The sequence below is a fragment of the Pempheris klunzingeri genome, chromosome 10 (assembly GCF_042242105.1).
Source record: "Pempheris klunzingeri isolate RE-2024b chromosome 10, fPemKlu1.hap1, whole genome shotgun sequence".
In the NCBI taxonomy this organism is placed as follows: domain Eukaryota; kingdom Metazoa; phylum Chordata; class Actinopteri; order Acropomatiformes; family Pempheridae; genus Pempheris; species Pempheris klunzingeri.
The window spans coordinates 10823034-10931098 of NC_092021.1; the positions used below are offsets into that span (position 1 = coordinate 10823034).

General features: G+C 41.2%; 5 protein-coding genes across 5 annotated transcripts; 1 reads left to right on the plus strand and 4 right to left on the minus strand.

The window, feature by feature from the left end:
* Positions 1–8310: 8310 nt before the first annotated feature.
* wnt10a (wingless-type MMTV integration site family, member 10a) lies at positions 8311–30673 on the minus strand. The gene is made up of 4 exons (XM_070837631.1): positions 30612–30673; positions 28574–28839; positions 22166–22539; positions 8311–8859 (listed from the first exon to the last, which is right to left on the minus strand). Exons 1-4 carry the CDS (start codon positions 30671–30673, stop codon positions 8311–8313), a joined length of 1251 nt encoding a protein of 416 aa, XP_070693732.1.
* A 12979-nt stretch (positions 30674–43652) lies between these two features.
* Positions 43653–62932, minus strand: wnt6b (wingless-type MMTV integration site family, member 6b). Its single transcript, XM_070837841.1, has 4 exons — positions 62853–62932; positions 53896–54116; positions 45482–45822; positions 43653–44114 (listed from the first exon to the last, which is right to left on the minus strand). The coding sequence occupies exons 1-4, from the start codon at positions 62930–62932 to the stop codon at positions 43653–43655; spliced, it is 1104 nt and encodes a 367-aa protein (XP_070693942.1).
* Positions 62933–75634: 12702 nt separating this feature from the next.
* Positions 75635–79688, plus strand: LOC139208928 (FAST kinase domain-containing protein 3, mitochondrial-like). Its single transcript, XM_070838712.1, has 9 exons — positions 75635–76495; positions 76586–76736; positions 76946–77133; positions 77278–77446; positions 77908–77993; positions 78172–78343; positions 79059–79128; positions 79242–79359; positions 79582–79688. Exons 1-9 carry the CDS (start codon positions 75635–75637, stop codon positions 79684–79686), a joined length of 1920 nt encoding a protein of 639 aa, XP_070694813.1. The 3' UTR covers positions 79687–79688.
* Positions 79689–82095: 2407 nt separating this feature from the next.
* cfap65 (cilia and flagella associated protein 65) lies at positions 82096–93097 on the minus strand. Its single transcript, XM_070838349.1, has 33 exons — positions 93017–93097; positions 92359–92549; positions 92157–92259; positions 91758–91924; positions 91385–91593; positions 90975–91111; positions 90669–90894; positions 90266–90534; positions 89962–90156; positions 89591–89805; positions 89296–89452; positions 88998–89126; positions 88466–88717; positions 88234–88373; positions 88024–88108; positions 87774–87920; positions 87431–87596; positions 87082–87210; positions 86765–86978; positions 86489–86617; positions 86139–86229; positions 85924–86009; positions 85735–85801; positions 85345–85455; positions 84760–84951; positions 84271–84429; positions 83975–84118; positions 83728–83841; positions 83495–83629; positions 83362–83412; positions 83031–83251; positions 82688–82813; positions 82096–82483 (listed from the first exon to the last, which is right to left on the minus strand). The coding sequence occupies exons 1-33, from the start codon at positions 93095–93097 to the stop codon at positions 82096–82098; spliced, it is 5226 nt and encodes a 1741-aa protein (XP_070694450.1).
* Positions 93098–94030: 933 nt separating this feature from the next.
* Positions 94031–97368, minus strand: LOC139208792 (motor neuron and pancreas homeobox protein 1-like). The gene is made up of 3 exons (XM_070838531.1): positions 96844–97368; positions 95758–95918; positions 94031–94971 (listed from the first exon to the last, which is right to left on the minus strand). The coding sequence occupies exons 1-3, from the start codon at positions 97310–97312 to the stop codon at positions 94627–94629; spliced, it is 975 nt and encodes a 324-aa protein (XP_070694632.1). The 5' UTR covers positions 97313–97368; the 3' UTR covers positions 94031–94626.
* Between the last annotated feature and the right edge of the window lie 10697 nt (positions 97369–108065).

Consider the following 108065-nt stretch of genomic DNA (forward strand, 5'->3'; position numbering starts at 1 on the left):
CCAAATCTGGCATCAAGTGCACCAAAGTTTTCCTCCTCAGTCAGTTCAGGAGAGCTGTAACGTCACCAGTTTCTTGACGTTTGCTGTCTTGTGAGACAGTCCTCTGTTATGCTGTTGCCCCCACTCCTTGCTTTCGAGTTTTCCTTTAACTGCCAAAGGTTTCCTCTTACGTCCATTCGTGCTGTATGAGTATGCAGATGTATTGATCAACAGGAACAGAGTGGCATTACGCAAGACATTCCTACTATTGATATTGTCTAGCTGTCAGCAGTGTGGGTGGACAGAGGGTACCTTTGCCTGGTGAGCCACAATTTTCTAAAACATTCAAGATTGTTGATGAGCAAAGCTTGAGTAGTGTCAGATTAATACTGGTGTGTCAGTTCACCCCTGTCTTATATAATATCTAAAGAAACATTACAGGTACATAAAAATACAGTAGATTGATGCTGCTGAGGACTATTGTGATGGGTGTATTACTTTGACTGTATGTGGTGGTTGGAATGGTGGGTGGGAAAGGGTTTCCAGCAATTTAAGAGAATGCATGACAGATGAGGAAAGAATGCAGAGATAAAAGACCAAACATTAATGGCACATTAAGTACATTCCTTTGTTTGGGGCAATAATCAAGATATCAGCCATCCTCAGATGTGTTTTTGAATTAAGCTGAGGCAAGGATAAAAGGAATAGTTGGACATATTAGGAAAATACACTTATTGGCTGTCTTGTTGAGAGTTAAATAACAGATTAATACCACTTTGTGTCTCTCCGTTCCACCCGCGGCCAAATCAGCTGCTTGTTAGCTTAGCTTTAAGACTGGAAACAGGCAGAAAAGCCACCCTGGTGCTGTCCAAAGTATAACAAAACCTGCCTATCAGCACCTCTTAATCTCATATAAATAATCTCATATTTTAATCTCAATAAAGCCATTTCATCTTGTTTGTTTAATCTGTACAAAACCTGAGGTGTAAAAATGTGCCAACTAGATCACTAGTGACACATTTTTTGAAGGTGCAATGACTGCTGAGCCATGAAGTGTCAATATGTACCTGATCTTTCTCATTCTGTATTGTTTGTACTTTTACTTTCACATGCACATGAAACATAAACAGCCATTGCACAAGTACTCTCCTCAGTTGGAGTCCGCATGAAGCCAAGTATGGCCAAAAAAACTGCAAAAATGTGCTGTCCTCTACTTTGCTCAAAGTGAAATATTGCAACCAGTTCTAGATGAATCAGTAGAGCTGAAGGTTCCTCCTGGGGAAAACCACTGGACCAAAGGGGTTAGCCTTCTTCCATATATAGCTGTTCTTGTGAGGAAATGCTTGACCCTCGCTGATCAATATTTTAGGAAATTGTTCCTTGTGTCACTCCCCATCTACCGAGCTGACAAGTACATGATTGCAGTATGTGTGTGTGTGTATGAGGCTTGAGTTAAAGTGAATCCGTCAGCAGACCCATAGCATTTCTCTCCACCATCTCCTTCCCTGTCAGGCTTCAAGAAAGTGGAACTCAAATCCAGTGGAGCAAGTGTCAGCTTAGGTCGAGCGGAACATGTTGCAGATGGTGTTAAAAGCATGTACTCGTTGGCCTCCGCTCTCAATAATTAATGAGAAAGGGCCCACAAAAAATGATCTGTGTTTCCTCTTCGATCCTTCCCTGGTGGAAGCAGGCATGAATTAATAACACAGATCAAACTGCAGTGTTAGCGCAGATCAAGTATTTGTAAAGAAGCTGAAAGGACTATATAAGAGAGGTCCTATGAGATAATGTGGTTATGCCTTGCATGTTCCCTGTTCCTGTCACACTGAATTTTAATTTAGATCGAGCAATTCTGGAAAGTATACGAATGATGAATTAATGATGAATTAAAAGACCTATCTATAGACAGAAATGCCTCGAAAATTAGTTTTTAAAAGCGGTTGTCGTAAGTTTAAACGGAAGCATTTGAAGCCAGAAAATGGAGGAGAATACAACCATAGGTTTGCTGGAGAATACATTAATATAATTTAAAGTCAGTGGCCAAATAACATGATGGCCGATAACTTGGAACTAATTTAACCTCAGAGGATTGGTCTGCTTCAGCTAATTGGATTAAACTGTCCACTTGTGTGGTCTTCTCTGATCTAGCCTCCAAAAGGCCATCCACACTGATGTGGTATGTCTAAAATGACAGTCAGGGACTGCAATGCTTCCAAACTTTACTGTAACATGCATTTTGTACTGAATTTGAAGTGACTGGTCATGAGCAGTCTATTAGGAGTAAGCCATGCAACAGAAAAAAGCACTAGCTTACTTATTACAAATCCCCTTGAAGCTTTGCTGCAGTCTAGGCAGCTCAGGGTGTCTAATTTTCATGATAGCATTGGTTCAGTCACAAACTGACAAGGTTTGTGGACAAATTACAAGACCTGCAGACATCCAAATCATAGATCCATTTGCATGATGATTTGCGGTAACTAAGGAAAAGCGGGTACATTTGTAGCTTGATGAGCTGGATAAAAGAGTAACAAATCCTAACCTGGAGCAGAACATCTACAGATCTTTGATAAAGTAACATGTCTTTAGTGCAGGCAGATGCTGAAGTCATTCATTAAATCAGAGGTCAGTTGATGGTGGGTTGATCAAGTCGCACTGCCGAACCCGCTTATGTTGTTTTGCATGACTTGCTGTTTGCTGCATAAGGCCACATCATATGTGGATTACTTCTATAATGCAGCGTTCAATGTTCTGTCTCCTGAGTTTACTTGTAGGGACTGGTTCCTTACATTTGTTCTTTTCAATCCACCCTTGAGGGAAAAAGCAAAGAGAACATTTATCCCCAATCAAGCTTGTAGCAGCTAGCCGCCTGTCTGTCTCCTCACCTTCAGCCTCCTACGCATCTTTCTCTCCATCTTCGCACTTTGTTTGCCTGCTCATACTGTAACTCTGCGTGGTCATCTCTATGGTTTTGCACTTTTGTAGTATTGCTTTCAGGAGCTATTTACCAAAGACAGCTTGACTGAATACACTGCGGTAATGCAAATACTCTCTTTTTGTCTTTTTTGTTGGTTTCTAAATGTTTTTTTTGTTAAACTAACCGCCTAATCTGTGTTTGGTTGTCCAGTGATACAGCTCATAGTCTCAAGGCTTAAACCTCAAGAAGGACAGACAACAGGCACTAGATCGGTTGGGTATTACAGACGATTAGTCATGAAAAGGCATGCACACACGCACATGCCTGCAAATGGTGTATAAACACTTACATGCACAATTGCTCACAAACAAACATACAGTATGCTAGAAAGACAGAGGTATGCTCTCTGCTGCTACCACTTGCGCACATACTTGCCCAGCAGTCACAAAAACACTGATTACAGTTTGCACGCTGTGGTCTTGTTGCTTGTAGGAATATGCATAATTTATGCCTTTAATTAGTTTGTTTACTGCAAGGATAATTGGGTTATTAAACCATTCTTTAGCAGTAATCTCAGAAAACAACAATATCAATTAAGCAGTTAAGGTTAAGATTAATGAATGCACTTGTTGACAGTTTGGTATGCGGTGCCAAAGGACCAAACTTGCCAATGTCCTGGGAAAACCTTTTATTTTTAGAACAACTGAAAGAAACTGGTGTATTTTCCCCACTGATGGTAAATAATTACAATTCAGTTTTTACAGATGCTGATTTATAATACAGCGGTTTTACAAGCAATTTCTCTCTGCGCAGTAAAGACGCACATGTCACTAGATGTTATTCGCATGCATAGTGAGTGTCCATTTAAGCGTCATTGCAAAACAACCTGACCTTGTCCTTGAAAACATAAAAGCATGTTAAACAAGTGATGCAGACCTGCTAGTTCATGCCAAGGGATCATAACATAATAAATCTCATTCACCAGCATAATGTTGTTTCAGCTCAAATCTGCAGTCACTTTGGGAGCTGCTCTCTATGAAAATAACAGCCACTGTTCAAATAAACTCAACACACAAGTCCAGGCCTGGTGTTTCTTCACAGGCAAGAGCTATTCTCATGAAGATTAATGTTTTTTTTTCTTCTTCTTTCAGGTAATCTGATATTGAACAAGTATTTATCAAGGATTATAATATCTGTTCAGGTTCTGAATAGTTATGTGATTATTTGGCATTTGTTTCTTTCCATGCAAAACGAAATTATTCAAAGCAGGAAAAAAAATCTGTACAATTATTTCTTATTGTACAATAGAGGGGATCAGTTTGATTTGGCTGCCATTACTGATTGAAGAATCCAGAAGGTTTTTCAGTGTTTGTGTCAAATTGCTGTGTCAGCACATAATACGAGCACACATACACACATACTGTCACTGAAATGCACTTGCCCGCTAATGTAACACACATGCTGCATAAGTACGCATACACATGTAATTCACACACACTGTTGTCACCACGAGAACACATCCGTGCATTAACCATTTATGTGTGTGGAGAGGGAGATGAAGAGCACGTTCACTTGAATCAGTGCACTAAAAGATGCATGCTAAACTCAACATACAGATGGCGCACCAGAGAGGAGAGAGAAAGCGGGAGCAGCAGAGGAAGCTTTCTTTTTTCCCTCTGAATGTGAGCAGTGTGTTTGGATAAGAATAGAACCGCCTGACTCTGAAATAGCACCTTTTTACTGCACATCTGTTTACTTTGAAAGTGTATCTCTTGCATTCTTACACTTGACTTGGTGACTTCATCATTTCCCTCCGGGCACAGAATATATAAGTGAGTCAGGACGCTCAACAGGATTTCTCTCTGCACGCAAGCAGCAACTGGTAAGGGAGGGCCTGCATTTGACCACAGACTTGTGGTCTTATCTGGTATGGGTATATCTTAAGGTTCCTAACAAAACATTTAGGCTATGTGCAGTCAAAAGTAATCACTGTAATTATAATATGGAAGCCAAGTATTCTAATGATGGGTTTTTTGGAGGTTTTTCAAGTGAATGTGGAAAGAATAAAAGGTTCTACACATTTTCTTTCTGTCACAGATTTGTCATTAATTAGCTGAGCTTTCTGTCAAAGACCTCTTTAAAGCACGAGAATCCACACTATATACAGTATATCCTCCCAATAAAAAATGAAACATGCAGTTATAAATCTGTGTCAGAATATCCGTTTTCTTCCTTTTTGGGGGCTTGGAGACCACAAACTAATAACAGAAAGCCTTGGAGTTTGAGACATATGAATATTTACTAGGCAGCGATGATCTAACAACACAATTGGGTTGTGTTATAGGGACTGTAGGATCAGTGTTTTGGGGCCTTAGAGAACCACAGAGAAACTGGAACCTCCGGGCTCTGTTCCAGAGGTAAGAAAATCTTATTCAAAAAACCCACTTTTGTTACTACTACTATGTTTCACATTTCCCATAAGTCCTAGACATTGGCAGGCTAAATCTCACAGGTTGAAAAAAGAGTCAATGAGCAAATCATAGGGTTGTGGCTCGCTCAGATACGTCTGTGATAACATCAGGACAGAGAGGAATGGACCCCGCAGAAGTATTTGGGCAGCAGAGGTAACAACTAGAAAGTAGAACGATGGCTTTGCAAGAGGATGTTGGCGAGCTTTATGGATGTGGACGAAACAAAGTAATAACGATGCACGTTTGTAGTTTTTTTCATGCGAGCTTTAGTGATTTTCTGTGCTCACAAAGTAGTCATTGTGTAACTTTGTTAAAAATTCAGTTCCTAATAGCAACCGCCATATTGGATTTGTCTTTGAATATAAAGACTAAACCCTTGGAGCACACTTCACTCTTCCAGAAAGACAGACATGACGTCATGTCTTTGGCTGTCTATGCTTGAGACTAAAAGTTCTCTACCTCTCAACCTCAATCTCAACCTCTACAGCTTCAAATTCGACCATTCTGCTTCCTCTCCTTTTTTAAAGTTTCGAAAAAATCGCAATGTTAACTGTTTTTCTTTTTCCAGAGCAAAATAACCTCTGTACAAAATAATATAATAATAAATAATTTTTCTACCCATGGGATGGGAACTTGAAGAAAACTAATGAGCTCTGATGTAATCTGATCGTAAAAATACTACCACACTGTAACAAAGGGATTCATCATCACTGATGGCCACCAACTCATAACAATATAAACATAGAATTGTTCTCTTACCAAATACACTGCTTTCATGTATTTTATTATTCATCACATTAAAGCCCCTTTCAATATTATGGTCTTTCTTTATTGTCTTACAAATATTAAGTTATCCACAAAAATAAAATAACTTAGATAATAGCCATATTAAAACATAAAAATACATACATACATTACATTTATGACATGAAAAAATGCATATTGCTGATATCTCCCAGAGTTTTCCTGGACACAGTTCTGTATGTGCAAACTACTTATCAGAATCAAAATAATCTCCTACACTGGAAACACAATTCCAGCTTTTTTCCCCCTCTGCTTTCAACACAGAAACATGATTGCCTGGAATAAATTACACTGTCTGATAAGGAGCCTCACTCATACAAGTATCTTATGACCAAATATGATCTTCACGGTGTGCATGGGCAGAAATCCATATCAACTTTGTTATTCATACACTTTGAAGTTGACATGGGAATATCCCTGTTTGCACACATCGAAGAAGTGTGAAGAAGGTGAGAGTAGATATATCACAAGAAGCTTACAGTGTCGCACACAGCACATTGCATCACAAAAAAAAGAGGACTGATAACAGATCAGGATGTTTATAGTGTGAGGAACTGAAGCCTGCTCGTGTGCGCTCAGTTTCCTGAGGCACTTTACATTTATTGATGGTACTTGTGCCACATTCTTCACTTGTATTTACAATGCTGCTTAGATCATGCTGAAGATGAAAACTCTACTCGTTAAATGAGGGTCTACTGTGCACTGTTCTCTGACAGTCCTCTTACATTACATACCACACACAACACAGATGACACACGCAACATTTTTGGACAACATGTGTTATTGGGAAGCTGTAATATACTATTTGAAAAAAGCTCTACAGACTCTGGTCACAATGGTTTCCAAACAGCAATGTTCACATGGATTCACAAAATGAACCTTATAGTGTATAGGGTTAGTGCTTGCTCTTACTCTATTAGAAGCTGATGTGTGGATTACATTTCAACACCCTCTATTAGAGGGAAGATAATTGTTTCAGTTGTAAAGGTCTTATATAAGAAATCCCAGGTAGGAGCACCAACAATCAGACTTTCAGATTGGTCTTTTCTTTGACTTCAGCCTCAAACTCTCTCATTCATCATTGCTGTAATGTCATAAAGTTTGCTCTTTTAATGCACTCTTCTAATTTAAATAGTCCATTCTGCTTTGGGACTCGATTTTGGACTCCACTCTGCTTTTTTTTTTTTTTTTGTGTGTGTGGGAATGTGTTTATTGAAGGGTGCCATCACTGTTAGCAGGGTGACACAAGATACATACAACATACTAATATTGACTGATACATCTACAGAGTGTCAGTTGAGCCAGACAATCCCATGATGTATTTTAGGTGTAACATGATAGTTGCTATAAACACTGAAACTTCTGAAGTGACCATTGAATGAAGCACTATATCCTTAAGTGCCTGAGGTGTGTTATGCTGTGTCAAATCCTGTGCAATCCTGATTTGTGATAAGGTCTATAAGATGCATGTGCACACTGTATGTAGTAGATAGGAGACAATACCGTGTAACATGAGTGCATTTATGCTGCAAGTCATCACATAGGTGATGGAGGGACAACAGTATAATATATGATCTGTTTGGAAAAATATCTGATGTCTTTACCCATTTTTTTTTAAGTTTCATTGGATGCAAACATCAGCCTTTCCACCTTAAGTATTGCTGGTGCTATGAAGCAATATTATTTTCTTTCTGCATGCAATCTATTGCTTACTCCCAACTTCCTCCCTGCTCACCTGAATCTTGTACAGCTGTATGTCAGTCAACATATGCTAGTGAAACAACAATAGTTTGTTGTTTTCAGAGCCCAAATTTCATATTTGGAGCTTTCAGATATTTATCTGATATAACTATGTTCCTTTGTCAAAAGAGGAAGACAGTAAACATCCAAGCTCTTTAAGTTGTGGCAGCTTTGCACATATGCCGCATGTGCACACACTCTACCAACATGCACATCTATCTTTCTGCTGGCTCAACTGCTTCACACTCTGTCCTTGCTCCTCAGGAAAACAGCAGTCCACCGCAAAAGATATGGGGCACATATATTACAGTCATATTCCCCTTTCAAAAGAATTGTCTTGATTTAAAATTGTGTCTTTTTCTTTCTTTCTTTATCGTGTACAGTCTTTTAGTTTGTGTTTCTTCATTTACAGACGCTGACCCACTCTGTTATCCTGCACTCTTCGCACACCACATAGCAGCACCAGTGAAACTTGCAGTTGCAGCGTTCGCTTCGCGTCTGCTGCAGGATGTTGTGGCCTCTTCCGCAGCACAGACTCTCACAGTTGTCCATGCCAGGGCTGGTCTTGTTGCAGATCCGGCCCTGCGTGCCCGCTGAGTCTGACCCCAGGTCCCGCTCGCAGAAATCTGGCGACTTTTCAAAGTAGACCAGTTCGTTGATGCTTGGCCGCCGCCGATGCGTGTGGTGGTGGTGATTGTGGTGGTTGTTCTGATGATGGTGATGGTGGTGGTTATGATGGTTATGGTGGTTGTGGTGGTTGTTGTGGTGAGAGTGGTCGAGCTGTCCGGTGTTTCGGTTGTGAGCCTTGATAAGCGTGGCGATGTGGAAGCGCTCTTTGAGGATTGAGCCCACCACGCGGAACTCTGGGGTGACCTGCCAGCAGGTCTTCAGCTGGCAGCTGCCCGAAGTCCCGTGGCACTTGCATTTCCTTCTCATGTGGTCGAGCACCACCTGTGAAAAACATATACGGAGACAGACAAAAAGAGAGAGTGGGATGGAGTGAGGAAGTGAGAGGAGGGGGGGAGAAATTAAATGAGAAGGATTAATGACTTTATTTACTACTGGTTACATTTGAAGTTTAATATATACAGCTAAAGGATGTTGCAGACTGTACGTCATATTTCATACAGGCATTATTTCAGGTTTTATTTGTTTGGTCTTCTAAGCAAGCCACTAGTCCACTGTTTAGTGAATGACACATCATACCCTGCAGGAATATTGGCCCCGCATTTACAAAGCCGGGTGGTCTGACTCTGAACCTGTTGTCAAACATACTGATATCAAATAACACAGATGGATGGAGGCATTACCCAAACAAATAGCAGTGTTATTATTCATCTTTTGGTATCAGGTAACGGCGCAGCGGCATGCTAGGCATCAGAGTATGGCAGCATTCACATCATTTCACATTAGTGGTTTAATGCTGGCCAGTGGAACCACATGGACATCAACAGCCAATGTGTATTTTGATTTTTATTAAATTAGAGGGAAAACCATATAACTGAGCGAAAGCCATTTTTTTCACACATGATGGGCTTGTTCATCAACTAGGTTCACTGTATAGAGTAAAGTACAATAATTACATTTTTATAGTGTCTAAAAGAATATTTCTGATCTATAGTCTATAATACATCTGCATGTATGAATGAACATAAACACAAACCGCACCATTAGAACATGACCAACAGCGCAAGACCTACAAACCCTGTTCAGCAGTAGCACACACACACATGCACACACACAGGTACATCTCACATGACATAAACCCTGTCCATTCCAGTAGTATGCCCTCCAGGCTATGTACTACATGTATTTATGTGTGTTTGTGTGTGTGCATACGTTTATCAGTCATCACCTGCTCTAAAATTTAAGATCCAATTACCAACAGGAACACCAGGCCACCCAGAGTACTGACAGATGCTGCTGCTGTTGCCGCCCCTATCAACACATACACACACACACACACACATGCTGGACACTTGCACAGTTAAACACATTCTCCCATGTGCTAGCAATAACGCCAATCTCCACACACACACAAACAAAATAAGACTGTCACCCACACACTCTGTGTCACTGTGTCATGAGAACTACAGGTATATAGGAGTGAGTGGGTGAGGGGTGGACAAGAGAGTGAAATAGTGATAAATGGAGCTACTTGACTCATCTGTTTGGAATTAACAGGTGAGGAAGGGAAGCAAAAGAAAACGCTCTTGTTTCCCACAAGCCAAATTTAATAGTGATCAGTCAGAGTCTTCAAAAATGTAATAAAAATCTTCTCAGTCTTCAAAATTCGATGTTTACGCCAAGAAGTTCATGTTACTATCGCACACCAGTAATGTACCAAATAAATCTAAATGTTAGGAACATGGATGCTGCAGCTTAACATTGTGCAGATGTTGTATTATAACAATTACACAACAGAATGCAAAATACTTTCAGTCTTTGCACCATCGCATGTTTTGCCCATAATGAGTATCATGATAACAGAAAGTGACTAAGAAGTCTGCATTTGGCATAAACATGGTTCTACTGTTATTCAGAGTGTTGAAAACACGTTTTAAAGAAGCTGTGATCAGTGGTGAGGAGATACTAGAGGCTGTAAGACTTATAGTAAACAACATTATTATAATACCTCAAACAGCACTTGCACTGAGTTCAGATTGCAGCTTTTGGTTTAGTTTTTACATAGGGGCAGAGGCTACCCCAGAATCACAAACGTGCTGGCCTTAAACACACAGCAAAGTCTGTAATCATAAAGCTCTCCAACCCACTTAAACCTTAAAGAGACAAACTGACCCAGGAGTCATAATTACATCCACATTGCTACTGTTTGAAGGTACATTCACAGTAGGATATGGGTTTCAAAGGTTAGTAAATGAATAAAAACAACAAAAAAGCGTTATTTCTAAAGGCATTTAGTCACATTGTTGTAAATATTTTCCTGAGGCAGAGACAGCATACCATTTTCACTAAAACTGTGATGCCTACAAAACCCTTACTCTCCACTCGTACAGCACATCTGGCTCCCACATCCAATGTTCAGAATGCAGCAAAATGCAAATGACCTTTCTCGAACCCCTTCCCCCGATCAGTGATTGTCCAATCATAGCTTAGCAACTGTAACTAAGCACGCCAAAGCAGAGTTACTTCCAAGGCCAAAGAGCACGTCATTCATCATTCACTTTTAAAAATCTAATTTTAAAATGTCCTCACTTGAAACATTAAGAACGGGACAGCGGTGTCATCATATCATTGAACTAATGCTTAATTAGCTGGATAGCTAAAGCTGATGAAGTCTACCAATGACCAGCTAAAAATTAAACTGCAGCTTTTGTCAACTTTTATCTGAATCGGCGACTATTGTGCAGACTGCTCTGCTTTGCCTCTGCTTTCTAATGTAATGACTCACGTGTCACTATGAATGGATAACTCTGGATCATATACGTTTGATTCATTCTGTCAGACACAGCCAGTTATAGTTACGTTAGTTTACGTTAACTATTAGCTCAACCTGTTAAGCAATGGTGATGCCCGCAACAGCTTTTAAGATCTAAAGAGGAACACACCATTTAAAAATGCCAAATCAACATCAGAGGGATGACATCCGTGGGTTTTGTTTCAGGATGGATTTCTCCTTTAAACGTGCAAGAGGCATGCCTCACTCCCTGTGCTCTGACTGGGTAGAGATTCAAAAAAGGTTGCATGCTCCTGAGACTTCGACAAAAGAACGTAAGTGTATGTGAGAAGTAATTTGTTTGTGGGAAAATATTCTTTTGACGTGTAGTTCAAAGGCAAAAAAATACAATCCCAACCCTGAGCAGGTAATAGTTAATGGGGAAGCTGTCTGCTCTTGCTAAATTAGAAGTGATCTGCCAGTGTGGCATTTGAAAACAGAGCTGGGTTATTTTACTAGAAACGTCACATTATATTTTAAATTTAATCTGTTGCTCCCAGTTTAAAAATGGAGACAGAATTACAACAGAATGATCTACTAATCACTAATCTCTTCAAAACACTTTGACTGTATTTTTTCCAGATCAGACTGGTTAACTGATGATCAGATGAAAGTTTTCTCTGGTTTCTTCCTCTTCCCTCTCATCTGTACCTGGAGCAGGCTGTGTGAAACAAAGACAGGAGACAGGCAGACAACACAGAAAAAAAGTTGTGTGTCTGTCTCTCTGTCTGTATTTATATCTATCGCTTGACTACTGTAGAAAAAAGGAAGAACATTGATGCAGTGATTTATTGTTGCCTTGTTGTAGATCTTGAGAATCAGCCCCGAGGACATGCAGGGCAAGTGGAGGAGGTGTACAGAATATGCAGAGGTAAGGGGAGGGGAGAGGAAAGGAGAGAGGAAAAGAGGATGACAGGAGGGGGAGATGATCTCTGGATTATCTCGTTGCTGTCCCTGCAGCGCATGGTACACAAAGACTGTTTGTGTGTCCATGAGGGTGTGTGGGTGTTATTACAGATCACCTGTCCGTCTGGTTGATACTCTATCTAGGCTCAGTCATCATGTCCTGCTGCTATTAGCCATATACTGCAGATTAGACTGTAATCGGCAATCCTATCTGCCATCAATGTCCTGTCACCAATTGTAATATACAAATAGCGTACTTTTCACACAACTTGAGTCACTTCATACAAGCTATAAAAAGAACGCTTTGCCTAACACACTGTCAGATACAGTGGTGCATGTTAATGTGCCCAGAGAAAAACTGTCTTGGAAAATGTGTGTTACGTGAAAAAAAACAAAAAAAAAAAAACTGGTTAATACATGCAATTGCATTGCTTACACACTGGCTTACATTACATGTACACTTGAGAGATGTAATTGCTTCAAAGTCAATAGTGGACCACAGCTAGAAACAAACATCTGGCAAGTTTTAATTGGCTTAGAGAGTGAGACGGAGGCGTCTATAAAACAGCCCCAGACAGAGATCAAATGCAACATGTTGGTGGCAGATTAGGACTGCAGGCTACACAATACAGTAATAAGTACAGCATACTGGAGGAGAGCTGAGCAGACTACCGAGCGATGAAGAGGAGTGGAGGAAGTAAAGATCAGAGCGGGTGTCTGGCCCTGTAACCGCAATCTGATCTTGAAAATAGGCCATAGTGCATTAGTTAGGTAAAGGTGAAAGAAAGAAAGAAAGAAAGAAAGATTGCAAAAATTGCAGTTACGTTGGCTATCTTACAACACGGACAGCCGTACTCTCACTCTTTTTATTTCTTATTTCTTATTTCTTGCTAATTTTCTACACATCACTTGATTGCTATTTCCTTTTTGTGTCTGTATGTGTCAAGTAAATGAAAAAGTAAAGTATATGTCAATCTAATTTTCTATGTAACACATTCTGTACAGCATTAGTCAATACTTTTATTATAATACTTTTCTAGAACATACAAACTTAATGAGATGGTTCTTCCATTCACAGCATGCAAGTGCCTGTTGCAGCCAACAACTGTGACCCACGACTGCATTTTGCCAACGATAACGTGTTACTACACTCCTTTCAGCCTAATGCTACACTTGAGTTTGTCATCCTGACCAGGTATCAAGATTTGGTTCAGTCAGTACTGACTCAGCGGTAATGAACGAGTTGGTGATGAGCCAATGAGGAATCAAGAAAGTCTGTCTGTTGCTGACAGCATTAATGAGGAATTTCACACCCAGATTTATGCATGATATTGTGCTTCTGTTATCAAAATCTGGTCCCATTAATAGTACACAATAATAGTCAACACATTTCGCGAAATGAGACACGTATAGCTAATGCGTTATTCATGGTTTTGTTGGTGCCATGAATTTAATCGCTGGCCAAGCCCTGTGTCATCACCACTAAATACTTTTGGGAAAATCCTAATGTAATGTCTGTGTGTCCCACAATCGACCCTTCTTGCTGATAAACTGCATGCTGCCTTGTGTTTGTCAGTTCAAAGAAAATCTATTAAAGGGCCTTTAAAGCCAAGCAGAAAGCCAAGGCGATATCAAAGCACACAAACAAATCCCACAGCAGCGCATTAAGCCCAGACATCACTTTAAACAAATCAAACGCCTTGCTTCAAAAGAACAGTTCAGCGCACGCAGACAAACACACACTCACACGCAAACACAATGCACTGCGCAGACATTAGAAGTGTCTGTGTGTGTAGTATTTATACACTGTTGACTGCGCACCGCGTCCACGACTCTCATTTAGAGACTCTAATAAAATGTTATTACCAGCATAAGGACTTCCACCTGCTGGGCTTTCACAATGAAACATTTGCCTCTGTGTATGTTTGCATGTATGTGTATGTGTGCGTAAAAGAAAACGAGTTGTAAAGATATAAAGTGGGCAAAAGTCTGCTTGTGTGTACATATGCACATGCATGTACGTGTGCACGTAATGGTGTGTGTACAGTGTGTGGTGGGTCAGATCAAATGCTCTGCCTCTGTACTGTCAGGACTCAGGAATGCTTTGCACACCACTGATGGTATGAAATGGCCTCTGAGGAGCACTGGACTAACCCTGCACTAATGTTGCTATTTTTGATCAAACACACTTTGCGTTTTGTGTGGGTTCTGAGTCAATGAATTAATGTGAATGGGCTTTCCAGAGCAATTTATTATCGCTCAAGAGTTAAATTAGGCATAAGAGGATCATAGGAGTCCCACTATTGCTGGTTTGGATCAAGCTAGAGGGGGTGCTGCTCTAGATTCATTATGGTTTAAATCACTTTTACAGTATGTTCAGTGCTCTGGTGAAGCAATGCCATGCCTAAATGCGCACAAAATGGGTCTTGCCTTAAGCATTAAAAACAGTTTTCCAGTTGGTGGCATCTCAGTTCTCATCATATTTTGCTCAGGCCTGAGTGGCAGGTGTGGGGTTATTTCACTTTTTTGCATAAATCACTTCACAAGTCTTCCACTGAGCGTTAAATGCATTACAATACATCATCAGTTGGTGCAGTAGGAGCTGAGCTTTTGCCAAGAGGAAGCTGATGTTCTTGCACATTAGGTGCTGATTAACCACAAGAGAAAATCTAGCACCTTCAATTAAATTAGCCTCAGACGGGTTAACATATTCACCTGCTGTGTGTTTTTGGCTCTAGGGGAAGTCATTGCCGAATGTATGAAAACAGTAATTAGGTGAGAGCCACACAAAGCTTGCACTTTCCCCTGATGTGTGCTTATGGCAATTGGGCATTCATATTCATTCCTAGAGGATTACAGTTTGCATGCTAACTCAAACCTGTGTTGCATATTTAGCAAAACATATCTATTAACACAAACACAATGTGCACCAGAAAACATTTTAGGTGCAGAGGCTGCAGTTCCTTTAGACTTTGCTACATTTTATTTGAGTCTCCTATTTTTAAAATTTTGACACAGGACCTTGAGACCCGCCGAGGTGATCAAGAGGTCATGAGAAGGTGGCGTGCACGGACAAAATGGGACTCAGGCTGGCCAAGTAACAGGAAATCAGAGCCCACATATTGTGCATACATCTTTAGAGAGACCTTTCTCCATTCCAGCGATAAAGCCATTGCTTGTGTTCCAAGCTGATACAGCTCGAGACTCTACCAGGATGAGGGGAGGCAGAATCAGTGTTTACATCAATGATGCTTGGTGCTATAATGTTTTCATTTCTATTATATGATATATAATATAGTATAGTATACGAACATAACCCATGAAAATGAATGTCTCAAATGTTAAAAATCATTTGCCAGTTTTGAACAGCTGACATTCCTTATTTAAAAAAAAGGAGTCTGAAAAGCTGAAATGTATAGCTTCCTTCCTGAAGTGGGGGATACCACCTCTCCTTACCCCCCTGAAGTCATGCACTGATGGTAAATTGTAATTACCAGAAGATGCTTGCCAGTAACATCGAACACTGTTGCACAGCCAGCACTGTCACCACCTGCCTAATGAACAGACAGGACTCAACAGAACCTCGGCATGGCTCTAAGCTCTGCAACATGAACGCAGGAAAGCGTGCCAAGCATTTGTTTTGAGGTGTGCTCTCTGAATGATTGAGAAGAACTATCAGAGAAAAAAATGTACTGCCTGGTGAAGTGTTTCCATGTCATAAGCAGCCACTTTCAAAACCTCTCTTATTAACCACTGAACAGTAGTGTGTTTTGGTTTGCTGCAACAACAGCATGATGTGTAGAATGATTAGAGTGAATACATGGCTTAAAAACAAAAATCAAATAATTATAAATCAGTTGAATAAAACGTTTCCCCCACCTTCTCCCCATTTGGAAAGCAATTAAAGGGAGCCACAGTTGGCAAATACTGCCATTTATAGTCAATAATATACAGTTCAACAGTTGAAAAATGATTTTCCCTCCCTAATTATGATTTTTTTTCAAGTGTAAACAAGCAGCTGGTAATGCTTGAACTTGACATATGAGCGGTGTTCGTCATATCCTGACATCATATGTAAATGAATCTAGGCTTCGCATTCACTTCTTGCGTCTCCTAAGCATTTATTTCTGTAATCAGCTCTGCTGGAGAGATGTTGGAGGAGGCAGTGTAAGAGAAGGGAAAGACGGGAGGGAAGGAAGGGCGAATCTCTTTCTACTTTCCGCCCCGCTGTTTGAAGTCTAAAATCTTTTGCAGGGTTTTAAACATCTGTTTCCAAACTGCCAGCAGCCACTAATTAGGGCTAAAAACAAGACGGGACGTCGTGAGAACCCTGGGGTGGGCATGAGGCGACATGCACACCCCGCTAAAAAACCACCGCATTCCTCTGCTTAAACACTACTTCTCTGAGAGGGGGGAGTGGGGCAGGGGACGGAGGGGAGGAGTGGGGTGGAGGGAGGTGAGGTGGTGGTAGTGGCAGGTCGGTGGGAGGAAGGAGATACGGGAAGGGTAGGCATTATTTTGAGGCCCCACCTGTCAGTGTTTTCTGTTTGATTCTAGGGGCCGTGTGTGTGTGTGTGTGTGTGTGTGTGTGTGTGTGTGTGTGTGTGTGTGTCTTTCAAGGTCTTAGAGGGGTTTTGTTGTGGCTTTTTACACCATTTGAAGTCATCACTCTGCGTGGTATTTTACAGTATAGCAGCTCCGCAGTGACTCATACTAAGTTTGCTCTCTGTCTCTCCCTCCTTCTCTCTGTCCTTCAGTGCCCTCTTTTTCTATCTGTTGTCTGCGTTTCTCACTCTCTCTCTTCCCCCTTTATCCCCAGCCAGGGATTTCCTCTGTACATTACGTTCACTCGAGCAGTGATCTCCAGCATGTGGTGAGCTGGGACGCATCGGCCAGACCTCCCTAAGCACCTCCATGTAAATAACAGTTTGGTAAAGCTCACATTGACTGATAATCTTAATATCTCTATTTTTCCAGTTTTTTTAACAATGCTGTAAAACCTAATTTACCAGGTAAACCATTAGGCAAAAGGCTTTTTAAGCCTGCCAAGGTCTCAAGGGGTCATTTAGTCCTCATTGATTTTTTTCCAAAAACAAAACGAGATATGATCTCTTTGATGTTGATGACTTTGAGTCAGAGTTTCTCTTGTTTGATTGATGCTTCAGCCTAAGCCTGCTTAGCTGGAAATTTACAGCATGGCACACTGAAAACAAAATTTATTGTGAGTAATCTGAGAGCCAATATTTATTCTGTCTTAAATATCCTTCTGGAAAGATCAAACTGCAAATTAAAATAAAGCTGAGTAGTGCCAGTTTTTGTTTTCTTGAACTACTGTGCTCCTCCCCAGGCTTGAAGGGGTGCTTATATATTCAGATTATGAAAGATTTTCTTCAGGGCATTTCACCTGCCAAATGGAGAACCTGGACTGGTTTGATAAGCTTGTTTATATAGGATACAACTAATAAAATATTTATCATTATTATTATATTTATTATTTTGTTTCCTGTCCTTTCCCATTAAATTCATAACACATCCCACTTGCTATTATATTTTTTTTTATTGCACACAACAAGCCATTATACAGCCATTAAAGATGAAAGATTAAATATTAGCTTGATCCTGACTTTTATTCTCTGCAACTTTACAAAAAAGATGAGCAATGATGTCTTTATTTGTCAAACTGATCTCTGTAATGATCAGGTATTGCATGTAATTGTGGTTATGCTATAAAAGTGTCATTTAAATATGAGGCTAATAGGCTAATTGATGTCTGTGTCATCATACCTGAGTACAAGGGTGCTTTGTAAAGTCAACAGTCACTGACAATAACGTGTCTGCATGCCACTGTAAAATCAAGCTTGCATGTTGTGAGGAAAACTAGCAGCAAAGTGGTGACTGTATCAACAGCCATTTCTACTTATTTGAGCCTAAGTTTACACTCTTCTCTTCCTATCACTACTTTTTTATATCCCATTCTTTTGCATCTTTACGTATTGGTGACTCAAATCCACACCTGCTCACAAGAGGAGGGGTTTCAGTGTCTTGTCCAGGGGCATTTTGACAGGATACACTGCTGCAAAAGCACAAACTAGCAAGGAAAGACCAAACAAGATCAAACCCGGGTTGTTTTGGATGCGGGGCAGTGTATACGTCACTCTGCCTCCCTCCAAGGCTTCAATTACCGGGAAGCATGTGGCCTCAAGAGGCACAGTAGACAGAGTAAAGACAACATACATGAGGCCACGCTGTGACCCGGCCTGTTACCAGAGTTCATAAGCTTACTTATTACATCCAAACAAAAAGAGAAGGACCCAAAAGACTAATTATTCTCTTTCCTTGGCTCATGAACTCATTACTACTTATGTCATATCAGCCCCCACCCAAGGTTTACTCCCAAATCCACAGCACTGATTGGAATTTATGTCACCAGTTTTACATCTATGACTATTTCTACCATTACAGCTACTGCAGGGAGGCAGCTGTTGTTCAGTTCGACTGACGCGCTCCACATTTGTGTTTTGTCTGCATAATCAAGGAAACCAGAAGTAAACTGATGGAAAGATACAGGCCCAAATTACTCAGGAGGAAATGGGGAACAATGAGCAATTTACGGTCGCTTCTTGTCTCTGTTCTACCACAGTGCTGGATATTGTCAAGGCTTATCACTGTCATTTACATCTGTCTCTCCCATCGCCTGGGGAAGAACCCTCTGCAGGTTAGAAGTTGCCAAGTGCCAAGATTTTAATGGTATACAACTATTTAAATGGTTAGTTATTACAGTAATGTACAATTTAGATTACAATTAATAGCTGACCCTTAAATACATGAACGACCATTTTACATTTTAACTATAACAAACAACAGTGACGCTGATGATAATTGATTATGTCATAGGTGTATTAATTACTACATTGTGATTATAACAAATTCCAGTGCAAATGGAAAGGTCTGCCTCCCAGCTGGAAAGATCCATACAACTACAGACGAAGCTTCCTGGTGTTGAGTGCCTTACTTGAATATCATGACTGATCTGACACAACAGTTATTTTGCAGAACAAGCTCAAGACCACCATCATAACAGAACAAAGCTGGTCCAAACTGGCAACTTCCCCAATCTGTCAAACAGAGTCTGACTGATCTGTACTGAGAGTTGGAGAATTTGCTGGAGTTTCCCTGAAGAAACAACAAAATGTGCAACACAATACAGATAATTAAAGAAGTGATAACTGAGGTGACAGGCTGCCACAAAATGAATACGAGCCATCTACCTATCTCACCTGTAGATTTTTATATTATCTACAGGCCACCAAAGTAGCCATTTGCACTTCTTTGGTCTTTACATTACTATCAATCAATGTTCAAATGAATAACTCAAACATTATGATCATTAGGATATTATACTGTAAATCACAGTTTGAGTAAAGTGGAAAGTTACTCCAGACATCTGTATGTGTTCATGTAATCTTCAAGGCTGAGAATTAAGGCTACCCTAATACAGAAAAGAGGAACTTTAATGGGAATTTCCACTGTGGCCACCAGAAGAAACACTTACACACCTACTTGTGAAATTGAGCATACAACACGCTCATGGTAACATGGAAGTCTGAATCTTTTCTCCATGAAGATATTTTTCTGATCTGATCTGTTTTGCTAAGTTATCCAAACAAAAGAAATGTGACACCAACAAAGCCTTGCAATACAAATATGCCAACAAGTGTGAATAAACGACCAGATCAAAAAAGCCAGTTTATAATCTCCTGCCCACTTATTAATCTTCTTATGCATCTGAAAAAACTAAAACAAAACACATTAGCAACAGCAACCAGTGTAGCAGCCTGTCTCTAATCCATTAATAAGATAGTTAATCAAATAATTCTGAGGAAAAACAATTTTGGCTGCCCTATAGTGTCACAAAAATTACTTATTTCTGCAGTAGTTACTTTGTGTTTGAACAGAATACAGCCATAGTAGTGATGAGATATCGTATTCCCATTGGAATAATAAATATAGAGTGTTATAATGAAAGGCTCATTTTGATGTAAATTACTTTTCAAAAGCAGATTCCTTGTGTTTGTGTGTGCCTGCCTGATTAATGTCTTTTGGACATGGTCACACACAGTCGGTGCCAGCAGAAACAAACAGCTATGTAACAATGATAGGCCATTGTTGAGCAGTAAAGTCAGATTGTGTTGTGCACTGTAACGTTATCATTGGCCCCGTAGCAATCAACCCACCCACTGTCCACCTGTTTTGTTTTATAATGTCTTTTTTATCATATTAATAATTTTTGTAGGTTTGGTTCCTTCACTAACTCCTTGAGCAAGAAAACTGGTCTACACTGGTGGTCGGTCTCTAATTTGTTAATGCTAAGTCGAATCGTGTCAATAATCAGAGCCATTCATGCATAACAATGAGTTCAACATTTTGAAAGCTTTCTGTAGGGCATCAACCTTTTTTCATGAGCTGAATGATTTGTTATTTTAAAACATTTGGTTGCATCAGCTTCAATGGCCCTCAACCTCTTTTAATACTCAACCACCTGGGCCAGTCAGCCACACAACACTTGGTTACTTGGATGAGTTTATTTAAAGAATATGTTTGCTGCCTGTTTTGGGGGAACATTTACATGTGTGGAGGGGAACCCTATGTGATATAACTTTTACTGATAAAAAAGGAAAACATAACCTTTATCACTGGTGCCCTAGATATATAGCTGGCCTATACTTTAGCTCTGGAGGAACTCACTGGACCTGGAAAACCACAGACGATTCAATAGCTATTTATAGCACTGCAGAATAATATTAAACTAATATCACAAAAGCTTGTGTGAAGACGGTACATAGGCCAAGTCCATGTCAGTGACGCTTGCCGCCACCATAATTAAAACATGTGGCAAATTAACTCTAACTGACGATGGCTGTGTTAGACAGTAAATGCTTTAAATCTTTAAAGCCATTCAGTGAAAGAACCAGGCAGGCCCTATTGCACAATCCAAATCCTAGTCAAAACATGCCATTTTCAGCATGTAGGTTGGAAGCTCAGAGGTTGTTGTTGTTTCACGTAATGATGCAGACTTAAAAATGGTAACACACAGATGATGGCCAATTGTAGGCTTATGCACACAGTCTACTTCCAGAGAGTCAGACTAGAAATAATGTAACAGTTTAGCTTCTCTTATAGGATTGCAGCACAGCAGGATTTGCATCAACTTAACATAACTCTGTTAATTTCAAATGTAAGCAACAATACATTTGTTGATAAGTGGTAATATAATGGTAACACCAGAGTATTCTTTTTGCACAAACTGCCTTCTCATACTAAATTATTTTCAATTTAATGGCGCACTTCAATGATTTAGTATTTTACCTTCAGAAAGCTGCGAGAGACAGTCCTGTCCTTTAGTCATTTAGTTCAAGCTCTGAAAACACTTGATCCTACATTTCCCATTATGTAATGTATGGCATCTTTTAAACTCCATGACCGCAGTTTGTTAAGCATGTAATGCAGGCTTCCTGCTAACAGAATGAGAGCTTTGAAGCTGATCTGAGCTATTTTTAAAACTTTTGAGCAACTCTAGAGTGAACGAAGACTTTATAAAACTATGCTTACAGGCTGAGTAGTGAGCAATAAACTGAAATTCATGTGTAAAATTGGTGGAGTGCCTCTTTGATTAGCAGAAAAAGCCACAAATTGCTGAAGTAATCAAATTCAAAGGGAACCAAAGCTGTTATATACAGGTCCTGGAGTTATAAAAACATTGAAATATAATATTTGGGCCATTAAGTCTGATATGAGGAAAAAAGGGAAAATGTTATAAATACAATGATACAAACTTGGAGAAACAAAACCATGTGATCTCACACCCACATTCTCTCACCTCCCCTCCCCACTCACCTGTCTCCCAACTCTGTTATTGTGCAGCCTCATACGGGCATGGATGTCCTTGTAGGTTTCCCGGGCATCCAAGAAGTCTCTTGAGAACTTCTCACCGAATTCCACATCAGGGCTGCAGCCGCCCCACTCCCAGGAGTCCTGAGGTCCCGGCAGGTCGGCAGGGAAGTGCTCCATGACGCCATGTACCATACCCTTCCCCCGGTGGATGGCCTCCAGTTGCAAACGGTGCAATTTGATGCGAAAAGCCTCCTCGTCCCCACGCCGCTTCTCGTCACAGCTGCACGCCTTCAGTTTGCCCATGGAGCAGGCGTTGGCCACAGCGTGTACCACGCCTGCTGCTGCGATGGCATACGCAAAGGCACTCTCTCTGAAACCTTGGAAAGGACAGGACAGTGGTGTTGTTATTTTGCCTAATGTGAAAGTACAAGGTTATAAGAAGTGTCACAATATCCAAACAGAGTTTGGGAGGAGATGAAAGCAGAAGAGATGAAACTATATGTCATAGCACATATTTTCAGAGCTTAGTGTAAGACATGTTTTCAGTTAAAATGGCACTTACTAAGAGGGTGATGGAAGTCAAATTCTCTAAACTGACACCGTGCTTCACTGCCATGTCCAAAATGTCATGAGTGTTGCATGAAAACCCTACGAAAGCTGACGTGAGGACTGTGTCGGCAATTTGACATGTTTCTTTTAAAAAGCTGCTGTAGAGGCGAAGATGGAGTTTATGTAAAATGTTGATAAATTTTCAATAACCTGCAGGCAGAACATACCAGTGTGCATGTGTCATGAACCTGTCAGGTGAAATGAGAGGTTTATTAAGTAAATGGAGGATGGAGGATAATAACCCAAATTCAGATTACAATGAGGCGCTGTTTACGAGTGTATGTATGTCAGTGCTATGTAGGCTTGTCATTAATTTTCTATTAAAGTGAAATTGCATCAGAAATAGCAACAAAACTATTTAATTCCCTTCTTTAAAGTTCCGTAGCAATGCTTCTGGGTACTGCTTTAAGATGTCATGTGATTTTCCTTCCTATAAACTCAGTTTAACAACAGCTAAAACGAGCGCTACAAAGGCAGCTTTTAGCCTCACTGTTAGCAACATGTGTCATAATGTTTGGTGAGTTTGCATTTTACACGCTTTGTTTCACACACAGTCACTAACGCTATAGTAAAACAGCTTCCTCTAGTTTTGATAAAGACACACATAAGGGTTTATTCACACATTTATACACACACATGCCAAGACTCATAAACTGGGGGAAACATCTGGGACAATAGCAATTAGGTGTTCCAAACACTTGCGTACTTCGTCTCTGTGGGCCAGCTGAACATGAACAGACCCCCACCACTCCCATCAGAGGACTCACAGCGGACTCACACACCAAACAGGGCTGCGTCTCCGTCTGTCAGTCCTACTGCTTACGTGCAAGATATATGGCCGTGCAACTCACTGCTGTCTACTTAAATGCACTATCTATGTAAGGGAGGAGAATGGTCCAAGATCCAGAATTTGTGCTAAATATGTCCTTTTCTGAGCTTTTGAACCACAGTGGATGCATTCGTGGCTGTGTGTGCCTTTCCCAGTGAGTCTTTCTCAATTACTTTCTCCACGCATGCTTCTCATACCTTCTTTAAAGTCTTCCACCCTTGACAGAGATATCATCCAGCCTGTAACCATTACCTTCGCCATTCTGGGGTGATTGGCACTTGGTTACTGACTCACTTCTCCGCTTGACTGAGCGGCATCATACGGCTGGCGTTTGATCATTTTATCTGTTTTTGTCATATGATACCTTGCGATGAAAATTTGGACCAAACTATGTGTTGCTGTAAATGCGGGGTTTTAGGTTAGAGAGGCTGATTATGCCATACCGCAGCTTTTGCCTTGTAATCACTTCAAACTCAATGAGTCTGACTACTGCATGTAAAGGAGGTGGTTAAATAACTTTGTGCACGTAATCTCTCTATACAGCATGTACAGCTAAACACATCCCTTTCTCCTCAACAGCTAGTCTAACTTGCATGCGGCACATGTAATGAGTGCAACTCTACCACAACTGATCTGTAATTCAGGAGACTAATGCTACAGTATTCTCACACACACACACACACACACATGCACTGGCATTATAAACACACATACACATTCACACCATCCATGTTGATATATTTCTATAAAAAAAATAAAAATAAATAATAAAATCCATGTCCAATTGTGGAATCCGTGAATATTGAAGGATGAAGTGCGACAGCAGCACTTGCACTTGTACCCTCTGCAGTGTTTGTTGTTAGATCTCAGCTTACTGCCTGTGAGAATGGTGCCCTCAGGTTCTATAAAAGCAGCCCCTCTAGCAGTCACTTACTGGTGTAGAAAACAGTGGAGGTTATAATGGAAACTTGTAAAGAAAACATGAAAAGAAACCACTTAGGAGTTTATAGCACACTGCTTGAAGGGGAAATGATTCAGGCAGGTGGTTGGAGTCAAATAAAAAGCTATTAAGTGGAGCTGCCCCTTTTAGCACTGTTTGATGGTACTTCCTTATTTATATATTTAAGTAAACTTTGACATTATTTGTTTTTTTTTGGGAGATGTGATGTAAAGTTTGACATGCTATGCTGGACGTCTTTGCTTTTGTGCACATGACACTGTACTCATACAAAGTCAGAAGCAGCGCAATCACAATTAGTGCAATTAATTCGTGGGGCAAGTGGCAGTCTAGACGTCTCCAATGGGACTGTATACCCACATACAAAAGTTCCATCAGACCATTGTCTTGCAATTAAATTGACGTGACACAAACACAAACTTGTGATTGAAACACTCCTGCCTGGATTAAAGCATGCAGATAAAGCAGAATTATTTACAGAATATTGTCACATTGTGAATGACCATGTCCATGCTTTGATTTTTTTTTTCAGTAAATCAAGCTAAATTCGGTTTGCAAAAAAAAATACTTATTGAACGCCCTCATTTCCCCCTTTTGAATTCAATTAAAAGTTGTTCACCGACAGTGTTATACTGTACCAGTGTTAGACTGCAATGTGTGAAAAAAACGCAGCCCTCTAATTCATTTGAATGAAGCCTGTCAGTCAGGGGTTGCAACAAATGTGTTCTGGCAAAACAACGTAGGGTAGGTTAGCAAAAAAGTTGAACATGGTTCAACGTTGCTGCAGTGCACCGGGATGTCATCTGGCAAGGAACTGGATTAACCTTAAACAGGCCTTCAAAAATAGCCCCCTTAAGGCAGCCCCCTGCTTGGTTTGGAAACAGGGTTGTTTTTGGTCTCTGTCCATGCTTAACTTCTTGTAACTTGGACTTTGGAGAAAGCAGTGACCTGACAGGTTGGTTCAAGCTCATAGTCCTCATTTCAGCAAAGCAGCAACTTTACCCACAGTGTCTCTAGCTGCACACAACCTGCCCTTACTACTGTGTAAGCTGACTCTTTGGCCATGATTGGAAACAAGCTGTAAACACAACACAGGCATATTACCACTGTTTAAGTTGATATGAAGACCTTAGTAGCAAACGATACTTATTAACATATGCACCAGATATGAAGCAACATTACATGGAAATGTTTTTGCGTCCAGCTGATGGGTGCGAGCCCTGTGTTCACTCTTTATTTAGCTCTGGTTTTGGTCTCCACCAACTCCTGAGGGAAACATCTGGCTCTTAAGCAGCTATGTGCTCCACTATAATCACCAACTAGTTGAGTTGTTAACTTTACCTACTGTTTGGTGCTGGGCAGCACACAATGAGTTTATCAGAACTTGCTGAAAACAGCCTCATGCCACATCTGGAAACATGACAAACAGTAAAGCTGTTTGGCCGTAAAACCAAACAATGAGCGTAAATACTCGCAGTAGGACTGAGAGCTGAACTGCAGAGTCTGGTGATAATTCTCCTTAGATTTGCCTCCATGTGTGACTCCTTTAACAAACAACATACAAGTAATCATTTCATCCGTATTTTTGAAAATATATTCATCATAGCAGCTTTAATGTTCTGCCTATATATTTATTCATATTTAATATATATTTATTAATTTGATTCACTAACTTCACTAATCTGCCCAGTCCCCCAAATCCACCCTACCACCTTGACCCACACAAGGTGGGGGGAGTGAGAGGGATGGCACTTAGGCACATCCTTCTACATAGAAAGCCTGTTTTAGCTCTTTCCCTGCTCTGAGCTGGGCTCCGCCACGCAGGCCCCCGGAAGACTGGGAACAAATCAATCTAACAAATAATTCACCGGCTGCGGCACGCCCGGCTGAACTGATGGCAGAGGAAGTGACAAAATGAATTAAAGATTCAAAGGAAACTGTCACTTTGTGTTACAGAAACCGACTAAACAGGTTTATGCGTTTGCCGCCGAGAGTTGGGAAAGTGCTGAGAGCAAATTCACAAGCACTTGCACTGGCAAGGGAAGTAAAAGCATTAGGAGCAGCCCAGCGAGGGAGAACGCAGACACATGACAGATAGAGAGAGAGATAGGGAGAAGGAGAAAGACTGAAAGAGAGAGAGATTCTCCTATTTCTGTCTATCCGCGTCTTGCCTGACGTCCTCTTTAGCCTAGTTTTTAATGCAAGCTAAACGGGAATGAACACGGGCCCATAAAAGTTATCAGAATCCATCAGCAGCCAGCACCGTGGCAGAGCCAGAGAGGATCTGAGCAGCATCTGATGTAGTAAAAGTAGACACCAAAACACACATTGAGATGCAGATCCCCTGATACGCAACTCGAAAACTTTGCAGAAAAAAGCTCTGCAGAAATATTTGAACAGGCAAGGTTCCAATTCCTAAAAAGTATTTTATATGCGTCAGGTTTACCAGAATAGTTTTGAGTCATAGTGTCAACGTTGCTTCACAGGCTTTTACAAACATAGATAAACCTGTTGTTATAGTATATGAATTATAAAGCGAAAATACCGGTTTGATGTACATAAGCCTTTCGTCAGACTAGATCATTTATTTTCTCCACGATTCCATCTAATCCGTGTCTGTAAATCTCTCTCAATGGAAGTGCTGCCTTTTGCAGTGGCTGCACGCAATAGTGGCTGCAGCATGTTAACTTGTATCAATTTTTTAGCTTCTGTGGAGCGGAACGTATCAACATGTAGCAGATGAATCATCCGATTTAAAGAGGTTGTTTATGTCAGTGGTTTGGAGTTTCTGCACCCGAGGCAAACCAGGGATGCCAGACAACCAGCAACTGACTCTACTAATAATGACAAACAGCCTCTCAATGAGTCAGTGAGGAGTGAAAGTAAGACCAGAGGTGTATAAGCATAAGAGGTTTTTTTTAAGTTTCACATAAGTTCTCAATGAGGGTTTCAAAACTGTAGTTTCATGACTGTATTCCACACAGATTAAGGAGAACATAAATTATAGCAACACTCTTCCAGGAAAGATCTGATGCATTTAATCAGTTAGTCTTTCTATGATGGGGAATTCCATGAGCACCTCACTGTATCCAACTCAGAATATTTAAACAGCTGCTGTATACACTTTTTCACACCTTGCATCAGACGCGCCAGGGTCCTTTTAAGTAGAAATTAATTTGCCACTCTCAGACATTTTAAAGCCTTATAAGTCAGTCATTTCTAAAAATTTGGACGCAACATTTCACAGAACTCTATGAATAATTCAGCTCTGAGCTCCATGCTCTGAAAACGAAAGCAAAGTCAACGCAAGACTCAAACTACCAACCGCGTTGCGCGCTGTGCATATGTCCAGGCACTGTGGCTACTAAGAAATTGATGCCTTTTCCAGTCAATAACCTGGGATGAGTCTATCTGAAGGCTTCCCATTGCTAGAGATCCTCTTTCATCCTTTGTGGCCAACTTGCTAAGCTCCAAGCACTACAAAGCATCAGAGAAAACTGATCTGCATGAGGTTTGGTAATCTTAAGGTGACTAACTGCTTTTGAAGTTACCTGCTCTTTTGTTCCAGCTATTGAGCAGATACAGTGAGGTGGTTAGAAAGTAGACACCAGTCCGCTAGTCACTAGAGATAACCTAACCATTTGGAGAACTTCACTGTTCTGAAATAACATTCAAGAATTGTATCTATGGTGGAATATGATCTCTTTTGATAGTCTTTTGAATGTGTTTGGACAACAATGTTATTGCTTGTTTAGGACATGTATCTTTGTGGCAACTAATCGTTCTAAGCCTATCCTTTCATGGTATTCTATCAAAGTGTGTTTGAGGATGAAACCACAGTCTGTTTGAAGATAAAACTTCTATACTCCAACATTTCCAGTCTAACTCAAACTTTGTAAAAGGAAGTGATGCAAAATGGTTACAAGAAAGGCAGGTGTGAATTTAACTGATTGTTAAACTGATTGTACAGTAGGCTCATTGCTGCAGCATTTTGTATTGGGACGATAAAACTGACCTCTTTTAAAGACAATGCTGTCATAGGGTATTTTGTTCCTAGTCTCCAGGCTAGAGCAGTTCCAGCGGTGCCCTCTGAACTGATGCTGGCACTCGTGGATGGCAATCTGGATTCCCTGGATTGCTGAAGCCGTCACGTCTGGGTTACGCATGCACACCTCCAGCTGGCGCCGCGTCAAACCCGGCAGAGTCAGACACACCGTGTTAGCATTCAGGATCGGGTCGATGTTGGGGAGCTTCAGGCCCAAGATTTCATTGGAGTCTACCCTGCATGGAGCACAGAGGTCACATTATTGACAGGGCAGACGTACAGCTCATAAATCGTTTGTCTCTAATCACTTTCGTTGCTCGTAAAAGTCGACATAGGACTAGTAAGCATTCTGTTAATGCTCCTTGGGTGTCACACCACCACTCACTTCTCACAGTACCCCCCACAGTTCACCCTTACTTGTTGGTCCTAAGGGTAGTCGATTCCTGTAAAACCTCAATACTGTACATTTTTTCATACGTTGATGTTTGCAAAACTATCTACGTGCTGGTGGTTTAAAAGGCAAATGCACACATTATTTTTTTTTTTTCAGATTGATTCACTTTATGACCATGTAAATTTTTCACCCATATAAAAAGAGAGCTCTGACTGTCATATGTTTAGGTGATAACTGATGCTTACTGACAATAAAAACTAAAGGTTTGGTGGGTGATTCTAGAGGTGTGTTTATGCTGTTTTAGATGCCAACCTGCAGCTTCCTATACTTCATTTTCGTGTTAATTTGGGCCAAATTCAGGTTTCGTCTCCTAATTTTCATTCAGGGGGTGAGGGAACAGCATCAGCTTTGTTAACATGAATGCAATCGTAGTAACAGTTTTAGATTGACAGCAGGGTTAAAGCTACTTCCCCATTATTCCCTAATATTGTCAAATCGCCTTAGGAAATGAATTAGCGTGTAAATTCAGTGACTTTTTAGCTGTAAGTTGCGCCTCTGTACTCAACTGTCTGCTGTTTCTGTTGCAGATCAATCATGTGAACAACAGTAATTCAGGTGACAGCGGTCAAAGCTCTTTTCTACTTCACAGAGAAACAGTAACAGCAATAACAAGGAAAACACAGGCTGCACTGATGATGGCTTGAGAGCTGAAAGGTGCGCAGCTTTTCTTTTCATTATCATTACAGGTAAAACATAGGTTGCGTGTCTCAGCCATACAAACACTGAGCATGTATGGCTGTGGGCACCCCCCCCTCCTACACACACACACACACACACACACTCGCACACACACATCTGTATACACACATGCTCAATCACACCCCGACATGCACACACAAATACCAGGTGTCGGGAGGAGTGTACAGTAACACACATACAGACACTCACGCAGCTGCAGGAACTTTACATATTCCTTTCCATTGTTTCGACAACATGTGTAACTTCTCCACTTTCCTCTTCTTTGTCAAAGAAACAGACTCAAAAGTTCACAAACCCTTTGTGCTCTAACTGAAAAAGCAATCAATAGCTTTGGATTTTACAACAATCAGAAATACAACTTAACCTGCCATTAAATGTTGATCATTTGCATGCTGGAGTCCTACTTTGTAGGTGGCATTGCCTGTTAAGCTGCGTGCTTCTGCAATTCCAGTTAGGCTTCTGTTGCTACCTGTTGTGTTTCCTGATTTGAGATTAGACCTGTTTCAACAACTAGCTTTCCAAAGGGCAACTTTTTATTGATTGGCAACATTGTTTGGGAATGAGGGGCTACATGGAAAACAGAAACTTTGACTAATGTAGACTAAAGTTTTAGTGTGGGTTACTTATCTTTTGCCTGCAAGGAGGAAAACTGACTTTTATGCCGTTAGATTGTTATAATTTAATTCACAGTAACCTCCTGATAACTAATAATTCAGTCAATGGTTAAAAAATCTAAATACATAAAGTTGTTGAGTACATTTTAGATAGGATGCTCCTTCAGTGTACTAAACCACCACACAAATAAAACTTTTTTAGTTTGAATTCAGACATTTCTTCAAATTTAATTCAACTCACCTTTTATACAAGAGACAGATAATTACCAAGACGCATGTTAATCTGACGACTGACTGTTCCATGTTGTGCCTTGTGCTTATGAAAAAAAGAAAGAAAAAAAAAGTTTTTTTAAAATAAAGAGAGTTTAAAGTCCAGTATTCCGCCTTAAAGTTTAGGGAGAGCGAAAACAGAAGAGCGGGGTCAGGTCAGGTCCGATTTAACGTTGGCGCAGGACTTGACAGCTCCGACGACCCCGAGTCCAGATGTGCCAGCCAGCGGCGGGACACTCATTCAAAAAAGTTTCACCAACCTCACAACTTACTGAATGGAGGAGGCTGCTACAAGTTTGAGGAAACGTCAGTGTTGTCTTTCTCATACACATCCGTACACATCCCGGTATCTCCGCCAAGGTATTTGCATTGGTGTAACATCCGAGAGGAACGACGTGACCAAGATAGGCGCTCTAAAAGAAGTCTGCTTGACTAGTGATGTTTCGGTGCGCACCGATAGTCCTCTAAACTACTGCACTTAGCGCTCCGCCAGCCCACTTTTTTGCGTCACCCAGGGAGTAGGAGAGCGCCGAGGGAGGTCAAGTGCCTCGTTAAAGCAGGATAGAGATCCTTTTAGATAAGGAAACACTTAGCCTGCGCCCTCTGAGAGGGAGAACATTTGTATTCACTGCAGGAGCGATGCTGAGGATGAGGATGTTGAAGTGGACAGTGGAGAGTGAATTGCAAAAGTGAAGAAGACTTTTGTATTGATGTCAGCAAGTGGAGTTTCAGTGAAAATGTTTAAGAGGAGGAGGTGGGAGCAGGCGTGAGGACTTTTTAAAAAAAAATTATTTTAATAACTGATGATTTATGATGATTAGATGATGATGAAAGATCATGAGACATGAGGCTTATTTTCCCTCTGCAGTGACTTGAATTAAAGGTGCACTTTACTTTGTGTGTCACCTTTTAAAAAGACACATCTTATAAAGAAATGTCAAAATTGAGGCAGAAATATTCTGACTTTGTGTCCCCGGAGTGGGCCAAGCTCCAAATACACTGGATCGTACACTTCCTGTAATGCAACAGCACATTTTCATTACACCCTTCCTGCCTGGGTTATTTTCTTAGGTCCTAGAAAGCTCTTCCAGAGTCACAGATGACATTTTGTGACTGTTTTCACAGGCTGAGTAGTGCTAGCAATGACAAGTAAACTCATTTCGATGTACATTTTATTCATTTGAAACAGTATTTCAGTGAACAAGCATCTATTTAAATATAATAATATGCGCAGTGGGGGTGGGTTTGCAAAGTCTGGGTTCTGTTAATGCAGGGCTCCTCTTGTTCTCTGTAAGTAGCAACGGCATCATGAAAAAATGAGGGCTTGTTGGAATTGTCAGCCGAAGTTCCCATTGGTCCCCAACCTTCTCTGTGTGTCATGGCCTTTAATCTTTCCATTTAAATGACTATAAAGTATAACAAAAAGCTCCCTTGTTGATGAAGACCACATGATATCACTCATCTCAGTGCTTTATGAGTAGCCTAGAATAAAGATTCAGAAACCACAAATAAAAAGGCTTCCCCCCACCAGTGGAGGGAAGCAAGCATTCTGCCAGAATGGAGTCACCAGAGTAGTAAAACACTACACGAGTTTAGCATTCAGACGCAATTAAGTTGCCATACACAAATTTAGAAGATCAGGGAAACAATCCCACATCAAATTTTCTCCCACAGAGATTTATCACAGCACCCTGATCTGGAAGATTTGGCATGGACGGCCCTTTGTGCTTAATTATTTCAAGGCTTGTAAGGAAAGCAAGCTTGTTAGTGGACTTAGTGGTTTTTGGGACTTTGAGTACGGTTCTACAGCAGGATGTGTCGCATGCTGTCATACCGACTTTTCTTTCTCTCCTGCTCTCCTCATGACTGACAATAACATTACTCTCTGAATCACAGTTCCTTATAACATGACTCATACATTACTTCCCTGTCTCTACTCGGAGAATCAAAAACAGCAGAGAGAACCTCTGCTGTGACGTTATTATGACCCTGTGAGGCAGTTCTATAAACCAAATCATGAAAAGGTGTTTTTTTTTTTCCTTTACTGTGAAACAGTCTGGATTATATGGAAGCTCATTAGTGCCAGGAAAACTGATTAATGTATATTAAAAAAAAAAAAGTCATGATAAAGATGAAAATGCTGATTGGTAGGTCCAAATTTAGACTTAGTCATTTTGACTTACAAAGATAGTAAGTCAAACATTTGACATAAAGAAACTACATAAGTTTTGAAAGAAGAAATAAGACATTTCAATATGCTGAGTGGTTTTGCTGCTACAGCCCTATTTGGTGTGGTGCTAACTTTAGCTAATGCTCATAAACTTTAGCTAGACATCGTCACATATAATGTTTGAAGCAGGGACATTTACAGTAACTTCACGTGACAGTAGCCTCACGTGACAATTAAAAGATGATTTTAATGCCAAAACACAATGTAACAGTAAAGTAATGAGGTTGGTAAATGTTCGCTGTGGGGCAATATCTACCAAAAGTCTGTTAAGCTTTGCTGCTTTGATGTGATCCAAGTTTGTGCTCAGACTTGATGTCACTGACCTCAAATTATTCACCTACTATCGGGTTAATGCGATTTAAATATCATTAGTAACGCTAAGGCTCACCTGTTTTCATTTAAGCATTACTACTCAGAATGTGTCAGAAATGATGTCTGTGGGGCCTAATATTTTTTTAATTTGAATGAAAAGCGTAGGTCACAGATGGCAGTGGGGCTTTTTTTCACACACACGTTACATATTCATGCCATGAGCCGATTCACAATGAAAAGAATGCTGCGCGCACACACACACACACACACACACACACACACTTAATACACACAACTTCCACATCTGGACTGGAGTCCTCTGCCAAGGAGTTGGGTCTGCTGTCTTACTCTCTCTCTACCTCTCTCTATCTCCCTCACACACACACACACACACACCTTTAATTGTTTCCCACTCTCTACCTGACTGCATGTTGCTGTTCAGTGTTACATTCATCAAAAATGATGTGGGAAACATTTCAGTGCTAGTCTCTGTTAAACTTGACTCCTGTGTCTAGAGACGTAAAGACTTTATTTTTGTCAGTTGCTCATGCCAGGTTCATTTCATAGTTCCCTATTTTCTGCCTGATCATTTTTGTTTTAACATGATTTTCCTGTAGCCCTTGAAAACATTTATTATTCTTATCTTACACCGCTCACTCTCACTCACTCCGCTACATGAAATATGATCCTGCTGAACATTTAATTCAATAATAAACTAAAACAGAGTTTTCCCAACAGCGCCGGTATTTTTGTCGAGTTGCAGTGTCTGGTTCAATTGAAACTTTATTGTCCTGCAGGGAGAGACACGGCCAAGCTAAGTTTTCACAGTCTGGTGGCGAGTGCCATGTAAACACATTAGGTCATACAGAATTTATGAATATGTAGTTTCTGGTCTTGTGCAATCAGACTGTTAACTTTTAGTGAGAAAGTATCATGGAACAGCAGTGATTTACTACTGAAATGTAAAACATGGAAATATAAGATTTTATCTTTAAGCTTCTTTGTGTGGATCCAGTTTTAGAGTGTTAGATTCCACGATGTTGGGCTTAAGGCCTAAATACAGTAAGTTATGTGGCCTTCGTCTCAGGCTCAACAGAAAGTCGATCACATCCAGACAGTGGTCACTTCTTCTCCAGTAACCTTCCCCTGTAATAATTAACAAATACTTTTTCCATGTAACTTGTCCAGTGCAATTCATATCGTAATAGTACAAAGTAAGAATTTTCTGGCAAATTACATTCTGAAAAAGTGGCGTTCAAAACGTTTGATGGAACAAAAGTAATTCAAGTAGTTATACATTTGAAATGATGGAAGTAAAGTCTTGCTTGAGAAAACTTGACTGTGCCAAGTCTTTCTATTTTTTTTCTATTTCTTGGTTTGTTTGCTGTTTATGAGATCTTTTTTTTTTGACACATGGCAACAGTTGCGCCCATGCGGCATGTGTTGTAGCTGTTCAGGCCACCAAGACGCTCCCAAGATGGATGAACGTAAAGTACTGCGTAGTTTTACTTGCTGTATGAAAATCACTTACTTAAGATGAGATTCATCATAGGACAAGGGTGGATGTGGGCAAACAAGATAAGATGTGTTAACTAGTGGGCTTTGGATGTGCTGGCAGCTGTAGCTTCATACTGAGGATACAGTCATGAGATGGACAGAACTATCGACCCTCTCATCTAAATCTTTGCAAAGTGAATACATGGTATTTCCTAAAATGTCAAAATGATAAAATTGATCAAAACGGTTGTCAACTGTTTGTTTCTAATTTTCTCTTGGTTAAACACAGCAGCCAGATCATTTCCCTCCTCTGAACCATAAAGTTCAACTGCATTGCTGTTTTCATACTTGGTTGAAAACCATAGTAACTCTGGTCTGATTACCTGTCAAGCTTGTAAACTCAAAGGTGATATATGAATGGAAATGTAGTATATTAATCCCTTTTACAGTGCAGAGGGCTCTCATTGTGTCATGACTTTATTAACTTTTACACACATTGTAATGAGCTTTCATTAGTTTGGAGCGTCCCGTCTTTACTGCCATGAACTTTTCAAGATCGACTTCATTGTTGCAGAAATAGCAGAGCGGCTGTCATGGTTACTTTCACCGTTGAATTCATTCACACGGCTATCATGATCCTGGGATCTCATACAACCCAAATTAAGTATGTTTTTGTTTATCATGATGGAATTTATAGCAGAATGTCTGAAATAATTGTAAGACATAGTTAATTAAAGCTATTTTGCAAAATCCCTCATCTCTGGCTAGTCTCAGCCCTTCGTTAACCTCCGTCTCTCAGCACTTGGACCAATAACTGTGTGACAGTTCGCTGTGGAGTATATTAACTGACAGAAGTTATGTTTGTCACACCCTCACTCTCTGCGTCTCTCTGAGTCGGGAGTTCAAGAGAAGTTCATGTTTTCTGGATAGTTTTGGAGTGAGCTGACGAAAATGAGCAAAGCAGAGGAGAGCGCGGCGGAGCAGAGGTTAGTCAATTACAAGGCTCTCCTCTAGTAACAAACTTCTAACAAGCAAACCCTTGGCTCCGTGTGCGTGTGTTTGTGTGAGCGCGGGGGACAGGGAGAGAGGAGAGAGGGTGCGTGAGGCTGTCAATAAGCAGGGGTGTTTGTATGTTTTTTTGCATGTATGGACACATGGTTTGTGAGTGATTTTGTGTGAAATGTGGAAAGCAGGCAGGGCAGGACAAACAGTGCAAAGGACGGGACAGCTGTGCAATTACACCACAGGGAGCTGGGACAAATGACAGGGCTGCCAGTCAAACCATCGGTATTCCAGATCGATGGAATCTGTGATTGAAGTTTTGAAAAAGAGAAAGTTAAAAACAAAAAGTACACATATGAAAGCTGCTCTTCCCCCCCCCAAAACTTCATTTTTCCTTCTTCCTCCGAGTCCTTTTACCCAGGACACACTGACTGAAGCAACAATATCATATGACACAGTTTGGCTTTATCTTACAGCACAAGAGGGATAGCATTTTAAATCAGCAGGTAAATCAGCCATTCACTTTGTTGCTCTATAATAACTTTACCTCAATTTGTCGCGTGAAATATAAAACACACACCCGCACATGCTCCGCTACCCTGTAGATCTAATGTCTGGTGTGCCTTCCCGTGCCAGTAACACATGCATGTTATTAGAGCGGTCACAAAGTTGTTTCTCACTGTATCTGTGTTGCAATCCCCACGCTGAGGCCTCAGTGTGGTTCTAATCAATTAACCCATCATTGCGGGGAATGAAAATATCCCGGGGTTGTGAGAACTGGCTTTATTTTGGATGATCCTGATGATTCACAGAATGTACAGAGAACACATGCCTGAGGGGAAGTAAAACTTTGCTGAGGATCTTTTAACAAAAGAGGCACCAAAGTGGGATGCTGAACCGTCATGGATGCCCCCCTCTACCGCCCCGGTGAAAGGAAAAGAAAGCATTTCTCTGCTTATGTTTCAGAAGAAGGGAGAAAAGAGAGACAGTCATTGCTACCACAGCATTTTAATAATGCATCGCTTTTAATTAGTCATTCCATTTATTTTCTTCTTCAAACTTTGAAAGGGGCATCAAAGAAGAAAAACAAATAAACTAGAAGACAAAAAGAAAACAAAACTTGATTTTACAAATTTTTCCACCTTTCCATCATTTTTGGCTCCTGGAGGCAGGAGGAGGATCAGTATCTCACTTTTATAAGGTGTCCTGATGGTCTAAGGTGCATGTTTGATGATGATGTCCTGGATTTGAGCCCAGTTCAGGACTTTTGTACAACCTCTTCTTTCTTAAAATTTCTCTTTCTTTCCCAAGTCATTAAACTATCTAACAGACCCAGCAGAGGACCAGACCAAAGGACAAAATGCAAATGCATGTATGGATTTGTGCACATGCACACACACACTCACTCACCCAGTCTTTTGTTAAGAGGAATCAGAAGTGCTTGTTTTCCTTGCTGCCTGACTTATTCATAATGGGGATGATCAGAACATTTTTGCATGCTTTTATTGTATCGAAAAGTTGTTTTGTGCGTGACTGTGTGTGTGCATGCTTCTGGAATATGCGTTCAACTAGTGAGGTATGCAAGGTAGCAGGCACGGCTGATCCAAGAATGTGTTTACAACCCCTTATAGTTGCTTCAGAGCAAAATTGCTGTATGAAGAACAGTTGGATAATTACATGGGTTACTTAGCCAAAAATGTCAATAAAAGTCTCTTTCTCTTTCAGGCCCACATAAAAACTAATGCTCATATATGAGCACACACACACACACAAACAAGCATATAATCTAAGCATGAATGGTTACATTGGCTGAAAAGTTGAGCTGACTGAAACCAAGCCAAATGAAGGACATCTGTATTTTAAATGCTCTGCAAGTGCAAGTCATTTATGCTTGGTTTTCTTTTAATTCTTCATTTGATTTGATTTACTTCATTTTACTTTACTTGATATTCTTTTTTGGTCAGGATCATTATCACCACCAGTGCTTTCACTGCAGTCTGTCGGGCCCAGCAGGACAGAGGTGCAGTATTTCAGTTAGTCAACTTTCTACTCCAAGGACGCCATCTTGTGTTCAAAACCAAAAAGAACAGAGCATCTCTGTCCCCAATGTGTGCAGTGTATTACCCTGCTAACAGTGACAATCTCTGTATAAGTGTCTGTGAGCATGTTGTGCCGAGAGATTAATACATTCGTTATTGCTTTAAGATGCTTTGTACACTGATCACAGGTTGCCCATGCACACGTGCACACACTTTAGCTTGCTGGTTGTCTGCTTCCCATCAAGACTGTCCACGACTGTTGTTGTACAAACAGCCATGTTTATTGTCTCTGTCCTAAAGAGAAGGAGACCTGCCCTGCCTTCGCACAGGAACAGACGCTGAGCCAAAGAAGCCACAATAGACAGCAGGCCCCCCTCTGTCTCCCACCAACCTCTGGCCGCCATGTTTTCACAACCCAAGATAACAGAGAGAAGGAGAGGAGGGGGTCGAGAGAGTCAGTCACAGAGTTTGATAAATGACACAGTCATGAGTGAGACATGATGAAGAGAGAGAGAAAAAGATGAAGAGAGAGAGAGAGAGAGATATGGGACAGATACATGGAGATTTAGGGGAGTGGGGATGAGCAAAAGATAAATTCTGAGGTCATCTCAGTGTTTATCCACCCACAACAATCATGTGGGTCAGTGAATGTTTCTCCAGGCAGCAAGTGTTGTTTCACAATGTTGCAATGATGAGAAAAGCACTCGTATCATATGGTATATTTCTCAAGGAGGGAGGCAATTTTGCCAAAATACATTTTAAAATTAAACTACTCTAGCTGAGCTTTATCACCACAGCAATTTATCTGGGTTAGCTCACCTCGTGTTCAGGACCAATACTGTGCATGATAAGTCAAGTCATCCTGATGTGCTTTGTTGTACTGTAAATGTCACTGAAGGGTCCTGAGGCAAGCTATGTCTAAAATATGGAGATGTAATGCTGAGCACAAAATGGACTATTAAATCTCTTCACACTAGCAGCCTAGTTGGGTGGGCTGTGGAACTTAGGCAGCAGCTGAGCCATCACCTCCAGGGCCTGCATTAACTCATAAAGATCACTGTCTCTTCCAAACACACCGAGCCAAGGTGGAGGTCCTGTGTGTGTTCATGCGGATGTGTGCAAATGTGAGAATGTGCGTGACTCTATCTTGAAAGCATGATAAATTATACTTTTAGTGCATATTTCATCTATAAAAGAAGCAAGATTGCTTCATTTCACGGTTTGTATTAAACATGTTTCTCTGTGTGTGTCTGTCTCTCCCACTCCTATAATTACAGTCACTGGTATCAGATGAAACCCCACACAGAGTTGATCTCTAGATGTGCCCTTTGAGTAAGCAACATCTCACTGCTAGATTGATAGAGGATTGGAGGAGAGTTCACACAAATGGAGGAGCATTATAGTGTCAGGTTACCTCTAAGTTCTCTTTTTTCTCTCATTATCTTTCTCTCAGTCTTTCCCTCCTTTGCCTTTTTCCTCTGTTCATTAATAATTTTTACTCCCTTGTCGCTCATTTCCCTGCACTGGCCACTCATTTCTCATTTTTATATAATCTCATCCCTCCTGTCCATGCTCCAGCTCTCTCCTCGTTTTCCTTTAAGCGAACACACACACGCATGTAACAGGAAATACATGGTAAATAAAAGCAGCAGACCACCAAGACTCCATTGTAGGAGTTAAGCAATAGCAGGACCCTATTTATCTGGCTGATCTACGGAAATGACTGTCTGCAGTGTAGCACTATAGATCTATTTACTGTGGCAACCCTTCATTAATGCTTAGTGTGAGGCTGTGTGTGTGAGTGTGCACTTAAGAGTCATTGTAGGTGGGTACAAAACTCATCTCTAATATGGACAACGTTAAATTCCTCAAACACTATTTCATTTTCACAGAGGGACACATGGAAAAATACACCCAATCTAACCTGGCCGTGCACTTCCACAGGCATACACACACACACACACACACACACACTGACTGACAAAGACAGACACATGCAGCCACATGCACACAGATGTCGACAGGCAACTGTATTTATACCAATGCTCGAATAAATCTATCTGCTCACTTGTCTATTTTCTCTGGCTTTGCTCATGCAGCACTGAATGCCTGTACAGAACACAGGACAGACAGAGGGAGAGGAGAGGAGAGGAGAGGAGAGGAGAGGAGAGGAGAATAGAGGAGAGGAGAGGAGAGAGGAGAGGAGGGCAGTAGGTGCCCCATGGCATTTTCCTGCTCTTTGGCCTATTTCTCCATGCCTTAAACACAACTGCTGGCCCAACTCTGCTACACACCACCCTGCAACAAATTCCTGGAAAATATGAACTTGTGTCAACTTGTACAGCTCAAACTAATACATGCCCACTTTCTTTTTTTCCTTCACTCGTCTGTTCATTTCTACAGCATAAATAGCTCAAAACAACACCTCTTTTTGCTGAGTGGCAAAAAGAAGATAATCGAGGCAGAGGTGCGGAAAGGATCTAGTTTAGTGAAAATTATCACTAAAATGACAACCTGAGTTGACCCTATAGATATAAAGCATGTAATCCTCACACAATGTCTGGAAGAACTCCAGAAGGAAAAAGTGATATAATCTGTTATTGCATTAGCCTATAAATGTTTAATATTTACTTTAATTCTGACAGATTGAAGTCTCCATGCTGCTTCTTCTTGCAGGATACAGCATTTAGTATGAAAGGTTTGATGTGGAATATTTCTGGTCTTAAAGCCACATTTAAAGTTTAAACTACCACCTGCATTTACCCTAACACCAAGAAACTTAATAAGATAAACTACCTGTTTTTAGTTTTGTTTTTTCTTGTGTGAAACATACATTTAATTAATTCCATGAACCTGAATATGTAAAATTATTAATGTGTCCATATATAAATACATCACATCACGTCTCATGTAAATCCGCTTCTGCACATGACAAGAATGAGATTAAATAGGACCATGAATGTTTTACTTTTTTATTTGAATAGTGTTTTGAATGTGAGTCACAAATTGTAGTTTTATGCTAAATGGAAATGCAACAAAACATCCAGATATGAAATGATTTCTGTAGAATGCAAAAAAAACGAAGAGCATAGCAAAACGTGAAGCAAACATGATAAACTGTCTTTAAATAAACAACAAATAAATGGACTCTGTCACATCTGGGAACAGGTAAGTTATCTGACTTCTGCAGTTCCATTATTTCTGATGATTACAAACATCCCGAGACTTGACGTAGACAGAGTTACAGCCACAACAATGAACTGAAAAGCATGTTATCAAGGCTGCCATGAAGATTCATTCATTGTGTGCCAGAAAAAAATGCTAATTTTAAAAACGTGCTGTTTAGAGAAATACTCTGTAATGCTCAATCACCGCAGTAGTGATCATGCTAAAAATGATGCAATGTGAAATGGTAAGATTGCACAAGCTAACTGTTGAATATTAACTTTGGGGCATCGTTCATACAAATGGATTTAGGATTTTGTTTTCATTTGAAAAACAAACTGACTACAGTTTCTTAAATGTGAGCATAACCACTAACATCTACTGCCCTTTATACAGAGTTTTTGAATGATGGATACATTAAAATTATGCTGGTCTGGTTGAAATGTTCCCAAACTAAGCTGTACACAGGTTTCACTTGTATATTGATACTGTCCACATAACAGCCATCCTAGAGCTTGTAACTTACCAAGATGGTCAATTTGATTTTGGCAGCGCAAAAAGCTGTCATACGGCAAATAATAGCAGAGAAAGTAATAATGCAACTTTGGGAACAGCCAAATCAGACTCATGATAGCTTTCTGAAACATAAGCACCACCAACAGATCAAATAAGGACAATTCTGAATCTTCAAGGCCAACATAAGATCTTACCTGAACACTCACTCAAAGACAAACAGCTTTAACAAGAAGAGGAAATGTAATGTTATAGTTCAGCATACTTTCTCTACATTGTCTGGTAATAAAACTTAAGTGTAAATGAGATGACATGATTTATGGTTTATAGGAAACATACTTCCCTTGAGGAAGAACAACAAATGAAAGATCTTGTCTGCCTCACACAGAGACAGAGAGTCAAAGAGCAGTGTGCTTTTAATAACGAACATAACGCAGTTTAACGTCAGACAACAACATAAGGATACTGTATATAAAAGGTACTGTCAACTGAAGGATACGGTGATAACTGGCCAACCTGCACAAATACATACTCAACACTTTCTCTCTCACCTTAACACACACACACACACGCACACACACACACATACATATGCACACACAGTATCAAATGAAAGCTAACATCCAAAGTGCATTATTACATTAGCCCTGTATATCATAACAGATAAACAAAATACATTATATACATGTTTTGATACCAAATGATGTCATGTAAATAAAGTTTTCTCATTTGGTTGAATAGAAGCAAACAACCCCAAAAGGTTTTATTGCCAAACTACGGAGGGAGTCCACGGCAGCCATCGTATCCAAAGTGCTTCTGAGAGAGATGGAAGTGAGTAGTCGTGTCATCATATCTTTATATAAATAACAGTCTTTGCTGGCAGGCCAAGTCCACACCTGCAAAACATGGTGTTGACAGCATTCTTCAAATATGATAATGTGATACCATTTCCCTTTTGTGTATTTTTGACACAGTAGCAGAAAAAACGAGTCAAGAACAGCAACTTTTTGTATTTGGTGCGTCTGTTCACTCTAATAGCTTGGCTACAGTTACTGTAGCTGTGAGACTGATCAACATTTTGAAGAATTTGGGGTTGGCAAAGTAAAGATGCTCTGAATATTGTTAATGCATTACCAATGATATTGTAGCACTGACACACTGTTGAGTGACAGTCATTCTCTCAACAAACACGTCAAAGTAAAATGAAAGTACAGGGGCCATCGTGAGATCCTTAATGTTTATAAGATCCTACAGCATGTTGTAGAGAGTAACCAATGCCTCTGGACAGATATTACGTAATAGTCCAGCAGCCAGTTCATGCAATTGACTGTTCGCTAAATCCCTCCCATGAATAGCAATTATCCAATCAGGGTTAAGCAACCTCGAAATCTGTCAAGCTTTAGGTTTCTCCACATGCTGAAGCGACATACATGGGACAGTAGTGAGAGCAATCCTCTGTGTGTAATAGAGTGGTGATAAACACAAAAGTGTAAAGAATGGATCAGTCAAGTCATTAGCATAATTAGCTACAGCTGATGAAAGCTGCCGGTCTACTTCTATCAATAAAATTACCAATAACTTTGAATGAAGTCTTTTGCTGCATATGTATCATCAGCTTTACAGGGGTAGCAACAGGAAGTAATCATGGGTGACAAGGTTTGGTGAACAGTCAATCATGTGGACATTGCATAGCCAAATCAGGTGCATCTGCAAAAGCTGAGGCGAGAAACTCTTTGGTTTTAAGTAGAAGTCAACATGAAGCTCTGCTGCTGAACTGGCTGTGGAAGAGACACAAAGCAACTGCTCCGCATGTAGGTTCTCTGTGCACAGGCCCTTCTGTTTCAATGGGATGGAACGTTTTCACATTCTTTGGTCCTTTTCATATACAAGAAAAAGAAAAATAGGTAGTTCAGAAAGAAGCGTTTCTCTATTTTGCTTTGAATTTAACTTCTTATAGCCTCTCTTGCTATCTTTTCCATGTGGCTGCATCTACTTCCTGTGCCTTTTGAACCTTTGGCCAGCACCTCTTATGTCTGTCAGAACTGGGATCAAATGCTATTTGAAGTGAACAGTTTTGGGACATCATTTGACTGTGACTGGTGCAAAAACAGAAACAAAAGGATCACCATCAAAGCCCAAATGCTACCGTTATCTCACACTAACCAAACTAAAGCAAAAACCTCAGGAACAGAACAGAAGTAATTATAATCAACCAAGTTATACTGACAGCTCTCAGCCTCAGGTCATCAGTTCATCAGTGACAGAGACTAAGCTCTTTTTGGACCAAGCATTTCTTGCACTGGACCACACAGCACCAGTGGAAACGACAGAGACAGTTTTCCTCAAACACCACTGTTTCCTCCCGGTAGCCACGCTCGCAGCACAGCAGGTCACAGCCGCTGATGTCCATGGCTGTGCTGTTGCACATGCGTCCCCGTGTCCCCAGGGAACCTGTTTTCCGATTTGCAAGGCAGAAATCGGGCGACTCGTCAGAGTAGATCAGATCCTGTTTATCTGGTGGCTTTATGTTCTGGCCAACAGGGATTAGGGTCTTGCCATCATTACCACCCATCACCTTGGAAGCACCATTGAAGCGCTCCAGCAGGCGGTCGCCTACCTCACGGAAATGAGGCATCTTTTTCCAGCATGTGCGCAAGGTGCATGAGCCCGACAGTCCGTGGCACTTACACTCTGTCCGCATGTAGAGCTTCACTGCCTGGGAGGGGAAAATGTGGAGGGGAGGGTGGGTTTAGGGGTTTGGATGGTGGGGGAAAGGAGAGAGGTAAAGAATGATGAAGAAGGAGACAAGATTGATCAAACAGTAAAAAAAAGGGGACAAAGGAAACTTTTAAACTTGTACCCTGAAGTGAACAGAGCTGCTTTTGAAAAAATGTCATGTTCTCTACAGAAATAATTTATTATTAGTGTTTTCATGATGTGACACAGAGTGGAGCACACACACACACAGACAAACACACACACACACACACACACACACTGATAGATAGGTAAGATAAAAGCAGACATTATTGAGAAGGAATTTAACTCCCCAACCCCCCTCGCCCTCCATGTTGCCTCTGGCCTTCCTACATCTAACAAGCCTTGACAACAGATCATTCACTTATACTGCACATAATTAACCCATCACACACGCACATACACACACACACACACACCTGCCAATTCAGTCACACACACACATACGCACATACACACACACACACTTGCAAAACCTGGAAAAAAAGCACACATGCATGCATGCACATAAACAGACATTTGCACGCATCACAGCACACTTATTTCTCAACCTCTGGGCATTTGTGTGCAGGTCTCCTCTTTTGTTCAAATGCTTTGTTAGCTAATGCTGAATAGAACTACATCCCAAAATCCTCCTCTTCTCTGCTCCCTTCCCCACCTACTTTTGACCCCAAGTCAAGTGAACTTTGTAACTCTGCGTTTTGCTTGTGCATGTGTCAACATTTCTACAAGTGGGTGTAACACACTGAGACCAACAAAACACAGACGGCTAAAAGTAAATGCAATCTGGAAGATTTACCGAGTTCTATTAATTATTAACATAATTAAGTACTCCCACTCCCAAAAGGTGCTACTTTACCTCCACTCTTTCAGTAGCACTGTGATGGGGCCATACTTCACTCAGAGTTCAGGTGAGCAACAAAGGAACTTTAAACTTCTACATGGGCTGTGGAAATGTTAGAAGCTACCTGCCTTGGAGGCTTGAAAACAAAATGTGTGGCACGCTCTTGTTTTTGTGTTTCAGAAACATGATTCTTGTTAGAATATCAACTTACGCCGCTACACAAATATGGCTGGGGGCAATGTCTTTCCCTTTCACATGTTTGTGGAATGATGGAACATTCCACAGGACAAGCAACACCTTTGCTGCAAAAATCTGTTAAGAGTTATCAGACCTGTGTTTACTGCAATATTGTATCAGTTGAAATATTTCTTTTTGCACAAAGTGCATTGCAGCCGCACTCAGTATAGTTCTAACTCTACGCCCTCAAAACTGAAATGGAAACTGCACAGACATATTGAGGTATTGATTCTGAAACTGCTTACCAGCCGCCCAGCCTCGTTGTTGTGCAGGTCAACGAGTGTCCTAATGTCGCTCTTGCCCCTCCTCCTCTTGGCATCCATAAACTGTTTTGACTTTTCATAACCAAACTCCACATCATCTCCGCATCCCCCCCACTCCCACTTGACGCCATCCCCAGAGGTGGAGGAGGAGGAGGAGGAGGAGGAGGAGGAGGAGGAGGAGGACGAAGGTGGCCTTGGAGGTGCTCTGTTCCTGGTGGCCTCACAGCCACACTGCAGGAGTTCTCCCATGCTGCAGGCCTGGGTCACAGCGTGGGTCACACCGGCCGCCGTGATGGCATAAACAAACGCTGTCTCTCGGATGTCTAAAGGACAAGGGACAAGCAAAAGAGGGCTTTTAATTTGTTTGGTTTGGTTTGTTTGGAACAGAGAAAAGGAGGAGCTGGTTTCCAGGGATCTGTCTCTCCATCCAGTCAGTCAGTATTACAGCTCCATGGAACAGGATAAAAGCACCTTTCTCTCAATCCTGCTCCATTACTACAATCTCAAGCGTCATTGGATTTGTGGTGCTGAGAGGATGGCTATTTCTCCCCCTCTAATGCACATTCATACACATGGTCACACACTCAAACACACCACAGCTGCAGGTTTATTTCGGGCGCAGGGCTTAGCACTCCTGGCTGAAGGCATGTCCAACCATAACTGCAAATTGATCGTCTGTTCTTGCCGGTGGCTTCAGCATCATTCTAACCCTTGGCTCATAAAGTCTTGATCGTCAGTTATTGCAGCTATTGTCAACAAGAAAAGAACATGGAAGAATCTCAGACACCAACTGGGTTGAATCAATTCCTCATTTTTCAAAATCCTCATTTTGTTTGTGTACTATTGTCAGTGACTGTAAAATAGTCTATTTTGATCTTTCAGACCCTTTTAAATCTGTGTTTAGTTACTGGGATTAGATTAAACATTGCTGAAGAGAAAAAAAGTCATATAAAGGATGAAGCTGGCAATATTCTATATTTCTAGCTTGAAAGCAAAACCCATAACTAAAATAAACAATAAACTGATGCTATTTAAAAGCATTTTCTGTGTATCCAAAGCCTCATATACTGTATTCCTACATGCCATACAGCTCACTTTTTGTCCAAAAACAGACAGATGTGATGTTCTTTCATTACAATGAACATGGGCACAGTAGATTAGGCCGAGTCTATCTAGCCTACTCTGTCTTGCTGCCATAAATAGAAGTGCACTAAATGTGAATTAATCCGCTGCTGAAAATAGTTCCTAACAAATGCCCTTTTTGCTCCTGTTATGGATGTTACAAACTACAGCGCCCAGCTGTTACTAAAAAAATTACTGAGCCTTTAAAAAGAAAAAGTGGATATATATATATAATTGTGATCTGTTTAAAGATTTATGTCTTCAGGAGGACAGAATGGGCCTGGGGCTTAGACAGATTAATGTCTTGATAATTCTGTTCTTTTCTACGTTTCCAGAGAAACAAGCAATGGTAATTGCTGGGAAGACTGACGATTTCAATGGCAAAATTCAGCCTACAATGATGAGAAACCAGGGACTGAGAATATGCATGTGTAATGTGTGCGAGAATGAGAGGGAGAAAAAGAATAGCCACTCCGCGGACCATTGTATGTGTGTGTGGAGACTAAGTGAAGCACTTTTATTTCTGAGAGCTGGAAGGCGGCGAGCGTGCAGTCACTGCCGTCAACACTGCCAACTCCATATCGCATGATTCAGTGAATGGGATTCATTAGGAGCGGTAACACATGCACACACAGAATGGGTGGCGTGCGACGAGACCTGCACACCCCAGCACACTGTGATATCAATACCAGCTGTACACCCCAACATCCAGAGGTGTCTCCAATGCAGCCAAATTTGTATAAGTTTGAGTGCCAATGCATATATGTGGGAAAAGTGTGTGTGTGTGTGTGTGTTATTTATGGATTTTTTTTTTTTATCTCAAAAATTGGCAGTGGCTTATGCCAGTGGTTCATGTTGAATAAACAACTTAAATGTATTTGCATGTATTGTTTTACATGTGTGTGGTAGGACATGGAGAGCGTTTCTGTGTGCTGTATGTTCTCCTTGATGCTCAGTTAAGACCACACCTCACTGTTGCCGCTGTTCAGCAGAAGAGGGCACAGGTGTGAAACATCAGCACATAAGTCATTATTAGTACAATATGGTGATAGCAATAAAAGCTGTATCCAAACAAGCTGGGTGCCTGTCTAGGTGCTCTCAGATCCAATCTGCACACTGTTGAAACACTGCATTTGATAAAGAAGAAAATGAGGCGAATGTCATGTTGATATATGTTAATACAAGCAAAAAAGCAGTATTTGTAATTTTGGTTTATTTTTTTACTGTTGGAAAATCAGCGACCTGGAGCAAAATATTATCCAACTAAAACTGGACAGAGAGAGAATAAAACAAAAGAGCGGAAGAGTAAGTAGGAATGAGAGCAGAGTGTTGAGAGAGAGAGACATTGAGAAGATTGTTGTTATGCGTAAAAGAAGCTATCAAAAATCAGATGATTTGAGGCAACCTGTTTCTTATTTTCCTCGGAGACATAAATTCCAAACAAATTCTCTGCCTCGGTGGGTGTCTGGGCCTGTCTATGTCTGCTTCTAATTCCAGAAGGCCCTTCTGCAGGAATTAGCACATATTCATTTAATACTCTGGGATTTAAAGTTGAAAGTAGCTCAATGTAAAATCATTTCACAGTCCAGACGGGCATAGTTTCATCAAATTATGTTTGTTTTCTTATAGAGTGAGGTATTAATCCTAAGGATTATCAGTTTTGGTGGATTTGGTAATGTGCATAAACTGGTGGTCACATCAGGTGCTTTTTCCAAATGATCAGAGCAGCAGGAGACTGTAGCATATGGTCCGCCAGACAGTCCAAAAAGTTATCTTATGTGGCTGAGGCCGACAGCAAGCACTATCAATTAGATATACTGTGACATTAGGCCATCACTAGCCTGTAAATGTGAAGCAACTATGAGCTAAATTGACAAAAGCTACAACAAGTGGAAGCAGATATAGAATATATGGACAGTACAAGAAAAATCATGTAACACAAAAAGCAGAAGAAATAACAGTTCTCTCAGACGTACAGCGGGTCGTTCCCTTTACAGCTCCTCCCGTCTGCATGTCGAAGCATCCTTGAGCTGAACTCCACATCGCTCCCAAAGCTGCGCTTCAGCGTGTAAATGACTAGTTTCCCGATTGGCAAACTGCCATTAGTGTATGAATGGTGTGTAAATGGGTAATGTAAATGTAGAATTAAAGAGTTTTACATGATCTAAAACACTAACCATTTACTATTTACTTGTCTAACTATCAGTGCGACAAAGTACATGTGGAGAGGAGATCAGGACGGATTGATGGGTCAACAAAACATTGTACTACATCTACTACAAATGTGGTACTTTGGAATTTAATTTGGAGGACTTCTTATGTACTATAGCCCGACTGACAGTGGTGAAAGGCGCCATAAAAAGGTCAGCAGAGGGCTGATACATATAACCATTCACATTCTCAGCAACTGGCAATTTAGAGTCACCAGTTATCCTAAACTGCATGTATTTGGACTGTGGGGGGAAGCTGCAGCGCCCTGATGTTTACCAGGGTAACTGGCAAAAAGGCCCCTTTTTGTTACAGGTCTTCGTGAGTCAACTTGGGCCTTAGTAGTCTGGTCAGGTCCAACTTATATGACTTTCCCCAGGTCCCTTTCAATTGGTACTTTTTGTACCTCTACTTCTCCCTGTGAGGTACCCCCGGTCTAATCACTGTGCCACACCAACATGAGCACTTTTCGGGTTTACATTTCTAGTTAAAGTAACTGCTCGCAAGTGGGATACAGACTGGGCCAGAAACAAAGTTATGCACAGGTGGAGAAACCATTTCTCATTGATGCCAAAGCACCTGGCTTGAAAACACAACCACTTGACCTGTATTCATTTATTCACTTAAACACAATTAGTATTTTACATGCAACAATTTAATGCGTGTTTTTTTGCTTAAAACAATACAATATCGCATGAATCACCCTGACGGGCGTTTCACTCTCAGGGCAGGAGGATCACTGCTTCATATCATCTATCAAATAGTTACTCTAAATACCAAAAAAGCACAAAGTGTGCCAAGGTGTAAACATGTGTAAACCTGTCTCCAATAGGCAGTTAGAGGGGAGATGGGGGGGGGGGGTGCCATCCCACCTGTTAGTAAAATGATCAAAATGCTTCCTCGTTAGAGGCAGATATTGCATCTTATGCAGGCACAAACAAGCAAGCATCAAAACCGAAAGTGCCCGTGTGTCGGTGCACAGCAGTTGCAATGTGCCCAAATGTTTTTTGGGCGTTTCTAGGACACCTAAAGATGGATGTTACTGTTTTGACACCAACAGAAGGAACAACACCAAGGGATACATTCGCATTTGCATACAGATACATATTTACGCCACGGAGCCAAGTTTTAAAGGTTAATGGTTGTGCTAGCTAGCTAATTTCACTTGTTCTAATGATTGCTACAACATTTTCTTGCAAGGCTAAACATTTTCCTGATTTTGATTGCTTAGTAATGGCAGACATGACAGTACCATCACCTCCCAAGCTCCTTAAATGAAAAGATGAAAGCAGCATTGCTAGCGTTATCCACGCATTTCTAAACGCAACATATCAACGGCCCCTATCTGTGTTGTGTATTGATGAATCTATGGCACTGTCCGCGGTGCTGAAGTACCAGAGAGATTAGTAATTACACCTTTTTCTCTCAGATTTGTCTTGGATCAATAATTTTCGCTAATCTATACACTTTACATACTCAATCTATACTATATTGAAGCTCTATATATACTCTATAGAGTGTTGTAACCTTAATAATCAAAGTGACAAGTGGTAAAGTGCAGTTTTGGAAGTGTGACAGAGGATCATAGAAACACATTGATGCCTGTAGTAGTCCTATAATAGTCCTGTAATATTATAGGAAGGGTGCTCTCCCATCAGGCCATCCCACTGTTATTAACAAATCGCCTGCTGCCTGTCTCTATATATTTGTGTCTGCCTGTAAAGATCAGTAGTGAGAAGGTACTTGACATGATTAATGACAGATTTAATTACTTTTTAACCACTTTACAGCCCAGAGCAAGAGTCCTTGCTTAATCTACAGCGAAACAGCACTCCACACGCACATAATGTGCACAATCTATCAGGACTCTCACAGAAGAACATCAACATCATTGATGTGATTACTTGCATGAATGTATGCTGGCTGGCTCACACTGCAGTTCACCACTCCAGGGTCTTTATGTTATTTAAACACGATGAAGATCAAGGAAAACTGGGTAATAACTACCAATTCATGACGAGAAAGCTGAATGGGGCGGAAAGTTTCATATCCAGAGGAGAGAACATTTCAGTTTCAATGCAAAAAACACAAGAATGGTGTCTTGTGTCGACACGTTCACTCATTGACACTTGTTTCAGTAATGCTGTGAAATCAACCAAAACCTCTATTATGTGAACACACAAATACACACTTAAGTTTCTCTTTCTCCTCTGGCTTCAAGTGTAAAAGGTATACATTTGCACCATGCCACATTAATGTGTGTGTGTGTGTGCTATTTCAGCAGACAGTATCTGTTTCACTGTCTGTACTCAGGCGCACATGATGACATCCTTTAACATGTCACGAAGCAAAGCCCATTTCTGAGGAAGGTTAGGCAGTGAACACACTACAGGACACGAGTGCTGCAGAGTTTATAGTGGATGAAGATCACCCTATGGCCTTGCTTTCTTAACATAACCATACATTGAAATATAATGTCCACAAATCCAACTACCAAAATCTACAAAACCAGGCTGTGCACAGATGTTATCATTACCATTTACCTGAAACACTTTAGCGCCAAAGTATGCATGTGATACATTGATAGTTACACAATAAAGGCAGAGACAGTGCAGCCAAATTTTGAGATGCAGTTACCAAAGCAGGAGATGCACACCCACTGAACTGAAGAGGGAGAGAAGCCTGTGACTCTCAAATTTGTTGTTTAGTGAGCTAACCATGCATCCATGGAGCTAACTCATTAGCACAAGAACACACTCTGAGCCGAGTGAGCAGTAACTATGTGCTAAAGGTCATATTAGTTTGTGTACAGAAAGAACGGTAGATCCCGCTGTGGAGTCACAGAGGTGGCTGGACTTCTCATCACTGTCGTGGCCCTCTAGCAGTAAACAGGCAGCACGCGCTGATGTGTTGTAGGGGAGTGGCTTTGGAGGGAGCCCTGAGGGGGAGGGGTGGGGGGGGATGTTTTTGATTGAATGTTTTCAAATTCTAATTGCTTTCACTAGTTTCTCCAATGTTACAAACCCTTCCTTTTATACAACTTACAGACCTCACCATTTAAATTTACTACTATATTTAGTGTTTGAAAAATTTCCACTTTTAAAAGAAAACAGACACCAGTTTTCAATGCATTGTCTGATTTCTCTACAAAGAAGCATGTGTCATTAGAGTCATCTGACAGAGCATATTATCACAAAAAACTCCAAAGGCAGGTCAGTGGGGTTAAGTAAACCACTTAGAGGGAGTCAGTATTAAATACAGCGGCTTTTATTTTGACATTTACTGTTATTAGCTCATGATAAACAGCCATTAAGAGCAGATCCAGGTAATTGAGGACAAAGGCTTCAAAACAGAGGAGCACTTTGGCCTCCCATATAGACAGGCAGGAATGTGTGATTAATAGGTAGTCTGTCTCCTACTGGTAGATTCTTGCCCCTGTTTCCCTCTCTCTTCCTCTCTATCTGATAATCTTCATTTTTTTTCTTCTTCTCTCTCTCTCTCTTTCGGAGACTCTGGCAACACTTGTAGCGTCACATGTTCAAATGAGATAAGAGAGCTACATGAGCTACTGACAAAAGATGTAAACTTTCTGATGTCGTGATGCAGAACTATGCTCATGTGGATGGCTGGTGTCCTTTCAGGTGACATGTCATTATCAACACTGAATGTTTGTTTAGGGAGAAGATCCTTTCCAGGTAAATCGCTTACACAGATGGAAGAATGTAAAAATTCAGTATCAAACTTTGTCTTTACAAATGATAACAGACCTCTCCTAAGTTATAAACTGGCTGCAGCAGGGCAACATTGTGCCTTTTATTTTAATGGTGACAACTAGGAAAATACTTCATGACACATCATTGCTACTTTGTGTGTTTCTGATTAAAGTAAAATATGTTTATCTTGAGCACAAAGCAACAACACTTCCATGTTAAATGCTTGCTATGCAACGGGTTTGACTTTTCCTTCCCTGTCAGTATAATGCTGAAAGTTTATATCCCAGCATTTTAAGGTGCTGTACTTCCTGCGGGAAGCTTGGAATTTCTAAGCATGCTTAGGCCAAGAAGTAATCGCAAATTTTCCAAAATGGGAAAGTTATGCAGCTTTGATGGAAAAAGTTCTGAAGATTGATAATTCAGTATTATGGCATGGAAAATGTGATTATAATGTCATGTGCCACTTCCTTGTGATGTTAATGATAGGTGAGCACAAAACTTCAATATGCACATCTTCTAGCAGTAATAACATGCTTGACACATTGTTTGTTGTATATTAATATTGATTATTCCTTGTTTGTGGACTAAACACAGAGATAAAGGCTCTCTGTAGTACCACTCAAAGAAGAGACAGGCAGCTCTCTATGAATCTAATCACACAAGAGAAAAACCAACACAGTAATTGGAGACCCAGCAGTGACCCAACATCAGTTATATTACAGACTTCAAAGAGCTGGAGGAAGATGTTAAGAGATCTTAAGAGAGATGTTAAGAGAAAAGGCAATTTTAGCTGATCATTTCAAGCGTGCCCAATCTGATGAAGAGGAGAGTCAGTCAAGTGTGAATATGTCTGGTCTGAAATACAACAGCTGCCCTTGTCTGTTGGAGTGGCATCAGACAGGGATCTGACCTCAAGCTGACGTAAGGCCGTCGGCTGCGGTTGTGGGGTCGTGGGTTCAGATCCTAAGCTACTCACGGCTGAAAAATGGGACATGACAGTGTTTTTAATTTGTTTTTTATGCAGAGATTTAAAGCCCTGTGAGAGGCTTTTGGAAGGGACTGATGGAGAGAGCCACAAAAATCATTAAGGGAATTTATATCTCTTCCATCAGCTACGTACATCTGGGTCAGGGGTAAAAAAGCCATAGAAGTGAGTCACATGCACGTTTTCATTTTGTAAATCCAAACAACTAGTGTCCCTGTTTAACACATTTAGTGAGTTTATACTTGTGTTGCTTTGGTGAGGTGGAACTGGAACTCCATACTAGATAATAGGAGTAAAAGACAGGGGAAAATGAAAGAAATAAAGGTAGTTAACGACGTGCAGACCACATCCATTCCTTCCCCACTCACCTTGCTGCAGTATTTTGCCAAAGTACTTGTTGTGGCTAGTGCAGTTCCACCGGCGGTACCTGAACTGGTACTGGCACTCCCTGACGCCCAGCCTGGCTCCTTTGGCCACCTCACTGACAATCTCTGGCTGAGTCTGGCACAGCTCAGCCTGCTTTCCCGCCAGACGCTTCGCCTTCCTGCAAATGCTGTTGGGGTCCATCACCAGCGGACTGCCCACCGCCCTGGAAAAGTTTACACAATGTTATTGAAGAGATGAGAACAATCTGTCAGTAACATGACAACAACAGAAAGTTCCCACTTTTGTTTTTGGTGAGCAACACCTTTTAACTTTATGACCCAGTAAACACTGTGGCTGCTCTCATCAGCAGCCACAAACCAAATGCAAGTTGTTCTCTGCGGCTGCTAAGCCTGCCAACTCTGCCCACCACTTCTCAGCTGTGGCGACAATATGCTTCTTGAATAGGCACATGGGAGACAATGGAGCACAGAGTTTCCCAGAGGCATCTCAGCTCTGACGTCAGTTTCACAAGTCTGTATTTTGCCATTGGACTGCGCTTGGGTGAAGTGTGTGGTCCTCACAAAGTTGGACGCGGAACAGTTGGAAGTCTCTTAACAGACAGGCCATTTACAGTTGATCTTACTTAAGTTGATTTTGGTAAACCAGATGGCAGATTTTCTAGATTTCCTGATGATACAACTTCTCTGGAGATTCTGTAGCAGTTAAGAACTTTACCACTTAAACCACACGTATCCCTCGAATCAGCACAACTAAAAAAACAAAGATTAAACCCATCTGAATGAAAAATGTATACATTTTATTACTAAAAAGAACAAAAATGAATGTTTAAATGTGTGGCAAAATAAATCATGTAGCTCAAATATTTAAAGCATTAAAACATATATACATACATCTTGTTCTTAACGAGTACGGACCCTAGACCTCCCCAATAGCTTTGACAGATTAGTGTGTATAATAAAGATAAATAGTTTATTCTTACTCTCAATGGGAAAGAGCAGTTTGGCTCTAGCACTTAGAAGCCCTGCCAGCATGTACGGCCACTTCAGTGGCATAACAGGAAAGTGGTTTTCTGAGGCCTTACCTGCCCCCCACTCTATGGTGTTTATGTACGTTCAATTCCTTTTCTCAACCCCCCCCCCCCACCCCCGTCATTCACTTCTTCTCCACAGTTGAGTTTTAGACACTGAATCTCAGCAGATGTGATCCATAACTTCACATTTTACCATGGAACAGGAGTCAGAAGGGTGTGCATGACAGAGAGAGGGCGAGAACAAGAGCAAGAGTGAGCAAATGACTACCTCATAGGTTTTCATTCAGCCTTGTCCCTGTTAATCGCACCGCCTGATATCATTCATCTGCTTCGCAAGTTTGTTTTAAGAAGCAGAACAAACACTCTTGCCAATCCTCTCTCCTGGCGGTCTGATATCGAGCAAGACACACACACACACACACACACACACACATACACATTCATACTTGCAAAGTCCTCGTGGTTTTTGAAAAACGTAAAGAATACAGCTATTTATATGACAGACTAGCATATCGACACGTGATGGAATAAAAACCCAATTCACCTCTGAATTTTTTGCAAACCAATAGCATGATGGATCCAGAGGCAAACTGCCCAAATACTTTTATCCCCCTGAACTTAAACACATGATAAAGGAAAACAGCATGGATTACAGTTATGGTTTCCTTCTAAATCATTCTGATAACTCAACTTGTCTGAAGATTAGAGGGAGTAAATACACCTAATCCTACAGCATGAGCCATTATGGTCTGGTATGTAACATGAGAAACTGGAAATTATAGTTAAAGATAATTACTGCATTGGTACTTAAGCATACATGCACAAATGAATGCATCAGAGCATGCACACACACACACACACACACACACACACACACACACACGTACGCACGCACGCACACACTCCTGGGACACCCACTGTTGCATTCCTTCTATAATTATTGACAGTGTATTGGCAACATCACTATGGAAACAATGCTGTTTCTTAAATACAGGTGTTCCGTGTGTACAATGTGTGCATGAGTGCACAGTGTGTGTGTGTTTCCTCACGTCAATGTGTGTGATAGTCACATAGATAATTAAGTTATACAGACAGTCTGTATGTGTTAATTAGCAGGTACAGGTACAATACTTAGCAACACACACTCCCTCTCAACAACCACTTATTATCTACCCACTGTTATCATGCTGTGTGTATATGTGTGTGTGTGTGAGAGAGAGAGAGAGAGTGAGAGAAAATGTGCAGTGTGTTTCTATACAATATGTGTAGATTTTTATACTTGCTTATGCCTGTGTGTGTGTGTGTGTGTGTGTGTGTGTGTGCCAGGGGCAGCGTTGGGAAACCAGCTCTGTGAGCAGCTCACAATAGCCAGCCTGGTTTTTACAATGGGAGGTGTAGAGTTGTAAAACTTGTGAATGTACTGGATGACATTTGGATGGCGTCCTGCAAGCAAAAGACACAGACAGTTAGAGGGCTTTGACAGTGAGAGAAAAGTTTCTCTCTGACCTCTTTGTGCACAAAAGCGAATTCAGAAAAGTGACAGAGATGAAGACAGACCGCTTGGTGGAAGATCTGATGCAACAATTATAATTAGAATCATACAATAATAATTACAACAATTATAAAACAGCAAAGTTTTGACGAACATGAATGGTACTTTTCAGCCACTTTGTTTTTAATCTTAATACATTCATTCAAACTGGTTGGAGGCTATTACGTAACTCACCTGTGTTCAAGTCAAGTACAAATTAAAGAAGGTAAATCATGATTATATTGTGAGAGCCTAATATCACCACAGCATGAATTTATTCCTTGATTTCGGTTGAAGCCTGTTTTGATAATTCCCATGGCACTGTCTTAAATGTCAGGTTAGAGACGGGGTATGATGGGAGGAGAATGGGAATGTAGTCTGAATCGGAAACTGGAGTGAACTGAGGTGGAAAAGCGCATTGCAGCAGATATACCCAAAAATGGGGTGCGTTAATTGGATAATAGGATGACTGTAAGCGCCCAGCATTCTTGCCCTTGTTTGGAGATCGCTACATAAAAGTGAGCATCCTGGCGAGGTTGAATAGAATATGATAATACTTACACTGAAAAGTGCATGTGGCAGGTGCAAAGAAAAGCGGAATTGTTTTAACTTAATTGAACTAAGGTGGCTTAGTGAGGTTTTTTATTACTAGAGACATCACAATATGTCGTTCATGCATGGGACATGCCGTATTGTCTACTCGTCATTTCTCTTCTCTCTATTTATTTTAATAGAGCAGTAGTGATGTGTATACTTACATACTTTGCATCTTGTCTTTTTTCTTCAATCTTATCTGGTTGGTTAGAAATGCTGCTGCAGAGAAAGCTTGTATTCTGCATAATTAATACCACTGTCCTTGCTACCTCCTATTTGTCTCACCCTCGGTAAAGACAAAAACACTTAAAAGAGTGAGCTGCTGACTCTACAGCATGAAATAAAGACCAAAGTGACCCTCTTGAAGCTGAAATGCTCATAATAGGATGTTTAAAGTGGATGCATACGCACAAATGAAGATGGCATGCAAAATCCTGCATTTACATTACATACATGCACATTTATCCAAGCACCGCCACAGATATATACACGTGTGCACTTAGAGAAGGAACTACAAAGTCAGACAGTAATCAGATCCTTTCCATGCAAAGTGCCACTGTTCCTCTGCCTCTCATTTATCATTTAGCTCGTGGACAGATGCAAAACACCATCAAGAACGTGCAGTCATTGATATCATCAGGGGCTTTAACCAAACACTGTCTCACACGAGCAGCTATTCAAGGTGATAAAGTCCCAAAACAAAGATAATGAGAGATAAAACAAGACAAAGTAACAAAAATACCAAGATAAAAACCACCTGCAACAAGCTGCATGGTCCAATCCAGAACTTAACCTTTGAGTAGTATGTTTTTGCATTTGTTGGACTGTTGCTACATAATGTAGCTGGAAACTGGAAATAAAAAGCATTGAAGTTTCAAGCGATGATGTGAAAAATAGATGCCTTATTCAGTGTTTTCTGATCTCAGAGGTGGGTCAGAAAGAGATTAAACATTGGTGCTCAGAGCGACCTCAGGTTTCATTAAGGATCTCACCTCACCATAGATAAAGTGCTGTACTGTACGGGGCCCTTCTTTTTTTTTTTTCACTCCGCCCACGAATGAGTGAATTTCATCCCTCCTTAATCCCTCAAGTATGCTGGAGATGAAGACAGTCACGACAAGCGCTAGTTTGAGACGCCAGAGTGAGAGAGAGAAAGAAAAAGGGTCAAAGAGAGACAGCTAAAGAGAGGGTGTCTAGAGACAGAAAAAGATAGTGGGAGAGGGCTTCAGTAAGAGATGTGGAGACAGGGATACTCATAAGGAGATAAAGCAAGGCGATAAATAAATGGAGATCACAAGCAAAACAACAAACAAACAAGATGGAAAATGGATGGGAACAAATTCAGTACCTTGCCAGCCTCACTGCCTTTACAGTGTAAAAAGGGGTTGTGTGCCCCTGGTAATTGCTTTCCTGTCTTCCTGACCTAGTCTGGGACAAGTCGATTACTTTCAAACACGTTTGAGCATGTTGTTCTTGCTGGCGCAAAACAAGGTTGAGAACAATGAAATTTGTCTCAATAAAACGTTTCAGCGTTCATAATTTGTAATGCACCCAGTTTAAATAGCAATAAAATGTGACCAAGGGGAAACCAACACCAACAAACCAATTTCACATAAGAAAAACATCCACAAGTTTGTTCAGTTGTAACAACATGGTACAGCGACACACCCAACAGCACTGACAGCCAAAAGATAAAAATTGTCCAAGAATGGATATATTCAGATGAAAAGTAGGGCTCAGAAAGCTGGAATGTTAAGATGATATGAAGCCTGGTGCTTTAGGTACCACATGGGCATCTAAAGAAGCAAATGTGACTGAGAGGCATAACGTACGCCATGCATGGGACTGAGCGTAAATTCAGCCTAGAATAGCTCTGTTAGCTAATAGCGAGTAAACTTTAATGAGCAGCATTAGCAAGCACCTCTGGCGAACTGTCATATGTCCGCTCACTGCAGCCGCCTTGGTCTGCAATGTCTTCCCAGGCAACCAAGTGGCATGAATATTTGTAAAACTGATTGTATTTTTAATATCTGTCTACACATATCCGGGAATTGGTTATGATAAACGTAGTATTAATGGGTTGAAAAGTCGTGCCAATAAAGTGACGCTAACAGCATCGCAGTCATTACACTTCCATTAACATGTATGTTGGAGACAGAATAAGTTATTGTAAGAAATAAGTCGTTATTGTTATTATATTAATAAGTTGTTGTTGTCATTTTAACTGTCAGTCTTATTTTTTTTTACAACAAAAGGTTGCGGACTGTTAGCAAACTGATTTGGGATTCACAAGTTATGCCATGAAAAGCGAACAAACAAAAAACATGAACAGAAAGACAGAAACATAAAGGACTAAAATCTGCAAACAGCAGCAACTCCTACTTTTTTATGCAGAAATCCAAATGACATTAAAACCTGTAACTTTGCAAGTGTTCATTAAGGATACAACTCCAAAAGCAACTCTAAAACCGTGAGAACTATTTCTGACCCTCTTCATTGAGTTACAGAGGCATTTTGACATTTCTTGGACCATTTTTATCTTCTGCTCTATATATTTCTGACACTGGAACGTACTTTAAGAACGAATGCCCACAAAAACACAAAAATGCATGCATGCACAAAAGCGCAGACACACACATACTCAGGCACACACAAACACGTTTAATTCAGTTCTCTACCTGATGCCAAACCCACATCGTCATTTAATCTTTATCTGTACCCATCTCCCTGGTCCTGATTAGACATCTAGCTTTTCAGACTAGGAGTGGAGTGGACAAGATAAGATCTGTTACAATGAAACTCCTCTGACTATATGGTCTGTGTGTGTGTGTGTGTGTGTGTCTGGGTGTGTGTGTATAACTGTGTGCTCCCATAACTGTATGACTGAATGAGCGCATTTGTGCATCACTGAGTGCATGTTAAACAGATTAACCAGGAACCACTGGTTGGATTTGGATTTGGACTGACACACATATAAATACACAAAAGAGAAAGCACACACACACACACACACACACACACACACACATATGCAGTGTGTGTGCACCTGTAGGTCCGTGGCACACTCCAGGCGGGCTGTCCGCCAGACTGGGGCTGTGACAGACACACACACACACACAGAGCAAAGTTGGCCCCACTAAGCACTGCAGTCAAAATCAGTATAAGAGAGCAAAGGCATTCCTCACCCCTCTGAGTCTCTGAGCTGTGCTCTCTGCTCTCAGGCCAAATGATTAGAGCGCCCTAATCAGCGGAGGCTCTGAAAGGACAGCCATCTCCCCGCATTTCATCTCTCTCACTCTCTGTCTATCACTGCGGCTCTCTCTCCTTTCCTTCAGCGACAACCTATCTGTATGATAGGTATTTTCCTTCAAAGGACAAGTATGGCTAAAGACACACAGAGATAGAGACACTGAAGAGGAGAGAGCAGGAGACAGAGAAAGAGAGATGCATGATGGTATGTCCACCAGCTTTCAACAGAGAGCATCATTGTCCTGGCAGACAGGGGAGCAACCCGCAGGTGTGGCTTCACCCTAGTTGCACCGCAGTCAGTCACTGTGCGTGTGTAAGTGTGTAAGTGTGTGCAAATCTGTGAGCGCACTTGTGTGTGAGAGCCAGTTAACATGTGAGTGAGTGAAAGAAGATGACAACGCATGTCAGTGGGGATAAAAAGGAAGCTACTGGTTCCTTAGTGCTGATTCCCTTAAAAATCCACTACAGCTTTATCTAAAATCAATGTCCAGAGTCCTGTAAAATGTGCTGCTGGAAGAATGCTGCTTTCATGAACGTGGAATATGTTTTGGCACAAGGAGCTTCCAGCTGATCACACCACAGATTAGGAACTGTGAGTATGTGAACTGGAAAACAAATGATGCTTTGGTTGGTAATAATGGCACAACAATCGGTCAAAGTTTGACAGTATTTTCATCAGGCGCTGTATATGTCCTCTCATGTCTATATCTTTTGAAGTACTCTTTCTTTTTTAGAAATTGTATTCAGCCTTGGTGGGTGACACTTTTGCCAGATTTGGCCCAAATAACCCAAGTGTTTGAAGGCAATGTAAATTACTGACCCCTGCAGGGACATTGTTTCTCCCACTTTCCCTCCACAGCTGGATCACATCAGAGTTCAGCTACAGACCAGCACCCCTCTCGCTAAAAAGAACTTGCCTTTGTGTTACTAAGCAAGCTAAATGTCACATTTCAAACATCTTTTTCTCTGTGCTTCTCTGTGATCACCTGATACCACACCTCAGCTCTCCACCTCAGAAAAATCCATTCTGGAGTTTTAAAAAAAACAGAGCTTTTGGGAAACAATCACAAAAGCCTTAAGAAGAGTTCTTTCCCTTCTTATCCTCTCTGTTACCAGTCGTTTAAGTGTCATTAAGTGGGCTTTCTGAGCCACTATACAGACTAATATGTGAAAGAGGACTAAGTATGAGTTTTACTTCATGAAGATGCATTAACAATGACGAGTGTGGGTTGGACAGAATGGAGGGTTACTCAGACTTAGTTGGATGTTGGTTATTCTTTGCCAATCAAAAGAGGACAACAAACAGATGAGCCAATTTTGATCAGGCGTTTAAATGACAGAATAATGGAAACGCTGGTTGGGGGAGACACGTCCTCTGAAGCTGCCAGTCATGCAAGGACATTCAGAAGACTTACACGGCCTCTGTGACACTACTACCCACATTGACCTTGACAGCGCTGTGAATGAACAGTGGGAGGATTCGCTGGAAAAAAATCACAAAGCTTCACATTCAAACACTGCCGCTTTGCAGAAGTGTGGTCTGTGTGTGTTTGAGAGTGTGTGTGTGTGTGTGTGTGTGTGTGTGTGTGTGTGTGTGTGTGTGTGTGTGTGTGTGTGTGTGCAAAAGAGAGAGGGGGAAAGGAAGCCACAAATATTGAATGTTGTCTAATGAAACACTGCACACAAGACAGCGAAAGCACTACACAGACAGAGACCCACATAGACAGAAAATATGTTATCAGCAGATCTGCGGGGGCTGTCTGTCTCTCTGTCTGTCTGTCTATCTGTCTGTCCGACTGTCACACACCTTGCAGAGCTGAGCCAATATGGATTGTTTTATGATGACATATCCACTGCGCCTGGAGGGCCACCTGACATTCCTGACTGAACCCCCCACTACACACACACACACACACACACACACACACACACACACACACACACACCACCTCCACCCATCTCCCTCTCCTCCATGTGTTACTGCAGGCAATGAACAGCAGACACCTCTCTCACCACCCTGTTTCTCTCTCTCTTTGTCCTTCTTCACCCCGGGGACCCATATTTTCCCACTGTCATTATTTTTAACTTGATTATTTTCCTCTGGTTTACTGGAGATTTAGTTAATTTAATATTAGGCTGTAAAAAAACATGAAAACATAAGTGTGAATAACTTTTTTTTTTTAAAAAAAAAACATTATTAAATAGACATTTGTATTTCTTTTCATCTTCCTGCCATTACTGTTTTGTCTGCTCGTTTGGTCCATTTTAATGGATCTCTATACTGAGTTAGCTGATGATTGCAGCTTTGGTTATGATGATCATATCACCACGGCTGTCCCGGGTATTTAGGGAGAAACGCCGGTAAAGTAGTGCTGAGTGACAGTTTTGTGGATAATTACAGAAAATGTGATTACGCCCTATTTTGTGCGCAGAAATCAGAAATCAAACACAACTAAGTCGGGTGAGATCATTTAAATCCCAGGTTGACACGAGATGGAGGAACATAAAGCACGTGGTAAATACTGAGCACTTACCACCAGAGTCCGATGATATTGACCGGGCAGAGCAAGATGAAGAACAGGGCCAGCTGGATCCGGGAGAGACGAACCGTCATGGTGAACGCAGCAAATCCTGAAGGAGCAAAGTTTAAAGTACTGACGAGCTCAGCCGACACCGAGTTGGATTATTTCTGAAATACATAGGAGGTCCTTGTTTTCTGACGCCACGCTCAGCAAAAGCTCACTGGAAACTGTCTGTCAACAAGAGCGCAAAAAGTTCATCATCCAGCTCCTCTTCTGTCGGGCGCATCTTAATGCGCAACAAAGTTGGTCAAGAGGCCACTGAAGAGATGTCCGCTCTCAAAGGTGTGGTTAACCTCTTCATTGTCGTTCTGCTCTATCTGTCGCAGCGCATTACATGCTTCCAAAACGGTCTGAGCAGGAACGAAAAAAAAAAAAAAAGTGACTCCAAGCTGTAAAGTCCTCTGTGACTGCGAGACGACGCACGAAACAGCTCTGGTCGCGCGGACTCTCGCCGCTCTTCGGGGGAAAGTTTAAAACAATGAAGTGATATTCAACAAGAAGAAGATCGCTGCTGCCTCAGTGACCGACAGAACAAGTCTCGGTGTTCTTGGTGCTGGTGGATGTTGGTCCTTTTCTTTGACGCGCTGATGAACTTGGTGGAGTGGGGTTTTTTTTTTTTTTGGGTGCGCACCGGCTGCAGGTAGAGGCGTCTGTGCGCCGCAGTGTGTCGGTGTGTTTTCTTTGGATGATAAAGGGAGGAAAAATGCGCTCGTCGTCCTCCACCTCGGTGTGACGTCGCTCCGGGCGAAGCGAAATCCTCGCTGTCACTCAGAGAGGGAGAGAGAAAGAAACTGCAATTAGTTTTAGGAGGACCCGGCTGAGAGCAGAGAGGGGGTAAACACACACACACACACACACACACACACCCACACACAGATCTGACATACACGGTGTTGGACTGTGGACCCGAAATCAGAGCTTATGGAATGAGGTGATGTCAGCACAGGTGTGATGGTACCTTTCTGATATTTGTGCCAACAGACTGGCACGTTCTGAGGCCATCTGGGTGTCTTGTCATGTCTTGTGTTACTTTACTCCACTACACATGGCTAGAAAGAGAAAAGTGTTGTTTCCCCATCAACGTTTTTTGTGCACAGACGAAGCCAAAGCTTCACAATCATCTCCAAGGAACTATTTTGCATGTTCTGCATGACTGACACTGTGTGTGTGCGTGCGTGTGTGTGTGCGTGTGAAGGGACTGGGTAGTATTATCACCTATCTGGCCAAGGGCATATCCATTGAAATCCAACACCACTGTACTGGAGTCGCCCATAAAAGCCCAGACACCCGGCTTCGTTCCACTGCAGTGATGCAATCAATCACAAGTGTAACACAAGGCAAACTCACCCAGTCAAGTACCACTTTCTGTCTCTCTTCCATACACTCGTGCACAGACCATAACCATAGATGTAGCGTCACTACATTTTGATTCAAACTTTTCAAGACTTTTCACTCTTCAATGGAATTACATGGACAGAAGTCATATCTTACTCTGAAAGGGCCATCTAGTTTTGCCCATAGTCTGTAGAATATTGAGTCTGACCAGGTTTTTGTTTATTTATACAAACTTTTTAGCCATTCAGATATTTTGTGTGTCACTGCCATATGCAAAGGTCCAACTAACTTGAAGCAAATCCATTGAAAACGTAACAGAGTTTATGTTTGATTTGGCCCATTTGTATCATGTATACTTTACACTGGTGCTGACCAAAGCTGTTTTGTCTCACCTCCTGTCAGGTTCCATCAAACTGTACAGACCTAAGTTTGTAATGAGTCACATTTTATTTCATGCTCTCTGTTGGTCAAAGTAACACATTTAAAACTGTGAACTGGCATGAAAAGTCAGCTGGAAAGATGCATTCATGTGCTGACTCGCAACTTTCTGGGGCTTTTAATTTGAAAATGAAAATGCTTATTCTTAATACAAGTAAGAATATCTAGATTATCTTGCCAGGACATCCACGTTTTTTGTGTCATTTACCTTTGATTGCGTGTCAAGCTTTTACAAACATCTGCTCAGCAACAACGTCATCAAGTCGACTCTCTGGCAACTTCAGCTTCCTCTTTGATCCTTTGAATTTGTGCTTCACAGTACAGGTGTCGTCAGGGACATACACTACTCACAAAAAGTTAGGGATATTCGACTTTCAGGTGAAATATATGGAAAATGTAAAAAGTGAATGCTACAGTGATATTATATCATGAAAGTAGGGCATTTAAGTAGAAGCATGCAATGGTAGTTTTATTCATCTTAAACAATTTATTGAAAGAAAATCTAACAACAGTGGTAGGTATACCACAACAAAACATGTTCAGTGTCTCAATAAATTGGGATGTGGCCAAAGGACGTCCACTCCTCTCCTTTCTGTGACTCTTCCAGTCACTCTGTATCACTGTTACAACCTCCTGATGACACTCTGTGACCCTCTAAGCTCAGTGAACACCTCCGTCTGAGGACTTCCTGTTTGAAGCCTCGCAATGGCGAGGTGCTGCTGATCAATTGTTAGGTGTTGTCTTGGTCTCATGATGTCAGAATGTGAACAGCTTGATGAGGAGGACTGTTTAAATACCAATTCTAACTGAAGCAGGAAATGTATTGGTCGATTCATGGATCAAACCTGTTGTGAATGTTGCTGTTAAGCTTCTTGTTAGAGAACAGCAACTTGTGCAAAAAGTACTGAAACACTGAACAGTTGGACATGTGCATTCAAAGGTTTAGAGAAGGTCACATTAAGTTCACCTGGAAAGGTTAGAATGCATTTTAGGTTCATCCTGAAATTTCACCCGAAAGCCGAATATCCCTAACTTTTTGTGAGTAGTGTACATACTTTTGTCTCTTTGTGTTTTCTTTAAACTCCAGAGTGGATGAGGCCATTCAACAGCCTGACAGTCGATCAGATGCACAGCAGCTATTGGATTTTTATTATTTGCTATTTAATTTCTCCCTCCTGTTAGCACATTACATGCATACAAAGGAAAGTACCACATAATGTGATTGGACACACGGTCATTCCCAACACTACACCTACTGCTCTGTGCAGATGTTTGCCATTCAGCCTTTGACTGAGCTTGTTATTCCGATGAAGACATTACAGTTTATGAGGACAGAATGTAGACATGATCCCATAATCATGCTCACTCAGGAATACGGAAGACAAAAGAGAATAGGTGACATTTATTTTCCTTTTATATAGCTGATGGTTATGTGCAAGGTGAATTTTACAGACAGAACCAACCAGAGGTTGATCCAAGAGCATTTGCAATGGAAAAAAAGGCAAAATGGTAAATATAATCTATGTCCCAATGTGTTCTTCTTTTCTTCTAACTTAAAGAGAGGGATCTGATGTCCTTCAGTCAGTTCATAGTCTCATCCTATTAACTTAAGCTGTGTCTCACTCCAAAGACAGTGTGCCTCCACGCTATGTCAGGTGGAAGGTAGCGATGGGGAATATTTTCATGGTTATAAATTGTATGCATTCACATCAAGTTTGGTAAACCTAGTTGGCCATGTGAAGGTAACATAGTATGCACATGATCCTGGTTTGGATTCGCCGCCTTGAATAATGGATTTGACTCATACGTAGTTTTTCCAGACACTCCTGTACCATGTACTGCCAAATCAGTTGCATTGTATTGCAGAAAGATTCAGAGATTGCCAGTCATTGTTTTTATTCTAACAGTGGAGGAAATGACTATGTGTAATTACTCCTAGTGAGTCAATCGTAGTGATGAACCCTCAGACCACTATTATTCTTCATCTCCCTTTAACTCAGCATGTTAGCTACAATACATTTGTGTGGCGTTCTTACCAAAACTCATATCAATAGTGCTTTAAGTTGGAAAATGGTAAGTGCAGTTACATCCACATGACAGTAACCAACATTAATCCATCCTACAAACTGCTTACTAAATAAAGTAGATTGAATTTCACCATAACATTTTTAATAAGGTAGCTGTCCCCTTAACTATGTCTGATTATGTCAGGCCATTGCAGATGAAAATCAGTGAGCAGAACCTTTGATGGCAATATTGGATTTACAGTATTTTTTGCATTAACAAGATGATATAATTTGATGTATTATATTTGTACAGCTAACTGCATAAGCAGGCTTTTGGAGACATGCTTCTTTCTGTTTCAAACTCTGGTCCACTAGCACAGAGCCTCTCAGTCTTCACCAAATTCGAATGTGATTTTTTTTTTTTTGCATCTTGTCACCAATAGCTCATTGATTCGTCTGCGCAGCTTTGGTCTCAGATGAACACACTTTTTTCCCTCTCTCATAATTCATTTAGGGCAGCTCGGGCCCCACTGGAAAATCGGCCTGTGGTTATCTTGTGATCAGGCCTTTCTGAATCCACCCTATTGTTTTATAGGTTCCACGACTCCTCAGAAGTGATGTATGCAATGTCTGCCATTCCTCCAGGTGTGTCCAGGCTCCCTTAGCTCTCTGTTGCTGAGACATTACATAAATTAATGTATTTTACTGAAGCAAAAAACATTTTCGATGTTTTCTACTCAATTCTATTCTATTCTCTGTCTCACAAATAATATATACAATATAATAATATATATATAATAATGTTAAAAGCATATATATATAACCATATATATACATGAGCACATTTGTTTAATTTACTACATCATGATGACCTTTTATACAGTCTCTTTCTTTCTTTGCCTCTACGTCCATTGCCCCGTTTCTCTCCTTTGCACTTCAAATGTGGTTAAAACATGGTGAATAATTAGCATGCAGTTGCTGAAAACAGAACACACTGTGATGTTCTGGCAGAGACAGCCGAACACCGGGGAGAGTGCCGAATTGATATGTGAACTGAAAGCAACCGTACCAGAATTAGAAAGTTATGAAAATTGAGTTATCTCTCAATGACCTATAAATAACTGTGGCATAGTTGTGGGCTTGAGCATGACCATTGTTCTGTGTTCGCTCTCCACATCTCTCTCTTAACCACCTTACCCTCATTTTCTTCCTCATTTTTTTTTTTTTTTAACTCCAGCTTTCGACTGTGTCTCACTCACCCCCAATTTCTCTCTCATCTTGTCCCTCTCTCTGCTGGATGAGTGTGTTTTGTTAGGGAGGGCTGATTCTTCATACTTGGCTGAGGCTTTATGGACAATAAAGATCTGATTTCAAAGTCCGGCAGGGTGTTGGGCCTGGGGTCTTGGCTCACAGCTTTAGTTGCCTGCTGGGAGGAGACACTGCACAGCCCCTAACCAGATGGCCATTAGCCCACATACAGTAGATTGATATTGTACATTATGTGTATTGTTCAAATTCTTCTCTGTGTGCAGTTCCATGGATACAGACATACACCACTGCAGTCTCAGACAGTGTCACCAAGCTGCAGCGACTTCCTCAAAATGACTGTTAGCTCATTGCTTTAATACTTTGACATATTGTATGCGCTGTACTACTGAGAGCAAAAGTCTTTTCCCTTATAAGCTTTCTTGTTGATAAAGACAAGATGATGCAAGTGTAGAGTTTTGCATGAAATGGTTTGATATTCTGCAGCCGAGGATCCTTGAACGCACCAAATAGTCTGTGTTTGCAACTGCATCAAAGTTAGACAAAGAATGAGTTTCTTTTAGTGTTCATGCCATGTTTTAACAAAAATTTTCATAATAAATGTGTAAACCAGCTGACTGCCTGATCAGTCCCAAACACGTTTGGTATGCTTTGGTAGAAAAGTGTAAATAATTTGTGGTTGCTGGGTTAAAATCATCAGCGTGGAAGTGTTTCCTCTGTATGTTAGTTTTGCAAAACAAAAACTTTAGCAGCAATAGATTCAGTGCTCTGCTCAATGACACTTAAGCAGGACAAACCCCTACGCCAACACGGGAGCTGCACCCTAAGTACTGGTTTACGTGCAGTATCATCTTCCCTCCCTCCTTTCCCATGACGCCATGTTGACCTTATACAGCTTTGTGATCAACTGGAGTCCCCTTCGTTGTTTATTCCGTGACTGTTTCATCTTAATCACATAGCTCAGAGTGGAGATATGTGACGTGTCCTTCCAGCATGTATAATACCTCCGTAGGGACTGGTTGTAAAGGAGAACGCCCAGATAGATACAGGAGCTTCGCTAGCAGCTGCCAGCAGTGCATTTTTTAATCATTACATTTAACTTAAAACAATGTTTTTGTTCTGTAAGATATTTTGTAGTAGAAAAAGAGAAGAATGACACAGGATGAAACGGGGATTCACTTGTGACGTGACATAAGTTGGACGTGATCTCCCAGCGTAGCACGGCCCAGAGTGAATGAATTAGAATTTTGAACAGATATTCATGTTCCCAGCGATGACTTTTCCTTGACAGGTTTGGTTTTGAGTGAAATGTCTTGAAAGCTATTGGACGGATTGCCATGGAATGTGGTAAACACATGATGCCCTCAGGCTGAATTTGAATATTGCCTGAAAATTCCCTCAGCTCCATCCTCGGGTCAAAATACATTTTTAAAAATCCCAAATTTCAACATTTTATGTTTTTCTAGTCTTTCTAATGGCTTATGACGAAATACTCACAAAACCAGTGACGTTCCCTGTGGACACTGCTCTACGTTGTGTCCATACTAGTGTTCTTGGCGAACATGGCGAACATTTTACTTGCTAAACATCAGCATGAAAAACTGTTACACGCTGTATTGGAATATTGTGTTATACTGTATACTATGTCATACTGTATCGGACAGGCTTATCTGTACAGAAAAATGACTAAATAAACAATCAGTTGCAATAACTTGTGGTCTCCTCTTGGGTCTGTCACTGATTGAACTAAAAGAGCAATGGTCTGGGTTATGAAGTGTTCCCTCCTTCCCTCCTCCACCTAGGAAAAGCTAACAGGCCTAACCTCTGTCCTGCCACACCTATCCTACACAGGCTACACACACATTCCCCCTCTCACACTGCTTTCATCTGGGCGTGAAATGGATTCCTACTGTCTGCCAGAATGCACCACCTATCTCTGGATGTGATTCTCTTTCACCCTCCTTCTCTTTTCCTTTCTCTCTCTCTCTCTCTCTCTCTCTCGCTCTCTGTGCCACACATGTGCCCTTTTGTTTCCATAGAAAAATGCCTCGCCCGCACTGTAAAGTCCACAAAACACATTCCCGGGCTGTTATGATCGAAAATGATTAGAAATCCCATCGGGATAATATTTTATATGACAACTTGAATTAGATCTAAATCAGAAACACATGATGGCCCTAACCTTTTTAAAACAAACCACAGTCATCCCTGGAATCCCCACGAGAAAGGCATGTTCATGAAATTCCTTCATAACTGGCACACATACACACACACTCAGTGTGAGAGAGGTTGTAGTATAAAATATTGATACCTCCCGCTGCCACATGATTTTACATGTCCAGAAGCAGAAAGTCTGTTTTCGGAGAGGAAGGAACTGAGGTTATGCAAAGTGATGGTCTTGTCACAGCAAGTAATGAAAGTAAACCCTGTTCCAGGCAACTGCCTCTCAATGAGAGCGGCTGCAATCTGTCAACAAAAGCCACATAATTTGGTGCGATTTAGATGTATCCTGCTTTTCCTCTCTCACAGAACTGGCCCATTGACCCTGTCATAATTGGATGCATATTATTTGGATCGTACAAATCTGCAAACACTTGGAATCGGCCAGCTGACCAGTTAACTTGAAGAATAAACTGTAACTCCGCAGGGAAGCTGGAGGAGTTAAATATGAAGGCTCCAATGAACCAGGTACAGATTTGTTCTCAGGAAGATCTGCTTTCAAACTTATATCATTGGAATTGCCAAAGGAATTTGAATTGTTTAGTTTCCTCCTACAGTACCATATTTGTTCACAGGCAAAGTGGAGGAGAGAACACAGAACTACATGGTGGCTGTGCTAAGCCCTCAAGCTTTTGCCCACAAGCTTGGCACAGTTTTATTCATTTGCTTCTATAAATGCATTTAACCTCCTTTTAGAGGATTATTTCATTGCTTGAAAGGCAGAAGTAAAATGAAAAAGCCAAATTCAAAACATAAGACTGCAAACACTTTTACATTCTTAGTTCACAAGATAAATTTACAAGATAAAGTCAAGCTACATAAAAGTGCCTGAGCTTTCTTCACATTTGATGGCTTTAATAGATTAAATAGTGAATGCAGCAGCAATGGTGGAATATAACTTTACTCAAAAAGTGTATTTAAGTACTACTGTGAGATCCGTTCTAACTTTTACTTTAGTGTATATCCTGTATGCTCTTACTCCACTATAAGTAAGAGCTATACTGTACAACTATAACTTTCTGCTCCTCTATACTAATTGACCGTTAAAGTCACTGTTACTTTGCAGGTTAAAGGTGTTTTGTGGCAACAAAGCTGTCTCCTAGAAATTACGTCCTTATACAATTAATTTGCAAGAGCAAACACGCTTCAAGGGAAACGCATTGCTGACTGAATTACATTCTCTATAAACATCACAAAGAAATGTTAATTAATGTACCTGGCAAGTCACAAAAATGTCAGTAAAATGTTCACTGACAACGTGTTTCCTCCACAATAGGCCATTTTCTCAATACAGTAATCCACTGGTAGTGACCACAGCATTTTGCAATGCTTGTCACCACAATGTAATTATTAAAATGTTTTAGTTATTTGCTAGTGTCATTTCTAATAGACAGGGTTGCCTGTGGAGCTGGTGACCACTGGTGGCACTATGGAGCAGAGTGTTTAAGAGCAGGCCACTGTTTAGTCTGTTATTGGGCACAAGAACGCTGTTACACAAGGACGCAAATACACAATCACCTTGGTGGCGCGATGGATTCATGCTACTCCACTGATCTACACGTGGTGGTAATGAGCCAAGAAATGTGGTAATGTGCCAGCAAAGGCAGAGAAGAAGAACACTGCAAGCTGCTGAACTTCAAGGATATACACGGTGCGTTTTGGTGACACTAACACTGGTAACAATGAATACTAACAGAAACTCTGTTTATAAAAACGCACAAGGCATCTTATTACCTTACACACTATAATAATGCAGGGCGGGCGGCATGGTGGTGCAGTACTTACCAATGATGCTTCACTGCAAGGACATTTTGGTTTTGAACGTGCTGACTGGCTGGGACCTTTCCGTGTGGAGTTTGCATGTTCTCCCTGTGCCTGCGTGGGTTTCCTCTGGGTGCTCTGGTTTCCTTCTGTAGCCCAAAAACATGCAGGTTAAGTTGAGTGGAGACTCTGAATTGGCAGTAGGTGTGAATATGGGTGTGAATGCTTGTCTGTCTCTCTGTGGCAGCCCTGCGACAGACCACCTGTCCAGGATGTAGTCTACCCTCTTCTTTCGGTTTAACAAGAACCAACTGTTACAAAGCTCCTCAAATCCACCAGACTCCATTGATAAAAACAGTAATTTTACCTCATAATATTTGTGTGTTCCACAAAGTTTGTGTTGGATTTGGAGTAGCCCTTTAAAACACCAAAGTCACACAATAACACAGATAAAGTTATCGATAGAGGTAGTGGTAGAGCCGTGTTCTGCTAGGTAAAATTACTGTTTTCCAAAACTGCCAGCAGTCACCTAACATGATCAGAAATATGTGGACAAAATAATAAGAACAGCTGCCCAAGGTGGCAACCAAGGCCATTACATATTTGCTGTTTTTACAGGTTATTGCATCAACCCTGCAGCAGCTAATACACCTTTTAAACAGCACTTCTTTCATGTTTTTTTAAAAAAAATTTCTCATGAGAAATTCTGGCTTTATGAAAACCCAATAACTGCTTTATTGACTACGATGATGTTTTGATCTTGTTAAAAATCTGAATTGTGTCAGGGCCAGTGTCATGAAGCCAGAGGACCAATTTAACGCCTTCTGTCATGTGTCCAAACATTTGAGTATCAATGTGATGAACTTCCAGATTTTCCTGATTTCCCAGTGAAGTTAACCATTTGGACTGTGTTATTTTTAATCCAATAGCAGCAATATTTTAGGCAAGACGAAACAGAGTAGACATGTTAAAATGCGTCACATCCATTTGTGAGTAATGATAACATCACAGCTGAACTTTTGATTATTAGATTAGATTTGGCCAAAGCGTGGTGTGATGTTATTCCCGTACACTGTGTGTTTTGTGTACACAGATGTGTGTACTGGCATGTGTTTCCACTGTGTTAATAACATTTTGTAAGTTTCCTACGCGCTTGCCACTTTCGCTCACCGGCATAAGGAGGTTCTTTTTGTTTTTATATTTTTTTAAAACTCCACCGTTTGTAATCCTCATAAAACAGCATTACTGTAACAGCACACTAGAACAAAAAGTATTTAGTGGGATAAATATTATTATGATTTATAACGATGAGATGGGCTGATTTAGCTCTAGAAAGGCATTGCTTGAGTTTGCATTGCTTGTAAACATGTATTTTTTAAGTGATTTTTAGTGCTGCGTATTTAAAGATCCATTACAAATGTGTTTACTCAATATTTACCCTTCTATTTTTCTCTCACAGCACACACACACAGACACACAGTCAGAGTGACTAGTCAGAGTGATTCATCAGCATTACTGGCACAACAGTAACTTTATTATAACAGATCTTATCTGCTCTGCCCTGCTCACCATTTGAAAGCTCTGGGTCTTTTTACTCTTTCTTCTTCATCCAACTTGTGTCCAGAGGGCTTGCGGTGTTGCAAAGAGATAGAAAGGGAACCAGCCAGATGGGTAACACACACACACACACACACACACACACACACACACACACACAGATTGTCTTGGAGATATGGGGTGCAGATGACTTGTGGATCAGCTTTCATACACGACTCTGTGTCTCACCAGCTGCATGCACACACACACACACACACACACACACACACACACACACACACACACACACACACACACACACACACACACACACACACACACACACACACACACACACACACACACACACACACACACACACACACACAGAGCACTCAATACACACAGAGCTTTTTTTAACAGAAGCACATTCCAGTATTGACCTTCTTAAACTCCAGTATCAGAATGTATACTCATCACAAACATCCCTCCTTTTGGTGTTTTCTCCTGTGTTTTAACACAGATCACAGAATAATCACACTGTAATAAATTCATTGTGATCTTAAATCCAAACAGATCAACACAACCTCAATAATTAACACAAGGAAAAAAACGTGCAGATTTTCAGCCTAAGCACTGCAAACATTGTTGAATAAAGGGCAGCCGAATTGATTTAAGTGCATATCAGAGCAAAAGGTATGAAGTTGGGATTTTCTCTAACTTGATTCAAAACTCTCTTTTCAGCTGTTGTGATTCCCTCATGGTTCTCTGTATTGGACCAAGATCTTTCTGACTGGGACACACATGTTCGATGCAGGGTCTCTGCTGTTACTGTAACATGCCCCCCCACATGTGGATAAAATCAAGCTCAGCTGTGAATTGAGGCAACGTGAACTGTGAGGCAGCTCAGTTTGCTTGTATGTAGCACCATCTTGTGGGAATAGTTCAACCACTACAAAACCAGGGGGGTGACGTTGAATTAATAAGTTCATTATGATTCACACTTTAAAGGAAGTAGCACGAATCCGAGACATTCAAACAAAATACACAACGCTTTGTGTCAGTGAAGATCTGAATAATTAGGTTTCATGGAAATCAAACTGTTTGGTGCTTTCAGTTGGAGCAATTTTCTTGTGCAACACAACTGAAAAAAAGTGTAGAAGAGACAAAAAGGAAACGTATTGAATGTGATGACCTAATGATAATAATTCATACAGAAATAAATTCTCATGACATTTGGCTGATTCGTAGTTTGGATCAGCTTTAGTGTGTTATGAAGGGCACCTTCAGATCATGGTGCTATTTTCTGATAAGGTACCTTTTATAAAGGATTTGTAAGTTGTAACTAATGGCTTTAATGCAAAAGCTAATCAGCGTTGATTTTTCTATTTCTTTATGAATCAGTTCTTCACTAGGACAAAACAAGGAAAAAGGAGGTGTTTATCCTCTGGCAGAGCTCCTTAATTCATGAGGAACTCCCTCTATGGCTTAAGTTTTTGTAACTGTGAAACCCAGAAGTATTTCTTAATGAACTACCAACATCAGTAACTGCATTATTACCAAAAACACTAATCAGAGGGAGGGGAACTACCTGGCAACCTAACATGTTGTTCTTTTCTATTTCTGATCTATGAAGCCTTTGAATAATGAAAAGAAAACACATGATATTGTATAGTGTGATTCCAGTGCTTTAGACTGTGTATATTTCTGTTTTATTTTTTATTTTAGTAATCATTGATTTGATTATTCAGACTTTCCTAAGGTCATCAGGTAGATATGCTCTGTATGATGAACAGTATACCGTTTGACCAGAGGGGGGCAGCACGTGTAAACACATGTAATCTTACACAACCTCTTACCAAACGCTGAGAGCCAGTTCTGTAACATGTCGCCCCCCCCCTGCATGATTCTGCGGACTCCCTGAAGGTAAGTCGTGTCCGAGCTTTGAGATAATAGTGCTGCATACTTTAAAGATTTTAAGTTTCATTCAAAATGTAAAACCTTGTCAGTACAAACCCGCTGAATGCCTTTTAAACGTTCTGATGTGTTAAAAGTCTCTCACTGGTCTCTGCCTTTAACCTTTCTGTTAACTCAAAGTGAAGCACGCTGCGTAAACGCACGGGAACGTACAGACGGTGACTTCTCTTCTCTTAAAGGTGTTCTGAGACAACAATGAAGTCCATCGCCTCTATTTCCTCCTCTGTGCGAGCAGCCTGTCAGCACACCTCGGCTTGTTTCCCTCTAAATCGGGCTCTGGTCCTGTGCAGTCCGCTGGGGAGATGCTCCAATGTGGATTTTGCCAGCAAAACTGTAGTTGAGCAGCAACCGCGCGTAACTGTTGCGCGTTCATTTAGTGGCACGCACGCCAACACAGCAGTGGTTCAGCAGGTGAGCGCAGCCCCGGTGCCCCCAGCAGGGAAAACAGCGGATGAAGTGACCTTCTATCAGTTTGGCAGACCCAAAACAGCCGCAAGACCAGTCCCGCAGCTGTCTCCATACAGCCCATACACCAAACCACAGAGCAATGCAGATGCACCAGTCGTTATCCAGTCTCTGTTTGAAGGGGAGGTGATCCCCGAGCTGTGCTCCAGGTTGGCTGACCTCCCCGGCAACGACAGGGCAGAGGGACTGACCACTTTACTCGGAGCGTGTGTCGAATTTGGCTTGGAGGCAGACAGCACTTTAGCCCTCAGACTGATAAATGAGAGCCTGGAGCTCTTATCCAACGGGGACATCGGGGTGGCACAGCTCTGCCACCTGGGCGAGGTGGCATACAGCCTGGAAGGCCGCCAGTCAGCCACGGTGACAAAGGTCCTGGACTGTATAAGAGCTGCCGTGGAGGAGGATGCCCTGTCACCCCTCGAGGCCGTCAAAGTCTACTCCCTCCTGGCTCTGTGTCACGACCCTGCCAGCCAACAGCAGACCCTCATGCTGTCCGCTTTGCACAAACACACACAGAGGATGGTGCGCCGGCTGAAACCTGGTCATGTCAGCGCCCTTCTTCAGTCCCTCATGAAGTTACAGCAGAGTCAAGTAGGTAGAACAGCCACCTCTCAGACCTCACTTACACGTTTTTGCACAGTCGTACCTAAATGTCTGTTCATTTTGACGTTTATTTCACAGGCTATTTCACTGTTGCTGAGGCTGAGTCGCAGAGCATCGCAGGTCTTTAAAGTTTTTAGTGACGATGAAGTTATAAAGGTGCTGTCGGCGCTGATGGTGCTGAGACAGCATGATGAAAAGCTTGTGGCAGCTATGGAGAAACACCTACCAGGTATGCTTCATTTTCCTCAACAGGGCTCTGCGAAAACTCATCTGTTTGTCTAACTAGATTGCATTCTTCATTTTAGTCACAAGGACGTTTGTGCTGCTTGTTGGCAAAAATGTGAAATGTGAGTTAATCCTGAAGTTCTGTACTCTGTGTGTGTGTGTGTGTGTGTGTGTGTGTGTGTGTGTGTGTGTGTGTGTGTGTGTGTGTGTCAGAGAGGCTAGGAAAGTGCGATCCGGAGCTGATCAGCACCGTCATGGAGTACTGTCTGCAAATGAGGTGCCGTTCTGAGGTCATCTTTGAGGCTGTGGCTGAGAACTTTGTATGCCACGCTGAGGACCACACTACCCTCCAGATAGCCAAGCAGATTGTCACCATGGGGAGACTCAACTACCTGCCACAGGTGAGGGCTGCGTTTAATGTCGCAATCCGGTATATAATCCAGAATCTAGTGTGTAAAACAGCATTTGATCATTGGAAAACAGGCGTCGGCAACTAATAAAATGATGAATAATCTCTTCTAATGAATCTCTCCTTGAATCCTCAGTGTTCCAGTCAGATGTTTAAGAAGCTGGAGAGCATTTTGTCCTCAAGGTTTTCCCAGTTTGAGCCTCACTCCCTGATAGAGTTGCTGCACGCCTGCATCCACCTGGAACGCTTCCCACTCAACTACATGTCCAAAGTCTTCAGCACGTACTTCCTACAGAGGCTGCATGGTATGTATATGGCGGCTTACCAGGGCAGAGGAGAGCGAGAGAGAGAACATTTGTCATTCTGTGCATTCATCAGGTGCTCCGTTATCTAATGTCTGAGGAGGATTCAGAAGGGATACAAGTAGAGATCTGTTGAACAGTGTCAGGATCTAAAGTGTCCTTGTTGCTTAACAAAAAGAGACACACCATAAATTCTATTTTTACAACATTAAAACATTTTTTTTACATTATCTGAAACATGACCTCAATGCTCAAATTCGTATGTGTCACAAATGTAAACATAATAGGTATCATAAAGTAAGCTCAATGACATTACAGTTGTATTGGGTTGCATTCATTTGTACAGGTGAACCCAACAAAGTGTGCACACTCACGCACGTGTACAACACGTCAGTGTATGTAACATGCTTGTATGTATGGCTATGTAATGTATGTGATGTAAGCTGTCCTTGTCTGTCCTACAGCACAGGGGGAGCCGTTGGACAAGAATATACTTAGACAACTGACTCAGCTCCACCTCTCCACCGCATTAGAGTGCACTTACTACTGGGTGAGTGTTCAACATCATAAGTTTAGGAGTGTTTGAAGTTTATGGGACTCTTATCTTACAGTACTTACAGTAGGTATCCAAGTAAATCAAGCATAAGAAATGCCTTTTTAACTTCTTAAAGAAAAATGATTGGGTCAGATGGTTGATGACTTATAATTCGTAATGTCTTCCTCATCAGGGTCCCAGACTGCCCTACTTCCTCCATGTGAGGAAGTTTTCCACACTGGACCATGCCTTTGAAACACCTATGGAGAGTTTCTTGTACAAACAGGTCAAAGGGCCGCTTACACAGCTGCTGGGGGGAAAGTTTTACTCCACCAGAATTTCTACTCACAAAGGATACACTATAGGTACGCAATAATCATATTAATATACACAACTATGTGATGAAAAAAAACAATTTAATGCTACCACTGAACTCAAAGATTAGGGTACAACATCAGTGTCACCTTTATTTGCCAGAATATTTGAATATTTAGTGCTTTAGTCAGTGGCTAATTTAAAGGGACAGTTCAAATCATTTGAAGTGGTGTTGTATGAGGTACTTCGCCACAGTTAGTGTGTTACTATTACTTACCTTGTATTGCGGTCAGCAAGCCCCCAGCTTGGAGGAACAGGCAGAAGGTCCAGCATAGATGCTAAGCAATCAGCTGTGGATGGGGTCAGCAGAAAAACGTATTTTAGCTACCAAAAAAAAAAAAAATCAACATAAGCTTAAGTGTACACTATATATTTAGATCATTTTTGTTTATGCATGTTCACTCCATATTGCCATCAGACAGCTCTTATGGACAGAGAACTGAAGTCGATCTTGGTCTGTGCCTCAGTCGGTTACTTTACTTTACTGATGTTATTGTGTGACTTTGGTGTTTTAAATGGTTAGTTTGGATTCAAAGTAACTAATATGCTCGTTCATTGATGGAGGCAGCAGTCGAGGCACTGATTGTGGCAGCACAGCAAACTCGTGTGTTATGCAAGGTCAAATGACCTCAATGACCTCATACAACCCCCACTTCGTACTTGTGAATAACGAATAATGTTATTTTGTTTCACTTTTCCATCCAGATGTGGAAATATGCCTGGATGAGAGGGGATATGTTCTGCCTCTGTCTCAGTGGGATCACACGCACAAAAGGTAAGGCAGTGCTGTCAGACTTTCTTCAACATGTAAAAAGTGACCTTGGCCTGTCAAAGAGCTGCAAGTGAGCTGCATGACATTATCTTTCTTCACGTCTTGTCCATGTGTAGAGTGGCGCTGTGTGTGGATGGGCAAAACCGTTTCAGCAACAGCAGCACACATCACCTGCTGGGGAAGGAAGCCACTAAAAGGAGACACCTCCGCAAGATGGGCTATGAGTTGGTGGAGGTATGCTTACGAACATTTGACGGACTAAATCCTCTCCACAAAGACAAAAGCTTGTGAACTGTTTCATTGTAAAACTAGATAACTGCATTCAGGCACCAGAGCTTTCCAGCTTCATCTTGATGGATAATAGATATAAGAAGTAAAGGATATAATGTAAATAAAAGATCGTATGAAATATAATAAAATAGTCCAATAACATATGTGGTCCTTTTTCTCTTTCAGATTCCTTACTTTGAATTTGAGAAGCTGACAACAGAGGAGGAACAGGTCCAGTATCTTTACAACAAGATCTTTCCCTCCATCTGCAGGACCAGTCACTCGTCTTAGTTGTCCAACAGGTTGAGTACACATTCAACCAATGATTCCTCAGTGAGTTTTACTGGTTGAGGCTCGTGTTGCTGTACAGATCAACCAACCCTCGTATGAACTGTGTGGACATTTAGCGAAATATTATGATATGAAGAAAGACATGGCAGAAATGGACACAGACAGTTTGTTATGTGATACACAGCTGCAGCACATGCATATCGTGATAGGAGGACACTAATCTCTCTGTCCAGAATTAAAGCAGAATAAATAATGTCAAAGGCATTTAAGTGCCCAATAAATTATGCATAATTCAACCGAAGTTACTGTTAAATAAATGTATGATTGACCTTCCTTTAGTTCAGGGGTGTTCAAACTTTTTTCACTGGGAATAAAACCGCTGCAGCACAGAGCCACGACTTAGCCAGCGCACATGAGAATGGTAGAGCAGCCCCCCCCCAACACCAGCACCAGCATCAGCTTCAGAAGCTTGAAATAGTCTGTGCTAGAGCCCTGGTGCTCGAATCAACAGCCTTACCTCCACTTTCTTGCCCCTCGGCGAACACCGTAGATTCCTTTGCGCTCGCCTGTCCCAGCTGGAGCTCCATCCGTCGTACCTCCACACAGCTCGTCCCATTTAACTCCGATCATGCCAACTGCATCTGGCACAGCTTCAAAAACACCCTCACCCGTCGTGGTGCTCTTTAGCCTGCTAACATCAAGCAGCTCCTCCGTAATGCAGAAGTGATCTTCATTAGTTATTAGCTGTGCTCTCATCGCACACCACGTCTGAAACTTTCTACACTCACTTTCTCTCTTACGTTTCCTTAATTCGGCCATTTTGGGTCACCTGTAGCACATTTCTTCTTCGGTTACTCATTTTATAGAGAAGCTGCCTCGTTCAAGACAGTTACTCCACCTAGTGGTGAGACTAAGAAGTACAATACAGTCCAGCACAAGTTCCATGTGTGGGACGTAGTACAATACATTTTAAGAATTTCCTGCGGGCCAATGAAAATTGGTAGTTTGGACACCCCTGCTTTAGTTGTTCATCATTTTATGACATAGCAAAGTGAAGATGAATAAAATCTAATTTGTTTGAAAATGCACCTGCTAAAGAAGGGTAGCCTTTGTGGTTGAAATACTACTTGCCTGGCCAACTGTGACAATATACCTTATATTTGCAACATATGACCTGAATTTAGATGTATTTTAATGGCTATGCCTGTACTGACTTCAGTGATTTCAGGGAGCAAACTTTTAGAAAAATATCACAATATTTTTGTAATTACGTTGTTAATTTATTATGTTGTTAAATGAACAGAATAGTAACTATTTACATGATGTATCTGAATACAAAATGTAATGTGTAAAAATTGAGTTGCACTGTGTTGTAGCCACAGCTTTTGTTCTTTGCCTTGTTGTGTTATTTATACCTAATTTTCCCTGAGGTAGGGAAAAGTATGACCTCATTTACTGGACAACATGTTCTAATTCAAAATGAAATGAACATGAGATGTGCAAATGTGTGAGAATATGCTTTTATTTGATGTTAAAAGATGAACCATAAATTGCCTCATATTATTCTCTGGACTGGTGGTTGATTTCTCAAAACAGGAAACACTGAGAACAATTTATGGAGCATTTACAAGATCTAATTAATTTTACAAAGATTTAATGTGAAACAACCATGACATGTAACAGCCACTGAATAACAGCTATGAAGATGGTCTCCCACTGTACCATTACCCACATGGTGATTGACTGCTAGTGTTATTGATTTGATCCAACAAGAAAAAATGGAGACGGAACTAAACTTCATATGCAAGATACGTTCTAATCAAATTACTTTGTAAGTTGTGTTTGCTCATAAAACAATTGGTGAATGAAGCCAAGCATACAAAATGCCTCATCTTGTCAGTTTGACATGCCGTGTAATACTGCCTCAGATGCAATCACAAGTCTTGCGAAATGTCACACAAATGCAATATGAAACTAAATGAAACCAGTCTGCAGTACATCATGGTCAAGTCACCAGTGGGTACATTTTAAATCATTGCCACAGTGTGGAGTTTCCATGTTTCTCATTAGAAGAATAAAGTAGTTTGGATGGAGGAAGGAAAACAATGGGTGGCGCTGGGTGGGAAGTGAACAAAGAAAAGAGGAAAGCTGATTGACAATTAGTTGGATTTTCATGATAAAAGGGGAGAGACGGACCTCTGGGATGTTGGGTCGATGGTGTGACTCAAGTCCCTGCTGATTCCTTTCCATTTTTCAAATTCTCTCCTCATCAGCCAAGGCTTTGCATATCGTCCTGGTTCTAATGAAACACACAATATGTTAACCATTTGGTGTAATATTTGATTTCTGACTGCAGCAACAAATAGAGGAAGGTGTGTGTGTGTGTGTGTTTACAATATGTGTCTGTCTTCACCTGGCAGAAACAGGTGGCAGGATAACCGTGCGGGTATGCGTTGTAAGGATAAGTTCCCCTCTGACAGCTTCCATCATAAGGTTCTGGAGGGTGTTTAGCAAAACATCTTCGCTCATCTCAGCAGGCACCTGTGAGCTCTGTGGCCTGCTCCCCAAACATCCTGCAGTCCCCTCTTTGTCCACTAGGTTGTGCTCTGCTGTCGGCCCAGTAAACAGAACCCCAACCTGGGATGTAGGGTGAGAAGATGTGGGACAGGGAGGGGACGGGACGGATGATGGAAGTGAGGAGCAGTGAGAGGGATTGGTCTCTTGAAGCTGGTAGGAGATGGGCTTGGATGCCAGAGCAAACAGAGACTGGGTGAAGGCTGAATCATCAAGTATGTCCCTGGAGAGGGAGACACACAGACACACATACACCCATGCAATTTGTTGATACAATGCTCCAAATCAAAACAGTAAATCCAACCATCAAGATAAAGCAAACTAACTAATATCAAACAAGCAAGTTCACCCCAGGGTAGGGAGGGAGGGATGGATGTCTGAAATAGAGTCTTCACTGTATGTATCTGGGTCTCTATGCAAGTGTTACCTGAGCAGGGAGGTGAGTACATGCGTGGTGATGTCTCTTTCAGGGCAATGTGTTGGTGAAGGATCCCCAGCAGGGAGGGACGCACTTGAAGAAGTGGTTTCATAGGGCTTGACAGACTGGAGGCATCTTAGGAAGAGAGCACAGATGAAACATATCTCTGCTGTGTCATACAGAATGACAGATCAGGCTCATCTGGTTGCTTTACAGGAGTCAAAATGTATTTCCTGAAAGTGTTTGTAGACACATATGTATAAAGGACATTCTTAAACAAAAGGTATGCATCAAAGTTCAGTCTGTCTGTGTGTCTGTGATTCTAGGTCTGCACTGTAAAACAATGCTCTACCTATAATGCACATTGAAGTGGTCAGGGAAGTGTGTGAGGTACTCCTGAAGCCCATGGGAGTGTGCTGTAACCCGCAGATGCAGCAGAGTAGGCTGGGGGGGTTCAGGGCGGGTCCATATTTTTTCTCTTTCTCGCAGCGCCCGCCGCTCAGCTCTTGATATCTTGGTACATATAGTGCCCACTGTTTCACAACTACTACTGGCACAGATGGGAGGGAGAGTCTGGATGGGAGAGTGGGACATAAAGGTGCAGTCAGAATGACACCATTCTTTATAAACTGAATGACTGGATTTGACAACACAAAACAGGCAGTATATTTACAACAAATAACCTTGTATTTCCTGAGCGGAGGCCCTTTTCTTACTGGAGCTGCTACAGGTTCCTGTTATAAGACAGGATGTGAATACGGTCATGAAGACTGTTACATCAGTGTCAAAAACATGACTTTGAATTTGAGGAAGGACCTTATCTATCAGAACTCTATGGCATTCAGTATGATTTTTGTCCGTGATGGTGAATTCATCTTGCTGTCTCTCTTTCTCCTCTGCCAAACGCTGCAAAGCATCATGATACCGAGTCAGAGCGGCTTCCTGAATAACCTGCAAAAGAGAGGAGTGAAGATCGTGCAATTGTGCATAATTTGCAGAAAACTAAAACTTAACCAAACAAAAAATCTAGATTAGTACTTCTGTGGTACCTGGCAGATGACATCTAGCTGACAAATAGTGGGATAGTCAGAAGAGGTAAACGTCAGGACACAAAGCGCACTCTCCCCTGGACACAGACTGCCTCGGTCTGGATGAAGGTGCACCTGACACAACACAAAACACAGACACACACACAAACAAACCTGGTCAGCAGTGATATCTAGTATTTTCACCTCAACATTCTGGATTGACATTAACAAAATGTTATTGTCAGGCTACATGTACATCTTCCTGTACCTGCTGACTGTTCTGCTGGAGCAGCTCCCATGTATACTGGACAGTGTCTGTCTGGGACACATTGGTCAGGAAGAGGATTCTTGAAGATCTTGAGCACACCAGGATATCGCCCAGTGAGACACTGTCCTCAGACAGGAATACCACCTGCACACACACACACGCATACACACATTGGAGATGAATGCATACAGCCTCAAATTGTCACAGACATAATGACAGGAAGATTCATAAGGAGCAGACTGCTGCTATTCAGCAGAATAAATTCCAACTGAAATATGATTTGAAAAGACACTCACCTGACCTGGGAAGGGCTTCCTCTGCACACTGGGTTCAGATGCCTTAGTGTCGCTGCAGTTAAACAGGTTTGTGGAGTCCAGTGTAGGAGAACTAGAACCACATCCCTCAAATCTCACCAGCATGGAGTCCCCATTTTGGACGTGGATAGGAATATCCATCTGGTGTTGCAGAAACACAGACCAGACTCACAGAGATGGGACAGAATGATATAAATGCTACGGTATGTCTAATTATTCCGAAAAAATGTATGAAAGAAAATCTGTGTATATAAGTATAACAACTTCTGTTGTTGTTTAGTAAAATGAGTTTCTGTTCCATCTTGATTCCTAACTTGCTGTGACCTAATAATAATGCTACAGAGATAGCATGTGCAATGGAGAGAGATATGATGCCTACAGTAAAGCTGGTCAGACCAGTTGCTTAAAGGTTTTGAGGGGACAGTGGTAAGAGAACGACAGAAGAGAGGCAGAGTGTGGCTCCATCCTCACATGGTACATCTTAGCCTCCAGTGGGGAGAAGATCCATTCCAGCATGGCCGTCTTCCCAGGTAGGACCTCTCCCTCTGGATTGAGGCAGCACAGCACTGGGTGGTTAAAGTTGTCCACCTGTAGCTGTGACAACACAGCTGTGTCCACCTCATAATGGACAGGCACTGCACCGCCATTGTGTAGTTCATACATCTGCAGGATAAATAAAGATATACAAATGCCAAGTCACTCAGGTTTTGTCTGGACTTCTAGAGAAGCTTAGATTGTATGTTGACAGACAGACAACACATTCCAGTCCAACAAACAACGGATTTCCAAACAAACTTACAGAATGTCTATGGAAAAAGAAATCTCCAGTAGTTAGCCCTGATATCATATTTATTACTTTATCTTTGTATAGAACAACAAAAAGATTTTTAATTTCATTTTTTACTGTTCACTTACTGCTTGGTGGGTCACATCTATGTTGAAGTCAAATTAGATAACCAAGAAATCTGTGGAAGCTGTTATAGTTATATGAAATATCATATCATCGATTAAGAGTGCAAGATATTTTAGCTAACTGTGAAAAGGCCACACACACACCTGCCTCGGGGGAGTACAGTCGCCAATAGTCACAGAAGTGAAGACATGGTGCTTGGAGGAAAAGTGAAGATATGGTCTGTCTTTCTGCACCGTCACTCCCCGAAAGTTCAGCTGCACACAGATAACAGTTGTAAAGTTGTAAAATGTCTGAAGATATAAAGAGTTCACCATATTTTTGATACATAACTGTAGGATAGTGCATTTCTCAAGCCCTACAGCAAATAAAGGAGACAATACTGGAATATCACTGCTGAAGTGAAAGAACTGTGAATTATAGCAAAGAATGTATCATAATTATACTTTTGTTTCTGCCAGTATAGTCAAGCAAATCTTATTTTTGACTCGAATAAATATAAGCCTCGTGTAGATTTATATGGAGTTCTGCCTCACCAAGATCTCTCTGCCATAAGACAGTTTGAAGACGACAGGAAACCGATCTGTACCAGCAAAGTGATGGCTGTGAAGGACAAAGTTTAGATTATTTTGGGATCACATTTAATGGAAGCTCTTGTCCTTGCGAATATTATCACATTCTCGGAGTAATCATTTTGTGTTGCACCCTTTTCAATAATCTCTGACCTGTAGCTGAAGTGTACTGCCCTCTGCTGGCCAGGGAGTAAAGTTCCAGAGCGGGGAGAGACGCTGAACAGATGATTGTCCTGAACCTGCCAGTGGGATGAAGATATCTTTCTTTTTTAAAGGATCGAAAGTTCATATTTTGACATATCTGAATCTCAGTCATTATATTTAAAATTCCTTCATGCTTTTAGATAAAGACAGAAGATGTTCCTGACCTTCATCTGGTACAGCTCTGTGCTGCTAAACTCTCCTGTCTCCGCCCAGTACTCCAACTCTATCTGTTGGTCCTCTGGAAACAAGAATGTCCTAATAATGAAAAGAAGGCCAAAAATCAGTAGATCAAAGATTTAAAAGTTTACTCAAATCGTCTCTATCAAGCTCTACTTTATAGAGACGTGCATATGACTCTAACCAGTATTTTCATTATCAATGAATGGTAAAAATGGTAGAATAGATATATACAAGTTATGTACAACTGGTCTGTTATAATGAACCCTATAGGTAAATTGGACTTTTTTTAATCTATGACTTGGAATGACTTCTCTACAGTTTGCTTTTTACTCACCAGTCTACAGGGATGGAGCCAGGATTGTGAAACATCAACACAAAAGTTGATGGGTCTGAATTCAGTGGAGCGGCACTGAAGTTGAAATCTAACATGGTTTTAGTGAAGACGGAAAGAGAAGAGCGCAGACTAGGGACAGAAAGAAACAACAAGGTCATGCACATACACCAGACCTTTGTAATGTAAATGCAAGACATCTATTCCAAAGATCTGCATTATGTAAGTATTACTCAGTTCTCTTTGTCATAAATAATTGAGTATAGTTCTGCCCCCAACCTGTGCCTGGTGGGAGTTCTATAAGTGAGTTCTGCAGAGGAGGGATTCAAGAGCAGATACTCGTTGAGGCTGTCCAATGAGAAGAGTTTCCACAGTTGCACCTTGCTGAGCCTGCCCACACTGCCACCACTGCATATATCAGTCACCTTCAGGGTGGGAAACACACCCTTAACTCGCACTTCACACACTGGTTGGGAAGGGGATGACACAAAGCCTGGGTAGAGAGAGAGACAGACAGGAAGAGCGCAGTTACTATCATGGAACTGAGAACATCAGGATTTATTCAGGTTTGTAGTCTGTGTGTGTGGTTTATCTACCACTGGCATTCAGTGTCTGATAGCTGATGGTCCACTGGTACTGGGCGCGTCTGTGTGGTCTGACAGTAGATCGAAGCAGCATTGTGGAGTGTGAGGCGATGGTGCCCCTCTCACAGTCCAGTTGTAGGACTAAAAGGGCCAAACCGGACATGTTAAGTGAACAACACTGGTTCAATTACTGTATCTCTGTCTCAGTAATAGTCAGCAGTATTCTAGTCACCACCTACAGACCAGATAGGCTCTACGGTGAGGATTCTTCATTTATATTACTAGCAAATATGCATGCTAAAATCTAATACTGAATGTCATGCACATAGATAAAATAAAAGAAGGCCACAAAAGAGAATACCACTTGGTACAGTCTCGGGGTTGCAGATGGGCTCTTCGTCCGGAAGTATCTGCCGTACAGAGAGGCAAAAGGAGACGGAACAGGGGCTGTTGTTCACAAGAGGAATCTCAATTGAATGATAGCTTCCAACCAGAGTTTCCCCAACATCCAGAACTGTTTTCTCTGCCTGTGGAGGAAACAAACATGCACACACAGTTTGGTTTGGTTCACTTCAAGAGTAATTAGTGCAAACTTTTTCATTCAGTCTTTTTTGAGAGTTGACATGCAGCTCCAGTACATGTTCACATGCATACTCCCATGCACAGACAGAGATAACATCACATAAACATGTTATTGGTCCAACCTCTATGAAGCCTTTAGAGCCCATTCCCACCACAGTAAGGGTAAGTTGTGACTCGTTACAACCAGGTGTCTGGATCGGCCAGAAGGTGAGAATAGGTTTGAGTTTGTACGTTTTTTCTTCCTGAGGGCTGAAGGACCATGTCTGGACCTGAAAAGTCAACCAATCACAGACAATAGTAATGGTAAAAAGGCCAAATACAGTCCGTTTCTATGAATTTCTGTTTGCATAAATGCATGTATCATTCTCTCACTGAGCTCTCATTGGGATGCAGTTCACCAGCATCTGGTTCAACAGAGATAAGCTCCTGGTCTGGCTCGGGAATGCTCCATTGGAACCTATCAGAAGACACAATCACAAAAAGCCAGCTGTAGACAAGGCTAATGATTCTGGGATAAGACAGGATTACTAACAATACAGTGAAAAATACAGCAGCAGAATAGCAACCACTCTGCCAACCTACTGTAGAGGTAGACGGCTGAGATTCCTGATGTGGTGGGAGCGCTGGGTCTGTGAGCCCACTGCTGTTGGCTGGAAATATAAACTGCCGTCTCCTTCGAGAGACACACACACTTTTTCCACAACACTGACGACTGTCAGTTCCTGAAAGACACATAGAAAAATGCACCAACAGAAAAATCTCCAAGGACGGTGCTGCTTTTGTCCTCTGTGTTCCTGTGTAGTGTGTATACTACCTTTGTGTGATTAGCTGCATTGAGCAGAAGGTGTAAACTGAACCCCTGCTTAGGACCGTCTTCCGTGGGAGTTGTTCTGAGGGTGAGGATTTGGTGATTCTCAGGCTGGATCAAACCACAGCTCGGCACTACAGATACAGACTTTGCTGAGGCAGGGTTTGAGTTGTGATCCAGACAGAAAGTGAGGGGCAGGTCTCCACAATTCTGGAGAAGCACTGTCTGATAGGAAAGAACACTTAGGGCTGGAAATACCTAGAAAGAACAAATATTATTGTTACCAGAGTATCCTCTCCTATTGTATACTCACCAGTACTGTACTGTTCTGCACTGTACTGTATAGCTGTGTAACAGTGACTTTTATACTGGTTTCAAAGGAAAGTTTTAGTTTGACCTTTAATACCATCCTAATTTTTTGATGTATATTTAGAAAATGGAAAAAAAGCTACAGAAAGGACACACCAGAGGAGACAGATAAACACACAGAAATAGAGAGAAAGTTATAATGTAACACTCTCTCGTGCTTGTATCTCACCACTCGCGGGGGCTTCAGGGAGCAGCATGGGATGAAATGCTCTTTGCCTGGGTTGAAGGAGTGGCCCATGACTCTGACAGTCACACACCAAGGTGGACACAGCAGTCGCTCCTGTATATGACGATCATCCTGCAGCATCCAGAGAAGGAAGAGGATGTAGAGTGGCAGCAAAAATTTGAAGAATGAAATTGTTTTGCTTCTCCACGAAGACAGAAGACAAATGAGAATTTTAAGACATTTATTTTAAAAAGAAAGGCATCATCTCTAATGTTGTGAAAGTATTATTGTGTAACATTACCTCATAGTATGCAAAGCCCTCAAGTTGCGCTCCGTGCATAGTATTGAGCTGCTTAGGGTCATAGGTCACGGTGAATGAGGTGGTATTCAGTGGAGCCAGGTCACATGATGAGGGAGAGACAGAGAACGGAGAATCTTGGGCAGCAGTCCACACCAGTCTGGAGCAGAGTCGCATGCAACAGAAACCAGAATGATTGAGAAAATAACAAAACAGATATTCTAGTCACGTTTCATTTCTGTATGTAACAATGTGTGTATTTGGTGTGGTAGTGAGAGGACACAATCCATGAGGGTACCTTACTTTCCCCTTGGTGTGGTTGGTGATGGACACAGATTGAGGGGAAATGTATGAAGTAGTCAAAGAGGAAGACAATGTGTAATTAAACAGTAGCTCATTTGGCACCACAGATACATGTGGAGAGCATAAAGAACTGCTCCCCAAGCACGATTGGCAATATTCCTCCATGGGAGTTTTCCACACAACGCCAACAGAGTCTGGTCTCTGATGTGGCTGCTAGAAAATGACACAGAGGAAGAGTCAGACAGACAATACTACACCTATACTGTGCCCTTTACTAGTAACATCTTCATAAGCAATTTAATGGTCTCTAATCACATATTTAAAAAGACAAATTTGCACATCTTTCATGTCTCTTTGGCACTTTACCTCCTCCGGGGGGCACAGCGCTCCCTGCTGGTCCATGTTTACATCATGATCCTGCTGCATGGCGCTGAGAGAGTCTGGCAGATCCTGTTCGCGGTACCAGTTGGGCTTGTAAAGAATCAAGTGTTCAGGTTTCAATATGGCTGGTCGCTCCAGCTCTGAGTGACAGGTACCAATCAGGTCGAGGAACATAGGGTCCTATAGAGGAGATTAGGTAAGTAGATAGTATAAATAGACTTGATTATGTTCATGCTCATGTTGTGTGTGAGTGCTGTGAATGTGTATGCATCTGCACATTGGCTCCTACCCTGTGCAGTATGAGACACGCCACTCTTCTGTAATGTACAATGGGCTGTGTGGGCCTGTAGACTGCCTTCAGAGTGGTATGGCTATGTGGGTGTATAGTGCCACTTGCTGGTTGGATGCTGAACACACTGTGGCCACTACAGTCCAGGTCCCATTGGTAGATAGCCTCAACCTGTGAAGAATTAACCAGCTCCACTGTCTGTACGACTGTTCCTCCTTCCCCAACACAGCCAAAGTCAACCACAGAGGAGGACAAGGAAACTTTGGGACCTACAAAAAGAAATATCTTTTCATACAGATCTATCTAACTCTAGATTCCATGTTAAAAAGAATTCACTCGTGGAGCATTTCAAGTTTGCAAAACAATGTATGCAAATATCAGTGGGTGTCCGTGTGCCCCCTACCTACACATTCTCCGGTGAGTTTGAGCAGAGTTTCGTTGAGTGCCCCTCTACATTTGAGAGATAAGTACTCAATAGAGACAGTGTCCACCATAGCAGGAGTATAGGTGACTGTGGCCTGTAGTGATCCACCAGGCACCACCTTACCCCTGGTCACATCACAACTGAATTCTGACCCCGAAAGAGGCACCCCATTGGACAGTTGTGTAAGAGAGAAAGACGCAGTTACCTGGAGGAGAGGGGAGAAAAGAGAGGTGAGAGAGGCGACTGAGACAGATTCACATTTATCTATCTTTGTGTGCTACTCACGTGGGAGGGGTTGAAGATGTTAAAGTGTTTCTGCAAACTCTGTCCGACTGCCACAGAGCCAAAGTGAAGCACTGGGCCACACTGTTCTTTTTCAACTTTGGTGTCTGGACTGCAGAGCTGAAGACATGGGTACTTGGCTGAAAAGGAAAGAAGGCAAGTGAAGGGATATTGGTTCCTTTTAGCCCCTCACCTCCTTTCACACAGTATTTTAAAAATAATGATGTACTCCATCAGAGTAGGGTTGAGTCCATAATACAGACATATTAGCAGCATATCAAAATGAAGTTGTAATAAAACAAATATTGAACATGCATCTTTGTTCGAATTTGCATATTTACATACATGTGTACATATATATGTTGGATCTATTAATCTCATCTTGTGAGAGTCTCAGCTTCTAGTTAAAGTACCTACTCCCTGCAGCACCACAGTGCAGCAGCTCTTGGTTTTGTCCTCTTCTTCTCCAAAACTGCAGAATGCCCGTTGCTGATACACCAGCGCCTCTTGTGGTTGGAAGACCACTGTGATGTGACTCTCCTGGCCAGGCTTCAACAGGCCTCGACCAGGGCTTAGCTGAAAAGGAGCATCACACTCCCACTGGAAGCATGTCTGGAGTTTACTATGAGAAGAAGAGTACGCATACACAAACACACATGTAAGAGCATGAACACACAAATAGCTAAAATACATTCAAACAAGGAATACTGCTTCAGTCCTCATTCATTCCCAGGTTATTCACCCCTCCTGGTTTTCTGCGTTGGTCTAAAACACGCTCATGTGTACCTGACATTTCTGAGCAGGAAAGAAGTATGCGAGGAGTGCTGAACAGCACAGAGTGGCAGCAGCACAGAGTCAGGCACCTCCAGGGCATGGCAGGGTATGATGGCACGAAGGCATACTTGAATGCTGTCATCTTTACCTTGAAACTCAATACTGTCCTCATACTCACACTGTCCCAAGCAGTCAGGCAGACACACAAAACCAGACAGAGGAATCAAACAGGAGAAGTAGACAATTTTACATCTCTTTAGATAGACATACAGTACCTAACAGTGAGAGGCCACAACCTTATTCGTCTATAAAAGTAAATTCAGCCAACATTTGAATGCCCTGGAGCACAATACTTTCAAAATACTTAGAGCACCTATTAAAAGCAGTTCTGTGAAGTTTGTGATGTGTTACCCTCTGGTGTGGTCTAAAGGTGACTGGCATAGAGAAAGTAGTCCCTGGGCTGAGAACAATTAGCTGGGGAATCAAGGTGGTGAAAAACTTGGATACTGGAGGCCTATAAGGGGGCAAAAATAGGATATAATAGCCTGTGAATACTTGTCAAATGTACATTGCATGATTTGGAAGTAAACAATGACACGTGTGTTTGTCAGACCTGACATGTAGCTTCTGCAGTTTGCTATGAATATTCTTTAAGACTAATGTCTTGGTGAACTCTCTATCCAGGTCCCAGTCCTCCCACACCAGCTCTGGCTTCGTTTCCAACCCTAAGACAGAGCTTGTCTGGTTGGATGCTTGTCGCTGGTGCTTTCCAACCCGTTGCCTCTGCTGAATCCCTGGATCCTGCTAGGTGTCATATTGCAAAAGACGTGAGTTTAGGAAAAAAAGACATCAGGAGTATTTCATGTTTACAACAGAGCTTTAACAGCCATCTTGATAACCATATCGGAAAAGCCTCGAACTGAGTTGTGTACTTCACGCTCAAATGTTTTGTGCTAATATTGTATTGTGGGATGGAAAGGATGGATCAGTCATAAAGCAACATGTTTTTTTTGCACATGTGACATTATCAACCAATAATTAATACACAAAGTAGGTCAATTTTATTTCAGTGTCCACCACCAGATATCAGCTAGTGAGTAACTACAGCAAGTGTTTTAGGACACACACAATAGAAGACAAGGACAGCTTTATAATAAGTGATTAACTATTGAGTGATTAAATGTAACGGTTGAGTAAGAAAATGCCAAAATAAAAAGGGCCACATCCTGTCTCTATTCAAACGCATTATTATAGTAATTAACTGTAGTTACTTTGATGTCCTTCCCAGAGGTGAAGGGCTTCCATGGTGCCCCTGAAGCCAAGCGGTCAGGACCCCGAGCCTCAGCTAACATGACTGGGGGGAAGAGAGAAGGCATGTGGTGTGTTTTAGAGTTAACGTAAAGTAACATGATAGCTCCTGGCTAGCTTCTCAGAGGGCGTAAAAAGCTGACAGCTAAACAGCCGGAAGTTACTGCTCACCTAAACACGGCCTAACTAACGGACTCAAGCGTTCTTACCTTCTCCTAAAGGTCAAACAATAAAAATTGCAAACTAATGCACGTCCATTTATTCCGTTTGAGTTGTGAAAACACCGCCGACAACAGTCAAAAGGGTTTGTAGGCCACAGCGTTACCGTGACAACAAACAACTGTTTGTATCACCATGGTAATTAAGGCAGCCGGGGAGGGACAGTTATATTTCGCGATTGTATTTATCTGACATCCTTTCGTGTACTCTTCATGCAATAAAAAAAAAAAGGAAGTAATTCCTGCCACTTCATGTTAAAACATCTAATTTAACTCTTTAAATGTGCATTAATTTCATTCATTGTCATTCACAGTCTGAATTTACTGGACTATACACACATTATGAATTCAGCTTTATTTTTCAAACTATTTCTCTCCACAAAAAACATTGATGTAGCCTTTAAAGTGAAATATATTAGATTCTGAAATGTTAAATTATATTGACAACATACTGTAACACACTTATTGTGAGAGCAGTTTACAAAATACAGGAAAATGCCATATTAACAGTAAATTTCAAATACCATACATTACGTGCAGCAATTTCTTTTTGTATAGGTGTGGTTTTAACTAAAAATAACATGCAGTTTTCAGGAATGTAATACAAAACAGGGATGAATATTGTACAACAAACAAAACATAATAACATATACTTAATGAATTAGTCTACCACAAGAGCCATTGTAGCATTTTTTTTTCTCCACGTTTTAATTCCCTAAAACTTTAACTTGATGAATATGAAGCCATCATTTGCTTTTTTGAATTATGAAAAGTTGTGAATATTAGTGGAATATCTGTCTAGTATTTGTAACAGACCAGGACGCTCTGACTACCATGTAACACTGTCACTCTTTATGACATAGTCTCCTTGTCCACGACCCTCCATGAAAGTGCTATTACCCCCCCATTCATACAGTCTACGTACATGTATATTCATAAATAAATTAGTTTATTGCAGATGACAAGACATAGGTTCCATTTGTTTGTACTGTTTAAATCACAAATAAATCATGCACAAAATTGCCCATTATAAGTCAGAATTATTTGTTGTTTCTGAAGTCATAACTCAGATGGATTACTGACCATCAAACCATTAAATCTCCGGTAGATAAAGGTGACATTGCTCTGGTTTGAAGTAATTAGTTTTCATATCCAGTCTAATGCACAGATGTCGATATGCTGTTTTGCTAATTTAGGAGCTCCAGATACAGTTATGGCACTGAGAGGATGGGCTGTGGAAAATGAATAATCCTCTTCATGCCATTGTGTTTGTGCACCCGATTGCATTGTGTATCATCTTCTTGAGAGTAATAAACATAAACAGACGCACAATAAAAGCATGCTGAACTTTATAACTATGGGAAAACACCACTTCTTGTTCTTGGGCCTCCCTCCTCCAACTCCTCCTCTGAATAAGAGCTGTAGTTTCCTGCTCCTCCTCCCACATGCCTCATGAAGCCTGCAGACCCTGAAGAACCTGCCCTCAGCACCTCTAGCTCCTCTTTCTCATCCTCATCCTCCCCTTCTATCTCCTCTTCATCCTCCAGGCTCGAGCTGTGTGAATCACTCTGAGGCTTGGCATTGTGCATATCCACCCCAGTTCTCTCTGTGTCAGTCAGTGGGGAGGTCGGGGTTGCTTGTTCCTTGGCTTTGCGACTTCTCTTCCACTTCATACGTCTATTCTGGAACCAAATCTTAACCTGGTGGAAAAACAACGGGGATCACAACAGTTCAACAGAGTAATCATGTTTAGAGATGTAAAGTAAAAATGTGGAGAAGAGAGTGGAGAAGAATGTTAAAGAAGCAGGATGCCATAATGCCGCACTTTACTATGAATGCTGGTAAGCACATTTTGAATGAATGACATAAGCAGGGATCTCACTGGGTTTGTAACTACTCTAGGACCATTAAACAGATGTTTCACTGAAGTCATAAAACATGTACTTTACATTTGCAGCCACGCAGACTGTGAGCTGCTGAACAATGTAACGTTACCACCTTTCCTTCCACTTGTTTCCCACCCATGCTGTTGACTGCTCATTTTGTACACAATAAGCCCCAATATAAGTTCCAACAGATTAAGCCTTAGCTAGAAAAGAAAACCCAGATGGTGTTTGGAAAATTATTTTTCCAAATATTGGCAGGTAGAACTGAGCATATTTATCTATTATCCATAGCCTGCTTTTCACAGACCATAGAGCGTGTGATGCAGCATTAGAGATGTGCCAATATTGGCTGTGAGAAGCGACGCCACTGTTGTCATTTCAGTTCAGTCAAGATTACAATGATGCTCAATCAACAATTAGCATACTAATATACTGTTTGTAACACTGAAATACCATTCGTTAAACTGATTTCTGGAATTGGTGGTGCTTTTTAGCAAGTAGTGACCTTTTCCAAAGAAGCTAGGAGGACTAGAAAGGATGGGGATAAACATGAGTGTAATAATTCAATACATTACATCCTGCAGCCTCTGCCTCTCTCACCTGAGTCTCAGTCAGCATGAGCGACGTGGCCACCTCAAAGCGCTTCGGCCTGGACAGGTACTTGTTGAGCTTGAATTGGTTTTCTAATTCCAGCAGCTGCTGGCTGGTGAAAGCCGTCCTGGGCCTCCGACACTTCCCCAACAAACCTGCCTGAACCGGGGCTGAGAGGGGGAAAGCACAGGGAGGCAGAGACAAACGGTAACAGAGAGAGTGGTTATTCTCATGTGCATTAACATTTCTATTATTACCAGAGAACAACACCCCTGTTACTGCCATTATGAATAATGGGCCTACACATGAAAGAAAGAAAGAATATGAGAATAAAAGCAGTCATCACAACATCTTGGAGGTTTCCACGAGCCTGCCTGTCTGCCTGTCTGTCTGTCTATCTGTCTGTCTGTATATCTTACCCTCCTTTAACATTTATTGCTGTGATGTGAGGTCGTGGTGAGAGGATATTGCTTTGGAGGTGTAATAAAGCACCACAGGGGACCATTAGCTTAATGAAAACATTGTAAATGTCATCAGTTTATTAAGCAGTAGCCTAGGTCTACTTCAGGTGTTACTTTTACCGTAAATGTTGCGCGTTATTTTTATGAGATGACATTTCAATGTCACGGTCATTTCGAAAGCTACACCCACACATGGGTGCTAGGCAGCTCTAAAAACATTCATTGGTTGTAGCCTACCCGTTACAAAAAATATACAGCCTTAGTATAGTTTAAAAAAATACTTTAATGGGAAACATGTTTGTGCGTAAATTTCCCTCAAATGTTATTTCATTTATTTCTTTATAAATTAGCTGAAATGATAAACGAACAATGGCGTGACAAAAATAGAAAATAGATGTATTTTGTAAAGGGAAATATTATAATTCCCATTAGTATATGAAGAAGTTATTGATTTTAAATAAAATTACACAGTCATAACTCAGTTCATATGTTGGCTATTATTAGTTTATTGTTACCATTTTGGAGCTAAACAAACATCATAGTAGTGGAACATCATGTGCTTTGGCTCTTTCACCATCTTAAGTTACAGGTAGTGACAAAGAGAAAGTTTAGAGCTGCAGGGAGATCCGCTCACCTCCATACTCTCCCGTTCTGGGTATCATCAGCCCGGCTCTGACCCAGGGCTCCAGCGGGAGCGACGCGGCCATGGTGGCCCCCTTCAGATGCTCCGGGTACGGTTGGACCAGCTGCGTAAATCCCGGATACATGAAGGCGGGGTGCTGGCCTCCGAAGGCCGCAAGATGATACATGGAGCTCGGGTGCGTTCCGAGGAGACCCCCTTGGTGCAGGGCAGTGAATCCTGACTGGGACAGGTTAAAGAGCTGGGACTTGGATAAGACTCCTGGCTTGGCCGGAGAGGAATTTGTTGGGTTTGGATGAGGAGAGGGCGTCTCTGAGCCGCGGTTGGACACCGGACTGCCGCCGGGGCTCCTGCTGTAATACAACCTGGGGGACGAGCCGTCACTGTCCGTCCTCTGCTCCGCGTCGTGCGCCAGCAGCGCATCAATGCGAAAGTTTTTAGATTTCTCCATGGTAGTAGTCATTCTGTCTCACGACGTTTCCAATAAACAACCGATGTTAACTCGCTTGAAGCGCAACTCTTATTCTGGCTAACAACTTGTATTCAAATTGTATTAAAAAAAAAACTTAAACTAAAGTTTAAATTGGCCTCAGATTTCCGCACACGCTACGTGAGCTCTCAGAGTGGACACAAACAGCTATGTTGTCACTCCTCTTACCTGAGGAAATGTCTTCTCTCTGACCTACTCCACTTAAACCCTGTGCGTAAAAACCACTTCTCTCAATCAGGCAGTGAGCTGAAAAACGGCTGTACCCTGTAGCGCTATAAAGTTTGCTCCGTTGTGATTGGCCAGAGTCCTGAGGCACAGGGGCAGGGTACACGCTTTATTCTAAAGGGTTAATTAGCCTATAAGCATTAGTGCCCTCCAAAGTTACATTAATGTGGCAATAACACAGTGATATAGCAAGAGGTTCAATATGTGGGCATTATCTAAAATGTAAAAATCCACAGTCCTATTCTTCTTATTTATTTTATTTTTTTTTTTAAAAAACGTGTTTTTTCTTTCTTTCTGGCAGTTTGACCTCAAATGTCATCCCTGTCTCAGGTGCGTTTGAGATGTTGCTTTCTCACACACTGCTGTGTTATACAATGTGTGTGTGCAGGACAGGACTGCACACACACATTGTATAACACATGCAAGCATGTGAAACACACATGCACAGACATACACACAAACACACTTGAAAAATATATTGTGTTAATTGCTGTAATCTCACTTTAGGAAGATGACGAAATTCATCATTTTACAACTAACTCTTCATTAAATTTTTATTGTTTGCTAGGGCTGACAGAAACCCAACCATGCTTATCAGTGGTTGCTGCTATGATTAGTGGCCATCACAACACCATGGGGCAGATAAAGGGCAGTAAACTCATGGAGAGCAAACTCATTTTCTCTCCATGCAAACCGGAGACACACACAGACAAAGTATTTACAGAATACAACAGAACCCTGTAGTTGTAAATCTGGCATTTATTCCTTTATTAAACATGTTATAATATGCAAGACGTCGTTCAAAAAGTAGCCACATATGTGCCAGATAGTCACCCATATTCTGATGAAACTCATATACTCATTACAACAGTACATTTAATATATTAATGTTAGCAAAGCATGAATCCAAACCCAGATTTGCAGAAGACACCTGTCCTGGAAAGATACTTCTGCACCTACTCAGTTTCCCTGAAAGTGTGCATCTATGTAGGCCTCTGCCATAGTTTAACTCGTGGTGATTTCCTGCTGGTTTATACAGGACTGATAAGACACAGACAGAGGCCTGGGAAAACAAACTGCTCCCACTTCAAAGACAAACACACCAACACCTGCTGAACTACCCATCATATAAAGGAAATGGCTGCATATATGTGTGCAGGGCAGGCATTTGTCTATGTGAGAATCAAGACTAATCATTTTTATTTCTAATGTTATTATATGGTGCTTTTTAGACATTAAGAGTTGCAGAATGGGAAGGTTTGTTACTGTTATGGCACGCTTGTAGCATGAACTGCAGTTGTAGACACATTTATTTAACTGGTAAAACCTGATAAAGTCGCCTCATTTGAATCATGCAGACACTGTGTAAGAGAATGAAACATGTACAATAAAGACATTTAGAAATGAAATCAGTGCATTGCAGATCAAACTTACGTACAAAAAGAAAAAAAAAAATTTTTTTTCAGAAATCTCCTCATCCTCAGTAATGAGTGTGTGACATGTGAAATGTGTGAAGCAGCAAGATAGGGCTGAGGTTGTAAAATAATTAAGAATCTGTGATCTGTTCTGCATTAGATATGGGAGAGAAAGGATATGTCTCATCATTAAATAAAGTTTGTACAACTTATCTTGGCAGTTCTATCCAAGATCAAATATCACATCGTTTGAGATAAGGTTCAGTAGATATAAAGGACACAGCATTCACACCACGGCAAGATATTATGTTTGGTAATATAATGTAATTGTGATTTATGGTCATTAGATTGCAATGCTAATATCCCTTAACAAAAGAGTCTGTGTTCATACAACCCATGCACATATCTTTTTATCTATCTTTTATCTACAAATAGATAGCAGCCATAACTTGATACTTTGTACAGTAATATATTCCAGCCAGAGGATGGAAAGATTAAATGTTTGAGGTCAACCTTGTCTTGTCTGATTAAAAAGGAAATACTGTTCATCAATAGCATTCCTTCATCTACAGCAGCCTTCAGTAAATGAGAGGTCAATAGTCAGGGTCTAGACTGAACTACGAGTCTGTTTCATTTAAGTCTCTCAGTGCCAGTGAAGAATGTTTTAGTTATACTGTCCTACAAAGGCAGAGAGCAGCAACCACATAAGCAGTGAAGTTGAGAAAAAATGAAACAAAATGTGGTCCTGTTTTAATCATTTATACTGACTAATTTGTTAAATAAGAAAACTTCATTGTGATAATTTGCATGCTATGTTTCTTTCCAGCGGTCGTGTCGGGTATTCTCTGAGGCAGAAGGCATTTACTGCAGCCTAGACACCAATGTAAGGCTTAAATGCAAGACAAAAGTACAAGTTTTCTTTCTTTCTTTCTTTCTTTCTCTCTACTGCACCAAACAGTATGTACATTTCGGTCGGTCTATGCACAAAATGATCCAACAATCTGAAGCAATAATGTGCTGGGGGTGTTTTGTAATAGGTTTTTTTGGCTTATACACAGACGCACACATATCTGCATACACAGGAACTTTCTCTCTCTGACACACACACACACACACACACACACATATGTAGATAAGAGCAACAAATAGACAAGACAAGAGCAAGTCTGGGAGACACAGAACGACTACTCAAGCCAAAGCTCCTCTCTACCCTTAGCTGTGAAAGAACCATTCATGTTGCCTCTATTCATACACAAATGCAAGAGAGGTTAACGCAGTGGGCGATTCTGTCAGACCTCTATAGTTAAGAGGCAAAAAGGTTATGCCATTCTTGCATGGCCCTCAGGAATATGGGAGAGCTCGGCTAAATCAAAACTGATTTGATTTCAAGAACTTTTTTAAAGAATAGAACTGCAGCAGCAGTATGCCAAAAAATTTTAGAACATTTTTCTGGTGTTTATCAGGGGAAAACACCACAATGTCAAAAATATAATGACTGTGGCAACTTTTCAAAAATGTGATGAGACAATGACATCATTCTATTAATTTTGACCCAAATGTGGCTGCAAAAGGAATCAAATAAAAAAAGAAAAAACAATCCCTATGTAATATTGTGTAGTGTAAAAGATGATGTAGTAAGACTGTAGGCAACACTTAGGATTATAGTAAGATATCACAGTTGAAATTCCAGCTGTATTTATACACATATATTAAAAAATGTGCACGATTGTTTGTGTACTAACATTTACTTATATCAAAATGTCAGGAATTAGGAATTTAAGCCATGATAGAGACTTGGCAGATGTAAGTGACTCGAATTAAGAGGGCCAGGGTAAAATATGACTACGAATCCCAGGACACATTAAGGTTAGAGGAAAGCCCTCCAAAATCCTCAGCAGATAGAGTATAATAAAGCCTGTTGTCCTCCTGCTGTCTGTGTCCCTTTGTGGCCTCAAATCTAATATCTGCTTTCGCTTCCCATTGTTGTAGCTATTGTCATGCCACAGTTTGGCCCTGATTGGCCTAATGGACCGCAAGGGAATAGAACACTTCCTGGTTTAGCAGGGGTGGGTGTTCAGGGTTGCAAGGTTCAACGTCGTTCAAATTCAGCTGATTAATGATAGCTGTCACATTTGAGACCGGGCCATAATGGGGAAGACAAGAAGGAGGAGCGGAGGAGGAGAGGAGGAGGGAACGGAGTGGAGTCTGAAGGAGGAGAGCTGAGATTGGATGATTATTACTTAGCACAGTAAACAGTGAGATGACAGTACAATGAGATGAGGCTTTGGGGTAGAAGTGGAGGGAGAGGAGGGAGGTGGCGCACAGCTAATTAGTCCTGAACAGAGGTTGGTGAATGAGAGGAGGAGACAGACACACGTAGGGCTGGTTAACACACAAAGACAGGGGCAGTGATGGGGCGGCTGCAGAGAGTAGTTAAACATCTGTTGCTCTGTGGGACACCCAGACTGCTCTGCAGGGTCAGGTTCCCAAAATACTCATTACCCAAATATGTCCTTTTACACAAAAACCCGATGGCTGTAAACTAGTTTAAGCTCTTCTACAAAATGTGTCTTTTCTGTAAATAGGTGAGTGGAAACCATTTTCTTCTGAGAAGTGAGAAGATCACTTCTGTGGGTATGTTTTTATTACTCAGTGAACACAAAAGGCTTTTAGTGGACTGTTGCACTACATGTCAGGGCTTCGGTCAAACAGAGCTTTGAGTGCTCAGTGGTCAACAGTGGTCATTTTCTTTGAAAGTACAAAAAGTTTCAGTGGCAGCTTGAGTCTTTCACTATTTTTTGATGTCATCATCATTAAATCCCTCTGTAGAATACACAAAAAATTAGTGAACCAAACAAGCAACCGTCATGCATACTTTGGCCATGTGATCTCAATCACCTGCACACAATTCCTTATGCAGGCGATTTATAAAAATCAATATACTTGATATGCTCCCCTCCAGATATTAACAATAAATTGAAGCGAATATCAAAATTATTATTTAAAAGAAATATCGATTGTGGAGCATTGTAATGAAATCAAGCAAGACTCCCGCAAGACTGAGTCTGGATAGCAGTAGACTCAGGCGTCGATGGGCATGTGTGGAAGATGGTGCAAATCAACCAGGTGACATGGGGAACATGAATGTATTAATGTAACAAATTTTCTCTGAGGACCTTGAAGATCTGTAACAGTTTTCATAGCTATTCATGGCAACCTTGGCATTCCTACCCGCAAGAAAAAAGAATCCAACAATCGAGGGATGGAAGATGTAGTGGTTGTGGAGGAATAATCATGCAGCACTGCCATATACAGCAATTTTACAGGATAGGTATGAAGTGTATTTGAACATTTTTCTTATTTTTACATTTCTTTTTGTCAGGTGTGACTATAAACCTCTGATTAAGGACAGACTGAATGATAACTCCTATCCCCATCAGTTGCATCTTTTTTGGGAGTGCTCCTGCTTGTTTCGTCTAGTCCTCATCATTCTCCTCACACCCCTCCATCCTGTCAGAGTGAAGACAGTTCAATTAGTCTTGTTGTGCACGGACACTCCCACCAATCCATGTTTGTGGGCTTTAATCAGATCCGTTGTGGCCATGTTTGCACTGTACGTGTGTGTGTAAGGGTCAGGTGATGAAAGGAAACATAATTCTTCATCACCACCTCACCTGACAACGCCATATCGCCTCTCCTCTCCTGGTTTTTCTATTTCTCCTCATCTCCTCTCGTTGCTTCAGAACCTGAAGAATTCAGATGAAAAACACTTATATACATCAAGTGAGGAAGATTAAACAAAGAAGCTTGTAACTCTGGGAATGAGTGTTGGATAGAGGTTTCTAGAGGTCATTGCTTTGCGGTCTATATGTAAGAGAATACTGAAATGACCTACATGGTGATTTATGGCTTTGAGGCAATTTGGATAAAAGAGGCAATAAGCTGTAATGGTGACATGTGTCATGTACAATGACATCCCCTTTCTTGGATTTTATTTTAAAGACAATTGGGATACATATAGAAAATGTCCACGCTGCTTTTGTTAATATGAAGCACGGGGTATAAAATATAAAACTGCTGATGTCCAAGAACTTAATTCTGTATGTGTAAGCTCATCAGATCAGTCAACAGTTTAATTCTGTCTCATAAAGTGAGGACAAAAGAGTTAGATTACTGGGGGAGCATTAGTAAGAAGCCCCAGGAGCTAAAAAACAAACTTGCCTCCATTGTAATATTATTTTCACCTAATGATGATATGAAAACATTGTCTGCTCACTGCCACAATTATTAGAATATCTGCTGGACAGTTAGTCCTGGATTAAAGGCATAACATAGTTTTAAAAAAGAAAAAAAAAAACACTCTCAGAAATGAAATTTTGAAATCTACTGTGTGACAAATGTGTTCATGCGCTTGTGTACAGCATGCGGTTGATTGACCGAGGTCTTGTGTACAGGAGAGAGTTGTGTTAGAGAGGCTATCCAGGGGTTAACAAGCGGATTAGCTCTACTTTAATTGCTTGTTTTGACAGAGGCAGAACTGACAGGCTTAGAGGAGGAGCTTGTCACTGCTTGATGTATGTTGTCCCACACAGAGCATGAGGTTTCATTTCCCTAATTGAATCCCCTTGTCCTTGCTTGACACCTTCTCTCCCTCTTGTTTTGCCCGACCTTCTGCCGTATCTCTTCTGTTTCTACTCTGCCTTGGCTTATTCTCCATGTCTTCACCCCAGATGTTGCTTGTTTAATGGCAGTCTGGACAATTTAACTAGTTACACTGATGTGCAATGAAAGACCATGTGCTGAACCGATTAACATCATTAGAGGCCATATGAACTCCTTGATGAAGAATCATTACTCCCACTGTTTTACTCCAAGCAGCCTCTGGGCTAACTAAGAAGTCTGTTTCACACCTCTGACAGTTGAAAATTTTACAGATATTAATCTTCAAAGGAAGTAGGGGTTGCACACTGAAGAGCCATATCTGTTCTGGGGAAGGATTACCCCTTATTTTGTTGTGTTACAAATGAAATTCCAGAGCTCTATGCACTAGCATAAAAATAGGATCAGTTGTCCTAGAGCTGTCGGAGAAGTGATAAACCTGTAATGAGGCAACAGTTTCCTAAAGTTACATGTCAAGGACAGTGAGCAGATATACACACTCACACACATGCTTGTTCAGTTGCCTGTGCTCCTGTCTAATGTCTGTAAATGAGCACCTAATGATGTGTGTGCAGCTATTCCATATCAGTTGCACAGATGCCTGTGTTCACACGGACATGCAGATACGTACTCACACACACACACACACACAGACCCAGTGACTTTAGTTGGTGCAGTGATGAATGACCATAAAGATAGCGCTGATTTATTAATTTACTTGTTCGAACCTATTGATGTCAGTTCTGGTGGTGGATGTGACCACCAAAGCTCAGTCGATATGTTTCAAAAATATTTCAGTGTGAAGGCAGAAAACTGTCCAAACCCAGAGCAGATAGTCAAATATTTCCCATCATGCATTACATTTTTAAAAATACAACAAAATTGAGTGTAACAAAATTGTAGAAAATGTACAATTTCGCATTGTAATATTTTTTTCACTAGTTAGTAATAAACCTTTGACCACACTGACTTCACAGTTACATTTTCTTTTTACTACATGTATACGGCAGATGACCAAAGTGATCATTTCTTGCCTCACCCATGTTCAGCTATCCACAGATGGTGCAGCAGAAGCCCTTTCTCCCCTCCTCCCTCCATTCTTGCCTATTGACGTGATAATGGCTACAAACTGATGAAGCCATTGAGTGTGCTGGTGACACGAGGGTGAGTGGGGACACAAGCTCCTCACCTCCCAGTAACTCTCATTAATCAGATCCCCTCCAGCCCTTGTCTTGCCCTCCTGACTACTTGACACACTGCCTGGGGCACTTATGTCCCAGTCTGAGGGTGTCCCTGTCTGTCTTTAGAACTACATTTTTTCTGTATTCTTCTTCTGCTCTCTGGGAAACATCTCACCATCTGCCACCACAGCTCAGATTCATCATAAAGAGAGTGTAATAGAATAACAATTCTTCAGTAAAACTCAGATAAGTTAAGGTTGTGCTGGTGTTCCCGAAAAAGTCAAAAGGACAAAAAGGCAAAAATCATAATGACATCACTGTTCAACCATTTGGCCTGCAAGACTAGTATTTAAAACTCAAGTTTGTTTTAAAAACTACATGGTATGAGGTAAAAAAAAAAAAAAAAAAAGACAGAAAAGAAAAGAAACTGAGAGGAACAAAAAAATGACCTCCAGAGTTGGACATAGTTAATCCTGCATGGAAGTTACAAGAAATGAATTTCCTCCAAAATGAAAGATAGACTGTTTCCGGTCTTCAGGGGTGGATTCATCTAAATCACAGCATAGATTTATGGCAAAGTAAATCAGCAGCCGGTGGCCAATGTGTTGACATCTACATCCTAAACTCCTTCACTCAATAATGAAATCAGCCTTGACGCTGTGACAGCTCGATACAGTCAATACAGTTAACTAACTTCCAGCACGCGTAGGACATGTTTGTAATGTATCACCGCCTTGCAAAAATGCCAATTTGGAAGCAAATACTCGTTTTTTCTGTTATGGAGCTGCTGGTGGTGCTGTCATTTCAAACCAAAGTTTTTCAAAGTGCTCAAAAACACTGAACACTGACTACAAATGACATCAGAGTGAGGTTTGAGAATCCCTGGAGGCAGACAAAAAGTGTAGTCACTATGTGGCAAGAATTCATGGTCCAGTATTTTATAGACTGGATGTTACTTATGAGGATTTCTTGTCTAATAATATGGAACATCAAATTAATGGCAGAATGAAAGAAAGGCTGGCTGAAGGAGAAAGGTGGGAGGGATGTTTGGATGTTGAATTTAGAGGTTCATTGGTTTGCGCTGAACTTTGATCTTATTGACTCTAGATGGTAGTAAATTCTGAAACTCGGAAAACCCCATGATCACCCAGAGACATAAAAATGGCAGCTTGCTGGGTTTAATATTATTTGGTTTATTTAGGTCTACCCTACAGTGGAAACTGTACTAACGTAAATTAACGTAGTTCTACTGTGCCTTTACACTGTTGCGGAGGAGGCAATGATGTCCAGCCAGTGTGTGTAAAACAGTATGCCATTGCTTTTGGATGACAGGGAGGCCAAACACACACACTTAAAAGTCCTGAATGTGAATATTAACTTGTAAGAATAGCTAAGTATTTAATATTGTTGATCTATTTGAGAGGATCTCACGTCACACCTACACCTAGAAACAAGCTGACAAAAGGATGTTGTTGACTTCTAGCCAAAGATTTCCTCCTGTCAGACCACCTCTGACCACCAGTGCTTCAGAAGGGAAATCACTGTTGTCTCCACAAGCTGAATTTGACTGGCCCCTAGTGTCTGTACTACAGTGTATATCTACACTAATACATCAAATACCAGTGGCTGTGCCAGCTATGTCAGGTCTGTTTAAATTCAGGAGCAAAGACTGCAAAAACTCCACAGTCACAAGACCCGACTTTGAGCAACTGATAAAGGAAACATAACAAGATATCAGAGACTCTTCAGAATGATTTAACTAAGAAATTAAATATGACTCTGGACAATTTTAAAAAGTGTAAAAATCGATACCAAACAGTGTGAGCTGTGATTGGGGACATTTGACCTTCAGTAAAAAGTATCATTTTTGCAATTTATATCATACAGAGAGCAAGCTGTGGGCAAAACCAAAGAGATTATTGATCCTTGCAAGAATAGGATAAGTCACACCTTTGAGTGCACTTGTGCAACTTGTGAGTGCTTGAACTGAGGGGACCTTACAAAACTGTTAAGATGGCATCATTTTCTTCTACAGTTTTCAATTTGTAAGACTTTATGTTGTTTAAATGTAACACTGTGTGTGAGCGTGGTGAGCATTCTGTGTATAAAGTATATCATTAAGAAACCAGCTAGGGCACACATTCTGAGTTGTATTAATACATATCATACTTCATTAATACATTCTTCCTTTCTTTCTTTTGAAACATTACAGTAGGCCATGCTATCATGTTGAAGAGCTAATCTCACTAAAACTGTGATAACGGAACTGAAAGTAAATTTAAATGACTATAAAAGCACCAGCATTGACTGTTACTGTCTAGAGAGACAGAGATAGAGACAGACTTTCGTTGTGGCTAATCAGTGCCCACTCTCTCCACCTCACTGGATGGTAACACCTGTTATGCAGATTTACAAACAGCAGTAACCAAAGCAGGAGCCAGCATATTTTTGTAAAGTAAATTTTCCTACCTGCAGTACACTTGCTTTTATTGCCAGAAGCATTACAGCCCACTGCAGCTGATACAATTTTAGACAGGATGTGAAATCCTCTAAGGAGAGTTCCCAAACTCACCCAGTTGTTCGCAGGCTCTCCATCTGCCTGGCCACTGTGAAGCACACAGCGGATACCATGTTCTGCACAGGAACTGAGGCATCTATTTTGAAAGGAAGTTTCTTCATGGGCATCTTTGGTCAGCATTCATTATATGCATGACTAGAGTGAATTTGTTTATGTATCAGAATTAGTTACTTTAGTTAAGTAATTTCTCTAATGCAAAAAATTACTCCACAGATATTGCAAAGAAGAAAACTTGCAACATCTGTGTAGTTTATAAAGAATCCTATGATAAAGCCATAAACATGGAAAAATGTTTTTCTAATGTTTGATGTTTCATTTATCTGGGTTTTCTATCAGTTTAAAGTCAACGGTGCCATCAGCCTTTTTTATTGTAATGTCATCTACATCCACAGGATGTCACCAAAGACTACGCAATCTCAGAGCAAAAGCAGCGTGATCCTCCCTCCCATTTGCCCCCACCCTGCAAGAAGGTGCTGCATGTTCTCCTCTCTGTAAACTAGTTATATCATGACAATTTGTTTTGCATGTTCCAAGTGGCTGTCCCAGTTTCCATCACATCTAAGAAGAATAACGCAGGTTTGATAGAACTTTGCTGTAATGTGGTAAGAGATATTAAAAATGTAATTAAATTACACAACTTATTTTGCTGTGGATCATTTAGTACAATA

Excerpts from the sequence above, each read along its gene's own strand:
- wnt10a (XM_070837631.1), bottom strand. The coding sequence starts at position 30,673 with ATGGAACAGTCAGTCGTCAGATTAACATGCGTCTTGGTAATTATCTGT. Across the intron at positions 28,840-30,611 it reads ATCTGTCTCTTGTATAAAAG|GGTAGACTCCAATGAAATCT; the intron begins GTGAGTTGAATT and ends TGCTCCATGCAG. Across the intron at positions 22,540-28,573 it reads CAGCATTGTCTTTAAAAGAG|GTTTCAGAGAGAGTGCCTTT; the intron begins GTCAGTTTTATC and ends GTCCTTTCCAAG.
- wnt6b (XM_070837841.1), bottom strand. The coding sequence starts at position 62,932 with ATGACGGTTCGTCTCTCCCGGATCCAGCTGGCCCTGTTCTTCATCTTG. Across the intron at positions 54,117-62,852 it reads AATATCATCGGACTCTGGTG|GGCGGTGGGCAGTCCGCTGG; the intron begins GTAAGTGCTCAG and ends AAACTTTTCCAG. Across the intron at positions 44,115-45,481 it reads ACAACGAGGCTGGGCGGCTG|GCAGTGAAGCTCTACATGCG; the intron begins GTAAGCAGTTTC and ends TTCCCCTCCCAG.
- LOC139208928 (XM_070838712.1), top strand. The coding sequence starts at position 75,635 with ATGAAGTCCATCGCCTCTATTTCCTCCTCTGTGCGAGCAGCCTGTCAG. Across the intron at positions 77,134-77,277 it reads GACTCAACTACCTGCCACAG|TGTTCCAGTCAGATGTTTAA; the intron begins GTGAGGGCTGCG and ends TTGAATCCTCAG. Across the intron at positions 79,360-79,581 it reads TGGGCTATGAGTTGGTGGAG|ATTCCTTACTTTGAATTTGA; the intron begins GTATGCTTACGA and ends TTTCTCTTTCAG.
- cfap65 (XM_070838349.1), bottom strand. The coding sequence starts at position 93,097 with ATGTTAGCTGAGGCTCGGGGTCCTGACCGCTTGGCTTCAGGGGCACCA. Across the intron at positions 83,252-83,361 it reads CTCCGCTCAGGAAATACAAG|ACTCTCCCTCCCATCTGTGC; the intron begins GTTATTTGTTGT and ends TCTCCCATCCAG. Across the intron at positions 82,484-82,687 it reads GTACTCACCTCCCTGCTCAG|GGACATACTTGATGATTCAG; the intron begins GTAACACTTGCA and ends CTCCCTCTCCAG.
- LOC139208792 (XM_070838531.1), bottom strand. The coding sequence starts at position 97,312 with ATGACTACTACCATGGAGAAATCTAAAAACTTTCGCATTGATGCGCTG. Across the intron at positions 95,919-96,843 it reads CAGAACGGGAGAGTATGGAG|CCCCGGTTCAGGCAGGTTTG; the intron begins GTGAGCGGATCT and ends TCCCCCTCTCAG. Across the intron at positions 94,972-95,757 it reads TCATGCTGACTGAGACTCAG|GTTAAGATTTGGTTCCAGAA; the intron begins GTGAGAGAGGCA and ends TTTTTCCACCAG.